The 125,747-nt window shown below is 47.9% G+C and overlaps 4 protein-coding genes across 9 annotated transcripts; 2 read left to right on the top strand and 2 right to left on the bottom strand.

Moving 5' to 3' along the window:
• Nucleotides 1-5,721: 5,721 nt before the first annotated feature.
• LOC131827314 (UDP-glucuronosyltransferase 1-6-like) lies at nucleotides 5,722-51,818 on the top strand. Of its 4 annotated transcripts, none has more exons than XM_059167660.1 (5): nucleotides 5,722-6,613; nucleotides 46,583-46,714; nucleotides 47,428-47,515; nucleotides 48,392-48,611; nucleotides 50,800-51,818. In XM_059167660.1, the coding sequence occupies exons 1-5, from the start codon at nucleotides 5,759-5,761 to the stop codon at nucleotides 51,095-51,097; spliced, it is 1,593 nt and encodes a 530-aa protein (XP_059023643.1). In that variant the 5' UTR covers nucleotides 5,722-5,758; the 3' UTR covers nucleotides 51,098-51,818. The 4 variants fall into 4 exon arrangements, with proteins under 4 accessions (XP_059023643.1, XP_059023645.1, XP_059023642.1 ...); XM_059167662.1 differs by lacking the exon at nucleotides 5,722-6,613 and adding an exon at nucleotides 15,950-16,911; XM_059167659.1 differs by lacking the exon at nucleotides 5,722-6,613 and adding an exon at nucleotides 25,828-26,734.
• Nucleotides 24,870-33,395, bottom strand: LOC131827315 (dnaJ homolog subfamily B member 3-like). Its single transcript, XM_059167663.1, has 2 exons — nucleotides 32,460-33,395; nucleotides 24,870-25,288 (listed from the first exon to the last, which is right to left on the bottom strand). The coding sequence occupies exon 1, from the start codon at nucleotides 33,222-33,224 to the stop codon at nucleotides 32,490-32,492; it is 735 nt and encodes a 244-aa protein (XP_059023646.1). The 5' UTR covers nucleotides 33,225-33,395; the 3' UTR covers nucleotides 24,870-25,288; nucleotides 32,460-32,489.
• A 4,912-nt stretch (nucleotides 51,819-56,730) lies between the features above and the next one.
• MROH2A (maestro heat like repeat family member 2A) lies at nucleotides 56,731-100,552 on the top strand. 3 transcript variants are annotated; one of them, XM_059167656.1, is made up of 42 exons: nucleotides 56,731-56,896; nucleotides 57,630-57,728; nucleotides 57,977-58,158; nucleotides 61,339-61,470; nucleotides 61,686-61,848; nucleotides 63,837-63,935; nucleotides 64,427-64,578; nucleotides 65,067-65,210; nucleotides 66,469-66,561; nucleotides 66,826-66,904; nucleotides 67,051-67,164; nucleotides 69,872-69,948; nucleotides 70,872-70,991; nucleotides 71,290-71,400; nucleotides 72,182-72,329; nucleotides 72,953-72,993; nucleotides 73,679-73,820; nucleotides 74,078-74,130; nucleotides 74,578-74,685; nucleotides 79,439-79,558; nucleotides 79,772-79,894; nucleotides 80,893-81,045; nucleotides 82,184-82,306; nucleotides 83,278-83,357; nucleotides 85,012-85,120; nucleotides 85,910-86,005; nucleotides 87,991-88,095; nucleotides 89,175-89,298; nucleotides 89,918-90,036; nucleotides 90,863-91,015; nucleotides 91,379-91,533; nucleotides 93,426-93,585; nucleotides 93,661-93,854; nucleotides 94,192-94,329; nucleotides 94,805-94,919; nucleotides 96,036-96,182; nucleotides 96,299-96,481; nucleotides 96,999-97,154; nucleotides 98,586-98,717; nucleotides 99,362-99,464; nucleotides 99,711-99,776; nucleotides 100,268-100,552. In XM_059167656.1, the coding sequence occupies exons 1-42, from the start codon at nucleotides 56,821-56,823 to the stop codon at nucleotides 100,387-100,389; spliced, it is 5,109 nt and encodes a 1,702-aa protein (XP_059023639.1). In that variant the 5' UTR covers nucleotides 56,731-56,820; the 3' UTR covers nucleotides 100,390-100,552. The 3 variants fall into 3 exon arrangements, with proteins under 3 accessions (XP_059023639.1, XP_059023638.1, XP_059023640.1); XM_059167655.1 differs by having other exon boundaries at nucleotides 74,057-74,130; XM_059167657.1 differs by lacking the exon at nucleotides 63,837-63,935 and having other exon boundaries at nucleotides 74,057-74,130.
• Nucleotides 100,553-102,647: 2,095 nt separating this feature from the next.
• Nucleotides 102,648-118,795, bottom strand: HJURP (Holliday junction recognition protein). Its single transcript, XM_059167654.1, has 9 exons — nucleotides 118,638-118,795; nucleotides 118,159-118,225; nucleotides 115,637-115,692; nucleotides 112,788-112,890; nucleotides 110,301-110,362; nucleotides 108,958-109,050; nucleotides 107,864-107,942; nucleotides 105,032-106,589; nucleotides 102,648-102,911 (listed from the first exon to the last, which is right to left on the bottom strand). Exons 1-9 carry the CDS (start codon nucleotides 118,731-118,733, stop codon nucleotides 102,875-102,877), a joined length of 2,151 nt encoding a protein of 716 aa, XP_059023637.1. The 5' UTR covers nucleotides 118,734-118,795; the 3' UTR covers nucleotides 102,648-102,874.
• Between the last annotated feature and the right edge of the window lie 6,952 nt (nucleotides 118,796-125,747).

The raw sequence follows: 125,747 nt of genomic DNA, 5'->3' as shown, positions 1-125,747 counted from the left end.
GGCCACTGATTTTTTTGTGTTTTCATGGAATGGCAAGGCAGGGAAGGCAAACAGCGTAGAACTGGCTGCTTGGAATAATTTTGGTAGGCTCCAAGCTATAGGGGTATCCTTATGGGGGGGGCTACACTGGGATGATTAAGACAAAGGAATAGTGTCTCCTAGGGCTCTGGATTGGTTAGTTTGCAATATCAAAGACATGTCCTGGACTGGGCCCTTCGCTAGCTTCAAGAATTATGGCTAGGGAAGGAGTGAGTGTAGTCTCTCCAGCCAGAGGGTTTTTTTTTTTAAAAGATGTCCAAACTTCATAAGAAAATGAAAAATATAAGCAGTTCAGGAAGGATACTTCCTTGTCTCATGGATAAATACCTAGGAATGGAAAGCCTTGGTCTTTGACTTGTTCTATGATGGGAGGAGGCTTACCTTTTAATTAATTAACTAGTTAATTAATTAAAAGATTTTTTAAAAATGTATTTATTTGACAGAGAGAGACACAGCGAGAGAGGAAACAAGCAGGGAGAGTGAGAGAGGGAGGAGCAGACTTCCCATTGAGCAGGGAGCCCGATTTGGAGGTCTGTCTAAGCACCTTGGGATCCTGACCTGAGTTGGAGACAGCTGCCTAACTACTGGGCCATCCAGATGCCCCTAGGCTTATCTTTCTAAGAAACTGCCATACCATTGTAGGGTCTCAACCAGCAGCATATGACAGGTCCAGCTCCTCCACAGAGTTACCAACAACTGAAGTAGGCAGTCTTCCACATTTCAGCCATTCTAAGAGGCATGAAAATTAAATTATAGGCTTTTTATTTTTTTTTTATTTTTTTTTTTTAAAATTTTTTTTTTTTTTAAGATTTTATTTATTTATCAGAGAGAGAGAGGGGGAGAGAGAGAGCACAGGCAGACAGAATGGCAGGCAGAGGCAGAGGGAGAAGCAGGCTCCCTGCTGAGCAAGGAGCCCGATGTGGGACTCGATCCCAGGACGCTGGGATCACGACCCGAGCCGAAGGCAGCTGCTTAACCAACTGAGCCACGCAGGCATCCCAAATTATAGGCTTTTTAAAAAAGATTTTACTTTTTTATTTGGGAGAGTGGGCGAGAGCATGAGCTGGGTAAAGGGCAGAGAGAGAAGCAGACTCCCCCCTGAGCAGGGCGCCCAGGGGCTCTATTCCAGAAGTCCAGGGTCATGGACTTCTTCATGGACTTCAGAAGTCCAGAGTGGAAGGGAAATACTTCAGCGACTGAGCCACCCAGGCGCCCCATTAAGTTGTAGTTTTTTTTAACTTGACTTCTGTAATGACTGATGATGTGGAGCATCTTTTCATGTTCCTCTTTCCATTCCATCAAAGATATAATGTCTGTTCAAGTCTTTGCTTATTTAAAAGTATTTTTCCCCCATTAGAGCATTTCAAGGGTTCTTTATATATTTTGTACATAAATTCTCTACCAGGTCTAATCTCTGCAAATATTTTCTCCCAGTCTATGGATGCTCCTTCTTGTTTATTTATTTATTTATAAGATTTTATTCATTTATTTAATTTTAAAAATATTTTTTATTTTTTGAGAGACAGGGAAAGTGGTAGAGACGAGAGAGGTGGGGGGGAGAAACAGGCTCCCTGCTGAGTGGAGAGCCCGACATGCGGCTCCAGCCCAGGACCCTGAGATCATGACCTGAGCCAAAGGCAGTTGCTTAACTGACTAAGCCACCCAGGTGCCCCTATATTTTTTTCTATTTTTAAAATCTATTTCTTTTTACTTATTTGTTTTCTTGTTTATAAGAGTTTATTTATTTATTTTAGAGAGAGAGAGAGTGCGGGAGCAAGCGGGAATGGGAAGAGGGACAGAGGAAGAGCAAGAATTCTGAAGCCAACGCCCCACTGAGCACAGAGCCTGACTGGGGGCTAGATCCCAGGACACTGAGATCATGACTTGAGCAGAAATCAAGACCTGATCACCTAACTGAATGAGCCTCCCAGGTGCTCCAAAGTACAACTGATTTTTTTAACTTTTAAAAAACATTTTTATTTTATTTTATTTTATTTTTTTCAGTGTTCCAAGATTCATTATGCACCACAGCCAGTGCTCCATGCAATACATGCCCTCCTTAATACCCACCACCAGGGGGCGCCTGGGTGGCTCAATGGGTTAAGCCTCTGCCTTTGGCTCAGGTCATGATCTCAGGATGCTGCGATCCAGCCTCTCCTCAGGCTCTCTGCTTAGCAGGGAGCCTGCTTCCCCTCCTCTCTCTACCTGCCTCTCTGCCTATTTGTGGTCTCTCTCTGTCAAATAAATAAATAAAATCTTAAAAAAAAAAAGAAAATAATACTCACCACCAGGCTCAACCATTTCCCTCATGCCCCTGCCCTCCAAAACCCTGTTTGTTTCTCAGAGTTCACAGTATCTCATGGTTCATCTCCCTCACTGACTTCCCCCAATTCACTTCTCCTCTCCATCTCCCAATGTCCTCCATGTTATTCGCTATGCTCCACAAGTAGGTGAAACCATATGATAACTGACTCTTGGGTTGACTTATTTCACTCAGTATAATCTCCTCCAGTCCCGTCCATGTTGATACAGAAGTTGGGTATTCATCCTTTCTGATGGCTGCATGATATTCCATTGTATATATGCACCACATCTTCTTTGTCCACTCATCTGCTGAAGGACAACTGATTTTTGAGTATTGATCTTGTATCCTGCAACTGTGCTAAACTTACTTAATTGCTCTAGGGTATTCTAAAGATTCCATTGGAATTTCTTTAGAGATGATCTTGTTGTCTGTGAATAAGGCAGTTGACTTTTTCTTTCCAACCTGGATGTCTTTTATTTTTCTTGACTGGCTGGAACACTATAGAATAGAAGTGGTAAGACAGTCATCCTTGACTTGTGTCTGATTAGGAGTAAAGCATTCCGTCATTCACCACTAAGTATGATGTTAGTTAAGGGTTTTTCATATATGTTCTTTATTAGGTAGAGAACCTTCCCTTCTTGTCCTAGTTTTGTGATTATTTTTATCAGGAATGATTGTTGGATTTTGTCAAATACCTGTTCTGTGCCTATGGAGATGATGATATGGTTTTATTTTTTTCAGTTTATTTATATGGTGAATTACCTTGATAGATTTTCTTTCTTTCTTTCTTTCTTTTTTTTTAAGATTTTATTTATTTATTTGTCATAGAGAGAGACAGTGAGAGAGAGCATGAGCAAGGAGAAGGTCAGAGGAAGAAGCAGACTCCCCATGGAGCTGGGAGCCCGATGCGGGACTCGATCCCAGGACTCCGGGATCATGACCTGAGCCGAAGGTAGTTATCCAACCAACTGAGCCACCCAGGCGTCCCCTTGATAGATTTTCTAATGTTAAAACAGTCTTGTCTTCCCACGATAAGTCCTCCAATCATTTTGTATATTACTATTATGTATCTTTTATACTTTTATATACATGTATATTATTTAATTTGATTTGCTAAAATTTTGTTTAGAATTTTTCCATTATACTTATGAGGAGTATGTTCTATACATTTTTATTTTTTTAAAATTAATTAATTTTTTATTATTATGTTCAATTAGCCAGCATATAGGACAACAGTAGTTTTTGTGTAGTGTTCAACCATTCATTAGTTGCATATAACACCCAGTGCTCATCATAACCCATGCCCTCCTTAATATGTATCATCTGATAACCCCTTCCCCCCACCCCCTCTTGGTCTATACACTTTCCTTTCTTATGATGTCTATCTAGTTTTCATATGTGACAGTGCTCATAGGCCAATTCTGTGGTCTCTAAGAAAGATTAGGAAGTTTTTTGTGCACCTGTTCTCTAGAATATATCCTCCCTCATTTCAGAATATATTCTGGAATAATTGGTTTTATTTCTTCTCCAATGTTTGGTAGCTTTTATAGGTGAAACCATCTGGGCTTGAAGTTTTCTTTGTGGGAAAGTTTGAATTCAAACTTAATTCAACTTAAAACATACAGGTATTTTTATTCAACCTATTTATTTCTTCTTGATTAAACTCTCGTAGTTTGCATCTTTTGAGGAATTTGCCCATTTCATCTAAGTTGTAGAATATATTTGCATATGTTTGTTCTTGATATTCTTTATTATTATTCTTTCAACATCTGTGGAATGCGTAGTGATGCCACCTTTCTTATTCCTGATATTGGTAATTTATTCTTCTCTCTCTCTCTCTTTTTAATCATTTTGGTTAGAGCTTTATCAGGTTAATTCATCTTCTCAAACAACCAGCTTTTGGGTTCACTGATTATCTCTATTGTTCTTCTATTTTCTATTTTATTGATATCTATTCTGAAGTAAGCTTCACGAGAAGATAGACAATTTGCCCCATTTTTATTTTTCAGATATTCATCTGAAAGTCCCCCCCGTCACCGAGGTAAACGGTGACCAAGCAAATGTCTGATAATAGTTCAGGGCATCCCAGAAGGAGCCATGTTGGGTCCCAGCAATGATTATGCCCCCAGGTTGGCTCTAGAATCCCTCACTAAATGTTTCTCAGGGTCTTATCTGATGTACGCTCCTGAGCTCACCCACAAAGGTGTCTAGAAACCTTGCATAGTACCATTCAGTCCAATGCAACAAATATCCTTGTGTGCTTTCTCTGTGTGAGGCACAGTATGGGTCCCATGGGAGGAGGGGTGCAAATATGGAGAGGGTACATCCTCTAGCCTCAGCAAGTGCTTGTATAGTGTAGGAGACAGACACAGAGACTCCTGAAGTAGGGTAGCAGGCCGATTGGGGCCAGCCCACAGCAGAGAGGTCTGGACAGAGGAATGCAGAAGCAGAGAGGAAAGAGAGTGGTCACTTAGCAGAGTGCTTCTGGCAAGCATAGGGCAGGTGACCACCCATGGCATGTGACGGATCTAGGGAAAGTGATGTAAAATAGAGGACATAGTCTCCCATCAATCACATCCCTGGAATGGTCCTTGGGAGCAGAATTGTCCCTCTTAACATTTTGGAGGCTCAGAGAGTTTGGATATGGAACAAACAAGTGGCAATGGCCAGCATTTCAGAGACTCTTGTGAACACAGTTCCAATGCCCATGAGGAAGGTAGCGCGAAGTGACTTCGAGTCTTTCCTTGTAAACGGGGATGCCAATCTCTTTCTAACCCAACTGTCTTATGGAGTCCAAGGATGCAGCCAAACCTTCTTTAGAACTGATTGCAAAAGTATCAGTTGGGGCACTGGGTGGCTCAGTGGTTAAGCCTCTGCCTTTGGCTCAGGTCATGATCTCAGAGTCCTGGGATCAAGCCTCACATCGGGCTCCCTGCTCAGCCGGGGAGCCTGCTTCCCTGCCTCTCTCTCTGCCTGCCTCTCAGCCTACTTGTGATCCCTCTCTCTCTCTGTCAAGTAAATAAATAAACAAATAAAAATCTTTAAAAAAAAAGTATCATGTTTATTGACATTACATTCCTTTTTGTCACTCTGAGTCCTCAAAAGCATTGCTTAATAATTCTGTTTCCAAATGAGCGTTGCGTGCGATACAGCCCGTGAACTCTGACAAAGCAAAGATCAAAAGGTATCCTTATCTGGAAAACATAGAAGCACGTGTCTCAGCAAATGAGACTCGTTCTTATTGTTCTGATGAGTGCACTGTGGGCAATGAGTGTAATTTTTTTTTTTTTTTAATGAACATACAAATACACGCCCTTTCCTGGGGCGGGCTTTGTGCCTGTATTTCTTCCTCGGACTGTATTATGCCCCCTCAGAATCCAAGCAGCTGGATAGCTCTGGGCTACAGTTTCCCAAATGGCTCCCGCGATTTTAACTGGCTTCCCTCCACTCTGTGTGTGTCTCCTGCTGACTTCTGGCTTTGCCATGGCAGGCAAGCTGCTGGTGGTACCCATGGATGGTAGCCACTGGTTTACCATGCAGTTGGTGGTGAAGGAACTCATCCACAGGGGGCATGAGGTGGTTTTAATCGTGCCAGAGGTGAGCTGGCAACTGGGGAAATCCTCTAATTTTACAGTGAAGACTTATTCCACAGATTACACTCTGGAGGAGCTGAATCAGCACTTCAAGACTTTCTCTGACTTTCAATGGAAAGCTCAGCCACAAAATTTACTTTCATTGGTAATGAGCCCATCCAATGACATATTTGGACAGCTTTTTTTACATTGTAGGAATTTGTTTAAAGACACAAAATTAATAGAGTACATAAAGGAGAGTTCTTTTGATGCAATATTTCTGGATCCTTTTGATATGTGCGGCTTAATTGTAGCCAAGTATTTTTCACTCCCATCAGTGGTCTTCACCAGGGGAGCATTTTGTCATTATCTTGAAGAAGGCACACAGTGCCCCAGTCCCCTTTCTTATGTTCCTAGACTTTTCTTAGCCTTCTCGGATGCCATGACTTTCAGAGAGAGAGTGCGGAATCACATCTTCCACTTGGAGGAACATTTATTTTGTCCGCATTTTTTAAAAAATGCTGTAGAAGTTGCATCCGAGATTCTCCAAACGACTGTCACACCCTATGATCTCTACAGCCAAACATCAATCTGGTTGTTAAGAACTGACTTTGTTTTGGAATATCCCAAACCTGTGATGCCCAACATGGTCTTCATCGGAGGAATCAACTGCCATGAAAGAAAGCCATTGCCAAAGGTAAGTGACCTCTTCTTTTATATAGTAAGAATAACCTGGCTTCCGCCATTAAACAAACAAACAAACGAAACATTCCTTACTGAACTGTGGTTTGTCATTTACATTCGTCACATTCGGAAATCTTTTCCTGGTTGAATGAATTGTTTTATGCTAATTCACTGAATTGTGCATTAACAAATTTCTATAAAGCTGCTGTCTGTGATATGCATACATATATAATTGAAATAATTGTATACAATTTCCAGGCTGTGTTTTGTAACACTCTCCTTGGGAAACTATTAGAAAACACAGTAAGAAATGAAATTTCCTTTTTTTTTTTAAAAAAAAAAAGATTTTATTTATTTATTTGACAGACAGAGATCACAAGCAGGCAGAGAGGCAGGCAGAGAGAGGAGGGAAGCAGGATCCCTGCTGAGTAGAGAGCCTGATTCAGGGTTCAATACCAGGACCCTGGGATCATGACCCAAGCCAAAGGCAGAGCCTTAACCCACTGAGCCACCCAGCTGCCCTGAAACTTCCTTTTTTTTAATCTAATGCCAACCCTTATAGGAAAATGCTCTTAGCAGTTTTGTATGCTGTTTTTCCATTTTTTTCTGAAATTATTTTATATATGTACGGATATATCTAATGTAAACTCTCACACCTGTTTTACTGAAAGAAAAATCTAGTAATGGACTGGACATAGTGTTCTTTACCTTTCTTTTTTCACTTACTAATAAATCATTAACATCTTTACAGTCAATCCCTACAGATTGTCACATTCTTTGTAACAGTTATATAAAACTCTTTACTTTGGATGTACCATAGTTCATTCAACTAAACAATACTAATAGATATTTAAGCTTTTCCCACTGTTTTTGTTATAAACAAGACTGTACTAACCATTTTGTTTTTTGTACTAACCATTCTTAAGTAATTTCTTTGCTTTCCCACATTTCCATTTTCCTGTTCTTATCTCTGTAGGCTGGATGTCCTTAGGAGTAGGGCACACATTGCTATGCACATATTTTATTTTATTCTTTTATGATTTTTATTCATGTGTGTGTGGGGGAGAGAGAGAGCACCAGCAGAGGGAGAAGTAGGCAGAAGGAGAAACAAGCTACTCACCAAGGAAGGAGCCAGACGCAGGACTCAAGTCTAGAACCCCTGGGATTATAACCATCTGAACCACCCAGGTGCCCCCCACACATTGCATTTTAATACATTTGACAGGTTGCTTTCAAAAGATTGAACAATCTTACACTTTGGTCAACAGTATATGCTCCAGGGTTTCCATACCTTCTCCATCTTCAGATGTTGTCAAACTTCTAAAACTCTTTTGGCAAAAATAAATAAATAAAAATTCTAATAGCTGCTTCAATTTTCATACATATGTTGGCCACTTGATTTCAACTTTTGGGAAGTATGTATCCAGACTCTTTAACTATTTTTCTAGGGTCCTTTGTCTTTTTATAGCGTATGACTCTAAGCCTCTTGAGTATTAGGAATATTAATATTTTTTATGAAATGTTAATATTTTTTCCCCTGGCTATTCATTATCTTTTGTCATAGAGTGTTTTCATTTTGGATGGTCACACGTCTTCACTTTTTTCTAGTGGTTTCTGGATTTCAACTTCTTTAGGTCTTTCCAAGCCTGAGATACATAAACTTTTTTTCCATACTATGTCCTAATATTTTTAATTCCTCCGGTGTTAACAGTTACATTTTTACAGTGAAGACTTTACATGGTGTAAGGATCTACCTTCTATTATTTTTCTAAATGGATAGTCCGTTGTACCAACCTCATTTAATAAAATAATTCATTCTTTGTTGAATTGAAATGTGTCTTTATCAAATTTAAATTTCCATATTTATTTACTCTTTTGAACTCTACTTTTGAACTCTCGGTTTTGTTCCATGGATTTATTTATTTACTCACATACCAGTGTCATATTTTGATTGCAGTAGCTTTGTAGTAAGTTTTAATATGTGGTAAGGCAAACCCCATACTCAGATTTTTCTAAATCTTCTTGGTGATTCTTGTTATTTATTCTCCTTCACAAAATTAAAAATTCTCTTGTCTAGTTGCAAATGGAGAAGTAAAATATTAATGTTCTGTTTATATGACATAAGATGATTTTATGAATTTGAGAACAGGAGTCAAAGTCTGAATCTCATCTGCTAGAAGAAAACATAGCCTGAAGGCAATGTAGGTCATTCATGCATGTGTGTCTTTGGGTGAGTGCACGTGTTTGCTTGTGTGCCATGTCTCAAGTGCCATGGAGGGGATTTTCCTGAGAGTCTCCTATAACAAAATCTTCCTTAGTCTGTCCAGGGGAATTATATTAAAGGATGTAATTAAATACTTTAACAAGGGCAGCAGGTCCTCATTCAGGAGAACACTAAAATAGTTTTAAAGGGAGAAGAAATGACTTCTAGTGTTTTTCAATTTTTTCGTGAGTTCCAACAGAATGATTATGGGGTCCAGCTGGAAAACTATCAAACTTTGAGAGGAAAATATTGGACTAAATCTTCCCTGACCTTAGATTTGACAATGGTTTCTTAAGTATAACACCCAAAGTACAAGAAACAAACCAGGAAATGGATAAACTGAACTTCATTAAGATGAGAAACTTTCATGCATTAAAGGACATTATGAAGGAGCGCCTGGGTTGCTCAGTGGGTTAAAGCCTCTGGTCTTCGGCTCAAGTCATGATCTCAGGGTTCTGGGATTGAGCCCCCACATGGGGACTCTCTGCTCAGCAGGGGGCCTGTTTCCCCCTCTCTCTCTGCCTGCTTCTCTGCCTACTTGTGATCTCTGTCTGTCAAATAAATAAATAAATGAATAAAGGACACTATTAAGAGCATAAAAAGACAACCCAAAGAATGGGAGAAAGTATTTGTAAATCATGTATTTGATAAGATTCTGGTATCCAAAATATATAAAGAGCTTAAACGACCCCATTAAAAATGGACAAAGAATTGGAACAGACATTTCTCCCAAGTAGATATATAAATGGCCAACAAGTACATGAAAAGATGCTCACCATTAGGTACTAGAGAAATGCAAATCAGTATCACAATGAGATACCAATTCACACCTGATATGATGACTATACTTAAAAAAAAAAAAAAGGAAAATAAGCATTGGTAAGAATGTGGAGAACCTGGAACCCTTGTCCATTGCTGGTGTAGCCAGTATAGAAAGCATTCTAGCCGTTCCTGCGTAAGTGAAACATAGAATTGCCATATGATTCGGCAATTCTGCTCCTGGTTATGTATCTGAGGAATTGAAAACAAATCTTGAAACCAAAGTTTCTACAGGCATGTTCATAGCAGCACGTTCATAATAGCCAAAAGGTAGGAACAACCCAAATGTCTTTCAGCTGGTGAATGGATGAACATAATGTGGTTTCTTCATACAGGGGAATATTATTCAGCCATAACAATGATAAAGACCTGACACCTGCTATATGATGTGGATAAGCACTGAAAAGATAATGCTGAGTGAAGGAACCCAGACGCAAAAGGCCGTAATGTGCTGTGATTCCATTTTTGTGAAATAGCCAGAATAGGTAGATCTATAGAGATAAAAAAGCAGGTGAGGGGTTGCTAAAGGCTCAGGGGAGGAGGGAGTCGGGGAACAGCTGCTTAATGAGGAAGAGGTTTCCTTTTGGGATGATGAAAATGTCTTGGAACTAGATGGTGGTGACAGAGGCATGGCACCGTGACTCTGCTAAATGCTACCAAATTGCCCTCTTAGAAATGATTATGATGAATTTCACATCATGTGAATTTGACCAAAATTTTCTTAAAAAGAGAAACCACATCTTTCAACAACTGGTTTGTTTGAGCAGGACACAAACACACTTTCCATGTTGCATCATTTCTTCTAGCACACTATTAATCTGTAATACTTCCTTGCCTTTTCAAAACAGCTGTGACTTTTCGTAGTACCTGGGTCAGTTATTCTGACCTCTTCCAGTCTCCTTGCTTTCTGGTGGTGGAGTGTAAGCTGTTCCTGGAAACTGGAAGTTGGTATGGGCTTGATCGACCCGGGTTCCACTGTTCCACAGGCATACGTCATCCACACCATTCAATCACACCAGACGGCACCCCGTACCAGGCTATCTGAGTGGAGAGTCACATTGTCCTGTGCCTGCTTTGGCTCCCCGCAGTCCTGAGGGATCCAAGACTCAGTAACCAAGCCTGGATTAGATTGGGCAGTGTTAGTCCATGATCTTTTGGGATGGACTGCTCTAGTAAAAATAGGCAAGTGGAAATCCTACTGTCTGTGTCCTCTAAGTAGTCCCTTGGTCAGGCCTGTGCTCCTCCCCACTGCTCCCAGCTTCAGGAACCACCACCTATGTCGATGCAAACCTCCCTGGGTAGTGATAGACACAGCTCTTACAGTAGGACAAGTGCCCATTGGGAGCTGTCTGGCCAGACAAGCCACACTTCTCTGGATGCCCCATCCCAGCCGTGGGTGATTCAGACTTGACCATTTCGGACCCACACCAAGACCTGGACCCAGAATGCTAATTTTTGCAGCCCACACCCCATGGCCTAGCCAATGGATTAAGTTGCCCCAGGATCCCACATCTCATACATTGTCCACATTACTCGATGCTCTGAACCACAGCAGACTCTTCACACACAGGCATACTTGTGTAGTTATTTAACAAAATATTTATTAATTTGATTTTGCATTTTTGTGCTCTGCAGGTAGCAATTTTTCTCAGGTCTCAAGCACTTTGCATGCAGGTGCTTTTAAATCTTGTAGGTCCAGGCTCCGTTACTCATAGGTTGTGGGTGATTTGAGGGTCAACCTCTCTGAGGTTGTCATCACCTCCATGCACACCTTTACAACTCCCCTCTATGCCAAATGACAGGTGTCCTCCTCTGACTTTTTGGAAACTCCCAGGATCTACCTCCTTCTCCCCACTGATACATGTCCTAAGCTTAGTTGTTGGATCTGCAAGAATCCCTAAGAAAACACTGGCCTTCTCCCAGACACTCCATGATGCCTGAAGACCTATCGAGCTCTACAGTACTGCCCAGGGTGGGTCTGGCCTTTGGGGTATATCACATTTAGGGTCTCCGCAACCACTGGGATTGGCATACATGCTAGATCCTTCTTCCTGTTGCCCTGTGTGTGTACACATGCACCATTCTTAGAAACAGTCAAATCTCAGGAGGAGGAAGAGAACTGTTTTCTAAAGCTTTCTTAATTTGCAAGACACGTCTTTGGTGATGATTTGCAAAGTGGGATTGGTTCCTTTCCTTCATCTCCTATCTCCAGTGTGTAAGTTTGGGCCTGCTAGGAATGAGAATGGGGCCCCCAGCCAAGTCATGTGCTTTCCCCAGCCTTCTTGTTGAACAACAAGATCAGAGCTAGGCTCAACTAGGAAGCGCCCAGGCCAAGGTCCTCAGCAGAATGGGGGTCTGGTGTGAAGCAGCTGAGATCTGTAGCCTATCTTGTTTCTCCTCCCTCTACACACTCGCTTAAGCCTTTCTGCCTCCTGATGTACCGCTCTTAGAAAGGATCTGCTTAGCTCTTGTCCGCCCTGGAAGGGTAGACCTGTACTGTGCTCACTCTGTAAATATCTTGGGGTCTTACTGCTGTCTAGATGGATCCAAACCAGGATGTTGCCCTCCTCCAGGCTCTGATGATTGTAAATGGAAAATCCTGCTGGCGTCCCTGCCTGGAGGAGATTGCAATGAATTTACAATTGGCTGCAATCTTGCAATCTTGGCTGCATTCCTGGGACCAGCCCTGTGCTTGGGATGGTGATTCCATGCCATTCCGTGCCATTCCTCAGGCTTCATCTCCTTTCCTAGGTCTCAGCATGCCTCATGAGCCCACAGGCATGGATTATGACAAGACCTTGTGTGAGAGTTCAGTTGTGCCTGAGTAGCTGTGGGCGAGTCTGTTCTAGTCATGCCAGGAACTACCTTTCATTTAGCCTGGTTTCAACCCTCATCCTCTTGGACCTCCCTTGGTCATGTGGTAGGTATATATGGCAGGATAATCCTGACCCTCTCACTCTGAGTCTCAGTTGAGAAACCCAACAATCAGGAGATGAGTCATGCCCCAGGCAGATGGGGGGTGAGTTGGGGTACAGGGCTGGAAGTGGGCTCAATGCTGTCCAACTCCTGCTCCGGGGCCCTCACCACCTGCTGGCTACACTCAGACTTCTCAAGTCTCAGTTTCCTAAAAGGCAAGTGACCCATCACATGCTTATAATGCCGTTTACCAGTTTCTTCTCAAAAAAGGAGCACATCGTTCTTTAAATTTCATATATGAATTCTCACAACTTGAAAAGTGACATGAAAATGAAATGCAGGTTGGGGGGTTGCCTGGATGGCTCAGTCGGTTAAGTGTCTGACTTTCAGTTTCAGCTCAGGTCTTGATCTCAGGTGGTGAGTTCAAGCCCCACGATGGGCTCCATGAAGAAAAAGGAAATGTAGGAATAGAACAGACAAACCAAAGTGTCATTCTTTAATCAGAAAACATTTATGGAGAGCTTACTGTATGCTTGGCATTCTTCTAGATATTGGGCATAAAGCAGAGAACAAAACAAATATTGTTCCTGCCCTCAGGGTTTCCCCATTCTAGTCGGGGGGAGACACATAAATGAGCAATAGGTTGGGTAGTGATGAATGAAACAGAGAAATATAAGGAGGTTGAAGGCTTCCCAGTGATGAGCTGGGTTATTTAATAATGAGCTCACCAGAGAAGATGAGCTCACCAGAGAAGTCTCTTGGACACGACACTGACCGAAGCAGGCAGGCAGGGAGGGAGCAAGCCATGTGGACATGGGGGGTGGGGAAGAGGTGACATCTTGGCTTGTATCAGTATCTAGGCCAATGGCTTATAAAAATTCAAATATGTACTATTAGGCATTTCCAGGAAAAAAATTGCCATCCTCTGATCTAGAACAGTGATTCTCAAAGTACAAAAACTGAGGGATCCCTGAGACCCTTCCCGGGAGTCCCTGAGGTCAAATGATTTCATAATAATGTTAAGACGTTACTTGCTTTTTCCACTTCATCTTCTCAGCATGGTACCGTGGAGTTTTCCATAGGCTCCGCGACATGTGGTATTGTCTAGGATGAGTGCAGAGGTGGGGGGCAGAGTCCCACCATTGTCTACCAAGTTAGACAGACGTTCGTATCATAGGGACTTGCTTGCAGAACATGTAAAACAATGTCGCGCTCAATTTTTTGCTTGTTTGGGGGAAATAGAGTATTTTTTTCATTAAAGATGTCAGTCATGCTAACTTCTCTTGGGCTTATTCTTGTTATCATAAATGAGTGAGGAAGTCTATTTTATACACGCCAGTTTTAGTTTCTAAAATGGTTCATCTGGAAAAACATGACCCACATAAACAAATTTTGGGGTGGGATCTCCCGTTGTTACTAAGAGTGTAAAGGAATCCTGAGATAGAAAGGTTTGAGAATGGGGGATCTAGAGGGGGCCAGTTCTGTATTCCCTTCTGAGGTGCAGACGTTCCCCAAAAGTGCCCCTTCTTAAAGTGGTAAGCCTCGTTTTCTCGGACTTGGACTTTGGGGTTTGAATTGTGTGAGATGATGGATGAGCGCTATTGGTTAGCTTGTGTCCCTGGAAAGATACGCTAAGTCCTAATACCTAGTCCCTCAGAATGGGACTCATTTTGGAAATACGTTAGTTAAGAAGAGATAATTGGCGGTGGGCGCTAATCCAGGATGACTGGTGTCCTAAGAGATTTGGACACAGACGTACACAGGGAGAAGGGTGAACAGGAAGGTAGAGATGAAGTGATGCCTGCATCTGCCTAGTACTGCCAAAGATTTCCAGCAATCCACCTAGCTCACCAGGAGCTAGGAGAGAGGAACAGGTTCTGTCTCGAAGCCTCCAGAAGGACTCAAGCCCACTGATGCTTTAATCTCGGACTTCTGGACTCCAGAACTATGGGAATACATTTCTGTTGTTTGGGCCAGCCACTGTGTGATACTTTATTGCAGAGACCCTTGGACGCTAAGACCCTGGGAAACTGTCTTGCAAAGTGTTGTGCAGACATCAGGGGTCCCGATGCTAGCACTTTTTTTTTTTGTTTCGACTGCTGGCTGGCCAGTTGTTCCCGTCAAATGTCTTGTTACCTGATGCCTTCCCATTGTTTTATACCTCTACATTTTCTTCCCTTTTAATCTTCCCACCTCCTCTTCTGTCTCCTTTAATTCCTCCTATACTCTGGGGTTGACAGAAGGCAAAACTAGATCTTTCCCTTGCTGAGACGTTTTAGGTGTTACTTTCTGACCACTGGGGTGCACTTAGTTCATATCACATAGAACCCAGCTGCCTGATGACAACCAGAGGGAGCCCCTCCGTGGGACCTGTCCTGGGCACCCACAGATTATGAATTGACTTACTAATTTTCACGGCTCTTCCCCCCCACCCCAGGAGGTGGTAGAGATGCCACTCCCTTTCGAGAGATGGGGAATTCAGGCACAGAACAGTGGGGCTGCACAGATTGGAAGAGGTAGGTTGACTCCAGAATTTTTGCTTTTAACCACAGTCAAAGTGGGAATTCTGGTTTTAGAGCATGTATCTTAAGGATTAGATTCTGTCTTCTGATAGAACAGGAAACTCACAATAATAGTGGTTTACCCCAAAGAACCCAAGGGGTGGGGAGGGGCCTAGATCAGACTCCTCTATGTCCATTCAGCTTCCAGCAGCCCACTTTTTTTTTTTTTTTAAGATTTTATTTATTTATTCAAGAGAGAGATAGTGAGAGAGAGCATGAGAGGCGAGAAGGTCAGAGGGAGAAGCAGACTCCCCATGGAGCTGGGAGCCTGATGCGGGACTTGATCCCAGGACTCCGGGACCGTGACCTGAGCCGAAGGCAGTTGCTTAACCAACTGAGCCACCCAGGCGCCCTCCAGCAGCCCACTTTTAAATCCAGCGATGGCTGTGGTCACAAGGTCACCAGGAGGTGGAATGGGCAGCTCCGCTCTGTTGTTTCAAATCTTGAATTTGGCATCTGTTGACCCTTCCTTTCTGAACAACATTGAGGAAGAGGAGAAGCTCTAAGAGCTCTTAGAGTGTTTGTCTATGAACATCATCACCACGCGGGGGAATCCAGAAAGCTCAGGACAGAGGACTGCTACCAGCCTCCAGGAGCCTCCCAAGCTGTCCTCCAAGCATGACTAAGCTCGGGAAAGAGAGGCAGAATGGAGAGAAAGAGAAAATAAACCCAGAAGCTCAGGTGAAAGCCGATAAGAAACCTCATTGGGTCAAGTTCGCTGTGTGCATAAAAATGGTTAAATATTAATTTACGTTCTTTTAAAACAGGGCAAAATTCAGAGCAAGGAGAGGTAGGTAGGGGTTGTAAAGAGCACTGGTTCTTTCAGGGGAAAAGAGCCAGGGAGCCCCGAGGTTTAGAGAACGTGAACTGTTTATTCTTGTCGCTACCTGTCCTCTCCCCCAGATGACCTGCCTCCTCCAGTTGTTTCGGAAAGTTTTCTTCTTAGTGCTCTGGGGGGAGGTTGTAGGTGACAGGCTGCTGGTGGTCCCTCAGGATGGAAGCCACTGGCTCAGTATGAAGGACATAGTTGAGCTCCTCAGCGAGAAGGGGCATGACATTGTGGTGCTGGTGCCAGAAGTCAATTTGCTTCTGAAGGAGTCCAAGCACTACACAAGAAAAACCTATCCAGTGCCGTTCCAACAGGAGGAGCTGGAGAATCGGTACCGCTCTTTTGGAAACAATCACTTTGCTGAGAGATGGCTCCTGAACGCTGCTCAGATGGAATACAGGAATAGCATGATTGTTATTGACATGTATTTCACCACCTGCCAGAGCCTCCTGGAGGACACAGCCACCCTGAGTGTCCTCAGGGAGAGCAAGTTCGATGCCCTTTTCACAGACCCAGCCCTACCCTGCGGGGTGATCCTGGCTGAGTACCTGGGCCTGCCCTCCGTGTACCTCTTCAGGGGCTTCCCATGCTCCCTGGAGCATACCATGAGCAGAAGCCCAAACCCTGTGTCCCACATCCCCAGATGCTACACTCAGTTCTCAGATCAGATGACGTTCCCCCAACGGGTGGCCAACTACCTCGTTAATTACTTGGAGACCTATCTGTTCCACTGTCTGTACTCGAAGTACGAAGACCTCGCCTCCAACATCCTCAAGAGGGATGTGCACCTACCCACCTTGTATCAGAAGGGCTCCATCTGGCTCTTAAGATATGACTTTGTGTTTGAATATCCCAGACCGGTCATGCCTAACATGGTTTTCGTTGGAGGGAGCAATTGCAAGAAGACGGGGGTCCTGTCTCAGGTGGGTGGTTTTCTTTCTTTTTGATTGCTCTTTGTCTTTATGGGCAGATGCTGCTCTTACACGCTCAATCTTCCCTCACTCATTTGGCTCTTAAGCATCTGTCAGCTGGGAGGGCTTCCTGAGGAACGGGCTGCCAGGCTTGGAGTAGAGGGGTATGGATGGAGTCTGATGCTGAGGTTCTAAAAGATGCTGAGGCTTTAGATGAGGTAAACAAGAAGAGGGATCCTTAGCTAGGTCATCTGGGGGCAGTCACGGAACATAGAATAAGCCTTGGAAATTTTCAGTCTAAATCCTACACCCACCTGTTGAGGAAACAGGGGAAGGCTTGACCAAGCGGATGCATTGCTGAGAGGACAATCTATGTGGAAATCCATGCTTTTTTTTTCTGGGACCCCAAAGCAGAGATCATCAAATAGCCGCCAGTTGACCAAATCTGCCCAGAGGCCCATTTTTTTATATGGCCCAGAGCTAAGAATGGTTTTTATATGTTGATCTTATTTTAAAATTTTTTTATTTTATTTGAGAGAGGGAGAGAACAGGTGTCGGGGGGTGGGGAGTGGGAAGTGGCAGAGGGAGATGGAGAAACAGGCTCCCTGGTGAGCGGGGAACCCAACGTGGGGCTTGATATCAGGAATCTGGGAACATGACCTGAGCCAAAGGCAGACACTTAACCGAGACACCCAGATGCTCAGTTTTTATGTTTTTAAAAGGATGTTAAAAACAGCAACCACAAAGAATACATGGCAGGGATGTATGTGGCCCGCTAAGCCTACATATTTACTACCTGACCCTTGGCAGAAAAAGTACATTGACCTCTGACCTAAGGCAAATGTTCTTAGAAGCTTTCCTGACATATGGGGAGAGAGCCCAGAGCTACTTTGGACAGTTAAAAACGTACGAGTTCTTTGTTTTTGTTTTAATATTTATACCTTTGAAAGGCTTCAGGTCACTTTTTTCCCAGCAGAATTCTCTTTCTCAAAGCATTTTTCATCCAAAAGAAAGCCTCAGAGAGGTCCCAGAGACTCTCATCCCTCCTCTTTCACGTATGACAATTTCATCAGACAGTTGGCCATACCTCTGAGAATGGGCAGGGTCAGGGCCCATGAGCATAATTGGATTGGTTCCAGGAAGCATGGGGCATGGACTTCAAATCCCACATGCCTGGAAAATTTAACCAAGTAATTAATAAGCAAAAATGTCATAAGAAACATTTGGCATTAAGAAGGAAAAAAATCACAAAAAAAAGAAGGAAAAAAATCACATTTTTGGTACCTTTTATCCCCACCCTCTTATTTTTGCAAAAAGAATTTGACTTAGTCATATTGCAAAACGGACTGTGGTGAATGTGGTTTTTTTGGAGCACCATGAACTTATATTGGCATCTCAGCTGTAACCCAAATGTCCACCATAGAGAACCTTTTGCATTAGACCATATGTAATTATCAGTTTGTATTTTTATATTAGGAATTCAAGTGACCAAAATCAGAGGTTTTTTTGTTAGATGATCAAACCATTTCAACACTCAGGAGAAAAATGTGTCCTTGACAGTGATGACAATGTTCTGGAATCCTACAGAGGTGGTCGTTGCAAACGTGATGAATGTACTCAATGCCTCTGAACTGTTCCCTTTAAAATCGTTAATTGTGTTATGTGACTTCACCTAAAAATATTACTTAAAAAAGAAGATACATCATAAATCAGGAAAACTAAAGACCTGATTCATAGCTGGAAACAAACCAACAACAGCAACAACAAAAAACCCCACAAATACTCCTCAGTAGGCAAATAACTTGATCAGTCAACACATAGCCACCATACAAGGGGCCACTGAAAGTTTGGAAACATATGTGGCTTCAGAAATAATCCAAGAAACTCAAATTAATAAACAAGGAAATTCAATTTTGCTCATCAAATCAACAAGCATATTTTATAGGTAACTTGTTGGCCTACCTACAAAACAAATATAATTAAGTTTCTTATTATGCTTTGGCTAATGTGCAGAGCCTTTTGAAAACCAGAGCTTGGTGAACACACCTTGCAGTAATGCTCTGATTCACACTCTGGTCCGATGGTAACGATAACTGGGTGCTGGTAGGCTTGCGTGTCTAACAAAGGATGAGATCACTCTGCAACACCCACCATAGCGTGACTGACTATAGCTCTTCCTGCCTCCTTGACCCTGGGCGGGACTCAACCTCCTCAGAAGGCTTCCTTGTTGGTTTCGCTCAAGATGCTCCCTGAGAAGCTGCTCAGGCACCTGGCCAGTGGTTCCCACTGGGAGATCCCAGATGTCCTGAAGCCGCTTTTCCCTGTCCCCACTGAGGGCCTCCTCTCCAACCCCGTGCGCCCTGTCACCTGGTCCCTCTGCCTTTCCCTCTGCCCACAGGGGCTTTTCCCTCTGCCCACAGGGGCTTCAGTCCAGGCCAGATGCTGGCACACTGTCTCCACTGTCCTTGATTTTTAGTTGAGACTCATCTGCCCCATGGCTAATCTCTTTTCTTTAGGTTTCCAATATTTCCATTTTTAAAAGTTTTATTTATTTGAGCGATCTCCACACCCATCGAGGAGCTTGAACTCACAACCCTGATGTCAAGAGTCAGATAATCTACCAACTGAGCCATTTTAGAAGAGAGTTTGATGTTACATTTCAGAATTAGAAGGGTTCTTGAAGCATTTTTCTTAGAATAAAGGAATTCAGAGATAAATTCTAGTCTCTTCCAGTTGCAAAGCAGAGAACTGCTCAGAGGTTCAGGGACAGGTTTTTACTCTCCCTTTTAGGGGCCATACGGACCTGGGGAGCTCAGGCTTCGGATGTGTACATCCTCTCTGCTTAGCCTGCTGTGGAAGGGAATGCACCAGACCCCAGCCCTAGCTTGAGCCTGGGTGGGAAAGGACCAGCTTTCCCTCCCCTGCTGGCTCCAGGGATCCCTCCTTTGTCCCCATTACATTAGAAGAGTAAGAACTATAAGACCTGGATTCAAGTCTAGCTGTGTGGTCAGGGTGGATGGTTTATCTCATTGTTTTTTCCTCCATCTGTGAAATGGGAACACTCTAGAGTCAGGGCTGGGGGCAGGGAAGATAGAGTTCATGGGAGAACTTTGAAGACTGTAAATGCAATACACGCAGGACAGGCTGCTTTAGTCTGGAGTGACAGGATGGAGGCCCCTCAGACAGGAAAAAGTCCAGTTTTCCCATACAGGAGCAAACCCATTTCCAGGCAAGCCAAGTGAGTTTCTTTAAGCCACCAGCTGCAGCAAGGGGCAGAGGCAGGGTAAGAACCCACCCCCTTGTCACTCCCCCACCTGGAGACCCCACGTTTGCCCGGTACTCTTTCTCTAACTATACAACACCTGGAGGGTAGCAGGCCCATGAAGGGAAGAAAGGAGGCGGAAGGATGACTCAGCAGATCTGAGGCATTTCTTCCTGGCCTCCTGGCCATGGGCTTGGGTCTTCTCATCTCAGAATGGGGCTGACAGCATGTGCCTCACTCCTCACAGGGCTGTTTGAGGGTCACGTGGGCAGTGTGTGAAGGGGCTTGGAAGACTATCAGGGGAAGCCATGGCCCCGTCCCTCTCTTCTCAGGACCTTCACTCAGCAAGCAGCCGGAACATTCTCTCTATGAGGTGATCCAAACAACATGGCTTTCTCGCATTGTTCTTTGGGGAGCATTTTCTCAGAAAACCAGATCCCAGCTCCTCAGGACTAGCTCTTCTATCCCAGCTTGTCTTGCATTCTAGAGTCATCTAGATAGTGGTTCTCAAACAGGGGTAATTTTGCAACCCTTGGAGGCAACATCTGGAGACATGTTAGGTATTGCAGTTAGGGGATGATAGGGTCTAATTTTAGAGGCCAGGGATGCTGTTAAAAATCCTTTATAAAGCACAAGATATACCCACACACCCACTCCCAACAAAGAATTATCTGTACCCCAATAGTGCTAAAGCTGAGAAATGCTGATCTAAATCAATGCCATGTGACTTTCAGTGACTTCTACCAGCAGGGCCCCAGCTGGGTGGTGAGGGGCCACAAAGATCCTTTGTTCACTCCCTGAGCCATCTGGTCTCCCTTCAGGGGTCTCTGCAAGTAATAGTCATGCAGGTTGCAGCCTCTACATTTGTTGGTTGAGCTGAGGATTGAATTCGAGGCAAGTCAGGGGCACAAAACCCCAAAATGCCAAGTCATTCTTAATCGGTACTTTTTAAAGTACACGACTTGGGCCAATGTCTGAAATGCCTTTTGTGGTTTGCTTTTCTTTCAAAAAGGGTTTTGAAATGTGTTTATTTTTATGACTGATCGGGCACGCAGGACATTTTGACAGTATTGTTTCTGTTAATAAGTAATTATCCAGAGTAGCTAAATGCTAGTAGGAGTCAGCATTTAAAAAAAAAAAAAAAATTCAACATGAATATCTGAAAAACTTGAACCTTGGTTGATTAATAATTGACATAATTCTAAGAGGATGAGATCAAATGGGTTTAAACAAACAAATAACTTGTGAGATACAAGTTATGGATCATACAATTCATTCACAGAAAGTTTGTAGTTTGGTGGTTTCTAGTGTATTTCTACCAACCATCACCACAATTGGTTTTGGAATTTTGCAATCACCCCTAAAATAAATTCCCACCTTATTAGCCATTACTCTTCAGCTCCTGGTAACCACTGATCTACTCTTCTGTCTCTTTGGATCTGCCTATTCTGATCATCTCATATAAAGGGGATTACAGAATATGTGATTGACTTTTTTAACGTGACATTTTTTCCGGGTTCATTCATGTTGTAGAATTACTTTTTATTGCTGAATAATATTTCCTTCTATGGATATACCACACTCCATGTATCTACCCATCAGCTGATGGACTTTTGGGTTGTTTCTACTTCTTGGCCATTATGAATACATGAACATTCATATTCAAGTTTGGTGTGGACTAAGTTTTCAATTCTCTTGGGTACGTACTGAGGAGTAGAATTGCTGGGTTGTGCGATAACTCTATGTTTTATCTTTGAGGAACTGCCAGATTGATTTTCAAAGTGCCTGCTCCATTTGCTTTTTTGTGGCAAGATACACATAAAATAAAAGTGTGCAGTACACCTGGGATGTACGCTATCACCACTACCTAGTTCCAGAATATTCTTGTCACCCCAAAAGGACACATACCTATCTATCTTTTAAGTACTCACTCTGCATTCTGCCCTCCCCAAAACCCGGGTGATCACCAATCCACTTTCTGTCTGTAGATTTGCCTATTCTGGATGATTTATAGAAATGAAATTGTACAATAGGTGACCTTTTATATCTGGCTTCTTTACTTAGCTTCATGTTTCAAGGCTTATCCATTTGTAGCAGGTGTTGGTACTCCATTCCTTTTTTTTTTTTTTTAAGATTATATATTTATTTGGTGGGAGGGTTAGAGAGAGACAGAGAGAGAGAGAGGGAGTGAGAGAATCCTTGAGCATACTCCCTGATGAGTGTGGAGCCTGATGTGGGGCTCCATTCTAGGACTCTGAGACCATGACTTGAACCAAAACCAAGAGTTGGACACTTAATGGACTGAGTCACCAAGGTGCCCTGGCACTTCATTTCTTTTTATAGCTGAATAATATCCCACTGTGTGGATGGACCACTGTTTGTACATTTATCAATTGATGGGCATTTTTAAAAAAGTTTTATTTATTTAGGTAATCTCTGCACCATACATGGAACTTAGAACTCACCACCTTGAAATCAAGAGTCACATGCTTGCCAGGTGCCTCTGATGCTGGACTTTTATGTCATCAGCTGATGGGTTTCTACTCTTTACCACTGTCAATAGTGCTGCTATGAGCATTCATGGACAAGTTTTTAACAGTTGTTTTCAGTTCTTTTGAGTAAAAACCCAGGAGTAGGATTGCTGGGTCAGATGGTAATCCTATGTGTAATTTATGGAGGAACTGACAAACTATTTTCCACAGTGGCCACACCCTTTTATATTTGTACCAGTAATGTGTGGATATTCCAGTTTTTCTACATCTTTGCCAACATTTATTATTTTGCATTAAAATTTTTTAAATTATAGCTAACCTAGTGGGCAAGAGGAAAAATCTCATTTTTATTGGCATTTCCCTAATGATTATTGATGTTGAGCATATTTTCCTATGCTTGATGAGTGTTCTTTTTTTTTTTTTTTTTTTTTTTAAGATTTTATTTACTTATTTGACAGAGAGAAATCACAAGTAGATGGAGAGGCAGGCAGAGAGAGAGAGAGGGAAGCAGGCTCCCTGCTGAGCAGAGAGCCCGATGCGGGACTCGATCCCAGGACCCTGAGATCATGACCTGAGCCGAAGGCAGCGGCTTAACCCACTGAGCCACCCAGGCGCCCCTTGATGAGTGTTCTTATATCCTGTTTGGATGATAATATATTTAAATCCTTTGTGTAGTTAGAAATTTTGCTTTTGTTAGTGTTGTTGAGTGTTGGAGGGAATCATTGGGAGGATGCTCATGCTGGTTTACCTGGGGTCTGGGCTCAGGCAATTGGAGGTTTCTCAGCTCCTTCACTGTCCTTGGGATATGTGTTCTGCCCACCATTCTCCAGTGGGAGCTGTTTCCAAGGATGTAGCCTTAAGAGAGTCAGTGTTATTGATGGTATACTATCTGAATCATATACATGACTGAACCCAGTTAAGGGCTCTATGTAAACTTTCAAGGTTTGGCAGGCAGGGGCAGAGATCTACTGGTATTGTGGCCACCCAAGACAAGCCTTGTGAGTAAGTTCTCTTGCTTATTACCCCTGCCACCCACCCTCTGGAGTGGCCTGCCTCTTTCTTCAGTCTCTCCTTGCCCTCCATGTAGGGTGGTCAGCTCGTGAGCCAACAGTTGGGAGAAACAGCCAGGAAACTGAAGAAATGGGCCTTGAGAATGAGTATCATGGGGGAAATCCTAAGTAGGCTGTTGACCTTTTTGCAGGGAGAGTGGCACGTATGTCAGATGGTATTGACCGCCATGTTGAGTATGGGGACACATGAAAACACTGGCTGGTTCAATGTACATGTTGGAGGCAGTGCCCAGAGTACACATTGGAGGAGGGGGAAATGGATGGCTATCTGCTCGGCGGGCTGCTACCATGGGCAGGTTGGTGGGCCACCGAAGCTCAGCTAGAGGCTGAAGAGGCTGAAGCTTGAGTCAGAAGGTTGGAAGGGCTGAGGTTGGAGAAAAGCGTGTGGTGCCCACTGCTCTGTTGGCTTCAGGGCTGACAGACAAGGGTTGGGCACTGTGACAGAGACAACAGAAAGGGAGTACCCCTAGAGCTTTGGTCTGAGCTCTGGAAGGAGGCAGAAACCCCATGATGGGTAGTGGGTTGACTGAGGTGCTGGCCATTTTCTGGCTGTGTGGGTACAAATGGCATTAAGATAATCTCCCTGTTAACAGGGAGGAGCTGTACAGTGGTTGAGGGCAGAAGGATGAGAGGTGGGTGTTAAGAAGAGTAAGGAACGTTTACCCTGGCACTTGGCCACTCTCGGGCTCCTGTGCCATCCTGTCTCCATCTTCCCCTTAAGTTTCTGCTTGCTTTTGTTTGCTTCCCAGTGCCTTCAGACAGCATTAAGGAAAACAAAACAAAACAAAACAAAACAGACCATTTTGCAAGAGTTTATAATCATTATCTGTGGGACCATTGGTCTGATAAGAGCTACTCCTCTATCACCCTAAGACAGTAATGCTTCCAGGTGAATTTAAAAATATTATTTGGTCATGTTAAAAATCCCAGTGAGATTTAGTTTGGGTTTGCATTAAATCTATAGCTTACCTGGGGACAACATCAGGAGCATTACCATGTTCAATCTTCCCATCCATCATGTTGTATGTCTCCTTTTTTAATTTTATCTAGATTTATATCTTAAAGTGGTTAAAGAACAAAAATCTGAGTAAATTTGCAGATCTAATTGTCTTTATTAAGGATTCATGAATCATGCATCATCCCATCTAGGAAGTATAGGGGAGCTCTGAGGCATTGTATGAAATGAGGGGTTTCATGGAAGGAGGGTGTGGCAAGGAAGTTATCGGTGAAAGACCCCAGTCCCTAAACAGAGAAGACTGGAGAAGAGGAGTGGAGTTAGAGGCTGAACGGAGACTGGGTGACCGCTACCTCCTGTTCAGAAGCAAGCAGGCCCTGTGTGTGTGTGGGGGGGGGTGGCTGTCTGGTCCCACCATGTCATTGATCAGGGTTGTTGTCTTGCCCATTTACTCTTTAGGTAACAGCAACTCACATTCTGCGGAGTAAATATAGAATGCTCAACAAACCCTTAGGCTGTCCTCTCATCTCCAGTGCAGGATTCTTTGAGATATTTCCATATTTGACAGCTGCTTCAAGATTCTTCTTCCCTGACCATTGCAAGAGATGTCCTGGTGTGGAAAAGGAACAAAACCAAAGAGCTAGTACCCCCTCCCCCTTCCCTATTCAGAGAAAGCTGTCTTAGCAATGTTATATATTGGTTTGTGCACCATGGTCCCCACCAATGGGAGGAGAGAGCTTTGAGAGATTTCAGCTGAGGTCACATCCAACAGAGAGGTTATGCTTCGAGACCCGGGCATCGGTGACTCTTCAGAGCCCAGTCACAGAGCTTTAGGACACAGTTAACAGAGAAATAGGAGGAGATCAAATGAAATGGGCATCCACAGCCCTGTTTTGGGAATTGGATAAAAAGCAACAGAATGAATTAGAGTGTTCCCTGGAGAGAGCTGTCAAGTAGATGAGTTTTTCTGTGATAAGGGAGATTGATCTTTCCCTGCGTGGAAGGAGAAGGAAGGGGGGTGATGGTGAAAGCGAGGGATAGATCTAGTCTGTAATGATTAACACAAGGAGGACATGCTGCCTGCCAGTTACCCGATATTCTAAGTGGCTCAATGATAAGATAAAGACAAAGGAAATAAAGGTAGGAGACAGAGCCTGATCTGAAAAGTCAGCTGCTTTGGGCTTCTACCGACATGGCTGCCAGATTCCTGGTTCCCCTGCCTGCACTCACGGGGCTGTTGCTCTTTGTGTGTGTCGGACCCTGGGCTGAAGGTGGGAAGGTGCTGGTGGTGCCCATGGATGGCAGCCACTGGCTCAGCATGAAGGAAGCTGTGCAGGAGCTCCATGCCAGAGGCCACCAAATGGTGGTGGTTTCGCCAGAGTTGAGCCTGCATATCAAAGAGGAGGACTTTTTCAACATGACGAGCTATGCAGTTCCGTACACCGAGGATGAGTTTAATTACCTCCTGCTGGGCCGGAGTTACCTGATTTTTAAAAGAATGCCTTTTCTAACGATGTTTTTGGAAACTATGAAAAGTTTGAAAATTGCTACTTTGGTTTATCAAAGGTCTTGTGAGGCCCTGCTGCGTAACAAGGACCTGGTCAGGCACCTGAATGCCAGTTCATTTGATGTGGTTTTAACTGATCCCGTTTACCCCTGTGGGGCGGTACTGGCTAAGTACCTGTCACTTCCGGCTGTGTTTTTTTTGCGTTCCATTCCATGTGACTTAGATTTTGAGGGTACACAGTGCCCAAACCCTTCCTCTTATATTCCCAGGTTGTTAACAATGAATTCAGACCACATGACTTTCTTGCAAAGGGTCAAGAATATGCTCTATCCTCTGGCCCTGAAGTACATTTGCCACATTTCTTTCACCCCTTATGCAAGCCTTGCTTCTGAGCTTCTTCAGAGAGAGGTGTCGGTGGTGGACATTTTCAGCTCTGCATCTGTGTGGCTCTTCAGAGGAGACTTCGTCCTGGACTACCCCAGGCCAGTCATGCCCAACATGGTCTTCATTGGGGGCATAAATTGTGGCCACAGGAAGCCATTGTCTCAGGTCTGTATTGGTGCTTATGTCCAATCAACGTTCCAAGTGGAACACTTTTGTTGTTGTCATTTTTTTTTTCTTTTTTTATTTCCAGGTGCTTACTTATCTACCAGTTTTTCTAAGACTTCTACCTCTCATCCTCCTAAAAGTTCAGTGAGATAAATGTTGAAGCGACTCCACTGGTGTAGTAAAGGTTTGCAGTGGTCACCAAAAGAAATGAGAGGCAGAGGCATGGGTCTGTGGGAGGATTGACAAGCACCGGTGTGGGTCAGCTAGTACCATCCTTTTGCAAAGGCACCATCTTCGTGGGGCTGTGCAATTTTCTCAAACTGTGTAGGAGCAGAGATGCTGAGTTGTGAGCTGATCCATCAGTAGTCTTTGCTTGTGGGTGTTTGCTTGTTCAGTGGAGGGACAAAGGAACCAGCAAGTTGTGTTTATTGACATGATATTTTTAGTGGCCCTGTCTTGGAAGGGGCTAGAGTGTGATCTGATCACAAGAGACCTAAACACCTAAACACAGCAGTGTCAGGAAACTTGAATAAATTAAGTGGAAGTGAGACAATGTGCAAGAGACAAAAAGGGGTCTGTGTGATCCAAGAAAGAAGTAAATGAGTTCAACTTTTCAGAGATGGAGCTGTGCTGTGAAGGTTTCTGACCAGGAGTTATGACTGGGGTATGACATGGGGACGATCAGAGTTGGATTGCAGGTTGGAAAGGTCTCCTACTTGGGATGTTGAAGTCCTCAAAGGAGACAGTGGGAGGGAAGTCAGACTATGAGCCTATGAACCCAGTGAAAGGGGGGTGAAGTGATGAACAGAATAGGATCTAAAAGGGAAGGGGATGTTAGGAGAAATCAAGAGTTGGACACTTGACCTACTGAGCCACCCAGGTGCCCCTCTACCATGTATTTATCCACTCACCTATTTTATTTTATTTTTTTAATCATCCATTCTACTGATGGACATTTGGGCTTTTTCCATAATTTGGCTATTGTAGATGCTGCTGCTGTAAATATCAGGGTACATGGATCCCTTCAACTTAGTACTTTTGTATTCTTTAGGTAATTATCTAGTAGTGTGATTGCTGGATTGTAAGGTAGTAAGGTTGTTCTATTTAAAAATTTTGAGGAAACTCCATACTGTTTTCCAGAGTGGCTGCATCTTTTAGTTTTCCTTTGTGAAAATATTCTCTGGAGTTAATTGCACTGGTTCAAATTCGCACTCCCATTTTTCTGGCTGAATGGGCAGGTGGGCAGGTATTACCTAAATACTCTGGCCTCATTATTGTCACAATGAGTACACAACAAATATTTTCTCTTACCATTATTTAGAAAGTACCCGGCAGGACAAGGTATGTCATCTGAAGACCTTTAGATATGTTTGTGCTAATTTACTGGGTACATGAGGGATCATTTATACCTAAATTCTCAATTATTATATGTGATAGGCACACCATTATCACTTTTGTTCCACTAAATTCTTTTTTACTTTGAGATCTTGTCACTCTTACTTATTTGGTTTATCCTTAAATGTTACTTCTTTAAGTAGTCATGGAAATTTTCTCCAAGTATGAAAGATCAGAGTCGAAGTCTTTCATATTTTTTCCCCTTTTCTTAAGATTTATGATGGGTGAGGGGCATCTGGGAGGCTCAGTCGTTAAGCATCTGATTCTTGATCTCAGCTAAGGTCTTGATCTCAGGGTCATGGGCTCAAGCCTCACACTGGGCTCCAGCTGGGCCTGGAGTCTACTTAATAATAATACAAAAATTATGATGGGTGAAATTGTTTTATTGGTTTTCTCAAAGAAATAATTTTGGGAATTGCTTATTCTTTTTACTAGTTTTGTTTTCTATTTCATTAATCCCAGCTTGCTTTTTAGTAATGATTGTCATTCTTGTGTCCTTTGGTTTATTTTATAGTTATTTTTCTAATTTTCCTTAGCTAAGCATTAAGTTCCTTTCTGTTAAGAGTTTTCTTAACAACGAAGCATTGAAGTTCCTAGAACATTTTTTATGTCTCCTAGGTTTTGGCATAAATTGTTCATATTTTCTTTTTCTTTCCTTCGTTCTGTTTTTTTTTTTTTTAAAGATTTTTATTTATTTATTTGATAGACAAAGAGAGATCACAAGTAGGCAGAGAGGCAGGCAGAGAGAGAGGGGGAAGCAGGCTCCCCTGCTGAACAGAGAGCCCGATGTGGGGCTCGATCCCAGGACCCTGAGATCATGACCTGAGCTGAAGGCAGATGCTTAAACCACTGAGCCACCCAGGCGCCCCCCTTCGTTCTGTTTTTGGTCATTTAATTTTCTGGTTTGGATTTCCTCTCTAAGTCCACAGTTATATTCAAAGTTGTTTATTCCCTCCCACAGCTATCTCTTATTTTTTTCTAATTATTCTAGGTTTTAATCAGAGAATGTTTCTTTTGAAGTCCCTATATTAAATAATTTAGTAGGTTTTCTTTGTGGTCTAGTATAGAATTGCCCAATTGACCTATAATGCAGGCTATATATATAGTTTATTAAAAATTAGTAGACAGGTTACCAAAAAAGGCAAAAAGAGGGCTAAAATTTTATCTTATTCCATCAAATATATCTAAAATGTTAAACTTTCAACACATACTCAACATAAAATTTTAATGAGCTATTTTACATTCTTTTGCTTCCATACTAAGTCTTCAAAATCTGCTATTTATTTTACACTTACAGCATATCTCAATTTGGACTGGTCACATTTCAAGTGCTCAGTAGTCACGTGTAGCTAGTGGCTCCTATATTGCATAAGATATGATTAGCATTTGTAAATGTCCCATAGATACACCTAAAAAAATGCTTATTTAAAATTTTTATTTAGGGTGCCTGGGTGGCTCAGTGGGTTAAGCCTCTCTCTCTGTGTCACATAAATAAAAATCTTAAAAAAAAAAAGCTTTAAAGAATTTTATTTTAAAAAAACTTTAATATACCCAATTCTTTTTTTTTTTTTTGAAAGATTTTATTTATTTATTTGACAGAGATCACAAGTAGGCAGAGGCAGGCAGAGAGAGAAGAGGAAGCAGGCTCCCCGCTGAGCAGAGAGCCCGATGCGGGGTTCGATCCCAGGACCCTGGGACCATGACCTGAGCTGAAGGCAGAGGCTTTAACCCACTGAGCCACCCAGGCGCCCCAATATGCCCAATTCTTAAAATGATGTCTTAAACTACTTCCTTATTAACTAGTGCACTCCCTGGTAACCCACTGAGCCACCCAGGCGCCCCAATATGCCCAATTCTTAAAATGATGTCTTAAACTACTTCCTTATTAACTAGTGCACTCCCTGGGAAAGTGCTCTCTCTCCCTGGAGAGAGTCCACGGTGGGGTCCTGCAGATGCTCATCTTTGCACCAGAGGAAGTGTTTTCCCTACTCTGAAAGCCTACTCAAGCCTTTCCATAAACAACAAATACTGATATACAGGACTGTGATTTTAGAGCTATTTTTAAAAAGCGGTTTTCAGTTTTGAAAATTCTTTACATAAAATGCTTTCTATTCTGCAAAAGGGAAACTCTCCACCAGATCTCTAACTGAATGCTGTTCGCTGCAACAAATGCTGTTAAAACCCCTGGCATCCCCCAATCTACTTTCTGTCTTTACTAATTTGACCCCTCTAGGTACATTATATAAATGGAATCATAGAGTATTTGCCTTTTTTTGACGTATTTCACTTAGCTTATGTCCTTAAGACTCACTCATGTTGCAGCGTATGTCAGTTTCCTTACTTTTTAAGGCTGAATAATATCCTTTAGTATGGATTGACCAAATTTGCTTATATATTCATCCATTGACTTGTTTGTTGCTTCCACTAGAGCCGTTAAGATCCATGACCTCTGGGGCGCCTGGGTAGCTCTGTCTTTAAGGGTCTGTCTTAGACTCAGGCCATGATCCCAGGGTCCCAGGATTGAGCCCCACATCAGGCTCCCTGCTCAGCAGGAGGTGTGCTGCTCCCTCTCCCACTACTTGGGTTCCCTCTTCACTGTGTCTCTGTAAATAAACAAAATCTTAAAAAAAAAAAAAAATACATGACCTCTGAATGACCCTCCCTGCCCCCATGCCAGTCTTACTGGACCCAACTGAAGACTTTCCTGACCAATGGAGACTTATGTTAACCAGCTGTATAGACACAAATGCACTTATCCTGTCCTATACAGAGTGGTGATTTTTAATTTCTATCACTTCAAAAGTCAACGTCCCTTCCCTCCTTGCTCCTTCTCCCCTCCGCACCAACAACTATGAATATCTTCACTGGTGTGTTGTTCCCTAGCCTGGCAAGCAAATAAACTCATTTTGTTTTTTTTTAAAGCCCCAGTAGTCTGTTTTATTCTGATAGTTCTTGTACAATTAGTGGGTGAGAAGCACTGCTTGGGTACCTCAGTGACCATGTGAGGTAGTTTTAACAGAGTCTGTGCCCTCGTGGGACAGTAGTGGCTGAATCCTATATTCCTGCTGCATGTTGTTCACATGCCATTCCACAGGGATTGGCCTTTACAGATATCAAATTCGGTTTCATATATTCCTAAACAGTGTGCTCAAGTCACATGACCTTCCTGTAAGGAAGGAATGTGCTGCATTTTTAGTCTGTCTAGTTCAGTTGCCTTTTTGCTCCAATGCCTCGTGCAAACTTTCCCTTAGTCATGACCAAAGGGGATGGCACACTTGTGATGGACAATCCCAATGCAACTATACCCGAAGTGGTTTCCACTGGGTATAGTTCCACTGTTTTCAACAGAAATGTACTCTCAGATGTATGCTGCCTCACCCAATTACTACTCCAAGCTTTCCAATAGTCTTGGCTTTGTCAACCTAATTTGAAACAAGATACATCCTGCACACAGCAACAGGGTAGTTTTGTGTAGCCTTAGAGAAGTAACTTTCCACATTTCTATCAACCATAGTTGTAGAACCAGGTTGGGTGGGTAGAGGCTAGCAATCAGATTTCTATTTGAGTCATCACTACCAGTTTTTTTAATTGCTTAAGTGACCTGAATAAAGTCCATTTGATGCTATTAAATAATCATGTAACTGTGAGGAATTCACCTATGTATTTTGCTCAAGCCTTTGGAAGGAACACGTTCCTGCTTACACTGACTTCAGTCTCCTGAAATGGATTTCAGACTTCCAACCTCCATATCTATAAGAGAATAAATCTACATTGTTTTAAGCTACCAAATCTGTGGTAATTTGTTACAATAGCCGTAGAAAATGAATACACCCACTTTGCCAGGTTTACCTGTTTCTTAAAAAGCCTAGGTTTATTATATTTAAACGGAAAACTCTTACTAGTCACCGGCGTCTATGTGGGACTAAAAACCATCCTTAAGCCAGAAGTATTAGTGTGTACACATCTTTTACTATAATGTGGTGAAAAAAATGGAAGTAAAACGATTTATCTTGGCAAAGTCAACTTCAGAGAAAACTACCTGGCTCACATTTCAAACAAAATGGAAAGGCAAGGTTCAAGGTGCTGTAACACTGTGTCCTAGTACTAGGAAATAATCACCGTCTGCCTGGGGATTATGTTTAATAAATAGCAAAGTGCATACAGATATTTACATAAGTTTTAAAGAGAATCAGAGGTCCTATTCATGTGGTCCCAACAATAACAACAAATAGGCATTGGCATGACTGTTTATAAATTCTTCAGTACAGTTGTTCTGAAAGTAGAGTTCCCTTGCAATCTTAAAAAAAAAAAAAGTCCTGCTATTCCTCACCATGTGCTCTAAGTTGAACGTGGACTGGAATTACTTGGTGTCAATGCGCAGCAGCTGCTCTTTGCCATTTATTATCAGGGACTTCAACTCTCCGTCTTCTTCCACCTCCACCCTTTCTTGGCCATTCTCAATGATTTTCTTGGTGGTGATTTTTTTGCCATTAACGATTTCGGTGGAAGTCGACATGGATTTGAAGTTGCCGGTCCCACCACTACCACAACACATGGAGAAGGAAGAAAGGCCTCCGTTCCCCAGAGAACCAAAGGAACTAAATCCCGTATCAAAAGAAGAAAAACCACCTCCAAAGGCTGGAAATTCGCTGAAGGCGGAGAAGAAGGGAGCGGTTCCTCTGCTTCTGCTTCCCCGGGAACTCCTCCGACCGCCCATGATGTTCTCTAGTGGGTCTCCGAAGAAGTCGAACGAAAATGGGTCGCGGCCCCCAAAAAACTCCCTGAAGACCTCGGCCGGGTCGCGGAAGGTGAAGACATACTCGAAGGGGTCGCGGCAGGGCCCGCTGCCCCCGCCGCCGCCCCCGCCGCCGCCCTCTACTCCAGCCTCGCCATACCGGTCGTAAACGTCCCTCTTCTTGGTGTCTGACAAGACCTCGTAGGCCTGGGCCACTTGCTTGAACCGCCTCTCCGCCTCCTCCTTGTTCTCAGGGTTTTTGTCGGGGTGCCACTTGAGCGCCAGCTTGCGGTATGCCTTCTTGATGGCCTCTGATGACGCCTGGCGGGGCACGCCCAGCACCTCGTAGTAGTCCACCATGTCGGAAGGCCCGGCACGGTCCACAGCCACCGGCACGACAAGAGGTGTGGGTGGCTGCCCCCGGGGCACGGGCCCGAGTGCCCTGCTAGCCCAGGCCACCCGGAAAGGGCGCCCTTGTGACGTAGCTCACATCTCATTGGTGGAGACCGCATCCCAGAATGCACTGCGGGGGCCTTGCCGCGCTTCCGACGACGAGGGTCGCTGTGGCGTGTTTCGCACGGGGTTATGGGGGCGGGGTGGATGCCCTGCCCAGCCCTGGCCCCGCCCAGGCGAGCCGTGCTCTCCTAATCTCTCCGAAGGAAAAAGAGGAAGTTAGTGGGAGTAAGGGGGTCTGGGGCTGTGGCTTTGCTAGAATAGGCCTTCTGTCAGGTTCTCCCTCCGCCCGTGGGGTTAGAGTGAGGGGTGTGTGTTTTGTCTGAGCCTGTGCTCAAGGATAGCCATATCATTGGTCCAGAACAGGAGTTCTCCGGTTTTGTTTCTAGGACCCTTTTGCTCTTTTAATGTAGGTTTTATCTATCAGTACTTACTCCATTAGAAGTTAAAGCAATGAAAAAAATTCGTTAGCCCATTTAATAGCAATGAAGCCATTACATGCTAACATAAATCATATTTTTATTATTTATTTGAGAGAGCGAGACAGAGAATGATAGTGCTCCCAGATGTGCGCGTGCGGATGTGGGGGAGGGGCAGAGGGAGAGGAAGAGGGAAAGAATCCCAAGCTGACTCCACAGTTTCATCCTAGAGCCTACATGTGGCTGGATCTCAGGACCTGGAGATCATGACCCCCAGCCTAAATCAAGAGTCCTGTGCTTAATTGACTGAGTCACCCAGGAGCCCCAAAATAACTTCTTCAAAGCAAAAAAATTAGTGAAGAGTAGCACATCCTACATTTTCCACATCTCTCTGGTTTGAAAGAAGAGAACGGGATTCTTCTGCCTGCTTCTACAGTCCATCTATTGCTATACCACAGGTTATGTGGCCACTGAGAAACCACTGTACCCTTAAGAGAGCATGTGAGGGGCGCCTGGGTGGCTCAGTGGGTTAAGCCTCTGCCTTCAGCTCAGGTCATGATCTCAGGGTCCTGGGATTGAGCCCCACATCAAGCTCTCTGCTCAGCAGGGAGCCTGCTTCCCCCTCTCTCTCTGCCTCTCTGCTTACTTGTGATCTCTCTCTCTGTCAAATAAATAAATAAAATCTTAAAAGAAAATAAAAAAAAGAGAGAGAGAGCATGTGAGTGTAAAAGCCAAATATCATTATGGAAATAGTTTCACTTTTTTGCAAAATTCCCCTAAAAAATTTTTGGGTATCCCCAGAGTGTCTTGGCCCATAGCTTGAGAACTCCTTGTCTAGTGTATCAAAACGATTAAAACTTGCCGGTCATGCTTGTGGTGGTGTGGGTCAATCTTGGTACTGTAATTATTTCCAGTAAAACTGCTATACAATGACCATAACTTTCTTTTTGGCATTTTTGGACATCTGACCTCTCTCTGCCTTCTTCTTATTCTCTGACACTTTATTTTTTGCTTTGATAAATGGCAAGGTAATACCAATAAAGGTCACTTAGTTCTAAGAGGAAAATGATTAACCAGTGAACTCTAATATTTCATCATAAAGGGCAGTAGATCCAATGAGGCACTCTATGTCTCTAGGACAAACTTCATATCACCCTGAGGGGCCAAGTACAATCCTGGAGCTGGCTTTTTGTAATCATGCAATAAACAGTAGTAGAAAGTGGATTCATAGTAGAGTCTAGCGTGATAAAAGCCACATGGGAAAAGTCTGTTTGGGGAAGGTCAAGTGATCCAGAATGAGTGGAGGGAAAGGGGCAGAGAGTGAGGGGTCAGGTGAAAGGAGTGGCGAGGAGTAATGAGCTTGGACAGGTAGGTTGAAGGCCCATTCCAGGGAATTTTGAGGGAAAGGCTGAGGTCTAAATTTTATTCTGGGTCCTAGGAAGCTGTTGATCAAGGCTTCAGGGATGGTGGCGGGGTGGGGCAGTGCAGGGGGGGCAGCTGATGCTGGGACCAGAATGAGTAGATACGGGTTGGGGGCCCTGGAGGACTGTGGAAGCTGGGTCTCAGAGACAGAGCATTCAGCACTTGCTTGCTTGGATATGGGGGCCTAGAGCAAAGGAGAAGAGATGAGTCACATCTATACAAAAACATTTACTGAGTGCTTACTGTCTGCAAAGCCATGGACTGGCACCCAAGCGAGTGATTCCAAAGCTGAAACCCTGCTTATAAGGGCAGAGTCATGTCCCCAAAGCATCCAGGAACACAGAAGCCTCAAAAAGTCCTGAGGCTCTGCGTGATGTAGGAAAGTCATAAAATCATCGCAGTGGTGACTGTGTGTGTTTACAGCTCTTTTGCTCTGGGTAATTTATGAATGAACTCTTATGACACTGAGAGTTTGGATGAATTATTGCTCTTAATATTTAAACTGGACTGTGAATTTCAGAATTGCAGATAGGGGCACACCAGTGGGTTGAATAGCATTGCTGCCCCTCTACCCACCCAGAACCTTAGCCCAGGAGACGGAAAGTGCTTGGGGTAGGGTGGGCTGTGTGTGAGTGGGAAGCTTCTGAGTACATGTATGTTTAAGCATGTGTGTATGTGTGCACCCATGTATAAGCACATGTGACACTGGAGGTCTGTGGAGGAAGGATAGTGGTACAGGGAAAGAGGGACTCTAAGTACCAGAATGAAGGGGGCCCTGTGAATATGCCCCACAGGACATTAAAACTTTAGACTTAGCAGTTTCTCCATGACATTCTTATCAAGTCCCCGAATATGGGTGGTCAGTGACGTCCATGGTCAAATTATTGAGATCTGTGCTCCCATCCTGGGACTGTAGTGTACAGCAATGGACAAAGAACAGGGTGGGATGATCCGTTCTGTCTGCGCTCAGATTTGCCTTTTCTTCGGGAGGGGCATTTCTGTTTGGGACTACCATACTTGCTCCCTGACCCTTCCCTTGCTCTTTTGGGGCACCAGCTAGTGCTGGGCATGACTGGGTGAGCACATCTGCCTTCTCCCCATTTATTTTGATGGAGTAGTGACTGTGGGGATCACAGCTTTACTTCTAGCTCCTAACCTGCTGTAAATGTCGAACCTGGCCCTAAGATCCAGATAGTGCTAGAGGCCATGGGGAGTTGTGGTTAAGAGCAGGGTCTCCATGCTCTGACACTCAGGGCCTGCATCTCAGCTCTGTCATTTAGTAAGCACAGAACTCTGGCAGCCCTTTTTCTCTCTCTGAACCTCAGTGTCTTCCTTCCTAAAGTGGGAATAATACTATCTGCCTTTAAGGGATATTTTAGGGGATTATGTAAGATGCTTGTGACATGCTTAATACCTTATTTGATACCTGGTACATACTCCACACATCCATGTTCTTATTGGTTTTGTTCACCTTTCCCCTTTGCTGCAACCGGGTCATCAGATTTTCTCAGTGTCTGCCCTGGCGGCTGTCCTAGCGAACAAGCATCCCTCCTGAGAGAGGCCCTCTGCGCATGTGCACTCGAGTGGGCCTCCCTCCCGCCATTCACTAGCTGGCAACGTTCATCTGCTTCTTGACATGCTTCACAGCCCCTGACGCGCCTGTTTATCTGCTCATATTGCCCGTCTGTCTCTTCTGATGGAGCCCAAGTTCTGGGGAGGCAGGACACTCGTTTGTGGTGGTCTCTGCCGGCACCCCGAGGCTCTGTGCCGTGTAGGACAAAATAAGCATTTTGTTGGATGAATGCGTCAAAATGGTACCGCGTTGGGCAAGACCCTGAGTGACCCACGAGGAAGGACATCCCGCAAGGCTGCGACGGGCCAAAAGCAGGCTTACAGCGTCATGTTCTCCTCTTTCTAAAAGGCACATTCTGCTTTCTATTTCATTCCTGAAAAGAAGTCTAATTTGTCACCACATAGCCTTTTTTCTTCCCCTCTTGGTCCATGGAAATACTCGTTTAATGCATTCAACGATGCTGGGTCTGCTTTCCTTTCTCTGGCCCCTCAAGAATGTGATTTGAGTGGTTGGTAAAGAATTCCAGTGGTGAAACTGTTGTTGCCGGCCAAGAAAGCTAGTTCACTGACTGGGATGGGCATTGGGTGATGTACGGAAGTGCTGAATCACTATATTGCACACCTAAAACTAATATGACACTGTATGTTAACCTAACGAATTAAAATAAAAACTTAAGAGCAAATAAATAAAAAACAAGAATACTTGGAAAAAAGAAAAAAGAAACCCGATAAAGTCTGTCCTTGTTACCTCTAAAGGTGAACTTCCTGTTATTTTCAGCTGACTAACCGGTTATAGTCATGTGATACAATCAACCATTAACTCTGAGTATAGACTGGTTCTTGTGACAGGAAAGTAGGAGAGGGCAAACTTTTGGCAAGAGAGAGTCTTGGTAGCAAAGGCAGGGGAACCATGGCAGCAAGGTCCCATGATCCATCTCCGCTTGTCCTGGGCCTGCTGCTGTGTGCTCTGAACCCCACTGTGTCCCAGGCTGGGAAGCTGTTGCTGGTCCCCGTGGATGGTAGCCATTGGCTGAGTGGGCTTGGGGTTATTGAGCAGCTGCACCAGAGGGGACATGACATGGTAGTCCTAGCTTCCGAAGCTTCCGTGCACATTAAAGAAGGAGCGTTCTACACCTTGAAGAGGTACCCTGTGCCATTCAGAAGGGAGGATGTGGAAGAAGCTTTTATCAAACTCGGGCATGGTGTCTTTGAGAATGAGCCTTTGCTGCAGCGTGTGGTCAAAACGTACAAGAAAGTCAAGGAGGACTCTGCCCTGATTTTTTCTGCCTGCTCCCACTTATTGCACAACAAGGAACTTATGGCCTCCCTGGTGGAAAGCCGCTTCGATGCCGTGTTGGCAGACCCTTTCCTCCCTTGTGGCCCCATCGTGGCGCTGTACCTGGGTCTGCCTGCTGTGTTCTTCTTGAATGCGCTGCCGTGTGGCCTAGATTTTCAAGGTACTCAGTGCCCCAACCCACCATCTTATGTGCCCAGGGCTCTGTCCCTTAACTCAGATCACATGACCTTTTTACCACGGGTGAAGAACATGCTCATTTTCTTGTCAGAGAGCTTTCTGTGCAATGTGGTTTATTCCCCGTATGGAGCACTTGCCTCAGAAGTCCTTCAGAAAGATGTGACTGTCCAGGACCTGATGAGCTCTGCATCTGTCTGGATTCTCAGAAGTGACTTTGTCAAGGACTACTCCAGGCCCATCATGCCCAACATGGTTTTTGTTGGTGGGATCAACTGTGCCGGCAAAAACCCACTGTCCAAGGTGTGTATTTGAGGGGGAACTTTACAAGTCTATATCCTTGCAAGGACTTTGGATGGATGAACTTGCCCCTGATATATGCCCAATGAGCATGCTGACATAGTCTCAAATGCCCCCTTCTGTTAGTTTCTGCCTTACAAATCTCCCAGGTCTGGCTTGTAATTTACATCAGTCTTAGGCATCCTCTTCTGGGTTGTTTCTTTGTATAGGACAATTTAGGAAAGTATACTTTGGGCGTTTTTTCCTTTGTGCTCCAACAAACAGTAATCAATTAGATGTGACAAAGGCTAATCAATATAAGCACAGAACAACGGGTGTAGAGTTCTTACAGAGAACACAAATCTGCAGTGTGCACCTTGCCCTTGATTGGGTCAGACACACAAGGGTTGAGACTGCTGAAATAATTCTTTGATGTCTATAGATCCTCATGGCAAAAGTTGCCTTTTTGTTTCTGGTTAAAGATCCAGTTGCTAGATATTCTGATAGAAAGCTGGCTTCTGTGATCCCTTCTCTTCTAATGAGTAAATATCAGGCAATCAGATTCTGGCACTGGGCAGAAAGGTCCTGAGTTTCATTCTTTGCAATGCTGATGATGAATTTTTTTCCCATGCAGAATTTGAGGTGTGCAAAAAAGTAGCATTTACATCCTCTTCCAAATCTCAGTGGAGGTGACACAGAATAACAGGAGAATCTCTGTCAGATGAGGGATTGGGAAGGATTCTTCAAGGAGGTAACATTTCAGTGGGCATTCATTTATTTTTCAAGTATCGGTTGAGGATTCACTGGTAGCCTAGGTACTTTGCAGGTGCTAAGTCTGGTTCCTATCAAGGGACTATTATCACCAATGGAGAGCACTGAATCTTATTCCCAGAGTGACTCTGACGTGACTCACCTCTTAAATGATCATGTCATTGTCACGGCAAGGAGAAACTTTGGATAGCAGAAAAAAACACTGAGAAATCCAGAGCCTCCAGACCATTGCTGCATGACCAGATCCCCTCTGTGGGGCTCTTATTCCTCCCCCATAATGTGAAGAGAGATCTGGTGACCCCTTTCAGATCTCCCATCAGTAAGATTCTGACACCCCGAGGCCTGTTGGAGAAGTATATGTTTGATGGGGTGGTCTGGTAAAGAAAAAAGGAGATGGTGTTGATTTTTTGGAAAGAAAATGAGAATACCTCATGTTATAAAAAATCAGTAATAATTCTCTTTATATATAGGAAAAGGTGAAATATTACCAAACCAGTGGTCACATCATAGATCAAAGAAGAGACCTAGTCAGCATGTCGAAGTTAGAGTGGAATTAAAGAGGAATATTTTTGGTATCATTATATAGGATCCAAGTGAAAACAATTGTGTTTCACATTTACTTTGAAATGTAAAACTTTGGAGATGTGCATGCATAATAGAAATTCCACTCCAAATGGAAGGACTTTCTTGTAAATCTGCATGGGTATCCTCGGTTACACTGGCCTTCTTTCTATTTCTGGGACATTCCAAAATCTTTCCCAGCTCAGGACCCTTGAGCATGATGTCCTGTCCTTCTGGGCTGCTTTCAGCTCAGCTGTAATGTCACTTCTTCAGGGAGTCCTGAAGAAGTCTTGAATAAGATAGGATCCTATGCTCTTTCCTTCATAGCACATCAAGTACCGTGATCATCTCATTTAAATATTTGTTTATTGACCGTCTCTTCCATATATGTGGGGACAGGGACCACTGCTGCCCATTTCTGTACCCACAACACCTGGCAGTGGGTCTGCACACGATTGGTGTTGGGTAAATATCAGCATCTTGGGCATATAATTAGCACTTGCCAAATGTTTGTTAAAGGAATGCATGAAAACCACAAAAGGGTGTGAACTGAGGACTAGTCACCAGATAGGCAGTAACTTCCCCCAGTTCTTTATCCTCCTACAGTTACATACAAACATATGTATTTTTTCCCCTTTTTTCTTGGGTGATTTTTAAAATTGAAATTCAATTATCCAGCGTATAGTACCTCATTACTTTTTGAGATAGTGTTCAGTGATTCCTGTATAACACCCAGTGCTCATCAGATCACGTGCCCTCCCTCATGCCCATCACCCTGTTACCCCACCCTCCCACCCTTCTCCCTTTCACAACCCTCAGTTTGCTTCCCGTAGTCCATAGTCTTTTTTTTTTTTTTTAAGATTTTATTTATTTACTTGACAGAGATCACAAGTAGGCAGAGAGGCAGGCACAGAGAGAGAGAGAGAGAATGAAGCAGGCTCCCTGCTGAGCAGAGAGCCCGATGTGGGGCTCGATCCCAGGACCCTGAGATCATGACCTGAGCCGAAGGCAGAGGCTTTAACCCACTGAGCCACCCAGGTGCCCCCACCATAGTCTTTGATGGTTTGTCTCCCTCTATGGTTTCTTCCTATTCAGTTTTTCCTCCCTTCCCCTATAATCCTGCAATATTTCTTATGTTCCACATATGAATGAAACCATATTGTCTTTCTCTGCCTGACTTATTTCACTCAACATAATCCCCTCCAGCTCCATCCATGTCTATGTAAATGGTGGGTGTTCATCCTTTCTGATGGCTGAGTAATATTCCATTATATATATGGACCACATCTTTATCCATTCATCCGTTGAAAGATATCTCTGTTCCTTCCACAGATTAGCTATTGTGGACATTGCTGCTATGAACATTGGAGTGCAGGTGCCCCTTCTTTTCACTACATCTGTATTTTGGGGGTAAATACCCTGTAGAGCAATTGCTGGGTCATAAGGTAGTTCTGTTTTCAACTTCTTGAGGAACCTCCATACTGTTTTCCAGAGTGGCTGCACCAGCTTGCATTCCCACCAGTAGTGCAAAGAGGGTTCCCCTTTCTCCACAACCTCGCCAACATTTGTTGTTCCCTGTCTTGTTAATTTTAGCCATTCTAACTGTTGTGAAGTGGAGTCTCACTGTGGTTTTGATTTGTATTTCCCTAATGGCAAGTTGTCTGGAGCATTTTTTCATATGCCCTTTGGCCATATTACAAAGCTGTGATTACCAAGACAGCATGGTACTGGCACAAAAACAGATACAAAGATCTATGGAACAGAACAGAGAGCCCAGAAATGGACCTTCAACTCTATGGTCAAATAATCTTCAACAAAGCAGGAAAGAATATCCAATGGAAAAAGACAAACCCTTCAACAAATGGTGTTGGGAAAATTGGACAGCCACATGCAGAAGAATGAAACTGGACCATTCTCTTATAGCATACACAAAGAGAAACATGTATTTGTGTTGATTTTTTTTTGCTTGTTTTACGAAAAGGGTAATAATATACCCCCATGGCTCCCTTATAAATATGTCATGGGTATCATTTTGGTTCTAAATATTCTATCTATTTTTTTGAACTGCACCATGTTTCACGGTATTTACATGCCACAGGTTATTCTGTTAACCATGTAATCTTGTTTCCTAGGAAGAAAACTGAAGTTTATACTCCAGGGCCTTGCCCTTCTTATAGTTACTTCTAATGTTACCTTACCAAAGATCAAGGACACTTTGTAGTTTCCTTCATATTTTTCTATTCCTTTCTTGTTCAGCTTTTCTTAAGTATTTTACACTTCTTTTTGATCACTCTTGTGAATATGATAGTTTTTCCATTTCTGTTTGTACGTGGTTATCTACTCACTGATCAGGCCCAAATCAAAATTCAGCCTAATCAAGATATTGATTTCATAGTTTAAAAAAAAAACAGTATGCAGACTTTCATCAATCAAGAAAATATGGATCTTTCTGTTCTGAATTCTATGCCTGGCACTGATCTTACTGAATTCACTAGAATCCTTAAAAACAATTGAATAATTGTGACAATCGCAAGGATTCTTGTCTTGCTCCTGATTGTAATGAAGATTGATTTTCATTTCATCATTTTGTGTCACGTTTGCCATTGTTTTTTGGCAAATAGTCTTTATTTATTTAAATGATTTCCTTCTTTACTTTAGGATGTATACTAAGAAGGGCTACAGAACTTTGTCTACCGTCTTTCTCAATATCACAGCTTTGGTATCATTTATCAATATATTTTCTTTGTCAGAAATTTGTCTAAGTGCTGAATTGTAATGACTATGTCTAGGTTGCTGCCTCATTTGGTGCAAGCAAGCCTTGTGTGAGAATGTCTTTGTAACCTGTACTGGACAGCAACACTCTCTGTCCTACTTAATATTTTTAATTTGAAATTCCACTTTTTTGATGTTAATATTACCGTTCCTTCACTATCTTGTTTACATTTCCTTAGTGCCTCTTTTGTCTTCAAGCTTTTTTTAATTCTTCTTCTTCTTTTTAAACACAGAGCTGATATTTGTAACCTGGTCAGGAGACTTTTGCCTGTTTGCACTTGATTTAACAATTGCTAGATTTGATTCTAATTATGCCAGTTTATTTTTATTTTACTTGGTCATTTTCCCTTTTCCTGATTTTTGGTGGTTTGACAAGTTGTTATTTATTTTCTTTTCTCCCCTTGGGTAATTAAAGAATGCTTTTCTATGCTTCCATTACTCGTGTGGAGATGGTCCCTGTCCCAGTGCTCTTGGTCAAAGTCCTAAACTTCAAGAATAGAGATACAATCTTTAGCTGATAAAGAGAGTCCAAATGGAAGGCACACCTGCTGTTGGGCATATCTGGGATACCTGGCAGATAAAAGATAGTAGGACAACACTGAGAGCAAAGCTCAAGGATTCCAAGATGTCTTTCCCTGCTCAGGGTGAGAGACCGTCTTTGTGAATGTGTGAGTATTCAGAGATGATATCCATCCAGATATTTTGAGTCTGAGGGAAACAGCCAAACAGAAGGTCAGTGGAAACAGAGACTTGATGATGGCGAGGAGAAGGACTGGTGAGCCCAGAAGCCAGCAGTCTTTGTCCATGGTTCTGAATGCATAGTGATAAAGCAAGTTTTCCAACATGCTAAGTACTTACCAAGGATTTGGAGAAACAGATGACATATGGGAAGAGAAAATCTAATAAAAGCCTAGAACTCAAAATACTGAACTCTCAGCAAAAGTTAGAACCTGGGTTACAGCCTTCAACGGTAAGCAAGTGCTCTCACTTCAGAGGGGGCCTCGTCCTTTTTGGAAGGGATAACAGGTGTGGGAATTGAGGGTTATTTTCGTTAACCTGTCGCATCACTCTTTGGCCACTCTACAGTCTGTGAAGTCAGGGCCATGTTTGGGGAAGTTTTGCCAAGCAGGGTGTGGACCTCACCATGGCTGAATTCTGGAAGACCTGGCCCAGGCGAGGCTTTGGGTGTGACAATACAATCTCTGCAGTTTGCCCTTCTGTGATCTGTACATGAACTTCCGTGATATTTAAACTTTAGTCTTGCTGTGTACCTTTGGGTGTTTATGGACCTGTGGGTTCCATTTTATGATAATCACACCCCACTGGGTGCTGAGTGGGTGTGGGACAGTGTACAAGGAGGGGAAACCAGATGTGGACCTTTGTAGTTAGGCTTAAAGTAAGAATGGGTTTCACAGAAGAGGGAAGGTCCCAGCAAGTGAGGTGAGCTGCTTACTTTCACTCAAAAGGAAGAGTTCAAAAGGTACTTGGAGATGAGCTGTCTTTCTGAGGAAAGAAGGATGTGGTATAATCCTGGGGAGGAGGGACTTCAGGAAAACCATCTTTAGGATGTTTTGGTCATAGGCCAGAAATGTAGCATGTGGTGGAGGGGATGATGCTGGCCTCCTTGGCCTCTCAGATGAGCCCAGTGGAGAAGGCTAGGACACAGCCACTGGAGGCCGGAGGCCTTGGAGAGAGCTGGAGGGGGGGGACCAATCTGGGGCTCACATCTGAGGAGGGCTTGGCAGTGTTTGGGCATTATTGGTCATGCTCTGAACCAAACCTGAAAGAAATCTCTTAAAATCATGTGTGGTGAGCCTTGTGGGACGTCCTCTCCATGTCACACCCAGAGTGCCCAGCATTCTGGCTTGAACGGGACTGAAAGTCCCATATCTGAGGAAACCCCTCAATTCTGAGCAAAACCCAGCACATCACACAGTCTCATTAATGTCCTTCGCATTCTTGGGAAACATATAAAATCATTTGGAAGACTCTAGGGGAGTTCATTAGATGATGAATAACCTACAGTTGGGGGGAAATTGACACACTCACACCTCCTCTGTTTCCTCTACGTGGAATTGCCCCTCCGTGTGTGTGTCCCCACACATGTGTGCATACAGGTGTTTGCCTGTGTGTATACCCGAGTATGTATGTATGTTTTCTGAAGACCACAGTACCCTGGAGTTGGCTTTGAAGGTTGGGGCCAGATCAGGCTGGGCTGAAATTATTGCTGAGGGTTGAGTCTGGGTACATCCTTCCTCTCTTCCTGGGGACACAGCCACCACTCTTGACTCCAGGTTCCCCGGTTTCCACACTGAAGGTAATGCTGCTGTTCTGGTTGGATCATCTTTTTGTTGCTTCCTCTCAGAGCTTCTGTCTGACATCCATCTCTATGGCCTATTGACTTTAGGGGCAGAGGCTTGATAGGTTCTAATCTGTGAACTGTGCTTACTAGTGGGGTCCTAGCCATCACAGTCTCTCACCCTTATACATGCAGACATTTCCGAAGATCCTATCCCCCTGCTTCATCCAAAAGAACCATGGGTTGTCCACTTTCTAGTAGTTGTAAGGTTCATTATTGACTAGAAAACCACTCACAGTTCATTCCTTATTCCTTGAGTCATCTGACCCAGAAGTTTCTTCAGAAGCAAGACCCATTGCTTTGTCTTGAGTTTCATCCTTACATGGCCAAGACCGAAATGCACAATAGTGATCTTGTTTGGAGGCATCAGAACAGCCTTACTTGCAATCTTCCTTAAATGATGGGGATAGATATATTGCTAGAAGGGATCAGTTTCTGGAATGGGACAGGAACACTCTGTGGGGGTCACGTGCTGGGTGGGTTCTTGTTTATCCTTCCCACAAGTGATTTTGGTACTCAGGGTTTGCTCGCATGCCCGTGACCCCCTCTGAACTATGCAGAAGGGGCTCAGATCCTGGTGCAAGGTTTTCTGTCCTATTTTGTATCTCTCATACCTAGGGAGAAATATTTTGCTTTTTACTGTCCATTACGAAGCTGGCAAAGAAAGATTCAGGTATCCTTCTGTATGTTCTTGCTGAGGCAGGAAAGTTGACTAACACTCTTCAGAAAGCTCTTCTCCAGGAAAAGTGGGAAATTGCCAGGTTGATTGGTTAAGTTTCAGCCCTGAGATGACGTGAGTATAATCCCTAATCACCCCAGCGTATTGCCTGGCATGTGGAAGACTCTGCTGTGGGCTGTGGGGAAGCAAGTATTGTTACAGGCTGTCTTGGCTATTTGAGGTTTTTCTTAACCATGAGATCTTCATACACTTATTTGCCTTTATCTTCAACACTATTTGCTTTTCTCCTTGGGCTTCATTCATTCTTTCAACGTAAAAGGAATATTGTAGAAGCCTTGGAAAATAATACACATCTTTACCGTAGCTTTTCTTAAAGGGGTGGTACAGGACTTTTAGAGTCTGCAGAAAGCTTTCTGAAATCCTCCTTGGACAGCTTTCCTCTCGCCCAAGATCTCCCTTCACGGATCTGCTAAACCGTGCTCTCCCTTCTCTGTGATGCGTATTTACCGCTCTCCCTTCTCTGTGATGCGTATTTACCGTTCCCTCCTTCCTATTGCCTTCTGCTCTTTCCTTTAGTCCCCTTCCTGAAAACCTGCTTTCTTCCAAGACCCTCCCGGCTGCTTGAAGCCCCTGGGAAGTGGATCTGGTCTTATCTCTGGTTGCTTTTCCTTTGGAAAATTAGCATACTACTTGGATTCTGCAAATCAAAGAAGAAGAGGAGAACCCAGGAGACAACCGGATCTGCAAGGAGCCTTCCTCCTTTGGAAGGGAGTAGGTGGGGGAGGGAAGGCTGTAACATGCACTAATACTTTGTATCTCTAACACACACACACACACACACACACACACACACATTTAATCACATTCTTAAGATGAAGACATCTGATTCATAGGTGAATGTATGCAGTTCCCAAAGAAGGTGAGAAAAAAATTAACTGGAAATTTCTCTTATGGTTCTAGGAATTTGAAGCCTATGTTAATGCTTCTGGAGAACATGGAATTGTGGTTTTCTCTTTGGGCTCCATGGTCTCAGAGATTCCCGAGAAGAAAGCTATGGAAATTGCTGATGCCTTGGGCAAAATACCTCAGACAGTAAGAAGATTCCATACAATTCTATTTTCCCAAAAGTTGGAACCCCAGACTTCTAAGTATCGATGTTAATCCTATCAGTTGGACTTCTGGTTTGGGCTTCCCTGCTACTTCTCAATTATTAATCCCAAATTCTTTTTGCCATGTCACTCTCAACTATTCTTAAACCATGGTCTACTTCACTTGAAGGTCTCATTTTCTCTAAGAAACTCAAAAGTGTACTAAGGAGAATTTATTTTATTTTGTTAACTAATTATTTTGTAAATATTTTATTTTTTAAAGTAATCTCTATATCCAACCTGGGGATCAAACTCACAACCCCAAGATCAAGTGTCACATGCTTCAAGGAGAATTTATTTTAAAAATAAAGTCAACAGGATAATGTACGGGATAGTGTTTCTTCATATTACATCGGAGTATTTCCACAAAAAGCTGCTGGATTCATTTCTTATATTTTTGCTTCTCTAATTCTACATTCACTCACTTTGTTAAGTAAACTTCCCCTTGAAGTGCAGAAAAGTGCAAAAATCATAACTGTACAGCTTGATGAATTTGCATAAATACACAGAGTGTTACCAGTCCCCAAAGCCTTCCTAGTCACAATACCTCCCCAGCCTCGCCAAGGTTATGTTCATTCAGAGGATGCCGCCTTCCAGCTACTACACGGATGTTTCTGAATTGTTGTGTTCCTTAAACTCTGTTCTTGTTTCTGCAAGGTCCTGTGGCGGTATACTGGCACGCCACCACCAAATCTTGCGAAGAATACAATACTTGTCAAGTGGCTGCCCCAAAATGATCTGCTTGGTATGTGGGCAATGTAAGAGCCTATTGAGCCAGAGCGATTCCATCCATTAAACTATGACCTTGAGTGACTTTGTTGTTTATACAGTAAAACTTAAACTGTCCCTCTCCTCCTCTCCCCGAGGGGACTTACTTAAAAACAAGTCCCAGAAACTAGTCCCAGGTAACAAAGCCCAAATACAAGGGTGGGTCAGGCCAGGTGGAGGTATCCAATCAGTGGGGGTGCATATTGTCTCGCTAGCTACCAAGGAGAGTAGGCCCTGCCTTTTGGGCGTCAATTCTGACCAAGGTGATAGGCTAGTTCAAATATCTACTACAGGGTACATTGTAATTCAGTTGGTTCAGTTAGTCACTTTTGTGTGACCTAGCATGATTGTGCAGTGCAGCTTTCTCTGTGTGTTACAATCTCATTTGCCACCTGTGCGTGGCCAGGTCCAACCACATGGCCTTTGCCCTTAAAAGCTAGTCTGTAAGGCAGAGAGATGTCGCCTCTTTGCAAGAGATGGCCCTGGCCAGTCAGTTTGATTCTTGATGCTTGGTGTGAAATAAAGCTTTGCTTGACCTTCGCTTTGTATCAGTCTCACTCGTTTGACCATGGACCCAATAGGCAGGATGTGGTGTGTAGGTCAAACCCAAGTGAAATTAACAAAGTGGCTTGTGCAGGGCTGTTCTAAAGGATTATTTAGCTGGAAAATATTATGGCCAGAGTATTCCACATTGCCTTTTATCCAGTGGGGCATCTCAACCCACATTTTCCTCAGCAGACTTCTGCTGAGGAGCCCCATGTGGATGGCACTGAGGCTTTCAGAACCTAGACAGTGTTAGACTGAGAAACTCGCTGACTCGACTCCTAACATCCCTCCCTGCTTTGCCTCTCAGGTCACCCGAAGACTCGTGCTTTTATCACACATTCTGGCTCCCATGGCATATATGAGGGAATCTGCAACGGAGTTCCAATGGTGATGCTTCCCTTGTTTGGTGATCAAATGGACAATGCAAAGCGCATGGAGACCCGGGGGGCTGGAGTGACCTTGAACGTCCTGGAAATGACTTCCGAAGATTTAGCAAATGCCCTGAAAACTGTCATCAGTGACAAAAGGTAAGAGAAAAGGTACAGAGGGATACTACCTGTATTTTGGCCATCTCATTCACAGCAATATTCAAATGTGAAAATAAACACATAAAAACTCAATTTATAAGTAAGATGATTTGGGGATTATTATTATTCATTTTATAAAAGAATGCATTAATTCCTATTATTTAATTCCTATTATCTTTGAAATGATTTTAAATATTATTTCCCTCAGTAGGATTAAAACTTCAATTTATTAAAAAATACAGTCACCAAGTAGACATCTAATCTGTGAGTTCCTGCAGAGAGAAATATTCCATTATAAGAAGCATAGTGTCCATAAGATAAAAATAAACCAGGACAGCTGTCCTTAGAAGGACAGCTCTCTCTAGCACCAAAGCCCGGGAGAAACTTTGTTTCAAAAGTTTATAAATCAAAGTATAAACTTTGATTTATAAATCATGGGGATTTATAAATGGGATGGGGTCATGTGATATCACAGACAAAGGCTTATAATAAAAGCAAAGATAAGTCTGTTTAAATGTGGCTCTGAAAACAATTCGAGAGGCAAAGCTATCAGATCAAATGATCTCTGCATGACATTTATTGTATTGCTGTCACATTCCTTAGTAACCAACAGGCTGGCCAAAACCTTATGGGAAGAAGTGACGGCCAGGGGTGGACTTGATCCAACAATTAACGTGTGCATGTGAGTGCCTGTACACGCGTGTGTGTGTCTGTGAGAATGTCAGGAGTCTTGACCCGTAGTTGCTTCATTTTGAAAGAGATGTCATTTGGAGGGTCAGATGTGAAAAGACTGGAATGTGTTCAGACGGGATGGGACACCGCGCAGGGTGACATGGTGAGCCTGGGCAAGGAAAAAGGGGAAAATGGGGCGCTCCCATATGTGGTGCCAATGGATGAAAAAGAAAAGTCAACGAAACCCGCTCCCCCATGGGTAAATGCCCAGCATGCCCAGAGCAGCGGGTGGCATCCCTCCATTCTGATGGGCCTCTTCTGACAGCCCAGCAGCCGTACTACTGCCACGTTGAAGGCAGGGAAAACCTGACTTCTCTCCCCGTGTCGACAAAACTCGTTCCGGAGATATGCATTAGTAGTACAATTTTGATCTTCTGTTGAGTGGTACAGAAAACGACCTGGAGCCTACAAATGACTTGGTGGAACTTCTCTTATTTATTTTTAAATCCTTCATCAATAAGCTTGAGTTACCAGCGAACTTCATCTATTTGCTTGGGAGTCATCTCTGCCTAACTGTGAATCTCCATGTTCCCAGCATGCCAAGCTGGGACAGGAAATAAAGACAAATGGAAACCTTCTGAACACCAGATGATGCAACCAGGCCATAACCGGCACTCAGTAAATGGTGGATGAATGAAGGAAAGTTCTAGAAAATCTATCTTTTTAAGAAAAGGTACACATAAAAGGAAGATGTTTAATAAGATTTATGACCAAATATGATTACACAGTACAATAATGTGTCCAAATATAATGACAGGCCTGTTATCATAATCGCTCCTGAGGAAGTGTCTTACTCTGGTCTTTCTTCTCCTTTCCCTTTTGTCCCCCTCCTCCTTGGTCTCTTTCTTCTTCTAGAGCATCCACACTAAGGGGCGAAGCATTGAACCCAGTTTGGATTTAAATGTTCTGATTCAGCTAGCCACACTGCCCAAAATCAACAAAAATCTGTTTTGTTGAGCAGGCTGCATAGATGCAGCCTCGTGCTAACGCTAGACTTGGATGGTGTGGTTGTCACCAATGCGGAAGTAGGCCACCCCCTTGCAGAAGGCACTTCCAAACCGCTTCTGGTTTGACTAGATGGGATTGTTTAACTCTGTGAAAAGGAGAACCGCTCATAATTTCTGACACACCCTTTTATTTCTTTCTCTTATTGTAAAAAAGTATCTAATTTCCTACAGAAATATCAAGAAAAAGAAAAAAAGAAAGGAGGAAGCAAGATTCAGATAATTTCGTATCATAATTTTGGCCTCCAGTTTTCTTTCTACATTTTTTTAAAATTTCAGAGATAAAGACCAGTGTGTGTGTGTGTGTGTGTGTGTGTGTTTGCATTTTCTGTCTATAATGGAAACTCATTTCCTCTGCCAAGGTTAGCCTTCCCAAACATAGCGAGCCTAAAGGGAGGATGGTTCATTGAGGCCAATGTTCCAGACACTCACATAACTGTCTCTATGTTTAGCTATAAGGAGAACATCATGCGTCTGTCCAGGCTGCACAAGGACCGCCCCATCGAGCCCCTGGACCTGGCTGTGTTCTGGGTGGAGTTCGTGATGAGGCACAAGGGGGCCCCACACCTGCGCCCAGCAGCCCATGATCTCACCTGGTACCAGTACCACTCATTGGACGTGATCGGCTTCCTCCTGGCCATTGTGCTGGGTGTTGTCTTCATTGCTTATAAATGTTGCGCCTGGGGCTGCCGGAAGTGCTTTGGAAAGAAAGGACGAGTTAAGAAATCTCATAAATCCAAGGCACACTGAGAAGGGGGTGGGGAGTGAGTTGACCCAAAGTTGCAACTAGACACAATGTTAAATTCATATTCTGCTTATTAAACAAATGCTTAGCCCGGAGTGAGATATCCCTGAGTGGTTTTTCAAAATAAAAACAATCTAATTGGTAGTCACACCTACAGGTAGAGATCTTGAAAGGTTTCTGCCCCCTTTAGTATTGTTAATCTGGACTACTCTTGTCCTCATTCAAATGACTTGCCAGAGGGTCAGACAGGTCCTTCCTGCACTTTGCATTAATTTTCTTACTTAGGAGTGAGGACTGTTTGGGGGGCACAGGTTTCAGAGGTTCCCACATCCCCAGCCTGCAACCCGGGAAGATGGTTCTAACATTATCGTCTGGCTTCTGGAAATTTTGTGAATGTTGCCATCCTAACTTAAGGTTCTAACTTAAGCTTGTGCTTCGCAGAAGGCACTTGTATTTAAAGAAGGATACATTTGTTTATTTCCAGGGCATAGGGCCTTGCACTTGAAATAAATGAATGACCTGGGATCTTTTGAGAACCCTGTCTGATTTCTGACTTTAGGGGAAAGAATGATGTGTGAAATTGATGAATGGTGTGTTCAAGAGGTTAATCAATGTTTGTGGCAAATGGATCTCATTTGAGAAAAACCCGAAGCAGAGTGTCTCACAAGTGTATTTTCTCTGATGTTTTGAACAATTGAAAATAGTAATAAATTCTCATAAATTATATCTCTTAGGTGTTCTTCTCTTCATTTTTGTTGCATTTCTCGGGAGGCTACATGTACTGATTGTAAAAATAAACCATGATTATGACAAATTAGAAAAACAGAGGTGCACGCATACACAAGAAAATGAAAATCTGGTAATCTTGTTCCCCAGCAATAACTTCAGTTGCTATTTTGGCAAATGTGTTTACTTACAAAATACTGCAGCTACACCAAGCATATCTAGCACTTTTCAACTCTCTTTCTCACTTCACTCTACTGGGAATGCCCTCCCCACACTTTTCTATAACATTTATTGCATTTTTCATATCCAAGAAGTTAATCATTGCATGCATATGGCAGGACTTATTTAACCAAGACCTCTGGGTGGATTCATTTGTATTTTCTGCTATAAAAGAGCCCTCTTTGAACAGCCCAGTGGTTAGGTCTTTGTACATCTTCATGACTGTCTCCATCAAGTCGATGGTTATGGTATGCCTGGGTTCCCTTGAGGCAAGGATTCCAGGGAAAGTAGCTTATTTGGTAAGTGAAGGAAACCCTGATATGGGAGTGGGGAATGGGATTAGCAGTGAGGGACTCCAAGAAGCTGATCTGCTGTGGGTGGCTGGAGCCGAATCTCTCTTTCGATGCTGGGGGCCAATGTAAGACGTCAGACTTATCCCACCTTAGCGGGAAGCCAAGTCCTGGGCTCTCTGAGCATTTGTTGTTTCTGTGACCGGCTGCTCCCAGGTTGTGTTAATTTCCCTTCGCTTCCAGTCAGCCCCAAGTGTGGGCAAGGGGACCCTAAAAGCCAAAAAGAGCCCCCAGGAGAGAAAGTGAGGTGTGGCATTGGAGGCAGCCCCTTGGGCCCTAAGGCAGAAGGACACAGGGATCTGGGTGGGGCACCGCAACCTTGCTGCCCTGAGCAGATAGATGGCTTGAGTTATTTGCAAACTGCACTCAGAGAGGGGCTATCCGTGTGTGGGAGAGCCAGTTTCCTGCACCCTTTTTGGTGTAAAGTAATATCTTGAAGGAAAGTATCAGTTGGGAGATGAGCCATGGGATCTGGTTTTAAATTTTTTTTTTTAAAGATTTTATTTATTTATTTGACAGAGAGAGACCACAAGTAGGCAGAGAGGCAGGCAGAGAGAGAGAGAGAGAGGGAAGCAGGCTCCCTGCTGAGCAGAGAGCCCAATGCGGGACTCGATCCCAGGACCCTGAGCTCATGACCTGAGCCGAAGGCAGCAGCTTAACCCACTGAGCCACCCAGGCGCCCCCAGGTTTTAAATTTTTTAAAAAAAGATTTATTTATTTTAGAGAGAGAGTGGGGAGGAAAGAGAGAGAAAGACGACCAGCTGAAGGAGGGGGCGAGGGAGCGGGAGAGAGAATCTCTAATGGACTCCCCACTGAGCACAGAGCACAGAACACAGAGCACAGAGCCCAACAAGGGATTCAATCTCACAACCCTGAGATCATGACCTGAGCCGAAACCAAGAGCTGGACACTCAATTGACTGTGCCACCCAGGCACCCTGGGGTCTTGTTTTAAATGTGCTTTTATTACTATTGTTATGTCAAAGTTTTTTGTTTGTTTAAATTTTAGGAGTAATTTGTGTTTCTTTTTTGGAGACTGTACTTGGCCTGTCTTCCTATGGGCTATATTACCCCGAGGGTTTGTTCAGAGAGTTTACTGCATTAATGAGAATATCGTTCTGACCTGTACCGTATTTTCTCCACTTGTTCTGTGCCTTTAATTTTGCTCACACTTCTGTGTGTTTGTTGCTTTGTGGTTTGTATCACACATAACAATTTTAAATGTGCAGACTTCAAACTGGAGCTGTGGTCCCATGGATAGGTAGTTTCTTCTGAACCCAGCCCCATTTATTCCCTCCCTTGGCTGCTTTTGGGAAGCTGTTCTTGCCAGATCCCTCCCCACATCTTTGAGCCCTACCGGGACTCACAGACTACATCCACCGTCCCGCAAGGCCCTTCTTGGTCCACCCAGGGACCAGCTCCCAGGCTCCCTGCTGCCCCCACCTCTCTGGACCTGAGCTGCATGGGGCTCCACCAGCCTGTGCTTCTTCACACTTTGATTTCTCTGGTCCCTATGTCTTCTTTTTGGAATATCCTAAACAAAAAGGGGGACTTTTTGTAAGGAGGCAGACTTCCTAAGGACGTGGGGCTCATGGCCAGGCCTCAATGGTGCCAAGAGCCTCTCTTGCCTGGCCCGGTCCCCATACACTCTGGGTGCCTGCCCTACTCTTCCTTCTCCTCTTGGTCTTGACTGTTCTTCAGTCCTCAAGATCGCACAGGACCATGGAAGACTGACCAGAGTCTCTGTTACCCAGAAGGGAAGAATCTGATTGGTCCAGATCAGGCGTCTACTCCCGGTCATCCAATCAGGAATGTTGAGGGAGGTATTACACAGGGAAAATATAGCCACAGGGAGCCCTAACTGACCCCAAGGGTCAGGGAAGAGGGAGCTTAGTGAGTTGGGGAGATGTTCCCAAGTGTGTCCACTATATACGTACGTTGCGTCCATTTTTTTTTTTTTTCACTTCCTGCCTTGGCGCTTTCATGCATTTAAACCCACAGTTTTTTACAATTCAGTTTTTTCCAATTTTCAAAGTAGCTCCCATAGAAGGTGGGAAGCTCAGTTGAATGACAGCAGCTTCGAGTGACTGATTTCGTGGATGGATTATATGGGAGTCAAATATTACTGTCCTAATCTGAAACAAACAAACAAACAAACCCTGAAAAGTGTTTTTATGTCCAAAAACCAAGCAGAACCCACTTCTTTCTACTCGATCTTGTGGTCTCAGTGTCTTCTCTAGATACTGTGTTAGGGGGGCTTCTCACTTTTTGCCATGGCTTACACACTCCTTAGGTATGCAACCAAAAATGGCTCCTTTCTCCTCCCTTCCTGATGGCTACCCTTCCCTATGCGACTGGGCATGGGAGGGATCCATTTCCCCACTCCCTCGGGACCTAGCTGGCCTGTGACCTGCATTTGGCTAGCAGCATGTGGTAGAGGGGGCAGGGGCCAGTCCCAAGTGGAGGCCCCAGGAGGCCTTCCTGTTCCTGCTCACTCTTTTAGAAGCCCATCTCCTTGCTGTGAGAACAGCCTGGGCTAGCCCTGCTGTGGGATAGACATGGGACCCAATCACCCTAGCCACTTCAGCCAACAGCTAGCCAATTGCTGGCCTGCCAATCTTGGGGGACCATCCATCACCAGCCAGCCCTCACCGAGCCCACCAGCTAACTGCAGGTGCATGAGTGAATCCATGGATGGATATGCCCCAGATCAACAGAACTGGCTGGTAGATTTATGAACAATAATTAAGAGTTGTTTTTAGTCATTAAGCTCTGAGGTGGTTTTTTACACAACAATAGCTAACTGATACATTTCGTCCTATCTCTTAATCCACAGTCTTTCATGTGTTTGGTCTTTAGCCTGTCAGAGGACACAGGTGTCCTACCCACCTCCATATTCACCACTACATGGAGAGCCATGTCAGCTGTACACAACAGGTAGGCAGGTAGGGTCTGTGGAATAGAATGGCAACCATACCATTTAAGTGATCTTGGAGGAGAATTGCTGGCCCAGAGGGTGGTGGGAGGAGGTAGGGCAGAGGTAGCTACGAAAGAGGGTTGGGTGATAACTGTCTTCTTGCGCCTGTTCCATGCTGGTCGTTTTGTCACCAAAGGGCAGAGGGAGGAACCACACAGGGATTTTATGGGGAAGAAGAGGTTGGCATTATGCCGGGGAAGCTCATCTTCTAAACATCCAGTTTCAGTGAAGTAGAAATGGGCTAGGAAGGGTAATGAGGACCCTGGTATCAGAGGTGTCCAAGCAGAGGCGGAGGAACTTCCTCTCAGGAGGGTGGACAGACTTTGAGTGGGAATTTTAACTAAGCAGTCTTGGACCTAGGTGGCTCTGAGTCTTGTTCTGCTGCCCTGTAATGCGTAGAAAGGTTTCCAAAGGCCAATATTTCATTGCTCAGACTCTCGATCTGACCTGACTCACAGCTACAACTGACAGGGGAATCCTTGGGCCCTACTTTTGGTTCAGGGAAATAGGGTTTTTGCCCTCTCACCTGTCCTAGAGGTGCTTCATCTTCTAAGTATTCTGTCAATGGGAACCCCATTCCCCATCTGGTAATCTGTCCAGTCCCTGGGGAGGAAGAGTCCTTTTCCCAGGACTCCTCTGTGACCCACCCCACCCCAACTGCCCTGACCACATCTTCCCACCCCGAAGTCCTATGACCACATGTTGGAAGAAGTCACCTAGAAGATGTGACTGCCGGTTGACCCATGAGCTGGGCCTGGGAAATTGAAGGCTCCCCATCCCCTCTCCTGTCCTTGGAATGAGGGTTCTGCTTGCCTTTCCCACTCCCAGAGCCTGTTCCAAGGACACAGCCCTGAGGTGCTGATATGGTGTTGAGGCCACCTTGATGGTATATGTGACTGAACCTACTAAGGCCTCGGAATAAACTCTTCAGATGCAGTTGGCAGGTGCAAGGATCCACAGTCTTGATGCTTCCCAAGAGAATCACTGCATGTGAGTTTCTTGCTTATTAAAACTGCCATCTACCAACCCTGGAGTGACCTTTCTTGGGCCTCCCCCTGCCTTCTGAGTGCAGGGGCCAGGAAGCTCCCATGGAGCTTGCAAACCATCAGTGCATCCCCAGGAGACATGGTGGCGAATCACCCCCACTATCACCGTGCCCCTTTCCCAAAGAGGCCACCATACTTTACCACACACATGAGTAAGAAAATCATTTAATGACAACATAATGTGGCACTTTAATCACAGGGCCCTGTGCACTCCTCAAAGCCCTCACTTGAGAAAGACTCAGGAAGGCAGTTAGATCTCAAAGTTCCAAAGGTCTGCTACCTAACGGTGATGATTCTAATGAAACCCTCCCACCCTGCCAGGGGACCCATTCCTTATCCACAGCACGGCGGAGAAGCCAACTACCCCCACTTCTTCGGCAACCCCTCCTGCTATTATTCCCATTACCATTGATGTGTATTAGGCAAAGAACAGGGGTTTTTCTTGTGGTATATTTTTGTTCCATCCAGGAGAGGTCTCTGAGGAAAGGTCAGTATTTGGGTCCATGTGTAGCTCTTAAAAGGATTCCCAGGAGGGAAAGAGCACAGGACTGATCTGGGAGTGTTCAGCTCTCCATTTGGACATCTGTGTTGTTTGCCAACCCTTAAGAAGCTGCTGATGTTGCAAGAGCCCCTTGAAAGGAGCAATGGGGGCAGCTGAGGTGGATTTCTCATTAATCATTAGTTTAAGTTCAAGAGAAGAGAGAGGAAGGGTCCTTCTTAACAAGTGTATTTGTTAGCTACTGCAGTGTAACAAATGACACTGATTTAGTGGCTTAAAACAACACCCATCTATTACCACACAGTTTCTGTGGGTCAGGATTCAGGGTGGAGACAGTCTCACAGGCTGCATTCAAGGTGTGGACAGGACCACATCCTTTCAGTTCTCTTCCAAGTTTTTGTGGTTGTTGCAGAATCCAGTTCCTTGTGGTTGTAGGACTGAGTCCCTCACTTTCTTGCCACATGGCTCCTTCCTTTGGCAATTTGTCACACTGTTTCCATTTCGAGGCTAGTGTGAGAATCCTCTCCAGGCTTGTATAAGATCATGTGATCATGGGAGTGGTTTCCTGTTGCCTATGCCACTGTCCACTGCTTAGAACGTGGGTCTAACCAAGTCATGGTTCTGCCCACACTCAAGGGGAGAGTCTTATACAGGGCGTGACTCACTGGGGGTCATCTCAGAGTGTGTTGATACACAGACTATTTTACAAATTTGGTCTTAGAGGAGCTTGAGGAAGAGATGACAGAAGCAGCCATAGACTCAACTGAGGACCCATCAGAGGAAACAGAAGACCTGGAACCTCTGGAACCAGATGACAGAGGCAAGAAAGTTGGCCCCACCCCTGCATTCCTGCCTCTTCCCCATGCCCACCGCTCAGTCCTGGCCACCAACTCTCTGGGAGCGGGTCCTAGCCTCAGTCTCAGTTTCTCCTTCTGCACAGTGGACAGGGAGGCCCGGCTCCATTGTGGGGGCAGCTGGAGCTGCAGCAGGGCAGTGTTGGGAAGGCCTGGGCTTGGAGCCCTCCTGGGATGGCCCTCTCAGCACCCCAGCTGTGCCACCTTGTCTCAGGGACTTTCCAGCAAGTCATGAACCTCCTCAACATCATGGACAGTGGGTCAGCAAAGACGGACACCGCCGGGACAGGTCCTGACATGCGGAAGATGCTGGCTTCAGTGATCATCACAGACAAGGCCACCACAGAGCCATCCGTAGTGATGAATGCTCTCATCCGCTGCCTGCAGGTGCCAGAGGTAAGGCCTGCCTGCCCCCCGACACCTGCCCCCCGGAGCCCTGCCCTACTTGTGGCTGCCTGCACAGCCAGCCACCACTCAGCACACCTTACTGACCACGGCGGGCGTGGGGCCAGGTGCTGAGGCTCAGAGGTGGGAGAGACTATGAGGTTCTCACTTGGAGGACCAGCAGGGGCTGTCATAATGTTTAAAAGCTGCCTTATTCTTTTTTAAAATCATTATTATATTAGTTACCATGCAGTGTGTCATTAGTTTTTTTTTTTTTAAGATTTTATTTACTTATTTTTTTTTTAAAAGATTTTATTTATTTATTTGACAGAAATCACAAGTAGATGGAGAGGCAGGCAGAGAGAGAGAGAGAGAGAGAGGGAAGCAGGCTCCCTGCCAAGCAGAAAGCCTGATGCGGGACTCTATCTGAGGACCTGAGCCGAAGGCAGTGGCTTAACCCACTGAGCCACCCAGGCGCCCTTTATTTACTTATTTGACAGAGAGAAATCACAAGTAGTCGGAGAGGCAGGCAGAGAGAGAGAGAGGGAAGCAGGCTCCCTGCTGAGCAGAGAGCCCGACTCGGGACTCGATCCCAGGACCCTGAGACCATGACCTGAGCCGAAGGCAGCGGCCCAACCCACTGAGCCACCCAGGCGCCCCGTGTCATTAGTTTTTGATGTTGTGTTCCAAGATTCATCGTTTACATATAACACCCAGTGCTCCATGCAATCTGTGTCCTCCTTAATACCCATCATAGGCTCACCTATCCCCCACCCCCACCCCTCTGCAACCCTCAGTTTGTTTCTCCAAGTCTATTCTGACACAGCGGGTTTGGGTTTGGAAGCCATGGTCCACAGGCAAAGGTTTGCAGTAGAAAAGCAGGCTCCTGGGCTGAGTTCTTTGCTCTCTGTAGTAATTGGCTCAACCTGGGAAGGGCTGTCTCTCCAGGACCTGCAAGGCCCCAAGATGTCAGGAGATATAAAAAAGTGTAAGTACAGGATTAATACCCAGGCTGTCATCGGTGATAAGTGGCAATAAATAACCAATAAACAGGTGTGCATGTTTTAAAAATGAACACGTTTCAAAGATTTGTTATTCATTAACTAGTGAAGGCACCAGCAAAATGTTAAAATCTGGTAAGAAGAATGTTTTACTCACAGAGATTTATATTCTTTGCCAGACAAAACTCATTTATGTTGCAATGAACAGGAATAATTTTTGTTGTTATGGAGGAAACATTTGCATCGTTATCAGTTTCCTGTGACTGAGCTTCTAGCCCCATGGAGCCCTAACCTAACCTAGAGGATCATGGGAGATCAAGGACACGCTCTCCTTGAGGCACTATAACCCAGACCTCCTCGGGGGCCTGTTTGACACTAGCTTCTAAGTCTTGGACAATTTTTGTCTTGTTGACCATAAATGTTCTCCAGAGAGTCCTCTTGATCACAGATAAGGCTGGTCTTGTAACTGATCTGGCTGTTTATGTAGGGGCTGCAGGAGTATTAATTAAGAACTCAGGCCTCAGTGGGTTAAGCCTCTGCCTTCAGCTCAGGTCATGATCCCAGGGTCCTGGGATGGATGCCCGCATTGGGCTTTCTGTTCAGCAGGGAGCCTGCTTCCTCTCCACCCCACTCTCTTTCTGTCTCTCTGTCTACCTTTGATCTCTCTGTCAAATAAATAAATAAAAATCTTTTTTTTTTTAGACTTTATTTATTTATTCGACAGACAAAGATCACAAGTAGGCAGAGAGGCAGGCAGAGAGAGGAGGAAGCAGACTCCCTGCAGAGCAGAGAGCCTGACGTGGGGCTCGATCCCAGGACACTGGGATCATGACCTGAGCTGAAGGCAGAGGCTTTAACCCACTGAGCCACCCAGGTGCCCCAATAAATAAAAATCTTTAAAAAAGAAAGAAAGAAAGAAAGAAAGAAAGAAAGAAAGAAAGAAAGAAAGAACGAACGAACTCAGGCCTCCCTGAGTTCTCTTTGAAAACCTAGAGCACATGTTCTCAACGGGGATGATACTGTCCTGAAGTAGATAAAATGGGTTCTGGGTGGGAGGAGGCATGAAGAAAACCTTACCTTCTTATGTATAAAGCATGGACATGTATATGGCTCGTAAACAGACACGTAATATATTGGTGGTATTAAGGTTTCATGGTGGGGAGGGGGAAATTAGAAAAATAGGTCTAAGAAGGATCTTTAGGGAGCAGTTAAAAAAAAGAAGATTGCAGGACACCCATCCAGGGCCAGGCGGTACTGGACAGGCAAGGCCTTACAACTTTCTCCCTTTTAGTGGTTTTTGTGAGGAATCTCTGATCGGGCTGTAGGATTGTTGGTTATTTGCTATGCTAAGACCAGGCAAACAAGGCCAAACTCTCTGGAGCAGATTTCACTAGGACAACATATCCATTTGGGTGAATTCCTTTCTTCTTGAGGTGCCCACATTTTCCAAGGCCTCTGGGCTGTTGGGAAGTGGCCGCCCTACCACCCAAGAGCGGGGGCCATCCTCCAAGGGCTTTGCAGGCCTTGGCCCACATTCATCCTTTAAGTGCGGCTCATCACACTTGATTAAGTACGAGTTATTCTCCAAGGCAGATCTGCAGGTGTGGCCTGGGTTGTACTAAGCCAGGTGGTTTAACATGGTGATAAGGCTATCTAGGAATCAAAGTAGAGTAAGAGGCACACTTCCTGGCCTCAGGTGTTCCCTCACGAGGGCAAAGGGTAGGGCAGATGCTTTCTTGGACTTTTGGGGACCCCTCCTGGTATCTCCATGTGTTCTGAGCCCCATCCTACAGAGGCCTCATTACAGAGGCACGTGGATCAGAACATGGCCTGTGGTTTGGCCTCAAATTCCAGCCCCTCTTCCCTCCCAAAGACTAAAAGGTCCAGTCCTCTCAACAAAGGCTAGATCTCTTGGGAGCCAGCCCCCACCCTTAGAGGCTTCCCGAGTCACCTCATTAGCATAACAAAGGACACTTTAAAAACTCTCAACTCTGAAAATGCTAAGAGTTTTAGGAGGTCTGTGCTAGAAATGGAACAAAGATCAAATATACATATCTTATAAATCATGGGTACGTGGGAGGAGGGCCGTTGGAGGGAGCCGATGGAGGACTGTGCTGGGTCTGTCCCAGCACCGTCTTGGGCTCCGTGGCCCAAGTCTGGCATCTTGCCACTTGCCATACTTGCTTCTCAGATTTCTACTCAGCGCAAAGTCAACATTTACAACATCCTCCAGGAGATCATTCAGCAGGAGGGGGAGCTGGAGGAACAGGGAGTCCAGAGGCTGGTCACCATCGCCTCCAAGGAAATGAGAGAGACCCTGGAGGTAGGAGAGCCCGCTCACGATGCCCCCCCACCTCCCCCATCCCCAACCCACCCAGGGGCTGGGCCCTGGTACGTAGGGCCTGGGACACGCAAGGCCCTTGTCCAGGGACCTCAGGGGTCAAGAGGAGGCTGAACCCGAGGAGCGCACGGGGCTGGAGCAGTTGTGGAGCGGGAGGGTTTTTGTGGAGCCCCACGTCCCTCTCCCGTCCCTGGCAGGAGGATGGTGATGTGAAGGCAGAGGTGGCCAGTGACACGCTGGTGGCTCTGTCCCGAAACCACTTCAGCATGGTCATGTACGAGCTGCAGCACCACCTGAAGCCCCTCAACCTCACGGATGAATTTGTCATCATCACCTTGGCCAAGCTGGCCAATGGCAACGGTAGGCCCCGTGGTGGCCCGGCGCCCCCTGCTGGTCTCCGCCTCTCTGTTCTCGGACCAACCCCTTCCTCTCTTTTCTACTTTCTAAATTTCTCTTTGTAATTCTGGTTAGTTAACACCCAGCGTTATACTAGTTTCAGGTGTACAAGAGAGCGGTTTAGCAATTGCACGCATCTCGTGGTGCTTGTCCCGACGGGAGCACTCCTTACTCCCCGTCACCAATTCCACAGCCCCTCCCTCTTTTCTTATCTTGCACCTGCATTCCTTTTTTCCCTTTCCCTGTGTCTCCCGCCGCTGTGAAGATTCTCTGTGTCCCTGCCTCTTGTTTCTGTCTCTTTATTCCTCTGTCATTCTTTCTTCAAAGCTTTCTCCTCTTGGGCTCCCCCTTCATTCCACAAGCAGGTGCCGAGCTCCTGCTCCAGGCAGGGCTGTGGCCAGTGCTGGGCCACACAGTGAGGATGAGGGGCCGTGTCCCGCCCTATAAAGGTCTGTAAACAAGTCAACAAGAAAATCGATGATTATCATATGAGGTGAGGGATGGGAAGAGAACAGTCTGGTGGGTCTCTGAGATCAGGAGGAGGGAAGGGACCTCACCTCTGGGGGGGTCTCCCTGAGGTAGCAACATTTCAGCTGTGACCTGAAGGGATGAGAGGATGGTAACTGTGTGAAGAACCAGATATGCATCATGTGCAAAGGCCCTGAGGCAGGAAAAGGCTTGGTTTCTCTGCAGAACTCAGGGAAACTGTGGTTATAGTTAGGGTGAGGGGGAGATGGGGTAAAGAGGGGTTGGAGAGGCTGTAGGGCCTGGTGTAAGTCTGGACTTCATTCGAGGGCCCTGGAAAGCTGTTGAGGGTGTCAAAGCGGCAATTGCCTTGTGGAACAGAGGTTCTGGGAAGACCTTTCTTGCTGTTGTGTGGACAGAGAAGGGATAAGAGGTGTGTATCTGAGAGGCGTTGGTGGCTCAGGCTGGGGCAAATTTGGGGAGTGGTGGATAGAGGGGAGACATAAACAAGACTCCAATCGATGGGATGATGAGATGTGTGCCCAAGGTGAAGGAATAAGTGGGAGGAGCCGCGGATGTCTCCCGGGCCTCAGGTTTGAGCAGCTGCCTCTACAGTGGGTGCATGGAGCTCACATGCACAGGGGACCTCCAAAGAATGAGGACAGCGTCCAGTTGGTGTGTGGATGCAGAGCTAGAGGGGAGGTAGAGGGATCTTCTTTGCAGGGTCCTTAGCGTGCAGGTAGTGCCCAAGCCACCCATGCCCGTGGAGCGGACGCAGAGAGAGGAGAGGAGAGGCCAGCACCTGGCCCAGGGAAGCCCAGCCCAGGGAGAGAGCTAGCAGGGGCTTGGGGACAGTGTGGGTCATGGAGACTGTGAGGACAGTGACTCAGGAAGGGGCCAGGGGCCAGCATGTCCCATTTCGCACTGGCTCTGGTCACATGGGGCCGGACAGATGGAGAGAGATGGCAGAGAGGCAGTGGGGCTGGGTGGACTAGCCACTCCGAGGGGGCAGCCGGATGGGCTAGGCCTGGGGGGAAGTGGGGAAGGGTGGTTCTGTCCCTCCATAATCCCTCCTCTCTCCCAGTCCAATTCTTGGTTTCCTTCCTCTCTCTCTTCTTCTGGTCCCTCTTTCTCACTGGCTGTTTCCTGGTTTCTTCCTTCATCCAAGGACATTTGTGGGACACCTAAAGAGCCAGGCATCTACCAGCAGAGCCCCACTAAGTCTCCCCTCCCCACCTTCCTGATCTGCCCACTCTTCCCTGCAGCCCCGTCTGGGTTTCTTCTGACTCCTTGTCCCCGGCTCCTTCCCCCTACACCTGTTGCTAGCGTCCTCCTTTCCTGTAGCACCGACTTGTGCTGTTTCCTGCGGCCCTGGTGGCATGCTCTGCCCCCGTGGGGACTGGAGGCGGCAGACCATGGGCTCATCTTCTCTGCCTTGCCCCTGCTGACCTGGCCCTGCTCCCTGTCTTCTCTCGCGCCCTACACAGTGTTTGAGTTTATGCCATACATGGGCATCACCCTGGCCACTATATTCACGATGCTGAGACTTGCCAACGAAGCCAAAATGCGGCAGGTGATCTGCGGTGGTAGGTGTCTGCTTGGTCTGCCTCTCTGGCCCCGGTCAGGGTGCCCGAAGTGGGACTGGGACAAACTGGTGGGTGGTCTGTTGAACAGAAGATGTTTCTTCCCAAACGGTGACCCAATCTCCTGCGTCGTGTGGCCTCTGATTCACTCTTGGGGGTGGGGGTGGTACGTGCTTTCAGGAGAAGATGGCTTAGCGGGAGGAGGTCAACATTGGGACTCAGCTCAGCAGGCTCTGTTCCAAGCATTTCAGGAGGAGGCCCGGAAAGGACGATGGGAGTCCTGGAACAGAGACCAGGGAAAATGGCCCTACAGTGGGCCTGCTCAAGTCAGGCCAAAGACCAGGTTTTCCTGGATGGCTGAGGCCATCTGGGTCACCCGTTGGTTCCGGAAGTGTGCGAGCACACCGTCCTGGAGGAGGTCTAGTCCGGCTAGTCCAGGGGAGGCCGAATCCGGCTCCTGTCCCTCCGGGCTCACCGCTTTCCCCCCTTGGCAGCCATGGAGACCTTCTGTGAGATGGTGCAGTTTTACCTGAAGCATCTGGAGGACAGCGTGTACCCGGTGATGACCGAGGATCAGTTTGCCATGAAGCTCTTCCCCATGTACCGCTATTTTGTGACCGTGTGGCTGAGGAGCCACAACCCCGAGGTGAGAAGCACCTTTCTTGGGTGCAGGGAAGGGTCCCGTGGTCCCCCAGGTCACAGCTCCCCAGCCTGTGTGGCTAGGAGCACAGAGAAACCGCTGGGTCCAGCCTCATTCCCAGAACCCTGGAGAGACAGTGACCTGATAAACAGAGTTGCTGAGCCACGTGGGGCCTGGAGCCTCAGGAGGGCGTCTTGAGAAGGGCCGGGGCTTGCTGGATGAGGGTCCCTGTTACAGCACCTTTTACCAAGGGGAACTATTTCCACATCAACTCTGTGCTATGGGACCATTTTACAGATAAGGAAACTGAGGCACTCAGGTTTTCCTAAGTGACTGAGCTGGGACTCACAGGGACAATCTGGCCTCGTTGCCTGCCTGTGGGGTCTCGGGCGGGGCCTCAACTACTTCCTAGGTCCCCTCTGTCGCGCGTGCTTGGCACTCTGGTTGGTGTGACATCACTGGGCTTTGCCTCGGGGCCCGGGCTCCTGGGGCAGGTGAAGCTGGGGGTCATCAAGTCCCTGAAGCCGATGCTGAACCTCCTCCTGCCCAATGACGACCTGCGGGAACAGCTGTACGACTACATCCCCCTGCTGCTGGCGGAGTACCGAGGCGGCCTGGAGGCACTCTTCGTCACGCAGGTGAGAGGCCACTGGCCATCCGCCTGAAGGAGCTTCGGTTCCTGGGGCTCCCAGGGGGCTGTCCCCCGGGCAGGAGTTGGGCCCAGAAGTTGAATTCTTGAGAAATGAATGCTGCTGTTCCACGTGGAAGGCATGAGGACCCAAACGGTCTCAGAGGCCACAGTGAGGCTGTGTGTTTGTTTCCAGGGCTGCCATAACAGAGAACCACAGGGTGGGTGGCCTAAAAGAACAGAAACAGATTCTCGCATAGTTCCAGGGACCGAAGGGTTGGCAGGCAGTGATCCCTCCGGGGGCCCTGGGGAAGAATGCTTTCTTGCCTCTTCCAGCTTCTGATGTCCCCAGGCACTGCATGGTTGGTGGCTGGATCGTTCCAGTGTGACCCCTTCCTCTTCTCTGTGCTTGCCCGTGTCCTCTCCTTTTCTTATAAAGACACCATGGACTTAAGGCCCACCTTAAATCCAGTATGGTGTCATCTGAGACCCTTAACTAACTACATCTGGAAAGCCTCAGGCATTTTTGTGGGACCCTTTAACTCATGACAGCTCTTAACCCACAAAAGGTGGAGTTTCTTTTTCTTTCTTTCTTTTTTTTTTTTTAAAAGATTTTATTTATTTTATTTGACAGACAGAGATTACAAGTAGGCAGAGAGGCAGGCAGAGAGAGAGGGGAGGAAGCAGGCTCCCTACTGAGCAAAGAGCCCGATGCGGGGCTCGATCCCAGGACCCTGGGATCATGACCTGAGCCGAAGGCAGAGGCTTTAACCCACTGAGCCACCCAGGCGCCCCAAAGGTGGAGTTTCTTGGTAGGGTTCCACGTGGAGGTATGACCCAGGCTGATACATTATAAGGGGTTGACTGATTTGCTGGTGTGGCGTGGTGCTCAACTCTAAAAGCGAGGAACAGAAATTCATGTGGTAGATCTACGGGGCCGCCGTAGATGGGTCTGGTGAAAGAATGGGATTCATTTCCAGGTGGATAGAAGAGAAAGGGGGAAGAATGTCATGCTCAGTGGCCTCGCATGCCCTTTGCAAGCCTAACCGCGTGTAGGCCTTGCCGGGAGGCTGGCCGAAATGCAGGGTTGCATTCAGCAGGTCTGGAGCCAGGCCCGAGAGCCTGCATTCTAACCAGCTCCCGGGGTGGGGGTGGGGGAGGATGATGATACCACTGGCCGACGGGCCATGCTGAGCAGCAAGAGTCTAGAGTGAACGGACCCTGAATTGGCAGAAGATCATCTGCAATCATTTGCCTCTCCATTGTAGGTCTTGAGGCAGATCCTGGAAATGTCGGTCATCACCAGCACCCCCGTCCCGCAAATGCAACTACACACCATTTTCACGGAACTCCACATCCAGGTGAGGCCGGCAGGCTTGGCTGGGTGCTGGCCTCCTCGGGGTGGATCAGCGGGAAGTGGGCTGCAGCAGGTGGCATGGCCGGCCAGGGGAAAGGGTGTGAGGGTGGCGGAGCCCCCCTCTCACTCATCTGGCTCCCGTATCCCACAGGGATGCAAGGCGGTGGTACCCTCGTGCCCTCTGGTATGGCTGCCCCAGGCTGCCCCTACACTTGTGTCTGCTCTCTGGTTGCGATCTCACCACCCGCCCTGCACCCTCACTTCCCAGGTGTGCTCCAAGGCCCCTGCCCAGCAGCAATATAGCAGCCAAAACCTGGCGGAGATTGTGCACTGCTTCATAGCTCTCGGTGAGGCTCCCTCCCTCCCCGCCCCGCCCCGCCCCAGGTCCACCATGAGCCTGTGGGAGCCCCAGCCTCTGGGAGGCCTGGCCCTGGGCTGCCTCCTCCTCCTTTTGGCTCCATGGGCAGAACTGAAGGTGTCCGTCCCGTTGCAGCCCGGTCCTACCCCAAGGAGCTGATGAAGTTCTTCCTCAGTCAGATGGAGACGAGCAAGGAGGCCATCCGCGTGGGGACCCTGACCCTGATTAGGGCAGTGGTGAGCGCAGATGGTGAGCGAGAGTGGGAAGTCAGGCGGGAGGCTGGGGAGGCAGGTCTCACCGGTGTCTGGACCGTCATCATTTCCTCTTTTATTAGACGCTACTGGGTGGACCGAGGTTGCTTTATATTTTCTACCCTTGAACCTAACCAGCACTGTGTCCCCTACACCCCACCCTCAACCCTCTCCTCAAACTCTGAATCACAGCTTCTCCAAACTGTTAACCCGAATCCTAGAACAAACCCCACCCCCCAAATGAAATCAAAGACCTTAAATAACACCCGGTTACATTGTGTAGATATAGTCCTAAGGCCCCAATGCCCAATCGTAGTCAAAACTCCTGATTCTAAATTCCTAAGGCCAAACTCTAAACCTGGCCTTGCAATCAGAAGGGAAATCCTGTCCCCAAGGATGGCACCAGCTCAGACAGCACTTTTGTGTGAACTGGAACAAGGCATCCCTTGCTGGCAGCATGTGGCCTTGCAGGAACATGGTTTGCTTAGAAGAGCATGGACCACTCCTGTTCAGTCTTTCAACTGAGTGTCCTTGTGCAGTGCACAATCTGGGCAACTGTATATGAAGCACATTCTGCTAATAGTAAAGACTTCTCTGAAAAAAAAAAAAAATCCCAAATTTAAGCAACAATGAGACCATTTTTCTCTGTCTGGTGGAAAGAGATGATAATGAAAAATGGCATAGCCATTTTTCTATAAGAGACCTGATAGTAAAAATACTTTTGGCTTTACAGGCTATATGGTCTCTGTGATAGTTAAGATTCAACTGGGCTGGGGCCCTTGGGTGGCTCAGTGGGTTAAGCCTCTGCCTTTGGCTCGGGTCATGATTTCAGGGTCCTGGGTTTGCGCCCCACATTGGGCTCTCTGCTCAGTGGGGAGCCTGCTTCCCCCTCTTGCTCTGCCTACTTGTGATCTCTCTCTCTCCGTCAAATAAATACATAAAATCTTAAAAAAAAAAAAAAAAAAAAGACTCAGCTGTGCCAAAGCAGTCATAAACTGCAGAGTGTGGCTGTGTTCTAATAAAACTTTATTTACAAAAATAGGCTTACAGCTAATCCCTGTGCTAGAAAAAAAGGAAACTAGCTCCTTGCACTTCACTGACAAGGGTGTAAATTGATAAAGCATTCTGAGTGCTCACTTCCATAGGGACCGAAACATGGGCTAAACAATCTAACTTTTTGACCGTTGTTGTCTAAAGGAAATCGTTGCCCAAAGGTAACTAGACAATGATGTTCGTTAGCACGTTGTGCATAAAAGCAGAACATTGGAAACAACCTACAGGTTTTTCTACAGGAATTTCTGGAACAAATGATAGCTTATCCACAGAGTGGACTATGACTCAACCATAAAGGGTGTAGTCGATCTGTACTTTTTTGTGGACAGGATGGCCTCCCTGTTGAGCACATCAGCACGGTTTGGGAACAGTGTATGTAGCATGACCTTGGTTACTTGCAAGGAATCTGTGGTTATTTTTGCATAAATGAGCTTAGGGAGGTTATCTTTTATTTTGATTTTGCAATGAGCATATACTCTTTTTAAGATCAGAAGCAGGTTTCTACTTTGCAGATTAAAAAACTCAAGACTGTATCATGGTTCCTTAGTGCGCGATGACTTGCTACCTTCCCCTTGGTCTCCTTCCCTCTCTTTCTTCCACCACCGTTGACCTGTAGAAATCTCTAGCCTGGAGTCTAGTGTCAAGTGGAGCATCTGACTGTAATTCTGTCCCTACTGGACCTCTCCAAAACCTTCTCATGGTTCTTTCTTACCTCTCTTAATCTTCCTCCTCCCTGAATCGGCCGTCGTCGGTTCTATGACTCACAAGCACTTACGAAGTACTTCCTTGTGTGTCAAGCACTGTGTTGGCTCATTATTGCTTACAGAAGCTCTGTGAGAGAAGTACTATTATGGGCCACATTTTTAAGAAAGATTTCATTTACTTTTGTGCCTATGCACGTATGCACGTGAGATCAAGCATGAGTGGGGGGGAGGGGCAGAGGAAGAAGCAGACTCTGCTTCTACCCTTGAACCTGGGTAGAACCTTCTACCTCTGCCCCTCCCCCCCGCTCCTACAGGGAGCCCCACCTGGGACTTGATCCCAGGACCCCGGGATCATGACCTGAGTTGAAGGCAGACGCTTAGCCGACTGAGCCACCCAGGCACCCTAATATTATCCATACTTTAAAGGTAGGGAAACTGAGGCAGTGGGGGCTGAGGCGTTCACCTGAGGTCACATGGCTAGGATGTGGCCGACACAAGTTTTGAACGCAGCAGCCTCTGCCCTGCTGTGCTTTGCAGCCTGTGCCCATGCCTGTGCGTGCCTGGCCCTGGGTGCCGCCCTGAAGGACTTGCAGGTGGAGACATGCTCTCTAGGGCAGTCCACCTGGGTTCTGAAGATCCACCTGGGTTCTGAAGAGGATCACAAAGCAGAGGCCAAGGGACTGAGGCACAGAAACAAAGCCCTCCCCGGCCAGGTGGGGTGGGACAGGTTGAAAGGATGAGGAGGTGGCCAGAGAAGCTTCTGAGGGAGGTGTCCCTGAGCCGTGGTGGCAGTCAGAGGCTCTCAGGAGGCCCAAGCCACCTGACGCCTGGCTCTGGGGGGAAGGTGGCCGGTGTGCCTGGTGCTCTGGGAGTCTCACTACTCCCAGGCATCTCCTGAGAGCCCAGCTCTGGGGCTGGTGGCCCTCCAGGCTGGTTTTCCTCTTTCAGAGCCCAGAATGAATATCAGGACCATCTGCCTGGCCATCCGGGTTGTCAAGAACACCCTCTCTGACACCCGCTTCAAGGTAACAGGGCAGAGACCTGGAAGGGGCTGGTGTTTGGGACACTCTGCGGGGAAGCAGAGGGAGGTCCCGTGGGTGGCCTTCACTCCTCTCCCACTCTGTGGGCAGGGGCCACGTGCCGCCGGCTCTCTGATGGGAAGCCTAGCCTCCCAGCCAGCACTGAGCAGGGCTGAGGACAGGTGCCCCCCGAGCTGTGGTCCTGCTCCTGAGACACTTGCTCGCGTCGAGGACCCGGAGTTTCCCAATGAAGGAGCTCAGACACCATCCTGGACGGAGGAGAGGCGGAGTGAATCTGGTTTCATCCAGAGCTGCGGGGTTGCCCAAGGGTTTTGTAAAACCTTTATTGCATTTGGACAAGGCAGCAGAGGGAGACACCCTGTACCCTCCCAATAAAGGCTAAAAAACCCCACAGTCCAGACTCTGCTGGAGCCACCTTGCAATGTAGCTTCAGTTCTGGTTGTAGGCTCTGCAGGCCGCTGCTGCATGGCCCCTGGGGAGGGGAGGTCCAGGAAGGCGAGGGTCTGCACTGACGGGAGAGGGCGTGAGATGGGGTGGGGGAGGGGTTTGGGCTGGAGATTTAGGCAGAGCTGTTCTCAAAAATGTGCAGGCTGTCAAGAGAGAACAGCCAGCCCACATAGCGAGCCTGAGCCCAAGCCTGGGGAGCCCTGGGTAAGAGTCAGGCTGTCCCCAACAGGGCTGCCTGAGATCGGAGATAAGGCTCCTGGCTGGTCGTGCTGCCCAGTGAGATTCTCTGGATGGGGCAGGGGGTGGTAGACGGAGTGGGCTACTGCCTCTGAGGCCTCTTCTCACCCAGAGCACTCTGAATTCCTAGCTGCCTCATGGGCCAACATTGGGAGTTAGGTGCAGAGCCTCCCCACCATGGAGCCCGCCCCAATTCCTGTATGTCCACCGCCCTGACCCCTCAGGTGCGGATGGCTATTCTCCGCATCATCGGCCAGTTGGCTCTGTCTGGCTACCAGGACAGGATCAAAGGCTGGGGCCTGAAGTACGTGTCCGTGCAGCTGACTCTGTCCACCTACAAGCTGGTGAGTGGCCCTGATAGGCAGACCATGGTGCAGTTGGTCTTGGGAAGTAGTTTCCAGAGCCTCAGGGAAGAATCTCCTTGCTGCCCCCATGCTTGATTCTGCTCCCATCTCTACGTTCAGGACACCAGTGCCTGGGCTCACGGTGAGCTGTAGGTAGAGGTGTGGGCAGTACATCTAGAAAACCCTGGAGACCCAGTATCTGGGCATTGAGCCTCAGAGGCGTGAGGAGACCATGCCCGAGATTGCAGCAAGCCCCTGCCGGCCCAAGAGTTGGGACCCCCTCGGTTCTGGTTTCCAGACAAATCACCGAGAGAGCTTTTATCAGAGGGACCTGGAGGAGAAGATGGTCCACAAAGTCACCATGGACACCGTGAAGATCATAACCTCTTCCGTCAGTGGGATGACCAATGTGAGTGTGACCCACACCCCTGCAGCCAGCCCCCTGGGTGGGGCTGCCCCCTGGGTGGGGCCCCTGCAGCTGACAGTTTGGCTTGCATGCTCCCTGTGCCCAGGGTTCTGCGCTCTTGCTTCTCCCATTCCCACTGTCTGGGATGTCTGGAGGGGCCCCTCATCTTCCTATTGCCTGAGCTCTTGTTCTTGAAGATCTGGTTCCAGAGCTGGGTCCTTGGTGGGAACTTAGTGTCCCAGAGGCTAAGGCAGTGCCTGGCACACAGTGGGTCTCAGTATGTATCCATTGACTTAGAGCAGGTAATGTGTCAATTTCCTTAAAGCCCCGTCAGTCTACGTGTGTGTGTGTTTGTGTGTGTGTGTGTGCAGAGATAATTTTAATGGATTAATTCCACAAGCATCCAGTGAGTTCCTACTATGAAGACGTGAAGGCCACCTGCTCAAAGAGCTCAGTATAACCCCAAGGAGGACACAGGCTGAAGGAGGAACAAATGTGCCAACTTTTCATGGCAACGCACTGTGATGTAGCAAAGAAAAGTAGAAAAAAATTGCCATCATAGCACCAGGAGGGGATCACTGTCCTTTAAGTGAGGCCTCGGGCTAGATGCTCCCTGTCCGGGGGGCAGTCTATCTTAAGACCAGAAGTACTGAGGAGGGTAATGGGAGTTCCAATCTGTCGAGCCGCTGCTTAGAGCAAGTGAGCTGTGCAGCAGCAAGATGGGGCTCCTACTCGGCCGTGGGTGCCCCAGCTAACGCTTCCTCCTCCCTGCTCCCCAACCCAGGAGTTTTGGCTGAGGCTCCTGTGCTATATCATGGAGACGGATTACACGGAGGCCTTGACCCCCATCTGCATCAGCCTCACAAACCTGGCAGAACGCCAGCTCCACACCAAGGACGTGGAGGCCAGCGTGGCCGGCAAGAGCAGGCACGGTGGGCAGCCTCCCTGCCATAGCCTGTGAGATAGGGCCGGTGGACTACTGGTGTCCCGGGAAGTAGCCGCTCTGCTATTTCCAGGAAGCCGCCGGGATCCCAGCCAGCCAGGCCGAAGGCCCACCCTTACTGTGTCTGAGGATGTGTTAAAATTGTGCAAACCTGCTTTGGCGGTTCATTCCCCGAGTTCCCCTCCCCCAACAGAGGGGTGACACTGCTCTTCCAAGGGAGCTGTTCACATGGGCCTGGAGCTTTGCTGGATGGGTGTTGCTGGTGGTGGGTATGGTTTTAGGAGCCTTTCAGGACCCAGGGATGGCAAATGGGGGGGAGGGTCTTCTTCATGTCCTTACCTGGACTCTGGGCTAGGCCGCCCCCTGACATCTTCTAATGATGTCATTGATTCTCTCCTTGTCCCAGGCTAAACCAATGAAAATGAGGTTCCTTATGGACATATCAGTGGTCCCTGTGCTAACCCATTTTCTGTTCTGGGGGCAATGGGTTGATGTTGGGGAAGTACCTTCCAGGGCAGAGCCCTTCTCAGAGGCACGGGCCCTAGGGGTCTGGGGACCCGTCCTGGTATGAACTGGGCAACTGGAGTAGGTTCACGTCTCCTTCTTCCTCAGTGGACCTTCCTGCACCCCAGAAACTCTTGGCCCGTCTCCTGGTGAGTGGCTCCCCCAGGCTATGCCCTGGCCTGACTGAGGCCATTGCCTATGGCCCCCCTCTCTTGAGCTCCTAATTCCTGAAGTCTCCAGTGGGAGGAGGGAGCTAGACACTTGGGAGGACAGAGCTTTCTGGGTCCCTTTCATTCCTCTTGGGTAGACGTGGCATCGGCAGTGTGTTCGGATACCCTGGGACCTGGTGAGGACATGCTCCTGGATTCCTCTGCTCATTCTTTGAGCAGCCCCTAAACAACTCCAGGACACTGCCAATGGCCTGCCTGCCCCCAGGGGTCCTTCATAGGCATTTACCTGTGCCTTCTCGTCCTCCTCTTTTTTTTTTTTTTTTTTTAGTTTTTTATTAGAGGGAGAGAGAGAGTGGGGAGAGGGGCAAAGGGAGAGGAAGAGAGAGAATCCCATGCAGACTCCATACCCAGCACAGAACCTGACATGGGGCTCGATCTCATGACCCTGAGATCATGACCTAAGAGTCAAACGCTTAAATGACTGAGCCACGCGGGTGCCCCGGATTTCCTCCTTATGTTGACTATGGGCGCTAATCCACACCCCGTGGAAGCCTGGGGTGGGGAGAAAGCCCACTATCTTACCCCTCTTCTTCTTTCTGGGAACAAAATGCCTGGCACTGCCCAGCTTGGGGCAGGCCCCCACTGGAGTCTTGGTGCTCCCCAGGTGCTGATGTCATCCCCCTATAAGGGGGAGGGCCGAGGGATAGCCATGCTCAACCTCCTGAGGACCCTGAGACAGAGCATTGCTCCCTCCATGGCTGACATGTGGGAGCTGGAGATCCCACTGCTGGTCAAGTACCTGGAAGGTGAGGCATCCAGGGCACCAAACCCAAGTCAGCTCCTCTCTTAGTGTGCATGCTGGAGTACTAATCACAGGGACTGAGCAGCAAGAACCAAAGCTCAGGGTAGACCCGTGAGGCCTATTTGGGTCTTTGGGGAAGCGGGGAGGGAAATGCAGCATGTGCTGAGACCATGCATGGAGGGCTTTGAATGCCTGACTAAGGAGGCTGATCCAGAGGGGAGCAGCTGAAGAAGTCCGCAGGTGTGGACCTTCTTTCTGCAGAACATACTGAGTTTACTTGGAATCAGAAAACTTGGGAGGACAAGCTGATTCAGGTAAAGACTTGATCCTGCTTGCTGAGGTTGGGTCAGGAGAAAGAGGAGGAGTGCATGGCAGGCCCCTTGGTGGGGTTGATGTGTGGAGAGTTCAGGAGTCCCTAAAGGACACCCCCAAGAAAACTTGGGGTGGAGGGTGCCAAGCATGTCTACAGCTGTATCCATTAGCAAAGGAGAACAGAGAGCCTTCTATCCTCAGGGACCAAGTGTTCAGGAAAGCAGCATAGGGGTGACCTCCTCCTTCCAGCCCCAAAACCACAGCTGTTTCCCAGGCCCCCAGAATGTTAGCACTGGGTCAGGGTTCCATGGGTGGAGCAATCTAGAGATTGGGGAAGAGGGTTAGAGAGGGGGAGTCACTGCTCAAGATCACACAGTGCTCCTGGAGCTTGGGAGAGAACAGGACTGGGGACATATGGCATTGCCCAGTGACATCTTCTGCCTCCTCAGTTTCTGAGAAATTCCCTTAAGAAGACCCGAGGTTCCAATTGGAGCTTGCGTCTGAGCAAGGAGCTGAACAACCAGATCGAAAGCTTCGACAGCCCCTCCCTGGAGAAGGTTTGTGCTCAGTGTCAGGACCGTTAAGACAGGGAAGGGCCTCCAGGGACGGTGGGATGGAGGCTCACACTGTGTGTGAGACCAGCTGCACCCGTGGCTGTCTACGGGGTCCTGTGAGGAGACATGGGTGGTCTAGGCCAGTGGGTTTTTGTGTCTTGTTCTGTTTTGTTTTTCTTTAAGAAACTGCTGTGTTGAAGCTGGGGGATCTCTTCTCCAGTAGCCAGATTCCCGATCCTCTCACTTTGCTCTCCACCTGATGTGGTCTCCTAGCAGAGTCCAATAGGCAAGAATCGAGATGTCTGAACAGGTTTTGACAAATGGTGAAAATGATGGGGATGACACTGAACCACAGAAGGCTAAAGAGCGTGCTGAGTTCTAGCTTGGACGTGAAGATGATGAGGTCAGGAAGGAACAAAGAAAGAGCAAGCAAGCTGAGGTTTGGAGCACGACCTTCAACTGTCCCCAACCCCACTGGCAGATTGCGGGATGTCGTTGTGTACACTTGACCCATCCAGCTCCTGGCTCATGGTCACATGTGTATTTCATTCATTGTCTTTATAATACTATGAACATTATTGATAGAAATCAGAGAAGGTCTCAGTTAATGGAAAGGATCCATGTTCTCAGATTGGAAGGCGATATGGTCAAGATGGCATACTCCGCAAATGTCTCTACAGATTCATTGTGATCCTTGTCATGAACCCTAGCTGGTTTGTCTGCCTGTCCACCTGTCTGCCTGCCTGCCTTCTTCCCTTCCCTTTCCCTCCCTCCCTCTGTCGCTCCCAGCCACACTCCTTCCTTCCTTCCTTCCTTCCTTCCTTCCTTTCTTTCTTTCTTTTTTTTTTGAGATTGACAAGCTGATCCTAACAATCCATTTGGGCATACAAGGGACCCAGAATGGCCAACGTAATTATGATTAAGAGAAAGACCAAAGTTGGAGGACTCAAGTTTTGCAATTTCAAGACTGCTTCACACAACTGCAGTAAACAAGACAACATAGTACTGGCATAAGGATGGGCAGACAGATTGATGTAATAGAAAAAAAAAAAAAGAATAGAAAGTACGGAAATAAACCTCACATTTGCTGTCAGCTGATTTTGTGCAAAGCCTTAGATATGGCACCAAAAGCATGAGTGAAGAAAGAAAATATAGATAACTTGAACATCATCAGAAAGAAAAACTCTTATGCTGAAAATCAAACCATCAAGAAAACGAAAAAACAACCCTTGGCATGAGAGAAAATATTTGCAAATTAAGTCCTTGGTAAGGGACTTGTATCTAGAATATATGAAGAGCTCTTCTCACTCAATAACAAAAAAACAAGCCAGTTCAGAAATGGGCAAATGATATGAATAGATATTTTTTGAAGAAGGTACATACATGGTGAATAAGCACAGGAAAAAATGTTCAAGATTATCACCATTAGGGAAAATGCAAATCAAAGCCGCAGGGACATACTTCCTCACACCCACTAGGATGGCTATAATACAAAAGATAATAACAAGTGTTGGTAAAAATGTAGAGAAGTGCAAACACTTATATACTGCCGATGGGAATGGAAAGCCAGTTCCTGGAAGTGTTAAATACAGAGTTACCATATAACCCAGGAATTCTGCTCTGAGTTGTATATGCCCAGGGGAAACGGAAACATACATCCATACAAAAACTCATACATAAATATTCACTGTAGTGTTATTCACATAGCCAAAAAGTAGAAGCAACCCAGATGCCCGCCAGTGGACAAAAGGATAAACAAAATGTGGTCTATCTGTACAATGGACTATTATTCAACCATTAAAAGGAACGAAGTACTGATTTGTGGTACAGAAAGATTGACCCTTGGAGACATCATGCTAAGTGACAGAAGCCAGATGCAAAGGAACCCAAACCCCACATACTATATGATTTTGTCTACTTATAATGTCCAGAATAGACATCTTTGTAGAGAGAGAAAGATTAGTGGGTGTAAGAGGCTGCAGGAAATGTGCAGTGACTGTTAGAGGTCTGAGATTTCTTTCATGGGGGGAGGGTAGTGATCCAAATGTTCTAGGTTTAGGTTGTGCTGATGGTTGCGCAACTCTGTGAATAGACCACTGAATCCGTCAACGTTAAGTGGGTTAATTTTATGGTATGTGAACTATATTTCAAAGAGCTGTCTAAGGAAAGCTTCTTACAGGTGTCAACCAAAAATTGTGTTTGTTCCAAAAGATAGCCTGGATAGGTGAGTAGGTAAAATAACAAAAAGCAAGGCTGTCTTATAGAGACTCTTCTATAGCTAAACATACATGTGTAGGCTTAAGATTTTATTCAATGTCAATATAAGGACCGATGTCCATTTGGAAGAAAGTTGTACATAGGATGTGAGGGTGACCTGGCTGGGACATCTGTCACCCCATTGGTCGCCGGGGTTGATTCAGGCTGTCCCCCTGGCTAGCTGGGTATCCCCGTCCTCCCTCACAGCTCCATGCGTGTCTCTCCTGAAGCTGCCTGCCTGATCCAAGAAGATGACCTTGCTCCATAGAGGAGGAACAAGGTTGCTGGGTCAAGGGCATGCAAATAGCTGCTCTCCCTTGCTGGAGCCTCTCGAGGTTCCTTTATAACAGAACGTAGGGCAGTCAAGCTTCCAAGACTCCAGACACATCCAATGAGGGGCTGCATGTGGGGGTCTGGGTCCCTTTAAAAAGAAAAGAAAAGGGGCTCCTGGGTGGCTCCATGGGTTAAGCGTCTGCCTTCGGCTCAGGTCATGATCTCGGGGTCCTGGGATCGAGTCCCACATCGGGCTCTCTGCTCAGCAGGGAGCCTGCTTCACTCTCTCTCTCTGCCTGCCTCTCTGCCTACTTGTGGTCTCTCTCTTTCTCTCTCCCTCTCTCTCTCTGTCAAATAAATAAATAAAATCTTTTAAAAAATGAAAAGAAAAAAGAAAAATTATGTAGTATTTAAAGAATTCAACCGTATTGCCATTATTCACCTTGCTTAGGGAAAGTAAATCAGTAAGCAGGATTTTACTGGCTTAGAAAACTCAAGAAGGCACAGTTGGATACAGCGGCTCAGGGAACTTCACCAGGACCCTCCTGTCTCTTCATCGCTCAGCCAGCACCTCCCTGTAGAAGCAAGGTGGCCCCCAGTAGCTTCCAGAATTGCAGCCCCTGTTGTCAGAGCCAGTCTTCTCCCAAAACTGATATGCAGAAATCATTCTCTTTCCCAGAAACAAATAAAACAAAAATATGATATAGTGAAAAAAGATCCCATTCCAAGTAGCGACACAATGTAAACATGTAATTGAAGACGTTATTGATGAAGTGACGTATGTGGAACCAGCGTAGGAGCACGAAATGACAAGGAGGTGCAGGAACAATGAGAGAAATGAAATGACATTGACACATCTTTTGCTTTCGGATGGGAAGTCTCCATGTTGGAAAGGCACCCACGTTGTTCAAATTAACCTGCGGTACAAGGTACTTCCCCGTCACGTCCCCAAAAGGAGTTTTTGTGGACATTGGACAATCTTATGGAATTCGACTAGATTATTTCCAAGTTCACCTGAATGAACGAGTTTAAGAGAATGGCTCAGAACATATTATTGACAATAAAGCTCATGAAGGAGGGATTTACTCTCTCGGGATGGATCAAAGATTGAAGTGTACCAAATGAAAGAAAACTGTGAATGACCAGAGTACATCAACAAATAGCTTTTAAGCTTGACACAGAGGGGGCCTTCATATACATAAAGGAAACCAAGAAAGACAACTTTGCTCTGTGAAAGTGAATGTTTTCTGTGTGACAAAAGAAGTTGCAATGAGTAAAATTAAAAAGGAACAGAGACCCTTGGGAGAAATACAGCAATGGAGTGATCTTCTGGTTGAGGCTTCTGGTATGTGATCCTTAAGAAAGGAGCCTGGGACGATGCGTGATTTTTTTTTTTTTTTTTGAAGGCTTTATTGATTGATTAATTTTGAGGGAGCAGGTGGAGGGGCAGAGGGAGAGGGAGAATCCTCAGGCAGACTCTGTGCTTGAGCTCAGAGCCCAATGAAGGGCTCGATCTCATGATCCCAAAACCAGAACCTGAGCTGAAACTGAAGGTCAGATGCTCAACCCACTGAGGCACCACACCAGGCGCCCCAGACAACGTTTGATTTAAAAATCCCAGTTCTACCACCGCCCACTTGCATTTCCATCTCGCAAAACAGCAACCGTATCTACCGTATCTACCGTTGCTATGTGGGTTAAGTGAAACAAGACATGTTTGTTCTTGTGGTTTCTCCATATATACACCTGAGGCTCTTACGAGCTAAAAGGAAAACAGGAAGAATAAGCCAATGGGAAATGGGCAAAGAACACAGGCGGGGATTCAGAGACCAGATGGTGACAATGTGCAAGGGCACTCAGCACAGCTTGTCCCCAGGTGCTCTTTAATTTGTTAGTGTGAGGGGAAATTCATTCAACCTCTATAGGAAGGAAATTTGGCCCTCAGCGTTTAGAATACGTTCGTGTTTATAGTACACCGCTAAGATCATTCATCGCTACTCCAGCAGCTGCCAGGTAACCCCAGGTGCCACACCCTCACAAACGCTTGTTTATAATATAAAACACTCCAGAACACCTGAATGTTTATTTCAAAGACTCTACAAAATGCGTAGGTATCTGCGCATTGAAACAGACAATCTAGAGTGTCGGGGGTAGGGGCCCCCATGGAGGTGACCCCTGGCAGGCAGAGCCGAGAGGCTGAGGCTCCCTTTGTCCCTTGCCTTTCCAGGGCTTTCTGTATCGGGCCCTCGGCTTCACGCTGGCCACAGGCCTGGAGGCCGACAAGGTGGAGGTGCTGCTGCTGGAGCTGTTGTACAAGACAGACTATGGCAATGACTTTGACCGGGAGGTGAGGGGGCCCTGCAGCCCCTTCCTGTGCAGCAGACTCCTCTGACCCTAGGGGGTTATGGGCCTAGGCATGCTTGAGTGTGCGTGAGTGCACGCGTGCCTGTGTGTCTACTGGTGTGTGTGTGTGCCATGTGTATACGTATGTGCAGGGGTGGGGGTCCTCCTGTGGCCTCGGCCCCCCGCCCTTGCTCCAGCCAGCCGGGTCTCCCCGCAGGGCGTGATTCTGTGCTTTGGCCTGTGTGCCCGCGGCCAGGTGAAGACAGTGCTGAACGTGCTCCATGACTTCGAGGAGAGGATCCAGGAGTCGGAGCAGTCTTGGCAGATCGGCGCTTGGCGGGTGAGTCACCCTCGCTCCCCAGTCCAGTCTCCGGGGGCCTCATAGACCAGTGCCTTCAGCACTCAGCTGAGGTCCTTGCTGGGTCTCAAGACCAAACTGCCCTCAGAATCAGCCCCTCCCACAAAGCCCTTGGATAATCTAAAGAACACAAGGTGGGCCTTTTCAGGACCCAGACACTACAAAGCGAAGCCCGATGTGGGCTCCTCAGAGCAGCGGTCTCCCTCTGGGTGCTGGAGGGGATGCAGGGTCCCAGGCCTCACACAGCCCCAGTGGAGCTGAAGCTGCTCATGTAGAGCTCAGTGGCCTCTTTGGTCATGCTGGGAGCTCGGCCTCAGTGAATCAGTGTACTGGGGTGGAGGGGCTGTCAGGCCCATGGTCCTTAGGAGAGGACACTGCAGCTTGTCGGAGGACATGCCGCTGGCCGCGGGGAAGCCGTGGGCTGGCCTCTGGAGGCTGCCCCTCTCTGCCACAGGACACAGAGCCCCAGGCACCCCTGCCCACCCTCCATGATGGGTTTGGTGGCCCTACAACACCTCATCCCAGGCTTGTTCCCACTGGATTCTTGATATCACGAGAGACCATGGCCCAGAGCAAGAGCCTGGCAGGTGAAGCTATGAAGGAGTGTACAGGTGGCCTCTGTTTAGCCGTGTCCCCACAGACCACCTGCTCCCAGTGAATGGGTGCTGCTGGCATCTTGCTGGACTGAATCCTCTGTGGGGGTGGGTCCTGGTGTGAGTGGTTCCCGCTGCGTCCCCAGTGCCTGGCAAATAGTAGGTGCTCAATAAAGGTACATCGAATGATTGAGTAGATGAATGAGCATTTCAGGCACCCGGAAAGCCATTTCTGCTGACTCTACGGTTCCTTTGGCCACGTGACCAGAGACCGTCCACGTGCAGCTAGGGTGGCCCTGCTCCCTCTCAGAAGGGCAAGTTGAGCAGAACCCCCACCCTTCCCTCATGCATATCCAGTGGTTCTTCCTCTTTTCACTGGGCTCACAGAAGGACCACCCCTGGAGGCGGGAGACAGTGAAGAGCGCCCTCATGGTGATGTACAGCTGCGTGGCCTCATACTGTCACCCCCAGCTGCTCCTCACCCACGTGGACAACCCCATCACAGCTAAGATCATTCATCACTACTCCAGCAGCTGCCAGGTAACCCCACGTGCCACACCCCCACATCCGAGCCAGTCCGGCAGAGTCTCCTGCTTCACTATCTGAGCACCCATCCCCACCCAGCAGATAGCCAGGAGTCCCACCCAACTCCCAGCTTTTGGGAAACCCATTGCCTCAAACTGTGCTGTTCTCTGGTGTGGAGGGAAGTTGGGGCGGGGGGCGGACAGCCTTCCCCCACAATGCTGGTGGGCAGGTGAGTGTTGGTCCCAGAAGTCACAGGATAGACCCCCCCCCCCCGCCTTCCCAGCCTCGCTCACTCCCTCTGCCCCCTCCCCTCCTGACATCTGACCGAAGCCCTTTAACAAGGGATAAGAAGTGGGAATGTCCTCAGGGAGGCAGAGGGACTTGCTGCTTTCTTGGAAGGGCAAGGAGGCAGAAACATAGAATAAAGCAAAAATTGTTTCATTATTGTTTTTAAAACTGTGGTCAGATACACATGCCATAAAATCTGCCATGGTAATCATGCTTCTGCGGGATTAAGGACATTCACGTTGCTGTGTGACTGTCCCCAGCAGCTGTCTGCAGAGCTCTTCATCTTATTGGAATGGAAAAGCACCTGTTGACCATATGCTCATGCTGCCCTCCCCGGTCCCTGGAAACCCACACTCCCTGTCTCTAAAAGTTCAGCACCCCAGGAATCTCATGGAACTGCGCTCACACAGTATTTGCCTTTTTGTGCCTGGCTTGTTTCATTTAGCATAACGTCCTCAAAGCTCATCCATGTTGTAAAAGCAGAAACAATTTTATCTCAACTTCTTTTGTCTCTGTGGCAACACACATGGTTCGGGGTCCTTGGCCAGGGAAGGTGCCCACAGACGGTCATAGCTGTCCTTCGGCACAGGTGTCGGGGGCCGGAGGGAGGTGGTGTTTTCAGAGGGCGCCAGAGTGCTGTGCCTTGTCTGGCCCCTGGCTGGCCTTCTGGCCATACGGAAGAAGCTCAGTTAAGGGAGCTGAAGGACAGAATAGGCCTGCCATCGTTCAGATGTCTCTGAGACATCTCTGGACGTCTCTTCTTTGGCATGGAGGGAGGGTCCTCCCCGATGAGGGCTGTGGCTTGGGGTCTTTGGGCTCACTCACAACCTGCTCCAACCTTTCTCTCTTCTTGGTCTGGGAACAGGACACCTGTCTCAAAATGGCCTTCATGAAGAGTGTGGTGCAGGTCACCACCGCCATCAAAAACATCAAGGACCTGGAGGACTTTCAATTTTCCCAGAAGATGACTCTTACTGGCATTATAATTGTAAGCTGGGTAGGGGGCTTCCTTGGTGTTGGGTGGTTTTGGGGTCTAACTGCTGGCCAGCTTCTCCTTGGTCAGAGGTTTGCAGAGCTCCTCAGGGCATATGAGGAACAAGGGGGCTACAGGGTTCCTGAAGCCCCTCCCTGTCTCTGTTCTGCTTCGATCCCCCTGTAAGGTTCTGAGTGTGACATTTGTCTCTCTGACAAAGGGTGTGATGGCCAGGAATCTGGTGGTGCCCGAAGGTGGCTGGTTCAGGGCTAGGGGACAGAGGTTCACTGGGTCTGCCCTTCTGTGGCCCCTGTGTTTCTCCACAGGAGGGACTTAGGGGGCAGGTTCAGCCGCAGACAGGTCTTAAAAGCTTTTTTTGCACAGAGCTTCAGTGAGTTCTAGAAAACGTCAGCTGCCTGAGGGCTAGAAGCCTTGGTGGAGGCGATGGAGGTACAGGCAGCCACTGCCCTTCAGCCCCAGACCTCCCCCCTCCCTTCCAAGGTTGCGGCTCCTAGAAAGTATGCCCCTGCGATGGAAGCCAACCCCGAGGGAAGCGAGGTGTGGGTGGAACAGGAGGCCCCGAGGAGGGAGGGAACCTCCTGCTCCCGCTCTGGGCCAGAATCTGTCCATGTGCCACTTCACACCAGGCAGCCACAGCCCCATGAAACACACCTGGTTTTACACATAATGGCTCAGGCAGGGGAAGCCCTTTGCCCAAGGACACACAGCAAGGAGGCGGCAGGCCTAAGCGAGAAGCCCCCAGGCCTGTCTAGAGCCCCACTCCTTCCCACAACAGATTTTGCTGCCTCCCCTAAAATGCTAACAGCCATGTGATCCTTTAAAAGGGAGAACATTGTAGGGGGTGTCTGCACCCTGTACAGTGCTAGGCCCCGGGCACCAGCCTGAGGGGTGCCGCTGCCCCCACGCTCACTGCCCTCACTGGCGGGCTCTGGATGCTTCATTCACTGCCCTGCTGTGCCCGGCAGGCCACCATCAAGGCAGAGCCCACCGACAGCCTGGTGTCTCCTGTGCGGACCATGGCCATGGAGGCCCTCTCACACCTAAGGTGAGCTGGGCCTCTGTTCTGGCCCCAGGTGTCTCAGAGGGTGGGGCCAAAGACTGAGACCACCCCTCAGTGTTCCTTGAGGGGGAGGGTCGCCCCTACTTGGCCTCTCTGCCTCTGTAGCAGGGGCTTTGGGGGCAGCACTTGGGGCAGTGGGCTGCCTTAGGACATGGGGTCTGCTTCCATCAGGTCTTTTTCCTAATTCTCAGCAGTAGTTCAAGTTGGGCTCTTCTCCTGGGTTGGGAGGTGACTGGCTGTTTTTCAGTCCATTAGGGGGTATTTTGAGCAAGAAATCGCATAATGATACTCAATAGGATAGCAGGGAGATGGCATCCTTTTAGTTGGGTCGAGGAATTTATTGATTGATACAGCACTGATATAATTAATACAAAGTGATACAAACTACAATACAAAGTGATATAAAGTGATATAATATCCCAGGTTTGCCTTCCTGGAGTGCTCCCACTGAGTGCTGGCAGGGAAGGGGGAAGAAGTTGAGTAGCATTAGTATTTGAATGGGCTGGGTGGTCTCTAGGAATTCTGCACCTGTGGGGGCAGATGCATTATTTAGGCTCATAGCAGAAATATCTGTTGTGGCCCCCCCACCCTTCCCCCCACCCGGTGCCCTTAAGAGTTAGCACATAGGCAGATTTTAAGTAAATTTCATGAACATCTCTTTGGGGCCTCAGCGGTAAGGCGAGTGTATACAGAAGGAATTACAGTGGTTTTGGGTGAATAAAAAGAACAAAAATCTAAGACCAGAAAAAGGGGGGGCTACTGACAAGATACAATTTTGTTGATATGACGGGTGATCAGAACGTGCTGGCATCTGCCACAAAATAGCAGGATTTGTGTAGGAGCTGGAAGCTCCCAGCAGGGCAAAATACAGCACCTCCTTGCAGGGCAGGAGTTTTAAAGTTAAGTGGAATGGTGGTTCCCAATCCCGGAGGCACAACCAAGCCAACTGGGGACCTGTGAAACATACCAATACCCTGATTCCACCCTGGACCTTTCAGTTAGGATCCCTGGACCACAGATGTGGCCCTGGGGCACCTCAGAGCTTCTGTAGGTGGCCCCAGTATGCACCTAGGCTTGAGAACTATTGATGACAGGATAGGAGAAGAATGAGTTGGTATGCTTCAAGCAACCAGCTACCACCCCTGAAAGTTCACTAAAGCTCAGATGGCTGGGCTCCATTTGGAATTCTTGATTCAGTAGCTCTGATGTAGGGCCAGAGAGTTTGCATTTCTAAGAAGCTCCAAGGTGCTTTTGGTCTGGCGGTGCAGTTATCACTTGAAAACCCTTGGGCCAGGCCAGCTTGGGAGACAGTCTGTGGTTATGGCCAGGGAGAAGCAAGGAAAGACTTCTGAGCAGGAGAAGGACAGGCTCAGAGCAGGCATCAAGTCGGAGAGCTAGCCTTGGGCCTCTGGGTCTCCCCATCAATCACAGACACAGTCACTGGATTCTGGTGGCTGGGTAGACGCAGGGCCCCTCCTGCTATCCTATTGAGTGGGGAAGGATGCATGCCTGCACCCCCAACCAGGGAGGCTAACCTCTCCCTCGTTCTGTGACAGGCCTCTGCATCCTGGACTGTGCAGTGGGGGTGGCACGGTCTCAACTACCCTCTGACCTCTCCTCTTGTCACTGCTTTCCTTAGCACCCTGAAGCCATTCTACTCCACCGAGGAAAGCAATGAGCTGATGGATATCAGTATTCATTCTGTAATTTCTCTCCAACCCCCAGCAGAGGATAATGAGTCCATTCAGGTATGTCCCTCTGAGCCACCTCATTTTCTGGGTTAGGACTTGAAAGTTTACGATAACTCGGGCAGTGCTGAGAGCCCACCCTCCTAAACCACCTGTGAGTGGTTAAAGGCAGCAAAGTGCAGTGGGCCTTATTAGTTAGTGTAAGGCAATGTTAGCTGCTGTAACAGCTAAACCCTAAAATCTCCATGATCTAACAAGAAGAAAGTTTATTTCTCACTCAAGTAAAGTCCATTTGGCAGTGGGGGTGGAGATGGAGCTGCTTCTTTGGGGGAACCTGGCTGACAGAAGCCTGACTATCTTCAGTGTGTGGCTCAAGGTCCCTTGTGGATACTGGAGAGGAAGAGAAAGAATATGGAGGATTTATGAGCCATACTTCTCACTTTGATTGGCCAGGACATAGTCACATGGTATGCCTAGATGAAAGAGGTTCTGGGAAATGCAGTTCCTGACTAGATGGCTGTTTCCCAGCAATAATGTGGAGAAGGAGGACAGACCTTTTGTGGACAGGTAGCCATCTCAGCCTTAAGGTCCTGGTCCTGGATGAGGAGTCAGAAGAACTGGACTCTAGGCGTTCAGTTTCCTCCTTTGTAAAATGGGTTCTTCTTCAGAGATTGTCTCATATGTCACATGAGACTATAGGTATGAATGACCCAGTCTGAGCAGAAGTAAAAGGGTGATTTTCAGACCACCTCACACTTCTCAACCGTGGCATGGATCATTGCAGAGTCGTGGTGGGTGGCTGCGCACACCCCCTCATTGCTGCCCGGTGCTCCCCTCTCTTGGCCATAGACCCTGTATGCGAATGCGAAGCATGCCTTGGAGCAGTTGATGGAGGGTCTTATGCAGAGGCAGCTGGACCCCAAGGGGCTGCAGGAGATGGTACACGTGAGTTCCTCGGTAGAGGGCCAGGAACTAGGGATGGCCACCCCTCTCAGAGAGCTGGCGTGAGGTCCAGGGTCTGTGGAAAACAGGGGTATGTGTTAAGATTGCTTCAATAATTTTATCTTAGTAAAATTTCAGATATACTATAAAGTTGCAAGAATAGAACAAAGAACTCCTATGTACCCTTCATCCAGGGTCACAGTTCTTAATAGTTTGTTCCATTTTCTTTTCTCTCATCCTCTTCCCTTCTTTTTCTTATTTTACACACACACACTTCTTGAAGCATGGAGAGTTAGTTGCAGACATCAAGAACAAGAACCCCTCACCTTCGTGTATGACAACAGTACAATGATTAAATCAGGAATTGTAATGTTGATACAATTCTAATCTCTGGCTAATATTCAGATTTCATGAATTGTCCCAGTAATATCCTTTATAGTGACTTTTCCCAATCCAGGATCTAAGCTGGGTTACACAGTGCATTTATTTCCATGTCTCTGTAATCTCCTTAAATCTGGAACAATTCCCCCGTTTTCTTTTGTTTTCCACAATCTTGGCATTTTTGAAAGGTATGGCTAGTTGCTTTTTAATTGGGCCATTTGCTTTCTTATTATTGAGTTTTCAGAGGTTTTATGTATTCTGAATACAAGTCCTTGACAGATACATGATTTACAAATATTTCCCCCCAGTCTGTTTCCATTTATTTCATGTGTCTTTTGAAGAGCAGAAGTTTTAAAATGTTGACAAAGTCTAATTTACCATTTGTTTTCTTTTATGAATCACAGTTTTGATGTTCTAAGAAATCTGTGCCTAACCTAAGGTCACAAAGATTCTTTTTTAAGAGATTGTAGTTTCAGGTTTAACAAGAAAGTCTAGGATATATTTTGAGTTCAGTTTTGTATGTGTTGTGAGGTATGGATCAAAGTTTGTTTCTTTGTTTGCTTATGTACAGACAACCCGTTGTACCAGTACTATTTGTTGGAAAGACTTTTCTTCATTGAATTGTCCTTGAGTCTTTGTCAAAAAGCAACTGACCATGTCCTTGTGGGTCTATTGCTGTCATTTCTTCTGTTTCATTGATGTATTTGTCTATCTTTGCACCAGTGTCATCCCATCTTGAATACTGTAACATTACAATAAGTCTTGTGATCAGGAGCAGAGAGTATGAGTTTACTGATTGTTTTTTGCTGCTGTATCCTACAAATATTCATATATTGTATTCTCCTTTTGTTTCCATTCAAAGTACATTTTACTTTCTCTTCTGATTTCTTCTTTAACCCATGGGTTTAGAACTTCCCAATGGTTGAAGATTTTCCAGAGGTCTTCCTGTTTTTGATTCTCAACTTAAAGCCAGTGTGGTCTGAGGACACACTTTGTATAATCTGAATCCTTTTAAATCAACCCAGACTTAGTTGTTTGCACAGTATGGTCTATCTTGGAGAGTGTTCTTGTGTGCATGTGTGTACTGTGTTGGATGGAGTGTTCATAAGTATCAGGCCAAGTTGGTTGGTAGCGCTGTTCAAATTTTTCCTGTCTTTCCTGATTTTCTGTCTTCTTCTTCCGTGAGTTTCTAAAAAAGAGGTACTGAAATCTCTGACTCTTGCTGTGGATTTGTTTCTTTTTTCTTCAGTTGTAGTAGTTTTGCTTCATGTGTTGTTAAGCTCAGTTACTATGCACAAGAACATCTAGGCCCTGGAGTGCAAGGCAGGCTATGCTCTTGGACTTTGACCTGCAGGCAAACATTTGGAGTAGGGCCAAAGACAGCAGCCAGGCGCCATCTTGGTGAGGATAGTGGGGATACCCTTTCTGCCCACAGCTTCATGTCCCTCATGAGGGTTCCTGGAATGAGAACCAGAAGTGTCCAGAGCCACCCAACACCCCTCAAAGTCAGACTTTGAGTGGAGAGATCAGGCAACCAATAGTTGGCCAGGAAAGACTGGCCTTGGGGTTTTAATTGTCCATTCTGTGTTCTGGGCTCTTACTCATAGCTTCTGGAAAAGTGGATCTTGTCAGAGAAAGAAGGGGAGCGGGAGAAGGCCATGAACCTCCATCTTCATCTCATGCAGATCTACGTGCAAAGCATCGGTGTCTGTGTGAGTCCCTGAGCCCCTGAGCCCCTAGCCTGTGGCTCTGGCACCCACAAAAAAGTTTCTGTCTCTATTTATGAGAAGAGGGAACACTTCTGAAATCAAATTCTGTTCCCTGAAGAGTCCCTTGGAAAGAGGCTCTCTTGTTTGGGAATGACAGAGGAGGCCCCATGAGGAACTAGCCCTGAGCTCCAGGCTGCAAGAGAGGGACGGGCCGTGGCTCAGCATGGATCCAAGTCTAGTGGGGCCTGAGGCTCATTCAGCAGTGAGGGCCCTGTTTAAGAAGAAGAACACACACTTATGAATATCCCATTGGTTACAAAAGTGACTATTTACTCAGTAAACTACTATGAAATTATAAGTTCTACGAAACTTGGAAAAGCAATGAGGTGTTTTTGTTGATTAACTCTCTGACCTGGCTCAATGAGACATCTCTTGGTTCCTTTGTTGGCCTCATGCTCTTTGATGACTTGGCTTTCAGTGATGGCATGGGGAGGATGGGGTCCCTGGGGCATGGGGTCTGGGGTCTGGGGACGGCCTCAGGTCAGGGGACTGGTGCATGGTGAGAACAAGATGAGGTGCACCCCTGGTGGTCTGGAGGCAGCATTCAGGTGGAGGTCTGAGCCCCACAAAGAGAGGCCAGGCCCTAGACTCATGCTAGGTTTGGGGCCAAACACTGTGCTGAAGGCATCGTCTGGATTCTCCGGAATGATTCTCCACATCTCCTGGAAGAGGAAGCACTGTGATTTTCTCCCCTTTACAGATGAGGAGCATGAGGGTGTGAGACTCAGAACCCTGCTGGGTAACAGAGCTAGTGAGCTGGGGAGGCCAGATTTGAACCCAGGGCTCAGTTACAGGAACAGGGCAGGTGTGCTGATACGGAACCTGGGCCTGCAGCGAGAGGGCCAAGTCCTGATCCAGACTCTTCCAGTCCTGTCCTGCCTGCTGAGTCTCTAGGGGCCCCACTGGGGTGTTTTCCAGCAGGGTTCACTCTCTCTGGCTTCCAGTGACGCTGCCCCTGGGCAGCACCAGGTGTGTGTGTGAGTGGACACAGGATGTGAGCCTTGAAGTCTCCTGTCCCTCAGATCCCCCTGAAGCTGGGGCAGTTTGGCACGCTGGTTGGACTCATCGCCCCTTGTACCTGTGACTCCCACAGAAGAACCCGCATGGCCTCCATGAGTGTCCTGGCCAGCCTGCTGGACCTTCATGGTATGGGGAGGGTGAGAAATCAGGACATTGAGGTTGAGGGGGAGGTCTGACAGCAGGGGTGTCAGCCGTGGGACTATCCTGGGGGGGGAGCATGGCCTCTCTGTGTAAACAAACAAGGGTGATCAGTAGAGATGGTGGAGAGGGTGCAGAGCTCGCTCAGAAACCATGGAAGTTTCTAGAAGGAGAGGCTCACTGGTTTGGCACAGCTCACTGAGGGCATGTCCTGTGTACTAAGGGACCTCACTGGGAAAAGATCAGCTCACAGATGCCAAGGACACAGAAGTGGCCAGAGATGAACTGAGAGGCGAATGCAGGATGGTAACCTTCAAAGCGGGAGACCTCGCCTCTGGCTTGGTGGCTGGTGGCTTCCTGAAAAGCAGGCATCTGAGCTGTGTGTAGAGGTGGTTTGGAGGGAAAGGACAATGAGAGCAAAGACAAGAAGGGATGGAATGTCCAAAAACTGAAGTGTGGTTCAGGCCTGCAGAGCCAGGTAGCCCTGTGGGCCAGGCCAGGAGGCCACCCCGATGTGGCCTGTGGATGGGCCCTTTGTCCTTCTAATCTAAAATTATATTTTAGATCTAATGTCTAAATCTAGTGTCTAAAATTATATTCCCAACAGCAAGCCAGACCTGCTCCTCATGGGGCCCTTCCAAGGAGCTGGAGCTTGCAAAATGTAAGGAGGATCTCCAGAGCTTGGATGTGGAGAAGATTTTCAGTGCGTCTTCTAGGATTGCCAAGGTGATGAGCTGGGAAGGAGGGGTCGGCTCCTGGGCTGCACTCTGGCGCCCGGACCATCTCTGGGGCATGGGACTTTGCTCATTCTGGCCAGGCAGCCTTCCTCTTTCTCTGGAGGTTACAGTCCCCGTGGATTTTGGTCCAACTCATGCCCTCTATACCTAAAGGACCTACAATATGAAAGATCCCTACCATGGTGCCTGGCATGTAGTAGGTACTTAATAGGCCCCGCCTACCACTGGGGGAGGAGGGGCCCAAAGGGAATTAAACACAGAGCCTTGCACAAATACCACACACCGGCACACTAAGGGCTGAATGCCCAGAGCCCCACAAACTCGGCAGAGGAGCTGAGTGACTTCTGCCTTGGGGATGGGGGCGGGGCAGAGACAGCTTTCTGAAGCAGGGGGCTTATGGGCTGTGGGAGGATGCTTCAGGGTGATTGGCTCAGAGTGCACTTCGAGTGAGGGCTGCAGGGCAGTAGAGACAGGATGGGGAACGTTTTGGGGGAGCTTCCTGAGCAGGGTTCAGTGGGGTGGGCGGTGCCAGGGGAGAGAGGAGTAGGAGAGTTTGGGGGCACATGCCAGAAGCCTTGGAAAGCCAAGCTGAGCTCTGAGTCTTTTGAGGTAGAGGAGTGACGTCCTGAGAAGGTTGGCGATTGGGCTGGTGTGAGATGCTGGGCAAGGATGCGGGGAGGAAGCCCCTGCAGTGGTCTGAGAGACAGTGGAGGCCTTGGGCAGGGCTGTGGTGTGAGGTAGAAGAACGGTGGTTGTCAGTGGTGACGGGCTGGGGCAAAGAGCTGGATCCCAGCTGTGGTCTGCTCTGGTCCTAGGTGGCTTGCATGCAATTTAACTGCGATGAGGTGGTCTCACTCATCCAGAAGCTCTGTGAGAACATCGGGGCCATGGACCTACAGCACGATAAGGCCTCCGTCACCTGGATAGGCACCTTCCTCCAGATGCGGGCCAAGGAGCTGGAGGACAAGGTGGCAGAGCCGTGGCTGGGCCACTTAGGGTGTGGTGCTGTCCAGTATACCCAGGCTAGAGGGACAAGCAAGGGCTCAGCACACTTGCTGAGAAGGGCTTCCTAAACCCTTGGTTGTTTGGAGGAGGAAGTGGAGTTCCAAAAGGAGAAAGACACGAGGGAGGTGGCCCCGTTAGTAAGTGGACAGTGGACTAGAGGCCCGTGGCCATTTTCTTGGAGCGTACTTCCTTCCATACAGAAAACCTGATCAAATCTAGGAACAGACCAAAGGATGCGCTGGGGATGGGGTGTGCAGGCAGCGGGTGTGCGAGGGCAGCGGGCCATGGGCATCTAGGCTGTGCCGGTGATGCCCGCCCCTCCCCAGGTGGCCGAGATCCTGGGTGCCGTCTTGGTCCAGCTGCCCGTGGTGGATCACCTGGAGGTGCGGCGCCCCCTCATCGAGGGCACCCTCCTGCTGGCACACTACCACCAGGAGACCGTCCTCACGGCGCTCCTGAGACAACCCCTGCCTATGGAGAGGTGGGTGCCCTGTCCAGGGAGCCACATTCCCCTTTGCACCCCAGACCAGGCCCACCTCACCACCACGGATATGTCCCGGAGGACGGGGCCCTCGAGCAGCGCCGGGAACAAACTGGGGCTGGGCCCGACCCCCTCCCTGCAGCTCCTGTTGGGGATGTACGGCCTCGGGGAACCATGGACCGGCAGCCCCAGTGTCACATTTCCCTTCTCTGGAGCTGGAGTCAGATCCTGTGGCTTCTCACATGTCCTGGCCATCCCCTTAGGACTCTACCCACAGCAGCCCTTCCATTCCCTGCAGAGGTCAAATCTCTGGGCCCCCTCCCAAGTCTGGGCTTCCTCAGGATACACCGAGAACGTGATCACCAAGACCTGAGCAGGCCTCTGGATGAGCTCCACTCTGTCCCTCTTCCCTTCCACATGCGGCCCTGAGAGGGGAAGTCCAGGTGCCCCTTAGGTGGCCTCCTGTTAAAGCACCCCACCCCAGCCCCCGCTTCTTGGGGTGATCTGCAGACTGATGAGTTTCTGGGTCTCTGTCACCGTGTCACACAGGCAGTCCGTGGGACCTCACCGGCCTGGGGGAGTGTGTTTGGGATGGGGCCAGGACTCCGTAGGGAGGGCACAGAGAGGGGTGGGCAGCTGTCCCCAGGTCAGCTGAGGCTGCAGAGCAAAGGAAGAGCCTTGAGACTGTTGGGGGAGGGAGAGGCGGCAGACCTCACTCATTGTGCTGGGACACAAGCAGAGAGGCCGCACGTCAGGAACCTCAAGGGCTGCCCCATGTGAAATGCAGGCCTGGCTCTGCTTTCTCATCAGAAGGGAGGACAGTGTGGACTGCTTGATGTGGGGGGGTTAGTGGCTTTCAGAGCGGCGCTGGGGTGGGGGACAGAATGCTGCGTGGCCTCCGTCAGGCTGGTGGTCTTGGTGGCGGGGTGGCGCTGGCTGTCACTGCATTGGTTAGCTCCCACTGTGTAACACATTGACCTGAGCTTGGGGGCTCAGAGCAAGCCCTGTCCTCACCTGACAGCATCTGTGGCTGGGGGTCCATGGCCAGGGCCCTGGGGACGGTGGACCTGGGGACTTGGCTTCCCCAGGCTCCCGTGGTTGTTTCTTGCTGTTGCAGGCTGAGGTCCTGCTTTTTTGTTTCCTTACACCCTGATGGCTTCTTTATGAGAAGTGGTTGCTGGTGACCTCATGGGCCCACCTTCCATTTGGTTCCTGCCAGCAGGTGCCCCCCGCATGTCCCCCCGAAAAAACTCTACTCCCTGCCCTTGTGCATTTGGTTTTGTGGATTCGCAGAGGCTGGACACACCTGTCCTTGCTCGATTTGATCTCAGTGGACTTGGGTCTTTGGCCCTTCAGACCTCCCAGCCTCCCACTCCCCTGTACCTATGCACATGGGGCTCATGAGGTCATTGTCCCACAGACTGTCCCTTCTCAGCAGAGCCACAGGCCTGGGCTTGGGGATGGGGGTGCCACTTCAAACTGCCCTCTGGCCCCTAACCGCTACAGGCCCCCCTTCCTCTTCTGTGGGCCACAGAGCTGAAAACACCTTCCTCAAGGGTGTGTTGGGAGGGGGAGGGGCTGCTTAGGACCAGTGGGATGAACTGGGTAGTTGGCAGCTGTTGCTGGATGTATATATATGAAGGCATCACATAGGAGGCCGGGTGGGGACCTCTGAGGTCACCCGGCAGTGGGGCCACAGGGTCCGAGGGTGCCGGGGCAGAGGAAGGGAAGTGAGCGTGGAGTCACAGACCTGGGCCATGCCCTCCGCCTCCCTGAGGTCCAGGCACCAGAGTCTAACCCCTATGCAGAGGGCTGCCTGGGGGGCCAAAGGCTCTTAACCTGCCAGGACCCAAGGCGGGGTCCCACAGTCCTTCTCTCCTGTCTTTGGTTAGCCACCTGACAGAGGTGTGGCTGGCTGTGGCCGAGAATGTGCCCTTCTCCAGGACGATGCTCCATGGGCTGATGGGCCGGCTGCAGGTGAGGTTCACCCCCAGGGCCAACCCCACGTCCAAGGCGGACATCTGGCGCCTGGCTGCAGTGGATCCGCTGATGGTGAGTCACAGGGGCAGACCCCAGGGCCCTTCCGGGGCTCCGAGGAGGAGCCCTGACACCTCGACCTCCCTACAGACCCTGTGCGCCATCCACCTCCTAATCCAGAAGACGGACATGGACGACAAGCTCTTGGATCTCTTCCCAGACCTTGTCTACACCCTCCTGCTGCAGCTCAGCAGCAACCAGGGGCCAGAGGCTGCATCACCTGTCCTGAAGACGTGGAGACTGGTCCACACAGGGACGTTGCCTGAAGAGATCAACCTGCACAGGTGCTCTCGGGGGGAGCGGGAGGGGGGTGCAGGGCAGTGGGCCTGAGCTGGACGCTGCCTCTGTGAAGTCAAGGATCCCAAGAGTCACCTCTACCAAGAGGCTTTGTGGTCTTCTCCTGGTGGAGAGAAGTTTCTGGAAACAGATCTTACAACCCTCCCTCCCATCAGCCCAACACAGTGTGGTTTTCATTGTTTACAGACCCACTCTCTCACGTGATTGCCCTTAGCTCCTTGAGCTGGGCCCAATAGGCGCGGGAACCCCCATTCCTCTGACCTGGGTGCAGTGTTTGCCCTCCACGGGGCAGCTTCATCAGGCTAGCGTCCCACCTTCTTCCAGGATCACGATCAAGTGCATGCAGCTGTTGTTCAGAAGACTCAGCAGTGAGCAGCTGGTTCACAGCCTGGAGGAGCAGGGTGTGTGGGCCCTCCTGCAGAGCAGCTCCACGTTCCTGCAAGGCGTGGGCCTGCTGGCCAGGTGGGCACCCCTCCTCCCAGGCCTGGGCCGCAGGACTCACAGGGCCACTGCCTTCTTGCTAGAAGGTCTAGATTACAGTGCAGTGCTGGCTTCTGAGGGATTGCCAAATTGACCCATGTTCCAGACTCTGGGGTGACAGCAAGTAGGGCGAAGGAATCTTTGCTCCAAAACAGGAGACGTGAGGTCAGAGGCAGGGTAGAGCTCCCTCAAGGCCATACCAGGCTTCCAAGCTGGGCCAGAGTGAGCTACTTCCTGGGACTTGGTCACTCCTGAGTGGCCCTCATTCTGGTCCCTTTGTATAAAAAAAATCATGAAAAGTTGGTACTCTAGCGACATCCTGACCAAACCTCCCCTGGTGAGGAGGGGAGGCTCGGAGAGGTTAAAGAATGTGTCCCTGGGTGTGCACCCCCAGAACAGCTGTGCAGGGCAGCGACTGAGAGGACCTCCCCGCCCCTTGGCTGCATTCCCCCTGCAGGGGGTGCCTGCGGAGCGTGGAGGGGTATAGGCAGCGGCTGGCGGAGCTGGTGCTCAGAGGCATGGACTCGGATGTCCTCAGCTGTCGCGTCAGCAGCACGGCGGTCTGTGTGGAGGTGAGGCTCGGGGCATGGAGGGCCGGGCGAGCTGGGGCGGGCTGCTGCTTCCCCCAACTCCCTACCCTGGCTCCTCTCAGGGAAAGGAGCCCAGGCTCTGAGGGGCATCTGAGACAAGGGGCAGGCGGCTGTCCAACCCCCACCAGGGACATGGGTAAGTCAGGGTGTGTGCACTGTGGGGAAAGGGGTCCCGAGACCTGGGGTGCACAGCGAAGAGAGGTGTGCTGTGCTGAGTGCCGGCATCACCCAGGGGTCCAGAGGAGGGCACCTTGGCTCTTGCTGGGGTCGATGGTGCTGGGGAAGATCTTATAGGAAGGACTTGACGAGGTTTTGCCAGGCAGGAAAGCCAGGGACGGGGGTGACGGCCCCTGGGCCCCAGCGGCCCTCCCGAGCAACTGAGGCTCTTATAGCGTCCTGAGGGAATTGGCCAGAAAACTTTCAGGAAAACTTGTGTTGGCTGCATGATTCCCAATAGGGCTTAGGAGCCAACATCCTCCTGGTATGGGGTCGGCAAACATTTTCTGTAAAGGGGGCCATTTTGGGGCCACCAATTTGGTGTTTAGTTTCCTTTAGGTTTATTTAACATGTGCATACTTGTGCACATGCACACACACACACACACACACACACACACACACGCGTGCCAGAGACATCCCTCTTGGCCCAAGGTCCTGACACCTTGAGTGCTGGGCTGGCTGTGACTTTCTGGGTCCCCGACGAATGAAGTTTGTGCTGCTGCTGGGACCCAGGGGCCCGGGCTCCGGCTTGTGAGAGCTGCTCTGTCAGGTCAACCGAGCAAACGTATTCCTATAGGTCACCCTTCTGAGGCTTTCCCCACATATTTCCTTAAGGAGCCTCGCCACAGCCCTGTGAGGCAGGCTCTGGTGTCAGCCCCTTCTCGCGGGTGGGGAGGCTGAGCTCAGAGGGGTTCTAAGAGACTGGCCAGGGGCCTCCACTGGCAGGCAGGAGCCGGGTTTGGTCCTAGGCAGCTGGGGCTCCAGGTCCTCTCCTATTCACAGACACTGCTCTGTGCATTGGATCTAGTCCCACGTCCTGTCTTGTGGCTGAGAAAGGAGCCCACAAGGGGCACAGCGGTCACAAAGTTCTCTTTTCTAGTTCATGAGTGACCCGGTTCTGTACCAGGAGAAGCTGTTGAAACCCACAGTGTTAACGCTAGAGAAGGGCGCGGACCAGGAGGACGAGGCTCTGAGGGTGCTCTCGCTGCGTGCCCTCGGCAACATGGCCCTTGGTGCCCCCAAGAAGGTGCTGCTCCTGACCCTGAGCCCAGGGGCCCGGTGTGCAGGGCCTGGTGGGCTGAGGGTCCGGTGTTGGCAGACCAGGCGGGGACTGAAGCTCCTCGCCATCCCCCCTTCCCCCAGGTGAGGCAGTACCGGAAGCTTTTGCTGGAGAAATGTCTGGACTCCTTGCGGGAGCCCGTGAACTCCAGTGTGGCCTCCGAGGGCATGGAGGCCCTGGCCAAGATCCTGGCTGAGCTCCGAGAGGGGGACCTGGGGTCCTCATTCAGCATCATCTGCGAGCAGTGCAGGGCCTTCTTTGACAACGTGAGTCTAGACGATCACCTAGCTAGCCCCTGGCTTTCCGGGTATGGGGGGCGGTGTTCCCCAAATGCCTCCTCAGCCAACATCTGAACCCTTCTTCTCCTGTGGGACAGAAGGGGCTACAGGTCTGCCTGTGCCCACGCATCCATTAGCTGATGGTGGGATCTTGTGAAAGACACCAGAAACCCTTGCTCTAGGACTCATGGGACCCCTCTCCTCCTGTTAGGGTGTGAGCTTCTCCCCAGAATTCCTTACAGCCTACAGATGTTCTTTGGGCCCCTGCTGGGTGGCGGTGTGCCCTCACATCTGACACAGCCCTCCTCTGGGCAAGACTAGGTCACAGGCCCCAGAATGGCACCCGGTCCCAAGAGCCCTGCAGGTGAGCCTCCATCCTGGTGGAATGTCTCAGAAGCCTTTGCAGGGGCCAAGGTGACTGGAAGGGTCCACAGAGAGCAGCTGGGGCTTTGCTGGGCTTCTTGCTTCCCGAATTTGAGGACTCCCTTGTGCATCTCGGCCATAGGAGAGCGAGCTGTTGCGTTTGAAAGCCTTCGTCCTGTTCGGGAAGCTGGCGAAGGTGGTCAGGATTTCCAAGAAGCACTTCTTCAAGGAGGAAGTGAAGAAAGCTTGGATCACCCTCATGCTGCACTGCCAGGACCCCTGCTCAGATGCAGCCCAGGTCAGACACACCCTCCTCTCTGTGTCCCAAAGTGTGGGGACCTCTGGCCCCCAAAGGAGAATGTGCGAGGGGGTCTCTCCCTTGCCTCTCTCCATCAACCCCTTTCCTCATGCCAGGCTGGGGAGGGGCCGTTCAGATGACCCGTAGACTAGCTTACGGAGGTGTCTCCACTCAGTAGGGGCACATGGCGTAGCTTTCTTCTCCGGTGGCTGCCTGCCAGCATCCTCTGCCCCATCTGCCTTCTCTCCCAGTGGATTCTACAGTTTGATATCCTGTGATGACTCACACCCTTAAAACACAAGCTTAAAACTCACCTTAAATCCCTCCTCAGTGGCTCCCTGTGGGGCAGGCCGGGAGCTGGGGCTACTGGGGGCAGTGAGGGGAGGGGTGCCTGCCCTGGCCCTGCACACTGAGGTTCTCCTCCCTATGGAGGCCCAGCTCCCCTGCTGCTTCAAGCTCCTCCCACAGCTCCTGCCCATCTGATGGCTGACCCTCACCCCCTGCAGGCTCCTGACCCTCACCTCTGTCTTCTCTCTCCTCACCTTCCTGTGTGGACTCGGGGGGAGGGGGGGGGGCTGAGCCGAGGGGTCATTCTTCCGTCTCCCAGTGAGCTGCGGTGTACCCAGCTGCTCATGTTCAACTAGCACCTTGGCCTCCGGTTCTGGGGTCCCAAGAATCCTGTGGGGGTCCATGCAGGGCAGGGTGGCGTGGTGGCACCCGTAGGTCGGGGAGGGCATCACTCCCGCCTCTTGCTCTACCTCGGGGATCCTGATAACGCAGGCCACCTGCTGTCACCTCTCAGAGGTGCTTTCCTCACAAATCCATCACTGGCTCACACTGTTGTAAGTTGTCGCAGCAACAGTCCTGTGGGGGGCGTGCTTCCGGGAAGGCACACTTAGGAAGGGGACTGGAGGGTTTAAGGAAGGAACAGCCAAGAGGGCCGGAGCAGGAGGACCACGTGGCCTGGTCCCAGGCACACTGCTGCCACTCCTGTCCCTGGGGAATAGATAGCCCGGCCTCGCCCTGCCCCCCAGTCTCCAGTGGCCCATCCCCGCTGGAGGCTGGAGGCCAGAGGCCAGGGGCCTGGTTGTTGCAGTGCTCAGAGAGGGTCTGGGGCTGAGAAAGCTCATCCTGGTGCTACCGGTCCCTGCCAGGCTCCTGACCCCAGTGTCCTGGAGGGGCAGGTCCCAGGCTGCGCTGCTGAGGCTGCATCTGTCTCCAGGGCTTTTTCCCTAAATGCACACCAGACACTGTATAGGGTGGCAGGGATCTGGTCCCAGGTCCCCTTCTGTGGCCTCCTGAGGCTTTTCCGGGGCTGCCCACTGGCCTATCGGTGGAACGTCAGCCCTGTCATCCACCGCCCCACCCCCAGACCATGGGAGTCCCCTTGCCTGACACCCTTCCTCCATCCTCTGCCTGGTGTCTCTCCAGGCCTGTATGGCCACCATGTTTCAGTGTGTGCACTTCTGGGGCTGGAAGGCCCTGGAAAGCAGCTCGGGCCAAAGGGACAGCAGTGAGGCTGATGGGATGACTGTTTTCCAGACAACGCTGTGCTCCATCCTGGTGAGGAAGCTGAGGGCCATGGGTCTGTTGGAGGTTGGGTGCCCTGGGGCTTGGGGCTTAGGGTCGCAGCTGCCGCAGACTTCTGTCCTGTGAGCCTGTGCTCACCTCACACATATGAAACGTCAAGACCAGCACCGTCCAACAGAGGCAGAATGCAAGCCACATATCCATACATTTTCTGGTAGCTATGTTAAGAAAAATGAAAGAGGTGAAACCAAATTGAATAATAGATTTTATTTAACCCAGCGGATCCAAACCATTGTCATTTCAACATGTAGTCAATGTATAAAGTATTAATGTGATATTTTACACTTTTGAGTTACTGTCATCAAAATGCAGGAAGCTCTTCATATTTAATTCAGACTGGGCACATTTCAAGTGCCCCAGGACCATATGTGGCCAGTGGCCACGGTAGTGGACAACCGCTCCATTTGTAGACAATATCGTCTTTTCTCTGGGTCAGACAGAATGTAACAGAGGTCTGAAGGTCCTTATGGCGTCCAGCTGCTAGTCTGCTGTGTGATGCTGGGGTGGGCACTTGCCTTCTCTGGGAAGACCCTTGCACATCAGACAGATGGGAACACACTCTGAGCAGATGATCTATCTCATCCTCCCTGGTTCTGTTCATCCCTCGTCTTTTGCAGACTCAGAAAAAGCCTGCCGTGCTCTATAACTTCTTACTAGAAACAATGACCTACATCAATAGTAACTTGTCAAGGATCCGGATTGCTGCCTGCAACCTGGCAGGTGGGTGAGCGTGTCTCCTGATGTGGGAGGGGCATTGAGGGCCAGACCTGAGCCAGGGAGCAGGGTAGGGGACAGACTCTGGTGGAAGTCCCCTTCTCTGTGTCCTCTCCCACGTAGCTTCACACCTGCCTGTTTCTCTATTAAGCATCTTCAGCGGAGTGCTAAACAGTTATCTCAAAAGGTAAAACAGACTCTCTTGCTGACCCAGTATTTGTGTGATGAGCATTTTGCTGGCTCTCGTTTTAGGAATTATTATGAAGCAGATGTCTGCACACCATCTGAGAAAACTGGACTTCCCAGCATTAAGGAATTGTAAGTAATGGAGACTTAATCATACTGAGTGCACTAACCTCATTTGGGGAGCTTAGAGAATCTGCCCAGGGAAGAGCCAGGCGACCCTTCCCTTGTATAATCAGGGCACAGAGGGCTGCATGAGCCTGCAGAGGGCTCTCCAGGAAGACAACAAGTTGGGTGTGGAGTCCTTTCGTGCCTTCTGCCAGCCTCCCCATTACAAATATTTACAAAATGTTTCCACCCTGACTCCTTCAACAGATCCACAGGGCGCCCAGGTTCTGTGGGTGATCTTTCTGTTCCTGGTGGAGAAGCAGCCGAAGGCTCGGATGGGGGATATGTGTGCAGGCACAGCTCCATCTGCTGTCGTCTGGCTGCAAACACAGGGGTCCCCCTTCTGCAGCCCGCATGAGCCCCATACTGTACAGGAGGTCTGGTTGGGGGAGCTTCTACCAGCTTGGGGGCCCAGCTTCACTGGTTCCTGATTCTCTCCTGTCTGTGCTCACTCTCAGCTCTCCAGGAGCTACAGCTCGACTCGGACCCCGAGGTCCGCAGGGCAGCCTTGGAGACTCTCAAAATCTTGGATACGTGTAGCCAGCAGCCGCTTTTGTCTTCCCCAGGAGGATTTTGCTAGACGGTTCGAATATAAAGTATAAACTGCCCCCTCGGAGTGACAAACCACAGCCGGACTGCAGCGAGGCAAAACATTTTTAATTTAGTTTGTTAAGAAAAACATCGTTCTAAAATCGTCAGCGTCCCTTTTTTCCCTCCCCTTGAAATAAAGCTCCATTACCGTTGGGAGTGCAGATTTCTGATTGTAAGGTGACAACATCTCAGAGCCAAGGCAGCAGGGCAGAGAGAGAATTTAGTCCCCACGATTCCCCGGAGTGTAAGTGTGTCTGAATCCAGTCTGAAAGCCAGGCAGTGAGGGGAGGCAGCCTGCTGTCCAGCCTCTGCCCCGCCAGACCCGACCCTTGAAGGGAAAAGAGGCGTCTGCGCAGGGACCATGATAGGCAGCTGACTAAGGAGGGCTGCAGCCAGGGTGCAGAGGTGTGGGGAGTGGCCACTTCATCTGGGCGTGACGGGGGGGGGGTGTCTCGGGGAAGTGACACCGCATCAGGCTTGCCCTCACTCTTCCCACGATGGAGCCTGATGGGGACAGGCTGGGACATCACAGCAGAGCCTGGAACAGAACTTGGCTGAGGCTCAAAAAGGAGAAATGATCGCCACATCCAAGGACGAGGCAGGGGAGAGAGGTGAGCAGGGAAGGTTTCGGGACGCTCACGCCGGCAGCAGAGTCTCCTGAGCAGTAAGAGTGGGACTGCGGGCTGTTCCAACATGACTGCCCAGGGCAGTCAACACCCTGGGCCCACTGGTGGGAGAGGGCTGTGGGTGAGGACAGAGAACCATCCGTGTGTGCAAGCCTTCCTTGACAGTGGTTTTCTGGTTGTTTGGTGGTTCCCGTGGGATAGATCGTGACGGTGTTTCCTGCCAAGTGCTGAGAAGCTCTCAATTTTGACAGACCCAAATGCCACCGATTAGGGCAGCATCAGACATGTCACTTGGGGCAGGTGTGGAGGAAAGAGCTTTGGTGGCATACAACTAGGCTTTATCCCCTTCGTGCCTGCGCAGAACATCTCTAGAAGGTTTGTGGACCTAAATTAGAAAAGCAAAGATTTAAGATGAAAGAGTATTTTTAATCCTGAGACTAGGGTTTCTCTAAAAAGTTAACAGCAGATGCCAGAAAAAAATAAAGGGTTAGGCTATCTGACTGTTAAAATGTAACTTCTTTACAGTAAGGTGCCATGGAGTTAAATGACACATCACAGACAGGAGAAATTACTTACAATTTATTCCAGACCAGATTGGTTTGTGTAATTGAACTGGCAACCAGGACATACCCAGATGAGTAAGAAAGCAAATGAAAATCCAGTTCCCTAGAAACGCAAACTGCTATACGTTTCACAAACCAACCACCCCCCACCTCCGCCCCCAGAGTGGCGCCCACGGGTGGCAGTAATGGGACCTCTTCTATTACCAGACTGCATACTGGAATAGCCATTTGGGAAAGCCATTTGGCAAACTTAGAGGAGTTGAAGACACCTATCCATGACCAGCTCACGTCTAGATGTATGCCACAGGTAAGCTTACGCATGCACTCGAGGATCGCGGCTGCACGCGTCCTTATCAGCAGACACCCAACAGGAGCGTGGAGGAAACCAGCTATCTAGAATCTTGATATGTGATACCAACACCCATCAGCTCCTGGCAAGCGCTAACACCTTTTGGTGAAGCCAAGACGCGGAATGCGTGTAGTACTAAAGTGGGCATGTTAAAAATACCCACCATCCTACATAGTCTATGGCATCCTTTATTGGCAGATCCTATCAATTACCTAAGACCCATGCCTGAGCTCTTCCTAGCTTGCCTTCTTCTGCTAGGTGACCCTGCTATTCCAGCCTCTCCGGTAGCGAGGGCCTGGCTGGGCCAGAGAACAGTAGCACAGGCCTGCTGGGTAGGAGGCAGGTGGTGTAGTGGGGGGTTGTGGGGCGGTGGCAGTGTGAGCAAATGCTTTGTCAGGGACGCCGTGTGGTTGCAAGGTTTGGGACCATCCCAGGACTATCTAAATACAGCATGTTTTCAGCTAAAAACATTAAGATGTTAGGAATTACTTTTCAGGGATGAGCTAATGTTTTAATTTGCTACCTGCTAGCATAGAAGAGACCAGGTCCCTAGTTCCGAATTTAAACCTTAAACCCTCATGTCCGGGGCGGACATGGGTTTTAGAGCAAACAGGGCTCTCTAGTGACTGGGAATGGAGAGCTTTCTGAGGATGTGTGTACATTTTAAAAAGAACACACAAGGAAAATAAGCCCATAAAGGATCACATGAAAAATTTTAACTGAGCAACTTTATTCAAATAATTTCTACACCAAGAACTCAGAGTCATTTCAAAGGGACAAGTTTCACTGAAATTCGCTTTGAAGGGCAGATAAGTGAAGCCAGCTCTCACATACTCTTGAGGATTAAACACACACAGAGTACAGGGGAAGAGGGACAAACTCTTGAAAAATAACTTGGCTACACATCTTCAGCTTTCAATTTTTCTGAGTACAAAATCACTTTTCTCTTCCATCTTGAAAGGTGTGTTCTTTCCTTTAGAAAAAAAAAAGAGGACAAGGAAAATGATTTCAGTAAAATTCCACTAGAATTCCCATGCCACCAAAATCTTAACTGTTCTGTATTTATTCCACTGCATATATATCTAAGCATTTGTGTGCCACTATAGAAAATGTGTCAAGGACGCAAAAACCCCCCAAAGGGTTACCCGCCTCCAGGGAGCAGCGCCACCTGGTGGTTATGCCCAGGAGCCAGGTGGTTCCTGGCCTGGCATCAAGGGCCTGGGCCGACTCTGGATTCGAGAGAGGCTTCAGCTATTCAGCTACACTCCCTTATTTATAGAGTAAGAGACAGAGCCTGCCTGTTAGATGAGACCTATCTCATGAAAGGGGTCGTTGCAGGAAGGAGGCAGTGAGAAGGTTCTGCACAGCCAGACACACAGAAAGGGACTCAGACGTCAGCCATTAACATGCCTTCTGTAGGCAGCTCAGGAAGATTTGGTCCATTTTCTCAAGATTTATAAGTAGAAAAAGAAGAAAAACGTGGAAAATGGTTAAGTGTGTTCATGCCACAGCTTTAAGACGGAACTGCGAGAGGCCTCCAGAGCGTGGCCACCATGACTTACCAAATTCCAGGGCAGCCGGTCCCACTGAGGGCCGAGCTCTCCTCTGGCTGCTCCACTGCCAGGCACAAGGCATTACTCCTCGCTGTGACCTTGGCAGGCCCTCACTGGGCAGGAGAACAGACCGCCAGTCATCGAGAAGGTGGGAAGGGTGGGTTGGCGGCAGTGGAGGCGGAAGAGGGCTGGGGGAGTGACCCCGCTGAACTCCAGGGGCTGGGTCAGCAGGTGGCCTGACATGGCAGCAAATCTGGGGACGAGGTGGGAAAAGCCACAGAGGTGAAGCTGAGGGACAGGACAACGTAGGGGACAGGTCAGGTGGAACAGAGACCACCGCATGGTTAATGCCCCGGGACGTGGCCATCAGGGGCACTGGTGAACAGTGGCTTCAGTGGAGGACAAGCCAGACAGCAGGCTGGAGGATACAGGGGCAGCCGGAGGAAGTGGAAGCAGAGGGAAAAAAGACCAGACCATGATTCTGACCCTGAAGAGGCACTGGCTCCTACGGGTTGTGTTCATTCAGGAAGGACCAGTCCTCTCCTGTACCCAGCCCCACCTGCAGCCAAAACCCTCTCAGGTTTTTGGAAATACTCTCCGAGTGGGGCCATGTGGGTCTGAATGCCGAGAAGCGTGAGTTGGCAAAGGCAGGAAAAGACCAGTGGGGTCACTCAGGGGTGGGGACAGTGACAGCTCAGGGCTCATCCCTGAGAGGAACGCACAGGTTCCTGGGATGGGTTCATAGTGGGGAAAAGAGAATGTGGCATGTTTAGGGGAGATGGGGTCCATCTGAATGGCCACTGACGGGGGGGCGCCCGTCTGCTTGGGGCTAGGAGGGAGAAGGAAGGTTTCAACATGACCTCACCTGCCCACACCACCAATGCACAAAACCACAAATGTGCGCTCGGTCAGGAGTCTCATTGCCCAAACCCCAGCCTGGGGACACCGAAGCGTGTGCTGGAAAGCCTGGGGCTCATGGGAAAACGGTGATCAATCCACGGTGCCTCGCCCCACCCCGCCTTCTTGCAGCTTTTCTCCCGAGAAAGAACGGCACACGCGCATTCACACGTGACTCAAGTGCCCTCACGAACCAGACTGTAGGAAGAGGTGGGACCTCCGTGCCGAACACTGGGTCGCGGAGCAGCAGCAGGTGGCCCAGGCCAGCCGCTCCTGCTGTCCCCGGCAGGGAGTCCAGAAATAAAAGGAAAGTCACTATTTGCAGATCAGCTGTGCTTTAGGATGTCTGTTTTTGGAGTAGGACCAGGAGAGGCTGGGAAGGACACAAACGGACAAGGACAGACAGAGCGCACTACTAGTGAGGCTTCTTAGAAAAGTCCCCCAAATGCACTGCTGTGGGAAGTGTGAAAAATGTTCCCGCTAAGAACCCTTTCAGCCCCCACCTCGACACATCCCACCCACAAACAGGTTCTGGATATAAATGCTCATTTCAGAGGAAGGAAAAGAATTTGGGGGAGGTTTGGAAAACGAGCATAGAAGAATCCTCCTGTAAAACACCCATATTCGACCCACAGAAACGCACCTTCTTTTGCCAGGGTGGCTGTCGGGAGCCAGCCTTTCCCCTGGCCCTGGGATGGCGTGGCCCACCACACGCGATGGATCCTGGGAACTGGCCCACTGTCCATACAGCAAGGAATCTGATAGTCGGCGTCTCTTCGGAGGGGACTGGTGGCCCCGAAGCACGAAGCTCATTGACGGCTGAGCCTCAAGTGCGGTCGAGCCCAGTGGACTTTCCATGCTCCACTGGGGTGATGCTGACCGCTTTGGGGGACCATGGAAGCCAGAGTCTGGGTTTGCTTTTTCCAAGGCGCTTCCTCTGGGGTACTGAACTTCCAGGCTTGCTCCACCTGGAGATGTTCCAATACGTAAAGGTGCCTGTGTCTGCTGCGGTGACTGTTGGCAATACTTTTGATGAAGCTTGTCAAATTTCTCCTTTATTTCATTGTAACGATTCCTTCCACAACTGGGAGGCTGTCTGCCAGCTACTGATGAGGCTTTGCTGGGAGATACAGACTTTCTAAGTATTTCAAAATGGTTTCCTTGAAAAAGGTCAAGGGTCTGCTCCGAGCGGCCTGGGCTCTGCACAGAGCTGGTTTCTGAAAGCAAGGGAGGCGAACCCCTCAATGGCAGGGGTTCGCTGTTCCATCTCACTGTTCCAATAGCTCGTTCTTCCAGGTCTTTAAAAGCCTCCTGGAACCCGCTGAGCCTGCGGGTTTCTAAGCCCCGGGGGCTGCAAGGGCTCACTGGACCACCCCTGTACACGGCCACTGCTGAGGGTCCCGGAAGGGAAGTCAGGCAGGGCTGTTTCCCAGGGTTTGGGCAATATTCCTGATGAAGCTTATCAAATTGGATTCCAATTTCCCTGTAACGATTTCTTCCCTTGTCCCGCAGTACTCTTGGTCTGGAAACGATTTTTATAGGAGAAATTAACCATTTTAGTGCCTTAAGTCTATTTTCCTGACCAAGATGATGCATTGTACAGGTTCCTCTGTAAGTCAATGAACACCCCTGAGGCATTAAACTCTTCAACCCCCTAAGCTTATTCCAGCGTGGATCTAATTTGTGGATCTCGGGTTTGTTGACTTCAGGGAAAGCTTTTTCCAATTCTACTGCTGCCTTCTGGCCAGAAGCATCTAGAAAGTTCTCGCAATCTCTTAACACTTTCCTGTCCTTCAGTGGCTTAGAACAGGATGGGAGTGTCTCCTGGGAAACACTTTGAGGGAGCCCGGCTCCACGGCACGGTGTCTGGTTCATTCTGTTCTTACACTTGTGCCTCCTCCTGGAGCTCCGGCTGTGAGCGATGAACGAGGTTTTGGTAGAGATGATACAAGCCGGTTTTGTGCTCAGCAGCCGGCTCATCGAGTGCAGCATGCCTGCATACAGGTCGCTGATGGTCACGTCACAGATGATGTCAGCCTCCAAGGCCGGGCTGCTTGAGCGGCTGTGCCCCTCAGCCCCCTGGAACGTAAGACTGTCGCTTCTAGGCACGAGGGCCAGGTCTGCTGGATCACACTCCCCGGTCGATGAAGCCGGCTTAACTGGGCCACCAGGACTCCTTCTGGACACATGGCCACGGCTTCCTGGAGGAAAACACACACAAGGTAAAGTGCCACCATTCAAGATGGGGCGAGACCACAGAACTAAAGGGTGGATGGGGATGAGGCTTTTTTATGCAAGACAAAAAAGAGGAAAGTTCCATGAAAATATAGAACTAGATTTTTCTCAGAGATTTCTTTCTAGCTCTCAAACTTAAATTTCTACTCTCCCCACAAAACTTCCCCAGTGGGGCGCCTGGGTGGCTCAGTGGGTTAAGCCGCTGCCTTCGGCTCAGGTCATGATCTCAGGGTCCTGGGATCGAGTCCCGCATCGGGCTCTCTGCTCAGCAGGGAGCCTGCTTCCCTCTCTCTCTCTGCCTGCCTCTCCGTCTACTTGTGATTTCTCTCTGTCAAATAAATAAATAAATAAAATCTTAAAAAAAAAAAAAAAACTTCCCCAGTGGGGTCTTCCTTCCCCGGGTGATGGTGTGCATGCTGGATGCCTTTTTCAAAGTCTCAGAAGAAACCAAACAATGACACTGTTTACCTGCAGGGCTGGGGGGCAGGGAAGACCCAGGACTCCCGGATACACCTCTTCATACAGACTGGACTTGCACATGTGCCATGTTTTATGTATTTAAAAAATAAAATTAAACCAACGAGGATAGGGAGAACTCTAAAAAGTGAAAATAGACCCAGAAAGCACTCAAGTGCTTATCAAATTTATGATAATGGCAGGAGGAAAAAGAAATCAAATGATTTTGAACACTGTACTCAGAACGGATAGCCAAAAAAGTTTAACATGAACTTAACCTGGAGGAAGTCCAGAGAAGTCCAAACAGGTACGTTCTGTAAGACTACCAGCGGCCAGGACTATTCATGAGATAGGAGATGGCCCAGGAGCCTTCTGGCCTGCACAGGACAGCTCCACCCCCCAGGCCTGGGGTTTCCCTGTTCTTAGCAGACCTGCCAGCACTTAGGGACAGCACAGATGTGAGCGCTGGTCGACGGACACGGTGCGTGGGCATGGGGGCAGTGGGCGAATAAGAAAATGCTACAAAATGTGGATTATTACATGCAAACAAAGGATGTCTATTGTAGGAGTCCTATGTTTCTGGAGATTCAAACATTTCACAACAGTATGTTGGAATAAAGAGCTAATTAACAATTAGCACGCCACAGTGCCAGAGGAAAAAAGCAGTCTGTTAGTTAAATATGAATAATTTATCTATTAAGTGCTGGTCTAACAGTTATGTCAATGAAACATGCACATAAGCAGAAGGGACACGGTTCACGCCAAGTTTCTATATCACACTCACCATGGACAGGCCCAGCAGGTGAGGCCAAGGAGGGACTCAGTGTTAGAGGGGTATCCTCTCCAACTCCATCGTCAGTACACTGAAATCAAAGCATATGATTTAACATTTGGGGGTGTCCTAAGCTGTCCCCCACTGCCAGTGCCAGGCCCCGCAGGATGGTATGAGAGCTGCTCTTCCCCATCCACAGGCCGTGGGTCTGAGCTCAGCAGCAGATGTGACAAGTGTGACCACAATCCCAGTGGCTGCAGCCTCCAGCAGTGGTGGGAGGAGGTGTCTTAGTAAAATCTGGGAGCTTGTTCATGTGACCCTCAGGGGACTCCCCCTGAGAGGGTCACTGCTGCCACCCATCTGCCAGGACCCCACCCCCCGCTGCTCTAGGATAAAGGAAAAGGCCATTTCTAGTAAATCCATCAATTCAATGGTCCTCGGCCATGGCATTCTCACTGGTCAGCAACACAATAAGAAAAAGTACATGTTCCTGTGAAGTTTGCTGCCTTTGAGATAAATGATTCATCCCACGTCACTTACCTCCTAGTTACTGAATATGAAAATGTCCTTTATGAGAAGACCCTGACAGAACTTGGAAAGCTAGAGCTGGTGTCCTTGCTCTGTCAGACGAAGCTCTGGGAGACTGGCTGTGGGGGAGCGTGGTGGACACCCACCCTGGGCAAGGGCCGGTGGGGCAGCCCAGACCTCAGCATAGACCTCCCGTGACACAACCGCAGGTCAGGTGCAGAGGGCACTTGCTGCCAGTGCCAGCCCGGTCACCCCAGAGCCGCGGGGAGCGGGGAGCTGTTGCTTCCCCATCACTACCCCAAGGTGGGGCCCCTTAACATTTCTGTGAGCTGCTGCAGAACAGAGGGCGACGGAGGATGCATCCCACGAGCTTCCCTGATCCCTGCTGCCCCCGAGGACCTGGAGCGCTTCCTCGAGGAGAGTGGAAGTCTGCAATCCCGGGAATGATATGGTTTCTAAACACTTGTTTGGGAGGCTCCTTCTGGGTTCCAGAGAGAGTGAACAAGAACCTGATTGGTGGGCCTCCGTGTGTCTCTAGGATTCAATTATCAGAAGATGCATGCCGGGAAGCACATTACCTCTGAACGTCCTTCATCCTGGAGCAGAACATCCACCTGGGTCAAGTATTTCCTCCTTAACTTGTTTTTCAAAGGGCTCCAAGGCACTGCAGGCTGATACAGAAGCGAATCAGTATTCATAAGAGCTTTTGGGTCTGGATGAACTCTTGGGTGCTGGAACAAACTGGCAAGTTCATTAACTACACATCAGTAAATGAAGTTCTTCAAAGTCACTTTTCGCTCTTTGCTGTTAGTGCAAAGTGGTCCAGATCCTCTGAAAAGCCTCTGGACCCAGAAATCGAGCTTTGGATCATTTACTCAGGGGCAACCATCCAAAAGAAAGTAAAAAAAGACAAAAAAGAGAAGTCTGTGGAGGTTTAGGACAGCATTCCTAGAACAGAAAATAATTTAAAACAATCTGAATATTCTTAGGTGAGTTCGGGACTGAACTTTGAGAATCAGCCCTGATCAGTACATTTACGAGAAAAGATGTTCAGCGTTTTGGCTAAGGAGGCCTCTCCGTTCCCCTTCTGCCAAGCACGGGGGAGAGGGCGCGTTGACCTTCACCCTGCACCGGAGTGGGAAGCCACAGGAGGATAAGGGGGATAACACAAACACACATTGTCCAGGATGTTTCTTATTGCTGGGACCACCTACTTCCCCTTCACTGCCACCCCTATGTAACACTTCAAAAAGTACCCTCCTTCTTCTCCCAGGGTCACAGCCTATTCTAGTTAGACACTAAAAAGTCAAACCAGGTTTATGGCAAACTCTGGATGAAAACAGCAATTTTAGGGAAAAACCCACATGCGAGCTCTTCCAGCATCTGACACTGGGACCAGGAAAGACACCCCACTAGACTAAGTTCTCTGTGTATACAAGTGTATCCCAATGGAGGGAAGAGGAGATTGGATCCTGACAGGTGGTTCTGGGACCACTGGGCCACTCTGGGTGGCAGGCAAATCAATGGCCTGATGACGTGACCTCGTGATGACATGGGCTTCCAAGGGCTGACCTGGAAATACTCCCTGGAAACAACTTCCTTATGACACTGCCTCTCAGGCAAAGGCCAACTTAGAACCTAACTTTCAATATCACGATCAAGGGTATGGGTGCACAGTGAACTGTGATGGTTCACACGGAACATCATCCAACATTTTTTTTAAGTTCAGTAAACCAGGCTTGAACAGGGGCAGTGAAGGCTGCTGCATGCAAGACAGGAGGAGGAGGAGGATCAGAGACGTGAGGGGTGGTATTAGCAAAGAGTGAGTCTAAAGAGGACAAGAAATACACTGGAAATAAGGACATGCTCTTGTACCCCTGAGCTCTGGCTCGGTCCCTTCATTCTAACAGGTGGGTCTTACCATGAAGGACCCAGCAATCATGTCTTCCTGATATAAAGATGCATCATTATTGTTTTTTGAATCTGAAAGCAAAAAAATGGAAATCTCCATCAGCATTTTAAAGAAACCTTGCATTTCCTCTTAAGGATAGTGTTTGCACCATTGGAGTATGTTCTAGAGTGCTCCCTTTAATAAGGACACAGCCATCTGTTGCTGTCCTGATTACTAGCAATGCAACAAACCCATCAGGGCAGGAATATGACTGGAGAAGCAGCTTTCTTGCTTTCCTTCTTTTTTTAAAAAAGATTTTATTTATTGAGTGCCTGGTGGCTCAGTCCTTAAGCATCTGCCTTTGGCTCAGGTCATGATCCAGGGGCTCGGGATCGAGGCCCACATCAGGCTCCCTGCTCAGCAGGAAGCCTTTTTCTCCCTCTCCAGCTTCCCCTGCTTGTGTTCCCTCTCTGTCAAATATATAAATCAAATCTTACTGGAAAAAAAAAAAAAAAAGATTTATTTATTTGAGGGAGAGCTTATGCAGGAGCTGGGGGAGGGGAGAGGGAAAGGGAGAAGCAGACACTTCGCTGAGGGCAGAGCCCAATGTGGGGCTCAATCCCAGGACCCTGAGATCATGACCCGAGACTAAGTTAGAAGCCCAACCGCCTGAGCCACTCAGGTGCCCCTGGAGAAGCCTTCTATCACCTTGAACTCCTTCGATGGCCTGATTCTAGGAGCAGAGTCACTGTGGCTCAGGGCTGTTGTCTACCTCCCGGCTGTCTGCTATGTCAGCCACAGTGTGGCCGGCGAGCACTTGGAATGTGGCTCTAAGGCTGGGGAACTTTAAGTTAAATTTTATTTAATTTTCAGTTCATTTGACTGTCCACCGGTGATGTGTGCCATCAAATTGGACAGTGAAGCTCTGGGATAACCATTCTAATTATTTCAAGCAGTCCAGGAACTCACGGAACTAAGGATTTGTGGAGTTGTAGTTGGGATCAATGAGTAAACACCTGGTTCTCCTTGGCAAGACCGCCCTGTGTTGTCTGAAGGACTGAATCCATTTTTATAGCTGGCCTGGAGCAGGTGAGCTGCTGGCGAGAGCTGGGCAGAGCACATGAAGCCTGTGGAGGACCAGTGCCAGCAGGAGATGGGGGTTTTGGGCCAGTTACAAAGTCTGACATTACAGACCTACAGTCTGGTTAACTGCTATCTGGAGAAGGGCTGGTGTATGGAGCCTGGGTGAAGGTGGGGGTCTGTTCTGATCTGGGGGTCAGGGGGCTTCCTGGGGGCAGTGAAACACGGTGGGCAAGCCAGGATTCTGCTCTTCGTCCCAAGAGCAACATGAAGCCACTGCAGTGCTTTGAGCAGAGAAGTGGCATGCCTGAATGGGCGCTGTCGCAGGTGCCAGCAGGGGAAGGGCTGGTGTTGTGGTGGTATGGCGGGGCACAGGGGCAGAGCTACAAGAGGGACGGGGGAGGCAGAGGCACAGGGAGGGAGGGAGGGGCTGGGTTTCTGGCTCATATTACAGATGTGCCAAGGGCAATTCTTCTGGTTGACATTTTCAGTTTAGATGTGCCAAGTTTAGACTGAGAAGAGAGGCTGACAGGGTCTGGGCTGGGGGTTGCACCAGAGTGAGGGGCTCAGACCAATCTCAAGAAAGGGCATCTGGTAGAGAAGGGATGTGGGATGGCAGGAGTGGGGTGGAGAAGGAAGAAAACCCATAGGGCCACAGACTAAAGCCAGGATTTCCAGAAACTCCAAATGCTACCAAGAGGGCAGTGGGATAGAAACCCCAGAATGCCAATGAGTCAGCAACAGGGTGGCTGGGATCACTGAGAGTTCCAGATGGGAGTCGGGAGCCAGGATGGAGCTGGTGGAGTGCCTGGCAGGTGGGAAGCAAGGGCAGCTCCTCTAAGTTGGGTCGTGAAGAGAAGTCAAACCAATGCAGAGAGAGGGACACAAGGCAGGGAGGCCTGTCAACTATGCTTGACTGAGCTTGAGGTGAAATCTGAGTGCGTTCAACACTGACGGGCTGCACAGGGCTGAGGGAGGCGCCAAAGAGAGAAAGGCAGTGCTGACAGATTCACCAGAAAACAGGCTGGGTCAGGGTTTGGGTAGCCTGGGGCTGGCCTGGAGCAGGGAAGGCAGCCCCATGGAGGACAAGGTGACGCAGAGGAAGGAAGACGTCCTACAGGAGTCAGCAGTCCAAACACCGCCCTGTGGGGCCAATCTGAAGACTTGTGAAATTCCTGAGACGTTTTTAAGAGGGGCAATAAGCTAAAAAACGGATGGGAGCGTGTACATCCATTCTTCAAGAAGGTCTGAGCGCTGCTTAGGTGTCAAGAACCACAATGTAACTAAGCAAGATAGAAGGAACTAGCAGGCACTTTAAGATGCTCTTGTTTTTAAAATAACCTTGGTAAAAAGTCCTAGTGAGGGATCTGGACTTTGAATGCTGTACTGGGGACCCGTGCCCCTCCCGAACTCGCCACCTAGCACAGGGACACTCACCCACTGCCAGGACCTGTGTGCTGGGCACGGAGGGAGCTGGACCTCTGGTGCTGGCTTCCGCGGGGCTGCCATCACTCCTGCTGACTGCCTCCACCGGGGAGTCCTCAAAAGCACAGAAGACAGGCTCGACTCAGTGACAACACACTTTAAAGCCACAGTGAAGTAACAACCCTACAATCCTCCCTTTAGCATGAGAGCACAAGGTTTCACGGACTCCTAGAACCTTCCCGCATAAAGGGCCTTGAGACTTCCTTTTGATGGCAGGGCCTCTCCTCAGAGAAGGAATGGCTTTCTTCCTCTGGGTGTGCCTGGGCTGCTATTCCCAGAGCCACTTGGATGGTAAACTATGGATAGCGAGGAGCAAAGATGAGAATGCAGGGGCCAGACTGCTAATAGGCCTTGCTAACAATCCTGACGGATGCCATCCGTGGGTTCTCATTAGTAAAATTTGAGAATTCAAGACACCAGATTGGCTAAAGGAGCTTAGGAACTCCCCCGCTTCACAAGAACAGTAGTCAGAGCATGGGGAGGCCTGTCCCTGCAGGTGTCACCTCAGGATCAGGGGGATTTGTGGCTGGCTGTGAACACTGCCTGGTAACTGAATCCTGCCTTAGGGAATGTCGCCCCTTTTGCCTCAGGTGAGGAAGGGCTGAATCACCTGGAACAGATAGGAAGAACTAGAGAAGTCTCTGGAACTGTTTCGTGGCTGCTGTGTCTGGAGGTGAGGCAGAACTTGATTGGAAAACTAGGGGAGGGTGCCTGGGTGGCTCAGTGGGTTAAGCCTCTGCCTTCGGCTCAGGTCATGATCTCAGGGGCCGGGGATTAAGTCCCCAATCAGGCTCTCTGCCAAGAGAGCTTCCTCCTCTCTCTCTCTCTGCTTGCCTTTCTGCCTACTTGTGATCTCTCTCTGTCAAATACATAAATTCTTAAAAATAAAACAAAAAACAAACCAAAAAAACGAGGGGAAGCTGAGTCCTGGGCACTGACGTCCCAGCGGCTGGAAGCTCTGGGGCTACAAAAAGAACCCGGGCCTTGTGTTGGGACCAGGCTGATAGGTCAACACACACCTAGCCCACTGCGGCTTACTGCCTCCCACAGCCTCCAGGCACCATCTTGGGGGTGCGGAGCAGCTGAGTTTCTGGTTGTCTGGTAAAAGAAGGCAGAGTTGGGCATAGTCACACATAGTAACTTTGGGGGACGGCAGAAGTCTGAGGGGTCAGCACAGATAACATCTAGTTTTCTAATCCTAGGAGAGGAGCTCAAAATTCTATAGATCCCAGGCAGCAGTGCTCCTACATTTCAAGCAAAAACCTTAAATAGGGGTGCCTGGGTGGCTCAGTCAGTTAAGTATTTGCCTTTGGTTCAGGTCATGATCCCAGGATCATGATCCCACACTGGGCTCCCTGCTCAGCTGGAAGCCTGCTTTTCCCTCTCCCACTCCTGCTTGTGTTCTGTCTTGCTGTTATCTTTCTCTGTCAAATAAATAAAATCTTTAACAAAACAAAACAAAACAACCTTAAATAAATGTGCAGATGAAAACACTTGGCAACCCAGGCCGTTCAAATACTGGTCTGACAGGTGGGCATCATTATTAAGCATAATTTAGAGTGCAAATCCTTTGACCTGATGATTGCACCTCCTGGCGACTACTAGATAAGGGCTAGTATAGGCCCTGGGAAAACGCAAAGATGGTCCTTCAAGGGGTATTTATAACAGGGGTCTTATAAAGCTCAAGGGAACACAGCCATGCCTGTTCATGTATGGCATACAGGAGTATTCCCTCCTAATACAGAGCAGAGTAGCTGGAAACACACAGCCAGCAAAGCCTAAAATACTTCTCATCTGGCCCTTTGTCGGAAGTGTGCCGATCCCAGTTTATAATAAAGGAAGGTGCAAACAGCTAAATGCCTACCCACGAGAGCAGTTTTGAAAAAAAGGTAATTGAGTGATACAATGGATGATGAAAAAAAATGTTCACAACATATATTATGTGGAAAAAAGAGGGTGAAAAACATGTATTATAAACAGGAATTATATTATACTAAAATATCATGAGGGACTGTAGAAGTTAGGTTGAATTTAATAGTTACATGTATCTCTAACATTTCTACAACTAAATACATGATGTGGGTGATGAAAATAATCAGGAAGAAATTTTATTTCAGAATTCCTGTTAATGGTTCAGGAATCCTAACCCTGACGTTTTCATTCTGGGGCACCGTCTTCTTGGCTGAGAAGCAGTCATTAAGGGGATCCCAGACGTCCTTGCAAAAATTACCGTGGGGTCTCCCAGCGGGAAGGCAAACTATGTTGGCTCCTCCCATGAACATAGCAGGCCACCTGTCTCAGTGTCCACAGATAAATTCAGGAAAACCACACCGGGGTTTTGGAAGGGACCTCATGGGGGAAAGAGGCGTGATCCTGCACCCTCTCCCTAATCTCTTCCCTTTGCAGAAGAGAAAAGAGGCACGTTTCCTCAAAGCAACTGGTTTGGATCTTTTCTGTAAGGACCCAACAACGTAAGCTCACAGCTATGACTGCAGCTGGGGCAGGAACGGGTTTCTCCCTCCAGCCAGCCCTGCCCATGGCGCTGCTGTCAAGAGCCCTTCGGCCTACAGCAGAGGAAACGGGGACAGCTCCTTCGGGTACCTGACAAGCAACAGAAGCAAAGCTTCTCAGTAAATACTTAGAGGAAAGTGGGGGGTAGCTCGGGTGAGAAAGCCAGAGATCAGGAGCCCTGCAGCGATCTCTGGGGGATCCTGGTGCAGCCACCGCTGACCCACACCTTCATTCACATCGGTATTGCTGTATGGCGGCTTGTGTTGGCGGTAAAATTTGACGTTAAATACCTGGATGTGTCCTGTGTTTCTCTCCTTTACCAGTCCTCCACCCCAAATTCTCAATCCTTCAAAAAAGAAATAAAATTAAAATTACCAAATAAGCAATCCTGACTGCTGAATTTCTGTTCAATCTGTGTCAAAGAAAACCAAAGTGGCAGGCAAAAGACAGATACAACACTGAAAGCAAGCCTTACTTCTGATATTCTGTTGTTTTTCATCTTTGTGGAGTTGAAGGTTTTGTTTTTTTTTTTAAATTAAAATTAGACAAACACCTGTCGTTAATGACAGTCTCCTATCTAGGAGGCAATAGCTCATCTAGTTTTGTCATTAAGCCAGAGTTAAATGGGGTTAAAGAACACACATATGCCAAGTATTATCCTTAAAGTAGATATATTGAGAGTAAATTATATATTACACGTAGATCAGAAGCACTGTTTGAGGGCAACCTCTCTACCCCATGTACGGAGTGCTTTCTGAGGGAAGTCTACCAGTACAGAGCAAGGCCTAAGCGTGTGGGTGAATGCTGAGATTTGGGAGTCCTGCCACTTACTAGCTAGCAGAACCTGGGCCAGAATACTTGATCTCTTCCTAAACCTCCATTTGCCCCCAGGTAAATTCAAAGTGAATAAGAAGGGATCATTGGGTTGAGATAGTTGCTAATGATGATACACAGTGCTTACAATGATCCAGGCTCTATCCCAAACACTTCCCACATATATCACATTTAGTATTTACAACTCACATCTATGGGACTTGTAGAGAAATCCTAACTCTCTAGGAGGCTGGCGCTCACCAAATTCACTGTACAGATGGAGACACAGAGGCAAGAAGTAGGTCAAGTCACCAAGTCCAGGCTGCTCAGGCTGCACAGCCAACTGGTGGGGCCAGGCTGTGAATCCAGGGCAGTGACTCTCTGTGCTCTTGCCCACTGCACCATGTGGCCTTTCCAGAACAGAGTGATGCTTAGCAAATATGCTAACTCAAGTTAAGGCTTTGCTGGTGTGGCAAAGTGACATGGGGCTAGTTCCCTAACCTCTTTCTGCTGCATCTCTGCTAGGATCCTAGGACTAGTACCTACCTCAAGGGGTTGCTGAGAATCCAAACCATGAGACTCTCAGAAGCACAGGGCACATGGTTAGTGGTCAACACATGTGAACAACTATTATTCCCCCACTGTCTTCACCACCACGAGTGTGGGAGTGTTAGCTACACTCTACATCATGTGCTGTTGCCTTAAATTGGGAACTTCTGCCCCAAGGTGGTCCGCTACTTCTAATCAGAAAGTACCTCCTCGGGCTAAGCAATAGGTCCGGGGAACCGCATTATCATTAGCCAGGAGCTCCTGAGATCCACTGAATCCACACCCAGCATTGCTACCAGAGGCCCCAGGAGTCTGTGCTATAACAAGCTCTCCAGGAGGCCTTGGTGCTCTGAGTAGGAGTGCTGTCAGGCTGTGTAGATGCTTCAACTACTGCTCTCCTCAAACTGGAGTCAGAGTGGGCTTCACTCTTGGAGTCAGTGGCGCTTTACTAGGTATGTGGAGGGGCCAGAATGCTCCAGACACTGCCCATCCTTGCAGAGACGGTGCACAAGAACAGAGTGAAGCCTGCCAATGGCACCCTTAGGAAAGATTCCCACATGGCCCTGTGTCCTGCCCTCAGGTTAGATTTGTCATCACCTGTCTCTATACTTCATCTTACTCAAAACGCCGGAAAACAACTGTCATCGCTGGACGGAGACGTGAGAGTAAGTGAAACCTGGAGCCGGAATATCTTAGCTTTTGTCTTCATAAACTTTTCACCCACAGGTGGCTGGCTCAGCTAAAAAGGCAGACAGCTAACCCTTTATTTTACTTCAGAAGCTGGTACGAAACTTCTAGGGCCTGCCTGTCCAGTGCACAGCAGAGCTGGATGGGAGACTGGCCTTCACTAGTGGGTCAGAATGAGCTGGGAATAAGACTGAGTGGGCGGAACTGATGTCTTCACCTAGTTAGCAAAGAGAATCCATGAGAGCTAAGTCAGCTTCCAGCATCAACCACTAAACAGAACGGCTCCTTCTCGTCACATTCCGAGAGCTCTGAGCCTGAGGACAGTTAACACTCCCAGTCAAATAGGTCAAATGACAGTCAATAGGAGTGTTTATGAGAGCCGGGCCCTGTTCCAAGAACTCCACAAACACACTCATGTAACTTCAGACGTCCCCACCAAGTAGGTATCGTCCTCTCCCCCTGTGACAGATGAAGAAACAGAGACCCGGCCTCCACTGTTAAAGCAACCAGCCCAACGGGACAGAAACAAGCGACCAAGCAGGGGCAGGCGTCTGTGGGTCTGCAGAATTCTGTTTTAATAAGTAATTCTGCCGGAAATAAGTGATTTAAGTAACGTATAGGTTCAAGGGAATTAGTAATGCTTTAATTCCTCCTAGGTGAGCACGGTTTATTTTCATGAGAGCAGGGACGGCATTTCGCGCTCTGGGGAAGACACTATTCTGTTCACACGCGTAAACACTCAGAAGGTGGGGAGGACTCGTACCCTGGGGTGTCTCATAGGTCAGGGTGGACATCTGCACCAGCGGGGCATCCTCGAAGGGCTGGTTGTACTGCGGGAGAGACAGGGCATCTCGTCAGGTCCGAGGGCCACGAGGAGGCCCTGCCCCGGGCGGAGGCGGCGCCAGCGCGAGGCTGGATGTCTGGAAGAACCCCCCACCCCAAGCTCCCTCCCTCTCGCCCCCACCCCGGAAGTCTGGAAGCACCCTCTTCCACCCCAAGGTTCCTCCCTCTCGCCCCCCAACCACCTCCCTCTCCATCCCAGCCCCCCAGTCCCCTCTCCCCAACCCCGCTTCCTCCTCGCCACCCCCGTCTCCCTTACCCTTCCCGCCCTTCCCGTTGGCCCCGCGCTCCGCCGCCTCCATCCTCACCCCAGCTCCCAACCCCGTTTTCCCCCGTCGGCCTCGCGCCCCTATCCCCCCCACTCCAGCGGGCCTGTGTGTGTGTGTGTAGGGGGTGCCGTACCTTTTCTATCAGTCGCTGCATGTGCCTCTGGAAGCGGCGGCGGCTTTCCCGGAGCTGCCACAGCAGCGCGTCGTCCCCGAGGAGCTGGTCCTCCATGGCTGCCCGAGACCCACACCCGACTCCAGCCGGAAGCAGAACGGCAGCCCCTCCCGCGGCCCGTTCAAATAGCGACTCCCGCCCTTTCTGCCTGCCCTTCCAACTGCCTATTGGCTGGCACGGAAAAATCGGGTGCTGATTGGGCCTTTCAAACATAACTACGCGTTTACGTCCGGCCAATCCGCGCCCGAGTTTCCGGCCCGCCCCTCTTCGCCTCTGCGCAGGCGCAAAAAGGAGAGGGGTGGGGTCTGCCACCACGCCCGCGTTGGGAGATGGGCGGGTGGTTGGTCTGAAGGTGAAGTGCCTGTCAATGGGCCTTGCCCCTCGAGAATTTGTTGTGAAATACGTGTGCTTCTTTATTTGTGCACCTGAGATGTCTGGGTGACTTGCAGGGTAGGAGGGGGCCGTCTCGCCTCAGTATAGGGGCCGCCCTTGGGGTCGTGCGCTGTTAGGACCTGGGGGGGGTCCAAGAAAGAAAACACCAAATTACCATTACAAAAGGAGAAGGAAAGCGAACACGTATTTAAGAGAAAAACCATAAATATCACCGAGGATCCAAGAAAATAATGTATTTATTAACGTCCTGGCGCACCTTTTTCCCTTACATATTTTTGAGTGCTTACTCAGCCTCTTCACGGATATTAAATCTGTAGTATTTTCTCCAGAGAGAATGGAAAGATGATTCAGCCTCTCGTATGGCTGATATAATTTATTTTATGATTGCTATTTTAGTTATTTTATTCAACTTCATAGCTTGGCCATATTTGTGTGCTTGTGCTGATATTACGGCAGTGTGTGACTGAAGGGGGGGCGGTAGCTAGACTTTTAATACTGGACAAAATCAACTATTAAACAAAGACTGTAATAAGAGACAAAGATGTTACATGACAAAGGAGTCGATCCATTTAGAGGACATTACATTTGTAAATATGTACACACCCAACATAGCACCTGAACACATAAAGCAAATATTAACAGACTCGAAGGGAGAAATAGACAGCAGTATAGTAATAGAGTAGGGACTTTAATATTCCACTTACATCAATGGATATATCACTCAGACACAAATCAATACGGAAACACTGGCCTTAAGTGGTGTGTTAGATCAGATGGTTTTGGATATATACGGAACCTTCCATCCAAAAGCAATAATACACATTCTTCTCAAGTGCACATGGAACATTCTCCAGGACAGATTGTATGTTAGGCCACAAAACAAGTCTTTTTTTTTTTTTTTTCTTTCCACAAAATAAGTCTTAATAAATTCAAGAATATTGAAATCATCAAGCATCTCTTCTGACCACTGAGATTAGGAATCAATTATACAAAGAACACTGTAAAATTCCGTAACTTCGAGCACTGTTTGTTCCCTTAGATGGGGCTCTTCACCAGCTCTCAGCCTGCACCCCAATCCTCTTGGGCCATCGGGCAGAAATTAAGGGAGAAGTAGGGGGTGAAAACTTCGGGGTGCATGGAGTGTAAGTGTCCAGGAAATGTATTGTGATGGGCACAGAATGTGCCACCTGGATCTCCCTTCAAGATGCCTTGGCTCCTGGGAGGGCTATCCGCAGGTACTCTGAGTTATCAGCCTTTTCTGGGATTGCACCTCAGTTGCAGAGGAGCCCCTCACCCATGGAGTACAGCCTGAGGATGGCCCAAATTCACTGGCAGATCTAAATGGGACTATCTGGGCTGGGCCATTTCACTCCAGTGGAGGACAGCCCTGACAGTTCATTCCAGCTCCTGAGCTCTCCATTGAATCAGTGGAGGCAAACTGTCCCATCTTGATTCCTTCCCTCCCTTCCACAGGTCTCAATCTGAGGGGCACTTCCTAACAAACACCCTGCACGATAACTCAGTCTTCCAGTCTGATTTCTGCAGGACCCAGCCTGTAACAAGGACCTCGCTGCAAGTGGCCACTGAACCTATACATTCAATTTCTCACTTTTTGAATTTTTGCAGATAGGCTATGTTTTCTTCCTCCCCCTTCCTTGGGAGTGTTTAGAAATTTAACATGCTGTTCCCTGTTTTCACACAAGTTAGTTTCAAACATTTAACTCATCACATTTAGAGATTTGAGACTTCAAAATTGGCCTCTCCTGGGGCTTGGTGCCCACTCCTAGGAAACCACTCCTGGATTCCAGAGCGAACCTTCCCTTCCTTCACTGACTGTCCAAGGATCTGCCTTCACCCCAGGGATTCATGGGCAGCTTCAGGGGAACAATTTCTTAATCTCAAGTTCATGTCTTTAATTGAAATTCCCCAAACACACCCACTTCGGCCAATCCCTTGTGAACCAAAGCCGGTGCATTGGCTCTTGTCCTTCTGGCCAGCTGTTTTTCCAGTCCTTTCTGACGGAGTTTTACCCATCCTGTGGCCCAAAGTGGTGGCCCAGCTAAGGAAGGAGCCCTGAAAGATGTTTTTTATTTGATACCATTCTCTACAAATAACCTGTCCCTATGTAGCAGCCTAAACATGTGACCTCAGGACCCCAGAGTTGTAAACTCCTCCCGCACCGCTCCCGTGTAACAGGGGAGGGTCACAAATCAGCTCCTTCGCTAGCAGCGGAAATGGTTGGGTGCAGCACTTATGGTCTCACAGGGTTTCCATAGCAACAGAGATGAAGGTGTGCTCAGCCCTGCGGCAGGATCCTTCTCCACCTCCGGTTGCACTTGCACAGCGCCCTCTGCTGGCCTGGCCGGAATTTTCAAGCCTCTAAGTGCTGTACAAAATCAAGGGCGCAGGAAATAGTTCTCATTAGAATTATTTTATGCCTGCTTTCATAAAATGTGCCTCAATTTTACAAAAATTTTATATAATAAATGGGTATTTATTCTTTAGGGTTTTCATGCATATAATTCTGTGTTGGAAAGGTGCGGAAATGTCACCACCATCTGTGATTAGACAAGCACAGCTTTGGGCTGGTCCCAAAGTTGACATAGCAACCGCTATGTAACAGTGAAAGCGTCCATCCAAGATGAATTATCAACAACAGGCATCAAAGACCCATCAGTTAGGCTGCCAGGAAAAGGGTTCACTCTCTTTCATGGCTCTAGAGACTGTAGTGGCTGACAAGTTGCCTTTCCAAAAAGTGTCAGTCAAATTTCACAAGCAGTGTTTATTCTTTGATTTAATAAGTCTAGTTTTTGAAATCTATTTTAAGCAATTAAGGATTTTGGCAAAGATTTAGCTGTAGAACCTTTAGTGAATCACTGTTTATAAAGTCCAATCCTAGAAGGATGGTTGAGTAAGTGGTCATAGATACGCAGTGTGCTCCATTCATAAAATTTTGAGAAACTGTATATTAGCATCTGAAATGTGTATCATTTTTTAAGTATAAAAAGCTATAGACATGTATTATATATCTGCATTTAAAATATACATTGTATGTTTTAAAACTTTAACTCTGTATGTATTAAAATGTTTCTAGTGTTGGAGTGCCTGGGTGGCTCAGTGGGTTAAAGCCTCTGCCTTCGGCTCGGGTCATGATCCCAGGGTCCTGGGATGTAGCCCCACATCGGGCTCTCTGCTCAGCGGGGAGCCTGCTTCCTCCTCTCTCTCTGCCTGCCTCTCTGCCTACTTGTGATCTCTGTCAAATAAATAAATAAATAAATAAATAAATAAATATTTCTAGTGTTAATTTTGGATGATGGCGCTATGGATTATTTTTAATATTGGTTCTCCTTAGCTGCATTTTCTAGAATGAACAGGTATTCTGCAATTATGAGCATGCATGTCATAGAAAACACAGCAGATCCAATCATATGTTTTTACCTTGGCTCTACAAAATTAGAGACCATTTACCCAAAGAAGACATGCATGGCTCCAAACATTCTCAAACTGCTGTCATACAGCTGGATAACATTTTATCATAATGATACCTCACCTCCCAGCTTTTATCCAGAAATGTTTTTTTTCCCCAGGAAAAGTAGGGCTCCAGCTCTCTTTGGTGATGTTCCCGCCTCAGCTTCATGTGGTGGGAAATTGCTTTTTATTCTTCACCTTAGGCTTTTTGTGATACAAATACTCTTTTAGAGTCATGATTAATGTGTTTTAATGGACTATCCATTTTAAAAATCAATGAAAAGAATTTATATTAAAAATAGAAGGCAATTAGATTGATTTGGATGACCTATTTTTAATCAACCTCATTATTTATGGATCTGAAAACTCTGAGGACATGTTTCTCTGAAGCATTCAAGGATCAGCTCTTCGTTATTATGTGTGAATAGTTTTAAAACAGGACGCACCAGGTTAATTGATAATTTGCTAGATACTTAAAAAAAATTACTTACCTTAGAAGTGTTCCAGGGTTCTCTCTCTTCTTTGACAAGTCATTGCAATTCTGTCTTTTTTCCCAGGGTCAACTGCAGTCACTCTGGCACAGAAGACACTGCTTCGGTGTTTGCAAAGTTTGGGTTCATCCAGTCCTTACTCAAAGTTAACTTTTATATTCATTGTGTTAGGTCTTCTTGCAACTATCTTTATCTTTTTATATTCAACTACCATCACCCTTCTTTTAAGGTTATTTCTTGCAGGAGGTAAGAATTGTTTATGTGTCTTTCTTACTTAATATCCCAGGTTTTTTTTTTTTTTTCTGTTGCTGAGTGGGATGTGTATTTTAGAACTCTTTATGATTTTTCTTAATTCCACCGTTTTGGAAATATTTGATAAAAGTTGTGATAACTCTCATTTCAATACCTATTCCTTTCCATGGTCCATTTAGTGTTTGTTTTTTTTTTTTTTTTACCTCACATTGAATTTATTATGAAAATATTATGTTCTTCATTTGCAGTCATTCCTCTGAAGTTCATGATATAATCTGCTAGTGTTCACAAGAGGAAAAACTGCAGAAACCAATATCTCCTTTCTCTGCGACATTTGTTAGTTGTTTGTAGTGAGTGTCCTTGAGCCTCAATGTCCATCCCTGAAGGAACTGTGATCTCCTCATGTCCTGAAGATGTCGACACAAAAAGAGCAAACCTTTTAGAATATCTAAAAGTAGGAAAGAGAGTTTTGTTTGTGGCCAAGTTAGGACAGCTGCCCAGGAACACACTCTTCATAGGAAGAAAGTGATCCAGAGAATGAATGGTTTTTACAGGATTATATACTTTTTACGTCTTGTAAAATCTCAAAAGATTATAGATCAACACATAGGGAGGAATCTAGTTTCATTGGCAAGGAAGGCAAGGAGTGTGGGAGCATTGATTCATATCTCAAGTATAAGAGGGTTTTCCTTAAGGCTACTCATTCACAAAGCAGGCGAACTACGCATATGTGGTGAACTAGAACCCAGTCCTTTGGTTTGAACAAAGTTAATATATAGTCATGTTGACTTGGAAAGAAATTTAAAATGACTTCCATTGTATATCAGAAATTTAGAGAGTTTTTCTGTCATCATTATTTGAAAAATCTTAGTTTTGGTTAAGTGTGGTTTTTATACAGTAGCATTTATTGATTCCATGCAGGGTCTATGAGTTTCAACAAATGCGTTGTCTTGTTATAACCCCCATGATCAAGATATAGGAGAGTTTCATCCATCTCCTAAATTCCCTTGTGCTTTTCTTGTCAAGCCCTCACCCACCCCCAGGCCACCACCTTAAAGTCATTGATTTCAATATAATGCTGTTATGGTCAGAGAATCACACTTTGTGTGATTTCAGTTCTTTTAAATTTGTTGAGGATCTTTTATGGTCTGAAATATGGTCAATCTTGGTGATTGCATACTTGAAAAAATATGTATTCTGCTGTTGCTGAAGTCAAGTGTGATTGTATTAGTCAGGTCTTCCATACACTTACCGATTTTCTGTCTACTTGTTTTTATCAATTATGGAGAGAAGAGTTTTGAATTTTTCATCTAAAATTGTGGATTTGTTTATTTCCTCATTCAGTACTGTCAGTTTTCACTCCATGCATTTTGAAACTCTGCTGCTATCTACATTTAGGACGGTTATTGTGAATTGATCCGTGAATTGATCACTTTGCCATTTTATAATGTCCCTCTTTACTTGTGGCACATTCTTGTCCTGAAGTCTAAGTTGTCCGTTATTAATATAACCATACCATCTTAGGTTTGATTAGCATTTGGTATATCCTCCTCCATTCATTTTATTTTAATTTATTTATGACTTTATGTTTAAGACAGATTTCTTATAGACAGTCTGTAGTAGAATGTTGGATTGAAAAATTCTGGTATCTCTGCTTATTATTTAGTTAGTTTAGATCATTTACATTTAGCATAATTATTGATATTGATGAGGGAGCAAGAGGCTGGCTGAGGACCAAGCAAAAGCTGGCGCCTTGTACCGCCCCTTTCCACCCCCTCCCCTCAGTCCTATGTGTAGCATCCCTCAGGCAGCCCTGACTGCCATGAACAATAAGCAAATAGTTAACTTGCAGAGCTCACAATCCTGCTAGACAGGAGTCTCCCTTGGCTTGCAAATGTCCTAAATCTCACTAACAAAGATGACTGATAGCAGGATTGTGACATCCCACGAAAAAGTCTCCCAACTATCTTAATGTTAATGGCTGGTCTGAAGACAACATTGATCCAGCCTCGAGGGCAAGGCCTGCAAGGGCAAGGCCTCTGGTAGGCCTCCGATATCCTGGCACCTTGTAGGCCCTCTTTAGCTTATGAAAACTCCGTTGAAACCTCCCATCCCATCACCAACCCCCCAACAGCAAGGTATATAACCTGCCATCCCTCTCAACCTGGGGCAGCAGCTCTTCCTGCCCACGGGTCCTGTCCCCGTGCTTTAATAAACCACGATTTTGCACCAAAGATGTCTCAAGAATTCTTTCTTGGTCTTCAGCTCCGGACCTCAGCCCATCGAACCTCACCTAGGTTCTAGAACTTCATCAATATGGTTGAAATGCAATCTACCTTCTTCTGGTTGTTTTCTCTTGTACCATCTTTTTTTTTTTTTTTTTTTTTTTTGTTCTCTTTTCCTCTAGCTCTAGATTAATTATTTTCTATGATTCCATTTTATTTTTAGCTATTGGCTTAAACATTTT

The sequence above is a fragment of the Mustela lutreola genome, chromosome 3 (genome assembly GCF_030435805.1).
Source record: "Mustela lutreola isolate mMusLut2 chromosome 3, mMusLut2.pri, whole genome shotgun sequence".
NCBI lineage: Eukaryota > Metazoa > Chordata > Mammalia > Carnivora > Mustelidae > Mustela > Mustela lutreola.
The sequence above is the reverse complement of the archived record's forward strand: the minus strand, read 5'-3'. Positions and strand labels throughout refer to the sequence as shown.

Excerpts from the sequence above, each read along its gene's own strand:
- HJURP (XM_059167654.1), bottom strand. The coding sequence starts at position 118,733 with ATGGAGGACCAGCTCCTCGGGGACGACGCGCTGCTGTGGCAGCTCCGG. Across the intron at positions 115,693-118,158 it reads GACCTATGAGACACCCCAGG|GATTGAGAATTTGGGGTGGA; the intron begins GTACGAGTCCTC and ends TCTTTTTTGAAG. Across the intron at positions 112,891-115,636 it reads GAAACACAGGACACATCCAG|GACTCCCCGGTGGAGGCAGT; the intron begins GTATTTAACGTC and ends TGTGCTTTTGAG.
- LOC131827315 (XM_059167663.1), bottom strand. The coding sequence starts at position 33,224 with ATGGTGGACTACTACGAGGTGCTGGGCGTGCCCCGCCAGGCGTCATCA.
- LOC131827314 (XM_059167659.1), top strand. The coding sequence starts at position 25,871 with ATGGCTGCCAGATTCCTGGTTCCCCTGCCTGCACTCACGGGGCTGTTG. Across the intron at positions 47,516-48,391 it reads GCCCCAAAATGATCTGCTTG|GTCACCCGAAGACTCGTGCT; the intron begins GTATGTGGGCAA and ends TTTGCCTCTCAG. Across the intron at positions 48,612-50,799 it reads ACTGTCATCAGTGACAAAAG|CTATAAGGAGAACATCATGC; the intron begins GTAAGAGAAAAG and ends CTCTATGTTTAG.
- MROH2A (XM_059167655.1), top strand. The coding sequence starts at position 56,821 with ATGTGTATTAGGCAAAGAACAGGGGTTTTTCTTGTGGTATATTTTTGT. Across the intron at positions 65,211-66,468 it reads AGGCACTCTTCGTCACGCAG|GTCTTGAGGCAGATCCTGGA; the intron begins GTGAGAGGCCAC and ends TCTCCATTGTAG. Across the intron at positions 94,330-94,804 it reads GGCGTGGGCCTGCTGGCCAG|GGGGTGCCTGCGGAGCGTGG; the intron begins GTGGGCACCCCT and ends TTCCCCCTGCAG.